At 37.8% G+C, this 144179-nt stretch overlaps 2 protein-coding genes across 3 annotated transcripts; both read left to right on the forward strand.

Moving 5' to 3' along the window:
• Nucleotides 1–7765: 7765 nt before the first annotated feature.
• LOC148818745 (uncharacterized) lies at nucleotides 7766–11338 on the forward strand. 2 transcript variants are annotated; one of them, XM_088936998.1, is made up of 4 exons: nucleotides 7766–8284; nucleotides 8860–9017; nucleotides 10521–10943; nucleotides 11214–11338. In XM_088936998.1, exons 1-3 carry the CDS (start codon nucleotides 8044–8046, stop codon nucleotides 10899–10901), a joined length of 780 nt encoding a protein of 259 aa, XP_088793124.1. In that variant the 5' UTR covers nucleotides 7766–8043; the 3' UTR covers nucleotides 10902–10943; nucleotides 11214–11338. The 2 variants fall into 2 exon arrangements, with proteins under 2 accessions (XP_088793124.1, XP_088793123.1); XM_088936997.1 differs by lacking the exon at nucleotides 11214–11338 and having other exon boundaries at nucleotides 10521–11001.
• An 8048-nt stretch (nucleotides 11339–19386) lies between these two features.
• Nucleotides 19387–53783, forward strand: micall2a (mical-like 2a). Its single transcript, XM_088936907.1, has 16 exons — nucleotides 19387–19746; nucleotides 23592–23640; nucleotides 35152–35293; nucleotides 36446–36633; nucleotides 40151–40281; nucleotides 40725–41291; nucleotides 42585–42805; nucleotides 43729–43801; nucleotides 44657–44889; nucleotides 47093–47166; nucleotides 47686–47809; nucleotides 49511–49601; nucleotides 49890–49963; nucleotides 50153–50267; nucleotides 50756–50802; nucleotides 52733–53783. The coding sequence occupies exons 1-16, from the start codon at nucleotides 19601–19603 to the stop codon at nucleotides 52825–52827; spliced, it is 2370 nt and encodes a 789-aa protein (XP_088793033.1). The 5' UTR covers nucleotides 19387–19600; the 3' UTR covers nucleotides 52828–53783.
• The last annotated feature ends 90396 nt before the right edge of the window (nucleotides 53784–144179 follow it).

The following is a 144179-nucleotide window of genomic DNA, read 5'->3' on the forward strand; positions in this document are numbered from 1 at the left end:
TACTGCTCTGCTCAATAAAAGGGGCCTTTGTTTGGGAGCATTAAACCATATTAGATACTAAATATACCTTATTAGATACTAAACACAGGCAGTAGGAATTTGGAAAAGTAAATTGTTGTCCTGGATGGCTGACTTTCAGCACAATAAAATTCATATTATCACAGAAGGCTTATATTATTGTAAGACAAACTAGAGAGAAATCACTGTCATATTTCTCTTACATGGGTGTTTGTACATTAACTGATCAGTTGATAAAGTAATTCTTGGAGCTTCTGTGTTGTTGTGGTATGAAATAACAAGCCTGTGGAAATGTACAGAGCACGTTAGTCTGAGTATCATGACAGCTTTCATGGCATCTGCTGCCCTCATGCGTGAAACACTGGCGCCTTTCATTAATGTAACTTTCCAGCTCCCTTCTTGAATTTCCTTTAAGGGTGCTTCAGGAGAAACTGTTTCATAGGTTAATCCCCTATTTTAAAGGCCACCTCCCTCTAACTGTCTTAGAAGTCCTCGTTTTCTGTGTGTGCAAATCCCAGTTAAACCAAATTCATTCAAATGTAATGGCCTTAATGGAGAAATTGCTGTTGGGTCTTCAAAATGAGTGAAATACATTACTTCTCTTTCAGTTTGAGGCAACTGACATTACATCAGTTCCTTTGCCTTGATTGTTATTTAAGCCACACTATGGATTAAAGGCTGCTATGTGACACACGGAGCTCAGAATACCTCAAAGTCTGATTAATGTCAGCCTGGACAGTCCTTATTGTTTTCCTAATGCCTCCTTCAATTATCCATATGGAGGTAATTTGTACTTGTAGTTCCTCAGTTATGTCGTCAACATTCAGGCTGCTTTTTTAAAAAAAAAACTGTAACCCTGATTAGTTGGATCAGCTGGAATTAGAGAATCCAGTGACAGTCTAAACACAACATAAAAGGATTTGCCTTTAGACATTGCTGGAGAAATCCGAGAATTTACCTGGAAATATCAGGAGCAGAGATGGGCCTTCGGTTCTACCACACACAGACTGTTTATTTAAGTTCTTTCAGACCTGCCATAGAAACCTAAAGCTATTTCTGCTTTTTTCTTACACCAGAGGTTAAAACATGCTCTCTGCTGTTGCCACAAACGTGTCCCCAGAATACTGTTTCTCAGTCCTTTTGCTTTTGATTAAGAAAACGGGAGTAGAAGCTGGATACCGAGGATAACACTTTTTTACTTTGTGTCATTGTGTGAAAAAGGAAAATAGTTTTAATATTAATACGTCATTTTCAAATCAGGCATCATTTCCAGATTTTTAATTTCTCTGACAATCTCTGGGAAAATGCGTTTTCATCAGCTGTGATGTGGTGAATGATAAAACAAAAGAACATAAGGCAGGGCACAAGAGAAAGGGGTTTGGCCATCTCGCTTGTTGGTCAGTTTAGTAGCTACGTTAAACTAAAATTTGATCAGCTATTTCTTAAAAGTGTTGAGCTTGGGCACCAACCACTCAGCCAGGAAACCTGTTCCACTCGCCCACAGCTCTGCATGTAAAAAGTGTTCCCATTATTTCCCTGTCTAAATTCCACACCTTTGCCATATAACAAGCATTCAGCTATTTCCATTGCTTTCCTACCTTGTCTTAATCAGGACATAGAAGAATCGATATAAACACCCAAATCCCTTTCGTGTACAGCTTCCTGCAACTCTGAATCTACCATGTGATATTTATAATGTGCGTTCTTACCGCAGTATAGTTTACCTTGCATGCAATCGATGTTAAATATTACTTTTCAGTGTGCTTACTCACTCAATGACTTTGTCTACAGTAAGTCTCTTTGTAATTCCCTTTCTGCTATTTCTGTGCTAGCCTCCCCCAATTTCTGTATCATCTGCAAATTTAACTAGCTTGCTTACTATATCAGATTCTGAATTGCTTACGTAGATGGTGAGGTACAGTACTTCTGGCCTAAAATGTATCTCTGCGTCACACCACTGCTTACTTACATCTGCCAATCAAAAGTTGTGGCCTTAAGATAATGCACTTCTTCCTTTTTAATAATCAGTTCTTGATCTGCTTGTATATAGTACTTTAAATTCCTATGGCGTTTAATTTTAGGATTAATCTTTTATTAAGAACCTGATCAGAATATTTCTGCTAAACAAAATCTATAAAAACTGTATCATGCCACATTTTGTAGTTCGAGCAAAGTCTAATTCTAGCAATTTAGTTCAACAAGACCTTCTTTTTCCAAATTTTCTAAAATGTCATTGGTTTCTAAGGGTTTTCTAATTTTTCTCTTTCATTTCTAAAACCATACTTTTAACAAAAGTCATTCTGATCAGTAGATTGTTTCCTGGTTTTGTCCGGTCCCCCTTTGTATATAAATTGGCGTTACATCTGCAATTCTCCAATCTGTCAGTACTGCTCCCGTTCCAAGTGGGAGTTGAAATATCCTAGCTGGCTCTCCCATGTCTTTGAGCCAGACTGTGAAAATGCCATTAGGATCTGGTGATTTACTGGTTTTTAGACACCCTTTTCCCCTATGTCGAGTGTATTAAAATCACCCAAAACCTACTGAGTATGTTTTATTACATGGGTCATGTTACTGACATCTTCAATTGTAAAAACCTTATTACCATATTAAAATATTCATTGAGTTTATTAACTATACCCTTATTGTCCTCTGCCATTAATTCACTTTCATCTCAGCCACTATTTACTCTTGCTTTCACAGTTCTTTTTTTATATAAAACATGGTTTATTTATAACTATTAGAACTGATAGAACTTCGTATAACTATTTAGGACATATTTTTTAGGCTTTGACTTCATTAATCTAGCTTAGAAGTGAATGTATGAATAGGTGACTTTTTTAATTACTACATACAGTACATAGTCCTAAAAGATGATACTCTGATACTTTTTAATATTAGGTACACCAACATGTCATGCAGCTAACATTAAAAATGTGTTAGTTTAAATTATCTTATATAGCATATGGTTAAAAAGTGCACCTAATTTTATGATATGTGATGACATTAAAGTTTTACCTGATGTAATCCTTTAATCAATATGAAACCATAGTTTTATTTGTTTGTATTTCTACTTAGTAAAAACCTTGTTTCACGTTATAGTTTTAATAAATCGTATTACATTTGATTAATCGTATTATTTTTGTTAAATCGTATTACACTTCCACATATAATTTCTTAACTTTGTATAAGATAAATTACTTTCGAACTTAGTATTTGTTCATAATGTGACAATTTCTAGTATTCAGGTGCATCAGAGTTTTTTATGCTAAGAAATCCTTTTTCTATTTTAACAGCTGTAGCTGAAAACAGACACAAAGGGCATTGCATTTAATGCTGTTATTTTATAACACTTAACCAAATAAATGATTGAACTGCAGTAGTTTGACTGATACAGTACATGAAATGAGTCAGATACATAGTTGAGGCAGTGATACATACAGATGTCTGTCCTGAACAAACAGATCAAAGTCCGGTCATGCTGACAGTATATGGTGACAGGAGTGACAGTAGTGTTTTGTCAGTGCAGTCTGAACCTATTAGCATCTCAGGTGTGTTGTTAGGTGAGGTGTTTGTAACACATTCGCACACCTGTGCAATATTCTTAACTGCCACTCAGGAAAGGTAAAACTGAAAGAGTTATCTTGTATCCTTCATCACTGCTGCTCCACCTTCTTTGTAAAAGAAACTGTTCTGTAAATTAGCCTGTCGTGCCAGCATTCACAGAAGGTGAACATGGCACAAAACACCCCCCTAGCCCACTGTCATCCCTTTACTTTTCCTCTAGGAGGAAGAGCAGCGATTCTCTTCTCCCACACAGCTCACAGTGTCTTTACATGATGGATTATACGTGATCCCAGGGAAAGTCTTAGCCAGCTGGGAATCACACTTCATTTTCCTGCATCTGCCTGCAAACGCCCTTCTTATCAGTGGCACCATCGACGGGAGAGTGGTTAGAGACACTGGTTTATTGTCTTACAGTCATGTGACAGTGTTGCTTAGGGTTGTGCTTTTACTGATGCTAAAGCATGGCACCCACCTTGAGTCCAGTTGAACAATTCATAAAGGTTGGGACTGAAGATGTGGGATTAAATGAGTTTCCTGTGATTTCTGTTTCATTCTTTTCTACGTCTGTCTATTTCCTAACCTCTTCGTCCAGTTCAGAGTCACAGAGGAGTCAATCCCAGCAAGCAATGGGCGCAAGGCAGGGTACACCTTGGAATGGATGCCAGTCCATCACAGGGCACACACTCACTGGAGGGCCATTTTTCCCAGAAGCCAATTAAAATACCAGCATGTCTTTGGACTATGAAGCTCCCGGAGGACACCCATGAGAACATGAAGAGAACATACAGACTCCACACAGACAGCCAGAACCGAACCCAGGGCCCCAGTGCAACGAGACTGCAATGCTAACCAGTGCACCACCATAGCTACACCTTTCTACAATCGTTGTGCACACGTTCAAGTGTTCTGTTGTTAGTCCGCAAAAAAGTAATCAGTTTTTGCAGATTTCCTGAAAAGACCCCAGACAGGAGCCTAATTAAAAGTCTGGCATTTATTTAGAAAACAACTATGTCTGCACCTTCATTTTAATACAGCAATGTCTACTTACAGATTTTGAATTTTGAAGTGCTCTTTTGACATGATTCTTCGTTTGATTTTCTTGCATACTGTAGTTATCTTTTGTTTTTATTCTGGGGAAGCAAACTTTTCTTTAGGAAAACAAAATAACGTGAATGAATGGATTTGTTGAATGATATTGATTGAGAATGACACTTCTTATGCCTGTTATTGTGCAATGTGAGAAGGAAGTTGTGTTATAGAAGACCATATGGGTGTGTTGATGACTGTTGACTACAGATATACAGTATAGCATGTGCCTACATTTACTTTGACAAGTTGTTTTCAGATATGAACTCTCATTTAAGCTGAATATCTCACCAAATTGCTCCTTCTTAACTTTTCATCTCCAGCCTTAATAATTCAAGAAGTTGCTCTCTTAGTGGTAATTAAATAACACACATCTTTGATGTCTGCATCAACCATCACATTAAAACAGTTTCCTTGTTGTACCTAAGGTTTGTATACTTAATTTGGGTTTATGATTATTCTGGGTAGTCTGAAAAAAAATATCTTGTTTTAGAATAGGTTTATTTAAGGACCGGACTGGTCCATTTCTAACAGGGTGCTTGGCATAACTACAAAGAGGGGGAGTTTGATGGTTAAAATCTGGTGTCCTGAACCACATTGTTTACAGTGGTAGTGACAATGTCAAAGCACAAGCTGTTTAACAAGCTCACTTCAAGTCAGGATTTTCCATCAGTTTGCATAATAAAATTCAAAAAAATTCAATGAAAGTACAAAACTTTTAATCACAATTAAAACTGTTAAATAAACTCACTTTTGAATAATTTCATTTGATTAGAAAATTACAGTGTCCCTAAAATGTTTAATTTAAACACAGGTACTTAGTAACATTTTGAGAGTGCATACAGTACATAGATGGTAATTTTCTGCTTTCAGAAAGCTAGTGATTATTTTAAACCATTTATAGAACAGAGAAAAAGTTGCAAAATCAAGGTGATTACATTTTTCTTCAGTCGAATAAAAACCATCTTTATGTGGTTTGTTGATACATGAACATATTGGGAGTAATCAGGAAATGGAGTGTCATTTAGTTTCACAGCTAATAAAAAGTCATTTTAAACTGTGTTAATTGGCCTTTTAAAGGCTGGGGCAGGTGAGTGAATGAAGGTAAATCAGCCCAACAAAATGGAGGTAATTTAATTACCTTTCCTTAACGTGGATGACTTAAAATATAAGCCATGAAATTCCGTTCCACAGTCTCCAGTTGAACAGAATCTTCATTGTGAAAGTGATCTGTTTTCAAAGGCCGAGAATCCCTGACCCAGATCCATTGTGAGTGAACTCCTGTAACAGAAAAAAATCTAAACAAGTCAGACTGGCTTGAACCCAGTTGTACTCCAGGAGAAAAACATGGATGTTTTCTTTTTTGAAAGTGCAGATCAGAGAGTGAAACAATACTTAAGAGCAGAGAGTATTTTCAACATCCGAAAAAAATTGCATCATAAGATAACGCGTGATCATGAAGTTAAACCACAGTATAGTCTTTGCTCTCATCAGCATTGTACTGTAGGTTGAGCTCTTCTTGGTAATTGTAATTGTTAGTAGTAGTAGTAAGAAATATATGAAGTGGCTAAATTTACTTTGTTAACAAAAATATTTTTCGAATTTGGTTTAAAAATGATGTGATTTTAACGAATAAAATATAGCTTTGAAATATGTGCACGTCTTTATAAAAAGAAAACAAAAGTAGACTTCATCTGAAAAATTCTGCAGTTCAGCATGTAATTTCATTTTAAGATGTTTGTTGTTTAATTAGTGAGCCTAGATTCTTTTGTAAACAATGATTGCTTGTTTTTTCAACTCATTAAAGAGATAGAATCTGCTGTGTTAAGATAGGATTGCAGGGCTGCTTACACAGAGTTGTTTTTCTCTTGAAGACATTGCCGTTGCTTTCTTTTTTATTTTCTTTGCTGTCATACTCTGATTGTATCATGCTTAGTAAGTAATGTTAAGTCATTTCAGTTTTAAATTAAAATATTAGTTTGCAATCCTTGTTGTTAATAAGTGTTAGTTTAGTTTCCACCTCATAGTGAGTCAGTAGTGCTTTCATCTGCTAGGTGTATTGAAGGCTAATTTCTCATGTATAAAATTTCATCTGTATAATAAAAGTGACTTTTATAGGTAATTGTGATTGCACCCCTGTAGTTATTGTTAGTGATTAATATTGTGTTTTAAGTTTTCCTGCACAGCTTTCTGTGACCTGTATACTTGTTTTTGTTTGAGTTTGGTTTGCTATTAGTAAAATGGAATTCGTAAAAATATTTACTTTAACAACATTATAGTGTCTTTAACACTCCCAGCAAGTGAAGACTCTGTAAAAAAATAGCATTTCTCCAAACATGTTTTAAAACACTCAGAAAAAAACAGTTTGAAAATCAAGATTTGAAAATAAATATTAATTTTTTTATTTATCAGCATGAATACCATGAGCATGTGGTATTTTTGTGTTGAATGTTAAAATAATGGAGAATATTTTCCAGCAAAAGTCCAACTGTGTTTTGGAACTGAATTTTACACATCAAATGTTATATTTGATATTTTTTTCAAAATGGTGTAAAGTTCACTGAGGCCTGAGTGTTACTCGGGTCAATTAGAGTGATGCATTAGAGTGAATATTTGCTCAGAAACTCAATCTAAGGTCCCTGATCGGATTCACACTTTTCAGTTGATTGAAGAGTTTCTTTGAAGAAGTTTTTTTCTCCTTCTTAAGACGGAGACTCTTGAGAGCCATGTGACCAGAGGAGGAGGTCCCTGGATTGCGGATTACAGGTAAGGAGCACTGTAGTTCACACCTGGCTCAGGTGCAGGTACCTCCTGCAGAAGTGAGGCCATCTTCCCTCAGAAAGGAAATTATTGCTATTTATTGAGGGGAAACATACCAGCTCATGATTTTGATCAATGCTTTTTTAAGGATTACTAGTCTTTTATTTTCTTAAAAAAGCTTCAGTTTTACTTTTTTTTTACTTTTTCACTAAGGTTTAGTGTTCTTTTTCACTGGGAATCCTTCAGATTTTTGGAATGGCTCCGTCTGCTTCTTTCTAAAGCTTTGCCATTGTTATGGTATTTTCTTTATTCTCTGATTTTCTGATTCAGTTTAGATCCTTCATTTCAGTTTGAAATGATACCCGAAGAGACACTTTTGCACATATGTGGCTTGATTCGATGATGTGCCTGTATTTTATTTCATCCGACGCAGATCAGTTTCTGTTTCAGGGTCTAATCCGCATTTACAATTTGAGTGCATATATTCAGGCTTCATAGTATTAGTGCCTGCCTGGGAGCAGTGGGCACTGTTTTCTTTGTCTTCATTTCCTTTTCTCTGTAACCTCCGGGACAGCCCTGTGAAGACTGGACTTGCACCGAGTCTGGACAGGCAGGATGTTCAGCCCAGGACAGCTCATGTCTGCTCTGTCACCTGGGCTTTTTCCTTCATCTTCAGCGCATCTCTACCCAGCATTCCCAGCAAGGCTGGGCTCCGCACAGCTGCCCAGCCTTCTTGTGCCAGGTTCCCTGATCAGCTACGAAATCCTCCAGAGTTACCTGCAACCGGAGCCCTGCAAGCAGGCTCTTCTTCTGGCTACTCAGGCAGCAGGCTTGGTTGGCATCTCGGAGTACACAGGTAAGACAATACTGCAGGCCAGATGTCCCACGCAGCTTTAAATGACTACAGGCACTCCTGATGGTTGACTGAACTGGCTGAAGATTCCAGTGTGCATTTTAAAACTTTTCCTGTGTATACGTGACTCTGTCAGGTCATTAACTACAGCAAGATATTGAATTGGATTTATTTGTAAGCACAGTGCAATGTACAATTTACATAAACAATATTCTGCATAATTTGAACAATTATGTAGTATAAAAATCAGAGGGTCGCGTTTCATTTAAACAGAAGACAGCCAACATTGGGTAGCAAATGGTAATAAAAGGATGAGCAAGGAAAAGCTGTGAGAAACTACTCAAATGTCAATAGAATTTATATTATAAAGTAATGAAAACACTTGAAAATGGATTAAACAATGTACAGTATGTATATCACACTGTATCCACACGTGTATTCCTCTGACACGGTGTGCAGTAGATGCCTTATTGTCAGCACAGCTTTCCGAAGTTAGAGAACAGGAGCTCGCGAAACGGGCTGGCGAAAGCGGCATCTCCTGGCCTGATGGCTGGTGCCGGCTGTGCCTGAATCCCCAGACGAGAGCCGGCCGGTGAAGCAGAGACGTGCGCGCGCGAATTACAGCAGCTGGCAGCTGGAGGAGCTGGAGAAGGCCTTCGAGAGGACTCACTACCCCGACGTCTTCATGAGAGAGGCCCTGGCGCTCAGGCTGGACCTCATCGAAGCCCGGGTGCAGGTGAGCGGGGAGAATTGGGCAGGAGGGGCGGCTGGACTCCACCCGTCCGCGGTCTGACCACTTCATCCGGTTCAGGGTCGCTGGGGAGCCGCAGCCTGTCCAGGCAAGAATCGGGGCGCAAGGTGGGGTACACCCTGGGCAGGATGCCTGTTTGGCTAGGCTTCCCCTCCGACCCTGCACTAGTATGGATGGAATAAGAAAAATTATTAGTATTATAAAATAATTTTTATTTGGATTATCTGTATTTGTGGTTTAGAACTACAGATGGACATAACGTGTGTGTTTATCAATATTGTGCATGCATGCATACACAGGCTTCCAACTAACTCCTAAAGTAATCCTGATGTAAAGTATTAAATTACCTATTCCAGCCTGAAACCAGTTTTCATACAGTACAGTTTGATAAATCCTTTGCTACTAAAGTGATAATTGGAACCTGTAGCATTTTTACATTCTTAATTTATCACTATGTTGTAGTATATACATGCTGGTACATATTTGTCCTATCATATAGTGCCTTTCTAGACAGGTAATCATTTGCCCAGAACTTAGTTAACTAAGGTTAACGAAGGTGAACTTTATGATTGCTTTGATCACTGAGTCTGGAACCCCTATATCTCAGCCAAATCTTCTTTGCTCTGCAGCTGGAAATGTAGACACTGGCCAACTGTTACACATTGTATTTAAATTCTTAGAGACACGTCTGTAGCCACCAATAGCTTTAACAACACCAATAATAAGCAATAATTGCTTTCATCAGGTGACCTTGTCGTCCTCAGAGGGATGAAGGAAATGTAACCGATTTCTGCTTTTACCTGAAATATATTTCCTTTGACCTAGACTTGTAATTTTAAATACCCTCATTTAAGAGAAAACCAGCAGCTCTTACTGACAGAGCTTAAAGTGCTTCTCCAACTTGATCCCCATCAATTATAGGCTAATCAAGAGGGTGTCCAATATTAGGACAATCCCACTGTGCCTGACAAGCTGTTCTATGGCTAATAGTCTTCGCATTGCAAAACTGCAAAACTTAGAGGTTCCCCAAGCAGACCCAACAAAACTGCCCTGACTAGTGAAAATCACCCTTATTTCTGCATAATGTGTCATATAAATTCCTTAAACATTGTTCTGCCTGTGGCTGGAAGGTTGCCGGTTCGAATCCCGCGGCCGGCAAAGGAATCCTACTCCATTGGGCCCCTGAGCAAGGCCCTTCACCCCAACTGCTCCAGGGGTGCTATATAAATAAATGGCTGACCCTGCGCTCTGACCCCCAGCTTCTCTCCCTGTCTGTGTGTCTCATGGAGAGCAAGCTGGGGTATGTGAAAGGACAAATTCCTAATGCAAGAAATTGCAAGAAATTGCATATGGCCAATAAAGTGATCTTATGTTGCGCATGTTAAATCACATCTTGAAAGATGCCCCCTGTGGCCAGAGGCCGGGCTGTAACTCAGTGCTGCGGTTCTGCCTGACTGTGGCACCGCTGTGAGGCTCTTGCTTGTTCAGGTTTGGTTTCAGAACCGCAGAGCCAAGATGCGGCGGCAGATGAAGCTGCGGGGGAAGAGCACGGAGACGTCGGCCGCTGGGGACGGGGGCGGGGGCCCCCCGCGGGACGCCGAGAGCTCGGACGGTGAGCGCTGGGAGGGGAGGCACGAGGGGGGCGCCAGCCACCCCCGGCCTGCAGCGCAAGCCCCCTCCCAGACCGCACCGCAGGGGGCGCCGGAGGGGCCGGACAGCCCCAGCGCTGAGGACTTGCGCTCCTGCAGCATCGCCAAGCTGCGGGCAAAGGCCAAAGAGCACGAGGCTGAGATCCAGAGCTCGGCTGCCCGGCCCCTGGCCGAACTGGAGCCCGAAGAGGCCTCTGGGGCGGGCAGCGACGGCGACTGACGCAAGGCTCTTCGGCGAGACAGACCCCACTCCCCGCAGCAGGTGAGTATGAAGAGCTGCCACGTGGCCCCAGTGAGACCTCCAGGAAGAGTAAGGAAGATTGCTGCTGTGCTGTATGTGCTTGTTATCATCCAGCGCACTAACGGACGTCATGGAGGTCAGTGTCCCTCCATTGCAAGTAAGAAACAAGAATCAGAGACTGTTCTTTCTGTGTATGGTACTGACTGTTCATTTTAAAACACACTTGTTATAATTGCTGTACTGTACCGTCTGTTCTTGAATATCACTTGAAGTAACTGATGTAACTTCTAGGTACACGGAGCAGCTGAACAATATAATTCTTTTGCTAGCCTTTCAACCACGAAATATAAGGAGAAGAAAGTCTGCGAAAGAAAGGAAGCCATTTGGCCCATCCTGTTGCTGGAGCTGGGGCTTATATGCACCTCTACATCTGTTTTAAATCACTTTCGTGTGTACAGTAGGAGGCGTTCTGTCTTGTCTGGATGTACATACTATTTTTGTAACTTAAATTGTCTACTTTATATTGTTTGTTTATACTCTTTTTGTGTGCCTTTGTGGCGGATTGATTTGTCTGAAGTGCATATTTGTATTGTTTATTGATAAATCCATTTTCTAGTTTGAGTACATTTTACGGTAAATGAATGTTCTCCATTCTGTCAGATATTGCCTAAAAATATTTTTGTGTAACTCTTTTGAAATAAATGATATGCTTTTTTTATACGACAGGCTTTAATATTAATCAATCTGTGAATGTAACATGGAAAAGTGCCTTATTTTGTGCATGAAACACTTTTGGCAGAACTCAGGGGATCTCTTATCTGACATTCTTGTTACTCAACTTTGTTCAGTGATAATTAATTGAAAAAAATCCAGGAATAACATTGCTTGTTTTGAAAGTAAATTTTCCCATGTCTTGGGTTCAGTAAAGACAATATTTTATACTTGTCTGTTCCAGGGTACTCAGTTTGCTCAATATAGTATGTTGTATCTCTTTTCCTACAAAGCTTCATCTGGCTCTTTAAAATTATTTTCTCCTACAAAAATTGCTCAGCTCCAAATCACAGCTTCAAAATCCTTCAGAACCCCTGTTTCTGTTTTTTATCTGTTCTAACAGTTAACTGTCGTCTGTCTTAAAAATAAATCACATTTATGGAAAAGCTGACTGATTGTAGGGTTGACATTAGGACACAAGTAAATAAAAGTAAACATTATACTGTTAGTCAGTTTTTTTGTCTTTTCTTCTACATCTTTTTATGTTTTGAGTATTATGAAGATATATTTTTTGATATAGAAAAATCTTTCCTTGAGAAGCAATGATTTTACATTTAATTGTTTTGTTAATTCCTGATTGCGCATAATAACCCAGGAGTCAACTCTGGGGTAATTCTGCCATTATCTTAAAATGTCTACTGGAAATTAAGAAGAACATTAAACCCTTATTTCTGCCTCACAGCGCTGGGGCCCTGGGTTCAATTACAGATTTGGCGTGCTGTCTGTGTGGAGTCTGTAAGTTCTCCCTGTGTTTGTGTGGGTTTCCTCCCACAGTCCAGACACACTGTCTTCTGGGAAAACTGGGTCTGGTGTAAGTGTGTCTGTCTGCCCTGTAATCGACTGGTGTCCTGTCCAGGGTGTACTGTACCGTGCTTTGTACTCGCTGTTTGCTGGAATAAGCTTTGGTTCCCCTTGACCCTGAGTATTATGAAGTGGTTAGAAAATGGGGCGGATGGATTAGACCCTTACTCATCTTTAGTACTGTTTTTAAATCTGCAGTACTGTGTGTTGCACATAAATCATTCATGTCATAGATTTAATCATTTTAACAATACTTTACACTTCATGCCTAAGGACTCCAAAGCACCTTACATGTAGGATTTGAATCCACTTTATTAACAGCAGCATTGCCTACAGTGCACAGTCGCATGAGATTGCCAGACGATTTACAGGGTAACTTTTCGTAGCCCAGATTGTTGAATCCTGGAGCGGAATTAAGCCAGAACATTGAGGTTTGCACCTCTATTTATTCAAACAGTGCTATGGGATTAATTATCACGTATTCAGGAAACAGTTTAACTCATTGTCCAAATACGCCTCCTACAGCACAGTGTGTGCCATTCATGTTCTAGTCCAGTTCAGGGGCAAGGGGAGCTGGAGTCTATCCTGGCAAGCAGTAGGCGCAAGGCAGGATTCACCCTGGATGGGATGCCAGTCTGTGGCAGGGGACACACAGGGACAAACACACACTCACAACAGGGCCGATTTTCCCAGAAGTCAATTGACCTAGCAGTATCTCTTGGGACTGTGGAAGAAAACATGCAAGAGAAGCTGACATGAATGTGTGGAGAACATGCAAACTCCACACAGATAGACCTCCAGGAATTGAACCTGGGACCTAGCGCTGCAAGGCATCAAGGATAACCACTGCTCTATCGAGCTGCCCACTGAGGCTTTCATCTGAAAATTCTGGAGAGAGGGAAGAAGGCCACCTACCGGTAATCCAACACCACTTACAAGAGAAATCTGCTTTTACTTAGAAACCCTTCTTCTATGACTAACCAGGTCCAGCCCTGCTTGGCCTCTGAGATCTGACAAGACTGGGCTACAAGATGGCGCTGCTGCCTGTATGCTATTTTAAAATAAATACTCATGTTATAGGGGTCTACAGTATACTGTATACTTCTGACAGCATGATTGGTTATGGAAAATGATCAGGTTCCAGATTTACTAAAAACCCTCTACTTATAGATCCTTAGGACTGGCATCAGAGATCACATTATCAGCTCTCTTGTTGTCTTTGTTGTTTGTTGTTTGTTGTTGTTGTTGTCAGGAATATGGCTATACTCCATGTCCAGTAAGTGTGTACGGCTAAATTTTTGTACATTTTTGTTAACATGTTTGCAGAGCTGTCTTTATGATAGTGCTATAATGTATTCTATTTATAGTTATCCATTATCTAACATAATAACTGTGATGTTGTCTTCTTGTAATGTTTTTACTACCAGGGTACAAGAGACAAACCGTATGATGCACATTAGCTTTGTCAGGGATGAAAAAAGCATTCCAAGGTATATTAGAAACATAACCTGTGTTTGAAATGAAATATTCCGCTTCAAATATTAGAAGTGAACAAATATAAAAGGTGAAATACCTTAATGTGAATATGGAAAAAAACGACACAATTATGTTTAAGGGGTTAAGAGCTGTTGGTTAACAGGAAAAGGGATCTCGTTGGCTGCGTGTTGCACTGGCATCCTGTTTCAGACAGTGTTTGCCAGGACCGCAGGATGGAAGCAAGCTGCCACAGGCACTCTTGTCTGCACAAAGATGTAGAGCCTTCGCAATAACACATTGGTTCTTTCTTGTATGGCAGCCAGCGGGAAACTGTTCTGTTTCACACAGTTTTCTTTCAACTAATCACAGGTATATTTTATTCTTCCTGCTTCAATCTGTCACAATGAGCTCTCATAAAACACCCTCTGCATTAGACGTTTTCATGAATTAGCAAGTGACACCTTCCCCCTCTGTTTAAAGCCACAACAAGCACTGGTTTAGGAAACTCCTGGAAGGCCTCCACTGCCACCTACAGGCTATTAGACGTTCTCATACTGCATGTGGGCTACAAGGGTTATTTAACACGGCTATTCACAATTCTGTATTAAAGGAAAATCAATAGCTACTGTAAAATCCATCAAATTTCTCTGTATCAATTAAAACATTTGGTAATTTTTGGAGTTTAGATCATTAATCTGTATAATAATAATAAAATATACCATTTTGGGCCTCATTTGGAAATACAATGAGTTCCCTAGCACATTTGAGCGGATTCAGCGCCCACTACAATTCCAAACTCAATAGACAAATGAATAAAGGAAAATTGGGAAGCTACTTGCCTGGATGTTTGAGATAGTTAAGGCCAGCCATAAATAAATACTGCAGACACAGCACTCTTGGGTGCATGCAAACTGAGAGAGCTTAATGCAGAGGGCCAAGTAATTCTTTCCAGATGTAGCGTTTTGAATGGGATAGGGCATCGGTGAAGCAACAAGCCTTTTCTGGGCTTAAGTGTTTTTTTCCTTCCTATTACACAAAACAGCAGTTTCATGTCAGATACATTCTATTCTTCTGAATCAGGGCATTTCCTGTGTGGATTAATGGATTGAAGGCTATGGTTTGAGTTGCTTCTAAACATGGGCCTTGTTTCAAAGCCAGGGCCTCTCTGGGAAGTAATATTTTACTGTCACATGAGCACGCCGGGCAAGCAGGAAGAAAGGATTTTATGACTGACCCTTTGGGTGACTTGACTGATCCTTCTATATAACTCAATTAACACTTCGATTAGCACTTCTACTATGAACAGACTCACAGGAAGACCTTGATTATTGCTCCACAGATCTAATTTTGAAGCACTTTATGGCTGTTTTTTCTTCATTGCATGGTTACAGAAATAGTACAGATGTTGTTACAAACATCTTTATACATGAAATCTTTTTTTCTCTGTGTAATTGTTATTAAACACAGCTACAGTAAGTGATTGTTCCCTATATGAAGCTATCATATTAATGTAATGATAGTGTAATAAAGGCAGAGTGAGATGTTTGTATGTGTATACTGTATGTATTGTTGTATGACTAGGACTATTGTTTGTTTTAAACACATATTCAATTTGTGTTGAGTGTTATTTGTTTGCTGCAGTTTTTGTAGTGATGCCAAAACCTTCCACCCTTTTGGAGGTGCTGTACAATAATGTTATATCAATACATGTAAAAAAGAAATATATCATGTACTCCGGTTGTTTGAATTGCTTCATAATGAACTTTTTGTTTTGAAAATAATTCAAAAACAGATGCTAATTACCAACATCAGGAGAGCAGGGGAACATCTGATACAATACTGATTCTGAAGAATAACTCATGTGTATTTAAAATTCAACAGAAATATTATATCACAAGGAATAATATTTAGGATTTATGATAGGATTGGAATGGATTTTGTATTTGAAAGGATTTCTTCTTATTATTAATATTAGATTTTTTTTCTTACAAGAAAGTCAAAGTGGTTTGGGTCCCATGTTGCATTCAAGTCAGATGAATATCAATATGATAAGTAATTAATATCTTGATTGCCCCTATACCCTATACGTGAGAGATTAATACCCTATTTGTTCATTTTCATCTTGAACAGTTTTGAAATCTTTCAAGTTGCACCTCTGTCAGTTCACTGGTTCCCTAGAACGAAGCAGCCAGAGCTGAGAAAACACATTGGTGGTTATAAGGCAATTGGTATTTGCAGGACTAAGGACATCAGATATTCACTGTGTGCTCACTAGAATGACACATTGTTTGGCCAAATGGTTTTTTAAACAGCAGGAGTCAGTATTACGGGCCACAAGTTGATACTAAAAATGGTGGATAGACAGCAGTCTTGGTTTGCACAGAAACTCCATTTCCACTTATGAGGTCCTGGTTATGTAGTAATTGTACCTTTAATTTTCTGAGACAACTGCCTTTGAGCAGGAACAGGTTCCATAATGAGGAAAGACAACTGTCTTTTTGTCATGTTTTCTTAAGTGATGATGCCCAATATGCAATTAGTATCATACTCTGTATATTTGTGTTTGTGTTATTTATTAAATAACTAGATGTCTCCAAATCTTCTTGAAATATTTGACAAAGTTTTCATAGGATCAGTAGGATCTGTTGTTTGTCTATATAACAAACAATTCATAATCTCCACAATGTTCTATCATTATGTGTTTTATGGTACAATAATTCAGCTACATTGTTTTTTTAACTTCATAATTAGGCCTGGAGTATCTTTGTAGTTTAAAAGAGAAAAGTTTGTAATTTAACTTTGCTTTTAAATCTTGTTCAGTAAAGCTTCTTTAGACGGAAGAAAAATACATTCTCCATGCAAAACAAATTGGAGAATATTTTCCTCATTAAAGTGGTATGGCAGTCATTTAATTTCACACTTGGATTAAACTGGATTAAATTTTCTATTAATTTAGGTTATTGAAAAAATTCATTTAGTTTAGCATACCTAACAGTTTAATAGAAATAACCACCTGATGAAATATGATGTAGTACACTATATACAGTATATTAAGAAGAAAAAGAAGTGTAGCAAACTTTTGTGCATTTACTACATTGGAAAATATTGCATTGTTGAGAACTATGAATGTTAATACTTAAATTAAAACTGATAAACAAAGTTATAATCATGACAAAAATGATTAAAGCTGAAAAAGAAGAAACATGTTCTGTGATGAATTATGTCTTACGTTTTTTAAAAAAGTAATGAATTCAGTGGTTTGACAATACTACTGTAAATGGCTGTTACCTGTAATTTAAAATTGTTTTGCTGCATTTAAATGTTTGCTTAGTTTTTGCTAGATACTGTAGATCAATTGATAATTTGACTGTATAAGAAATATGACGTGTATAAGTACAGTATTTTAGAAAACATACTGTACTGCATTAAGCTAGTGTGCTTTGTGATTCAGAGAGTCCTACAATGCCAATAGTATATTAATGAGCAAATTCACCATGTGTACAGCGTGGGCTTGGAATTTTCAGCTTCTGGGATTTCAAAGACCTACTGGTCCATCTTTCAGTTTTGGAAATCCTGTACGGTGATTTCCTCTAACTCTCCATAGGCTCTAAGGAGACTTGAAAAATATGTGCTGTCTAGTTCTGGGAGGTATGAAAAACTGGTTGCAGGGGGAAAAGTGTCCTAGTACCATTAAAATTGCTGCATAGCATAGTCGGCTACAAAGTTTAAAGTATCCTGCCCTTGGGGGTCATATAATATATGTTCGGTTCAGTGTTGACTGTAGAAGCTGAGCGAAGGGATGAACTTCTGTGGGAGCTTCAGGACAATGAAACCCCACTGGACTTGACCTGTTTTGGCCAGTCGGTGCCACACTGACCCTACCCAAGTCCAGATGTCCCCACCATGTCCATTAGTTAGAGGGACCTGAAGTCCAACCTGGCTCTGGCTCCTCATCTGGCCTGTCCAACACTTGCGAGCTGTCTCTCATTGAGTCATTGTGCTGCCTAAAGGAAGCCAACCTGTCCCAGTGCAGCACCTCCACCCGGCCATAGCACCTGACCATGTGTCTGATTTCCTCCTCTGCCTTGGCCCTCTTGTAAAAATGGGTCATGCGTTGTCAGTGCCGTTGGTGTGATGGACTGGGTTAGTTTGGGTGCGGTCTTCCGTCATCTTGTCAGCCTCTGTGGTGGTCTTGAAAGCAAGCCTCCATCACACTCTCTGTGTTGCCATCTTGCTGCCCTGCTGCACGCTTCAGGTTGCTGTCATCTGGTTCATGGCAATGGTCAGGGGCCTCTTGCTGTCATCCAGGGCTTCATAGTTCCTCCCTGTGTTGCTCTTGAGCAGTCGCAATGATACCTAGGTAATGTGTCACCTAGATCCAACATGAGCCCATGCTGAGGCCCAGGATGCACAGGTGCACAAGCCAGGACTGGTGAGGAAGCTGGAGTGGGCCCAAGCAGACCAGACGTTTTCACTGTATCTGGACCTCACAGAAGGTGGCCAGTCCTGTGACTGTGGCCATCCTGCACCAGGTGGAGCACGAGTCCATGTTTTTAACAGAATGCCAGAATTGAGACGGTCAATCAGGGGTCTAGGAGACTGACATGGTGACCCCCGCTATGGAACACTCCATCATTAGCAGAGCCCCCCAGAGACCATGCCCACCAGTGGTAGTACAGAATTGCTCAGTGGGTCAAGAAGGGAGGAGCACCGATGACACTGTCCTGCTGCTGTTCTCTAGCAGCTCTCGTGGTGCAGTCTTTGATGGCTCAGCTCTGGCACAGAAGATGTGTGAGTTACGAGTGTCTGCTGCCAGTGGCGGAGGTGGCTCTGCTAACATTTTGAATACGTTGTAGGTATTCAAAATAGCTATTATGCCTTAAGTGATGCATGGCTGGCGTCAAAGTTGAAATGTGGAAATAACACTACAAATATTGTATATTAAACATACTGTGTATTAAGTGACTGGCTTTCATATACTGTCAATAAGTTATATTAACTGAATGTTATTATGTTAAAGTGGCGAAAGAACACTTCCAATTATGAAGGATGATGTAGTTACAGTGCCCCCTAGGAAAGTGCATAGTTTCATTTTTGTCCTAGAGAAACCTTTTCCTCGCCACCCGTCAGACTGTTTATAAATATTTACAACTCGAAAAATCTGGGGGCAGCAATGCAATGTGCATGACCTTTTAATACAGAAAAGAGCTCACAAATAGCATGGTAGTGCTAAAGGAAACATTCCACGCGCTGCAGTTTTTATTTAATTCCAAACTTGTAACTATTATAAAATATTTTCACATACAAAAATAAAATAAACACAGACTACGCTGGGTTCAGTATGAACTAGTCCTACACACACAAGCTCCTCCCACGTCACGTCACACCAAAACCTCTTCAGGTATTGTTTCAGTTTGTACTTTCTTGCATTTGGCAACTGCAGGAAAAGTTCGTTACTTTCACTTGCTAATATCGGAATTTTCCACAGCAGCAACCGAAGCAAATTCTGTACATAAACACTGAGAAACGCTGACAGACCTCCCGATTTGGATGCTGAGCTATTTGCATGAGTTAAGGCTTCCAGGATTTGTTAGTTTTCTTTCATTCCTGCCTAAATATCCTGCTGAAGGATGGCTGCCAGTATCAAAGCGCTCCAGCAGTGGTGTAAAATACAATGTGATGGATATCGAGATGTGGCGATTATCAATATGACAACCTCTTTCAGGGATGGACTGGCGTTCTGTGCCCTTATCCACAAACACAGACCAGATCTCATGTAAGTAACTTTTAATACATTGTTCTAAACTCTGGTGTAAATGCAGTAGATTGTCCTGTATGACCTCTCTAATATTATAGTATGGTGAAACGCTGTGAGAGTAGTATACAGTAGCACACTTTTTATGTTGCTTTAGTTAAACTATGTTGGGGTTTTTTGTTTTAGTTTTGTTTGTTTCATATGTTTACTACAGCTACGCAGTGTCCTTGACGATTGTGGTATTGGGATTGTCGTTTAATGCTCAAATAATATATACCACTGCGTAAGTAACGCTAACCGATATGCGCATCTGCAATTAATTAACAACACCGTCTTGTAAATTACATTCTGCTGTGTATGGGTTCACAACGTGTTTTCCTGAAAACTGTAAAACTTGTTCCCGGCAGTTGCTGTGGGTACTGAAATCATAACCTAGTGCTGGAAGTTACGAATGTGAAAGAACATGACCTGACAGGCTTAAAACAAAAGGCTGTTAAAATATGTTTTGGTTTCCAGCGTGATACAAATATTTCAAAGAAAGCAAACCACTTTACTACTTGTTGTGTGAAATGACATTTTGCTCTTAACTCGTGAGTACGAAAAACTGCATTCATTGTGTTTATTTTTTTAATTATAGCCATTTAAAAACCATTAGCCATTCAGTTAAAGCCGTTTTTACTTAATTATTATAAAATGGAAAAATCTTTGCATTAACAGATTTCCATTCTCCTTTTCTTAACATTGCTTTGCTTTCTGCTGTTTGGTAATGGATATTCTTTTGACTGTCAATCCATAGGGAAACGGGTTTGGACACTAATTACTGACAAGCATTTAGTTTATATTAATGGCTTTTGAACCGCTAACCCCCCAAAATACGATACTTGTGATAGAATCATACATTGAAAAGTCAGAGCATTAATTCAGTGTGCACCACGAAAACAGCTGAGTTTCTGACAAACCCGTGACGCTGAGAGGTTATTGGATGATTATTGCTCTGAATCAAAAGGTAACTTGTGGATCTTTGCTTCGTGGTCAATTTGCCATTAGGAAAAGTGAATGTGTCCCCAGTTTGAAAGCTACTTCAAAGAAATTTTGCTTCTGAGAAATCTGGATAGAGTTTTGGATCTAATGTGTTGATTTAATCTTCACAGTTACCAGTTATATTGACAGAATTTGTTAATTTTTAATCTCTTACAGGAAAAAAAAGCAAAGATCTGAACCACTGTTAGTAGCATTGCAGTATGTTTGCCCTTTCAGTTTAGGGAAGGTACAATGCATTTGAGTGCAAATATAACTCATTTCTTGAAAGAAGAATCATGATAACTGCAGTAAGACTTTTATTAAAATAGTTTTGGCCAGGGTATCATATTTGTCTTCCCATGAAGTCCTGTCAATGCTTCATCACATATGACATTTTCAAAACGCTTATAATTAAAGATGAAGTTTACAGGTATATCCTTGAATTGGACTTGTATTGTTTCTACGGAAGACACGAATATAGTTTTCCTCTTTATAATTTGTTTTCGTCAAACGTTTCTCCCCTTAACTGCAGCAAAAAGTAACATTATTTGAGTGGGTGTGTCCCTAACCCTCCCCTTCTGCAGTACATTGCTGCCTAAAGTCCCTTAAACTAAAGCCCTACAGCTACTGTGAAACCTCCAGGTACAGTAACAATACTCTGACTGAGTCAACAGCAGTGTTCCAAGCTTCCACCCTACACATTTATATTAAATTCTTTAACGTAAGATGTATTCCCTGTGGTTTATTTTACAGACTGATGGGTCAGTAAGGGTCCCAGTGGGGGGCATTATACAGTACGTTTGAGCTGTTTCCTGATGCCACGGGACCATGGGGAAATTTGTATAATAATGCCACACTCCCTGCTTTCCCTGGGGGGCAGGAGCCGGTACTTGGGTGTGTCTTCACATGTGGGAACCCTGTGATTTGGAGAAAGGACCCCCCCTTTCAAAACATCCTAACTGGAGCATTTCCACTGCACTTTTTTGTTTTACATTTGCACTTCTCTTAACAGACTCTTATCATTTGCTGTCTAAAACATTGTGAGCACATATTTTTAAACCTAACCCAAGGAAGCTTTAGCCTGCAGATACATTTGTTCCTGAACGTGATAATCAAAATTGTTGTGTATTTCACACCCTCTTAATCTTAGTGTCCATTGTATACTGGATGACACCCCATATAACCCATCCTGCAGGCTGGCCCTAACAGTTAGGACCTGAGGTAGGGGCCAAGAGCAGAAAGTGTAGTAATGTTGTTTACAGGCACGTTTGGAGGAATGAGAAAGAAATGCACTGATAATGAACTGCATCTTTGTTGTCAAGGTAATTTCTTTACCCTACTCCAGTTCAAGAAAACAACAGATTTGGTCCCAGTGGTCACTGGACCACAGTTTATTCAAGCAGGCTGAGGTTAATGCTGCATTTTTCCATGCCTGTGTGCTCGGTCAGCTGCTTGCCTTGGTGAGGGTTAAGGAAACTCACTTCGTGTCACAAGCACAGGGCAGAAGGTAGGACTAAGTACACGCAGCACTCCCTCACTAGCAGAGAAGCCAGTTCATGGCATGCCTTCATAGAATATATCAGACTTTCTGTATTATGAAAGTACAAGACGACTGTGTTTATGGGGGCTAAAAGTATTTGTACTGTAAGTAAAGACAGTACAGACGCTAATCTACTTAACCTTTTGAGTCGAGTGTGTACAGGGTCACAGGGTTATGTGTACATACATTCTTTGCTTTTAGTAGTATTCAGGGCTCCTTCTGCTGATTGTTTATTAGTTGAATATGTCCGACAGAGTCATTTAGAATTGACCTCAAAGTAAATTATGCTAGTGCCTTTTTTGCTCACAGTAAAAACGAAATGTGATTTAGATTCCCCATGTCATAAAAATTAACGTAAAAACGGACAATTTTGTATATTATATTGTTTCTGTAAATGGTACATAATGTTATTCATATTTTATCCAGCCTGATATTCAATTTGAATAACAAATGCTACTATTTGATTAAATGAGAAACATATTGTGCTCATCTTTCTGGTAAACCTAAAATGATAGTATGGTTGAATATTAGGCATCTTTATTGTTTTCTCATTGTCAGATTTTATCTTCGAGTTAATCTGCTTTTTACAGTACATATGCTTCGATGCATACAGTACATTGTTACAGATGTTACAGATGATGTGCTTCTGTATGAAATATACTGTAGGAGTAGTTTGTTGCCCAATTTTTCAGGGCCTGGATAAACGTAAGGTTATTTCCTAATTTATATTTATGTTATTACTGATTGATAAGTTAACTATAAGATAATTTTTCATTCAAAAATAAGGAGAAGACACTGAGCTGTTCTTAGCTGTTTGATAGCTTTCCATGTTAATATAGGCCCTGAGTTCCCTTTCTGTATTCCTGGGGAATTGTTCAGATAGTTCCAGACTAATAAAACCTGTATTTGTTTACTTTTTACAACTTTCTCCTAGATATTGTTGTGGGTAAGCGTAATATCTGTATTTATTTGGAAATAATCCAGGTAACCAAAAAGTTACATCTCTTTGACAGTGTGAAAGAGTCTAGAGCAGTGAAATGGATTCATCCGCCCATCATCTCTCAAATGGCAAGTTTATGAGGAGCAACTGAACCTATTTACTAACAAATATTTGCATATTGCCTGGGGGCCACAGTTAAACAAGTAACAGCTTGGCTGGTAAAAGTTCAGGAACAGCATTTGGAAGATTGGAGTGCTTTGATTCCCAGGAGATTGGGATATTCATATTTCCCATGAGGTTCTCCCACATACCCAAATATTTGCTCAGATTGTGATTAATAGCATTGTGTTCTACTTTTTTTTTCAGAGACTTTGATTCTCTCAGTAAAGAAAATGTATATGAAAACAACAGCTTGGTAAGGACTATTTAAATATTTTTTAATTGCCTGACTGACCCGATTTTATCTGTATGCCAAGTGTCTCTGTGAATTTGTTTGCCTCTTCCTATAAGTATGTTGAAGTGATAAAGGCGTGCTTAACACAATTATGTCTTGCACAAACAAATGGTGGCACAAGTATGTATTAATCCCACTGATATTATGCACGTGAAACACGAATTATGATGTCCCCTGGAACTTATGACTGTGTACACTAGAAAATGTATTTCTTTTAAATGGTGGGAGCTCATCAGAAATTACCTCTGGAGTCTAAATTTGACAGCAGCTCTCTGTTATTTCACATCCAAATCCATAAAAGACTTTGTATAATATGTTATAGGCTTTTGTACTGCTCTATGTGCAAAATATGATATATGTTATAATTTCCACAAAAGTTGTACTGTATATTTGAAATTTTTCATTGTACTGTACCAAAAATAGTATTTATTTTCAGACACGACTGTGCTAGATACAGGCATTATGTTTTGGTGCAGTGCAAAAAGTTTAACATTTATGTCAAATTTTGGTACCAGTAGAAAAACCAGATGGAAAAACTAAAAGATCACTGACATGAGCTGTTTTTTCTCAATCCGAATGGAGATAGAAATGAAAAGAGTGAGCATGTCAAGCAGGAGCTGAACTTTGTGATTAGATTGATAATGTCCCTGACACCTGCCTGGAAAATAACCTGTTGTTATCGATGGCTGAAGGGTGTGCATCGGTACCTTTCTGGAAAGCAAATAGAAAATTGGCTCAATCGCTCCTTACCATTTTTCTGATAGTAGTACGCCTATCTCGATAGAACCATATTTGGCATAAAGAAGATGTGTTTAGTTGCTGTAACAGTTCATGTATTCAAGCACATCTTAAATCGGCAGATATCACTTCTACCAAGAAGAAACGTGTTAACTCGTGAAGCCATGCCCTTTTCCTTCATCTTGAAGCCGTTGTCAGTGTTGGTTGGTCACTGATTAAGAGGAAACATCTAACAGCAGTTTGACTCACAGCACTGCTTCACATGACTTTTGTTAATGATTGACTCATATTAGTTGATCCTTAGGGCTTGGCTACCATGGAGTATAGAAGGTATTTCAATTGCATGGTAAGATACATTACTGTCACACACGTGCACCTTGGTGTCCACAGATGTTTTCAGTTGTCAGTCACGTGACTTTGTAATAAAAGTGCGATTATTTTATTCGATCACAGAAGGATTATGAGTTACTCCCTGGGGAGGTAAACAGACCTCACCCTAGCCTACAGTTCGTCAGAAGAGTCTTTCTGGTGCTCATTCTCTGATTACTACAGAAAATAGTGCAAATGTTAAAAATCGAAGGAAAAGACAAGTCATCTTGTTCTGAAGTGAACATAATTTTAACCAGCTCTTTCACATTGGAATGTTTTGATTGACATTCTGCGCCCGAACTAAGCGGGAGTGAACTGGACTGCAGCAAAAGGGCAGAGTCCTTGCAGTCCCTGCAGTTTATTAGCTCATGTCTCCCTAGAGGCGTCGTGCTTAAAGCATCGTGCAGAGCAATTAGCCCCAGAGCTGACTGACATATTTAATCAGTGGATCAGTCTGGATCAGTGTCTGGATACCCGCCTGCTTTAAATCCTCCGTTATCGTTCCCGCAGCAAGGAAGGACAGAATAGCTTGACTTAACGACTGCAGACCAGTTGCTCCTACTTCTGTCATGATGAAGATTTTTCATCATATGATACTGATATATATATATATGTTGGGCCAGCTTGTCAGTGGATGACGCTGTTAATATGACCCTTCACTGTGTTTTGCAACATCTTGAATCTTCAGGCTTGTATGCAATAATTCTTTTTTGTGGGTTTTAGCTCTGCATTTCATGCTGTCATTCCAGAACCACTTTCCATCTGCCAGTGGATTTTCAGCTTTCTCACAGAAGGCAGTGGCTGTGGCTCAGCCCTTGTTTGTCAGACTGTTTGTGAAAACTTTTTTTCCTGCAAGGATGCGTGTTTTCCCCTTTCTCTGTTCCTTGTACACCAACGACCGCACCTCCAGTGACTCATCCGTCAAACTAAGTAGGTGTGTGGATGACATCACCCTTGTAGGTGTTATCACTAATGACGATGAGACCTGGTACAGGGGTGAGGGGAGGTAAGGTGGTATCAGCTCCAGCTTCAGCAGGAGGATCCTGGAGATCTGTGGATGTGGTCTTTGGGTTCTTTTGGACATCCTGTATGAGTTTTCTGGTTGCTCTGTGGAATAATTCTAAAGGACGTCCACATCTGTGTGCAGTCACCATGGTCTTAAGTTTGCTTCGTTTGTCTGACAGTAGACTGATGAATTCCAAAAAAAATTGCTGTTGTTTTATATTCCTCTCCAGACTGATGAGCACTTACAACACTTCCTGAGGTTGTGCGATTTGTCTTTAGATCCACTAACTAACTAATTACACTAACCTGAATGGGTAACATCAAATTGACTAGGTTTCTTACCTTTATGTAGTAGAGAGCCTCCCACACTTTGTCCTGGTAATTGGCTCTTTAATTGGTCAACATGGTACCTTATTATTGTAGTAGCTAGTTATACTTACCTCGTTGACCAAGCTATTGAGCCTTGTGGTTCACTTACTTTTGCACTTGCACTAATTCTTATTTACCTACTTGTTTTTCTATTACGTGTATCATTTTCTCTAAACAATGACATTCATGGGAGGGTGGCCTAGAGATGAGCTTTGCTCTCAAAAAAGAACATTGCTGCTCGTCTTAAGTCTGCAAAAGATCATCTGAATGCTTCTATAGGTTTTTGGAAGAATGTTCTCGGGACAGATGAACCTTAAATCGGTCTTTTTGACCACAACAGAAAATGCCATCTTTGGTGAGAACCTACAACCAAAATAAGCTCATCCCCACTGTCAGGCACGGTGAAGGGATTGTCAAGGCTTGGGGCTGTTTTTCCTCCCACAGACCTGAACGACTCGCAATCATTGAGGGAACAGTGATTTCAGAGTCAGACCACAATATTCTGAAGGAGAAAGTTGAGCAAAAAATTAAAATGGATTAAAAGGAAGGAATTTTGTGTTTTGGAATGGCCAAGACAAAGTCCAGATCTTGGCCCAATAAAAATATTGTTGCAAGATCTGGCATGAGCTGTTCATGCAAGACAGACAACAGATCTGGAGCAGCTGAAGAATGGGCAAAAAGTCCTAAGAGACTGATTAGTAACTATATGATGTGCCACTGTTTATTGAATGTATTGCACATAGGGATCCCTAAGCTTCTGTTAAATAAACATGTTTTGCTTAATCAGTAATGAAAGAACATATAAATATATATATGTATGTGTGTGACCATTATTTGGATTTTCTTTAAATATTAAATTAAATATAGGGGTTCTGTTGATTGGTGCCATGCTGTTTGCATGCTTGTATTCAAGCTGATGTAGAAACACCACTCACAAAGGGGTACGGCACTTCAGTGCACTTGTTACTCATGCATCTGGTAAAACATTGTAACACATAAACTAACATAACAGCCAAAACTGCTTTTATACTCTCCCTTAATCTACCATCATTCTTTATTTAATGTTCAGTTTGATTCTGGGGATAAGATGTGTTCCTGAAATTTGGAATGAAAGTTAGTTTTAAATGTAACTTATAACTTCACCTTTTTCTATCACATTTGTCTTCAGTAACTTTGTTTGATCAGCCTAAATCAGGATGTTCTTAGTTTAACAAAACATCTTTGTATTTTTTTCTTTTTTCATGTTTTTTACTGAAGTTACAGAAAACTTGTTTTATTTTTTAAAACATTGATGTCATTTTCACTTACAAAAAATCCTTTATTTTTTATAAAGATTTTCATTCTGAGTAGCACATATTATTTTTTGAAGGCAGCTAGTTTGGAAATGTTAGATAAGTATTTAATTGCTTCACAAAATGAAATGGTTAAACGTCTCACAATACTTCACCTCTGAGACCTCTGTTTTGGGATCCTTAACCTTTTGCGCACAAAATGGTATGTGCACATGACCTTATTTCTTCACATCTTACCATTGTACTGCTTTTTTACAAAAGGGGAACTCCAAACAGTCAAACAATAATCAGCTGATTTCATCAAGGAAAGAATTATGTTGAAGAAGAATGTTGAATACGGCTCCACCTTTTTCTTCCAGTGACAGTGCAAAATTACATACATACTTTTGGTATTTGACCACAAATGTACTTTACTATGACTGTGACCAATTTCTAAAAACATTATCCACTTCCCACAAATCCTGTCATTTCAAGCTTTGGCTTGAAATATGAGCAGATATACTATGCACACCACAAAATGGAATTAGTGCTTTAGAATTACATGTTCCAATATCGCTTGAACCACAGTTGCACTGGCGTCCATACTGCTAGAATGAACAAAGTTGTTTATCAAGCTAAGAAATCATCCAGCTAAGAAATGGACATTAATAAGGCAATTTTTGGTATGTAAGAATGGTGTGCCTTTGATCACATTAGAAAGGTGAAAGAGATTGATTAATACCGAAACAATGCTGAGGCATATTTTGAGAAGAGAAATGTGACGATGAAATTTTTAACTTCATGTCGCTTGTGGGTGCAATTTTTTGGGCCCTGGTTATTGTCAGCTTAATATTGTTTTGGATTTATTTAGATATACAGTTTATGTTTTTATTATTATTTACAATTATTTCATCTTTTTATTCTGTAATGGTGTTGACATTTTCTCATTTTTATTTTCTTTCATTGTGGAGATCCACTGTGGCACAAGTGTTGCTACTGTAGATAGAGTGTATTTGCACAGCTTGGTGCCAGAAGCAGGCCCCAGAGGAGTGGAGATACTAGATGGCTTGACATCTTTTAAGACTGGAACTGTCCACATAAGCTCATATGAACAATATTATACTTAAAACAGAGATTGCAAAAAAGGGGGAAGATGATCAGAACGAGAGCAGCCTCTTATTTGAGTGAGAGAGCTCCTGTCTGTTCAACTGCAGAGGGGGTTTGGAACTGTAGCAAATCTTCTTTCAAATTCCTCATTGATGAACCAGAACCTATTGGATACTGGGTATCATATTGGAACTGCGCTTAAGAAGCGAAAGAAGCTGTATTTTTCATATCTGTGGAAATGTTTAATTTGATTACAGGTTTTACTTGGATTTATTTAGATACATTTCAGTATAGGTGCCAGACAGTTGTTTCTTTTTAACATCACAGATTGCAAGTTTTCTTGGGGAGGATTATTTTTACATTATTAAAACATTGCTTTGTTTCCAAGATAAAAGGTTCGTGACTGATTTGGAGTGTTCATAGGACTGGTCAGTGATATGAAGTGTTTAAGGTTGAAACTGATGGTTTAGGGTCTGGTAGTTCTTCCAACTCTGCATAGCAGTCTGTAAATAACGGTTTTGTGTGTTTTGGGTCTTCTATCTCAGTTTGTTGTAACAAATCCTGGTATGTTAATGTACTGCCAATTTTAAAATTATTGTATTTTTTACAGAAAGCCTGCTTAATATTTCCTGATGTGGTTGGGGTGTTCTGGAATTGAACATGGTTCAAGGGCTTGTACTGAAGATCTTAAGGCTGTTTAATATTTTATAAGATTGTTTTCCTGGCTAATTATCTGTTCCATAGGCATACTGTAGGTGTTCAGAGGAGACACAGTTTTACCATTGATTGTTCTGATTCACTCTTAGGTGAACTCCACCTTAAAACAAATATAGGAAATTGTAGGATAAAACTTCAAGAAAGATGAAAATGAAATGAATATTTGAAACCATCCAAATAAATCTTTCGAAATCTCATTTAAGTTCATATTGCACATAGTTATAAAAATCGCAATGAGAGATTATTTCCAGGCTACTTGTTGTTGGGGGTGTTATAAAATGAAATGCGAGATTAAAAAATCTTGTCCTGAAGTATCAAAAATAACCAAAAGGAAAACTCTGCATTTTAATTCATTTGTAAACCATTTAGGTTGTCGATAACAATGGAGGAACCACAAAACAGTTTTCCCTGCAAGCCGTGAAGTCGAGACAAAATGAAAGTAAATTTGTCCCGAGAAAACAAATTCCTGATGTTAACAAGCGATTAAGATGACAAGCTGCCACATGCATTATCTAAATGAGCGATACGAATCCTGTCCTTACTTTCCTTGGAGTTTTCTTTATATTGGCAGCAATTTGGCAGACTATCAGCTGCCTTCCCTGAATGGCTGTTATTTAATCTCCATCCCACCCCCTTTTCAGCTGTTTATTCTTCTCCTTCTTGTACAAGTCAGGCTTTGTATAAAACAAGAAAATTCTGCCAAATGAAGCAGTTAAGGAACTGAATGGGCTTTATCCCATAATGCATCATGGCAAAATGTCTTGGACAAAAAACGTCCTCGGAAAGAAGTTCCCCGAGGTCTTTTCAGCCTCACAACTGTGGTGTAAAGAATGTATAAGGATCCTTTGTCTTAAACTTCAACAACTGCAAGACCTACAAGATGAATGGAAACTTGCCGAATGGAAAGTTGTAAACATAATACCATCCTTGTGTAGATGGCATTGCAGAGAATACACTAGTATACATTACTTCCTGTAACTTTGTGTAGACTAGTGGGTTCTTTGTAGTAACATGCATATTGGGTTTTGAAAAAAGAAACTAGACTGGTTCTACACCTATTTCAAACAGAATCTACTGTAAAGCTACATTTACAGTATATGTGCAGGTAACAGCAAATCAATCTAGCCCTGAGTAATCCACTTTCATCCCAAAGCAATGTATTTGTGATGTATTCAGCGCTGAGTGCACTGATGAGGAGTGAAAAAGGGACTCCTGGGCTGGACCTGATATTACATCTGTTCAGTCCCTCTTTCAAAACATCTGGAATTTAAATTGAAGCCACACAGCGAGCGACTTTAAAGCAGCCTTGAGTTGAAACCACAAAAATATAAATCAATTGTAACCTGAATTATTTTTGTTATATATAACTAGCTGACTTAAAATGTACTTTTAGTGAATTGCCATTGAGCCTCTTACGTTAAGGAACAACACTGACATATATAGTAAATTAGCTGCTGTAAGTTTTAGAATAATTGGTGGTGATTCTGCAAATGACACTGGTAGTAGCTTTATAAAATGAATGTTACTTGGTGAATTTAAAATCCGTATTCAGCAAAGAGAACACTAAGGATGTTAGGTATTTTTTTACCTTTTGAGTGTAAACTGCAGCTGGAGTAGTAGATGTGTTAAGTCCAACTTGGCTGATTGAATGAGTTCAACCAAGAGCAGAAAGCCTAAAAAAATAATGGGAATTTACTCTGCGGATTACGTGAAGTCTGAGTCATTATTTTTCCACCTTTTAAACAATACTGTTTAATTAAGGTCATTGGTTCGTTTCTCACAGAAGCAGTGATTCTCTTTTCTGATGTTTATACACTAGAGTTTTGTGAAATGCTCATGACTGTTGTCAGAAATGTAACAAGACAGAGATTATAGGGGAGGCATTCCAGTATATTTCACATTGGATAGCCCCTTCTTCTATTAATGGGAAAACTTTGTCAGCCACACTGGCCTGATGTCAATGCTGTCTTTCTTTCGGGGAAAAAGCTGTAGAACTGTTGGGAGCCAAATGATTCACACAGAAAATCTGTGAAGTTTGTTTTTTTCCTTTGTATCCTTACAGCCTTGCTTCAGCAGTACAGCAGCTAGGGGAATCAATTCTTTATGCTACACCAAGCACGTAGAGGGTTGTTGCAGAACCTGAAATGTTTTGCCGTGTCCATGTTCACACTGACTGTTTCCTTATGTTTAAAAGGATCTTCATTCTGTCTCTAATTTCCTGGTTCAGTGGATAAAAATGCAGACTGTCAATGCATCAGTAAGCTTTTTTTCAAATTCTCTGGCTCTACACTACAGAGACTTTTCCTCGGTACAAAACATTTTACTTTATCTTCTTTTTGCAGACTCAGGCTTTCCAGCTGGAATAGAATTTGGGTTCTGTGTGCATGTATTTATGTTTCACTTGTGACTGTCTAAACTATAGGAAACTGGATTGACTTGTGTTACTGGAACAAAAAAGATGACAAGATGTTGTTGTATTTTTGTATTATGAAAACATATGTTGATATCATTGGTCTGACATGATGCCAATGATCTGAAGAGATTCAGAGATGCTCAGAGTGAATGTAATCCCTTTAAAGGTGGTAATGCATTACTTGAATCTGGCATAGGACACCTTGTAGGCTACCCTGAGAGTGATCTTTCACAGGAAGTGGTTATTGACAAAGAAACTCAGCATCACCTGTGATCTGCAAGTGCATCCTATATGAGGAAGCAGTTGCTTGTGGATCACAACATCAAGACAAACCAAACCGATGGTCGATCATGCAGTTATCATTCCTATTATACTGTACTTGTCTGAAACATTAGTGCTGAAGCCATTTTCATCTTCAGCTCCATTGAGTTGGCCATGTCCAGGTGTTAGACTCCAGTCCTCTTGTTCCAGCTTAGCTACGTCAGTTGCACCTGTGAAGCAGAACAAGGAAGCTCCTCAGCGATAGGACAACTGGAAAAAACACAACATCAATCTTAACTCTTTTGAGAGTATGACTTTTGTCTGTACCGGTGGGAAGAAAAATCAGAGAAAAAGTCCTGCACTTTAAGACCCGAAGAATGTAAAAGCAAAGTGATAGCACTGAAAAGAGCGAGCTTTTCAGGGCCAGAAAATGTGTGGGTCCTATGTTGGCGTTGTCAGTCACAGTCATCCTCGATACCGCATGTCCTGTGATTGTCATAAACCCTCCTGCTGTGGTCTCTCAAACTGAATATTTCCACTTATTAGAACATTCTATAACCACTTGCATCTATGAAAGATGCTTCATGCCAAACAAAAGATTTTTCAGGTGTATAGTATCTTAATTTAATGAAGCATGCACGATCAAATATCACTTACTATGTAGCTAGTAAAAAAAGAATCTCAAAAGCTAGTATACTAACATATAAATTTTAAATGACTGTTGCAGTCTTCTCAGGGCTCTGCTACTTGATACACGTATTACAGAGAGGTTTATACAGTATAATACCAAGGTTGCCTCCTCCATGTGTTGTTTAATTTCTTTCTACATCTTTCACTGCACCGTAAAGAATGAATACTTTCATGTTTATAAACAACTATTTTTGCACTAAAGACAGAAAAGCTCGATTAGTATTACACACGTAGTTTGTCCATAGACAAACATTGGTGCTGATGGTATGTGTTTATGAAGCACCTTATTTTCATGTCCATTCTGTACATGCAGCCTCTGAGTAAATGTCCAATACAGATTCTGTGCCATTTGTGGGGATTACTCTGTGCCCCAGAAAGGATATTTAATAGAAAACAGTCAGAAAAATAAAAATATCAGAATACACTTAAATTTAAACAAGTAGCTTTGGAAACATTTTTGTTTCCCATGCTTTTAAAAAATAATTACCTTGAATCTGCAGTAAATAGGCTTTTGTGGATAATTCTGTGATAGATTCAAAAAAGGATATGGTGTGAGTGTAATACATAGCAAATGCATGGTACTTTAAATAATGGATGGCTCATTAAAAATTAGTTGTGAATGTTGGTTGGCTTTACAAATGAGGTAAATCCTAACGTCTTTTGAGATGCACAATAAAGGTTTATTTGACTTTTTTGGTGCAGATAAAATGGTTAATAATCCTCTTTTAAGAGTTAACCAAAAAGAGAGGATAAGGTAAAAGATCATAGTAAATTGTTTTATTGTTTTAGGTTCCAGGAGCTTAGCAGATACCTAATACCATGTTTATGTTGTTATATCGTAATGCCTGTCACACAATCTGCGGTAAAGTCTCTGAAGTTCTCCTCCATGTATTATGAAGAGGGTGTATTGATATGTGTGCAGTGTGTGTTTAGTTACAGGCAGTGTTTCCTGTTACCAAGCCTGTGCTCTTGAACTCATCAGTGTTTATGTTCCTGACTGTCTCCTGCGCAGTTTGGGAGAAGAGATCTCTTGCAGCTGTTAAGATACTCTTTCCCAGCCACCCACAATTAACATAACTATTAACGATCCACAGCGTCCTGCTGAAGACCCACCAGTCACACTGCTGCCCTTTAAAATGTGGAAAACAATGACACTCTTCTTACAAAACAATGTCCTATTATCACTTTATTCCTTTTCATGCGCAACAAAGGGAAATCTGCTGTTCATTACTCAGCCTGTCCACTCAATCTCAGCATGGGGCGTTTGTTGCTTTTTCTGTTTGTGAAAGTTGTGTTTTTTTGGTATTGAAATGGGCTCCATTAGAAAGTTTGAAGAAGTGAGGAGCAGCTCCTAAAATCATCAGATTATTTAAATATGAACTTTGAACATTGTGATATTATGCAGATATGAGGTTAAGCTTTCTTACCAAAGTGTACTAAAAAAATACTAAGCTGTGGTTAAAAAGAATGGTTGAGAAACAGTTTCTAAATTAATGCAGCTTAGGTTTATACCAGTTTAAAACTTCTTGATATCACATGGGTTTAAGAGCTTTAAACCTAAGATTTAAACACTTGTTTGAGGGAATCTCACAGGCTATAACGTAGTGTAACCAAGAAAGAAGACGTACAGAGTATCAAAAGAAAGGCACCAATTCTATTTATGTACCGTATGCATATATATAGCTTACAGATTTCTGGATATTGATTTAAGTATTTTTGGCTTCATTTTAATTTTGTGATGAATCATGATATGAATAATAAGACCGTGATATATTCATGTGACTGTAGCATAATCGCTAAATCACCTCATTGTGACCAGCTGAACATCAAGGCTGCTGAGAAGAGAAGAATAGCTTTGTGCAATCTGTGTGCTGTGCTGGCGAAACAGTTCTGGTGGACTCGCCAATATCTGTGAGTGTAGCACAGACGTGCAGAATGATTCGTTTAGTGTTTTACTACAGACCAATAGCAGGAAGGTCCAGGAAGTGACACTATGGCTAGGAGTATTAAGCTGCTAAAGAGCTGCACTTGAAGAGACAGATGACAATTTGATTGCACAGCACAGTATCGATCACTTGATTACTTGCTACTCTTAATGCAGGCTGATCCTGAGGTGACAGGTTTCTAGTAGGATAACACACATCCTGGTGCTGCTTATGTCAAGAAGGCTTTCCAGAAAGATGAGTTGTGCTGAGGGCACTGTACTGGTCAGATTTGGCCCCAGCTGAATATGTGTGGGACGAGCTGGTGGCCATGCAGTATCTAGAGCTCAGAGACCAAAGAACAGGCACCTGGATGTCCGGGCTGTACAAGAGAGCGGGACAGAATCCCACAAGACAGCATCTAATAATGAATTAAATAATGAATTTACCTATTTCAAGTCAGTCCAATCAATTGTCTGTGGACCTGCTTATACAGCATAGAAAAAAGTAAAATTATTTACAAGTACATGTGGCTTTGTTGATATTTCTACTCTTTTGATTTGTAATCTTTAGCTGCATTAACACCATTTTTTTGCACTTTATGTTGTAGGCCTTCCGTGTTGCAGATGAAGAGCTAGGAATCCCAGCACTGCTGGATGCAGAAGATATGGTGGCTTTGAGAGTTCCTGATAGGCTCAGCATTCTCACTTATGTGTCACAGTATTATAACTACTTTCATGGCCGCTCGCCAAGTAAGGTTCTCTTCATTTGAAGTTTCGATTTGTTTAGATTTACTCAGATTCCCTTTTTTGTAAATTCAACTGTTTTTATCCCATAAGCTTTTCTTCACACTCTCTAACAAGGCTGAGTGCAGAGATCAACCATCATGTGTGCTTTTGTGTCATTTTTCTTTTTTTTATTGTCAAATTTGTTATTTTGTTAATAAGGTAAAATGGCATTGTGTGGGAAATTATTTAATTGGACATTCAGATCGAATCACTTTCTGGAGATCTCTACCATAGTCAGGAATAGGCTGATCTCAAACTTTCTTTCTAACTCTTTCTGTTTTTTAGTTTGTTACCAGTAGTTTCTGAAAGCACTTAAGTGATTTAATATATGTGCTCTGTTGAGAGAGAGTGCCTATTAGCTATAGGTAACACACTGAGTATAACAAAGCTAAAAAGGTCAATAAAGGTAAGGGACTTAAAAACCAAACTACCACATTTAGTACATGTAAGTAGAAATGGAGAAAAGAGACTTTGGAGCAGAATGTAATAGTTTTAATTTATATTTTTGTCAGAGCCAGATTGGCAGTTGTATTTCCTGCTTGTGTGCGTGTTCTTATCAAAAAGAAGTCTGTAAACTGCTCAGACCTTTAAACTGTTGCAAAGCCTGAAAGTTTTTTTTAAAGGAAGTAGAGCCATCTGATTTTACTAGTCACAAGAATTGTATATCATTAATACAAGATCTAACATATTACAGCTTGTAAATGATGTTAATAGATCAGTAGGTTCCTTCATAAACAGTTGGTCAAATTCCTTTCCTTACAATATCTTAGTCTGAGAATTGTCTCGTGCAGGTAGGCCTATTTGTGATTTATGAAACAGATGCCAAACAGGTAAATTCTTAGTATTCATAAAAAAATAAGATTTTTGTTAGTACTGGAAAAAATTTTGTTTTATCTGTAAATCTGTGTAAACAAAAGAAAATAGACCAACATGAAGTTTTTACATCCATTAAACGCAATGTTCATTCGCTTTTATGGATTTTAATTTGTAATTAAAGTTAAAGCAGAATAATGCACTATATTATATATATATAGTAGATATTTATATTCTCGTGCATATATACAGTCGGAAACGGTACAGGACACACTCGACTGTATCTCTTTTCTTCTCTCTTAGTTGGGGGAATGGCGGGAATTAAGAGACCTGCCGAAGTGTCGAAGGAGGAGCCATCTGGGAAGAAGAATCAGCCGGTGTTTGCTAAACCCCACCCGCCTCAGTCTGCAGCAGAAAACCGACCACCTGCATCCGTCACCGTCGCAAAACCATCAAAACCCTCCCCCACACCAGCCAGGGATGCTGACAAAGTAAGGTTATTCCTCTTTTCTGGCAATATCTGCGTGCGAAGCCCTGCCATCTTAGAGGAAACAATCTTAAGAGGGGGATAATATGTACGTGACAACACGGAGAGCATTAAGCAGAGCTGTTGTTGTAAACAGACATGGGCTCAATATCCTCCACCACTTCAGAATTGTTGGACCTGAGAAAATGGCGAAGAAGCGAGATAGGGATGGTCTGGACTGGATGGGCGGAGTTTGGTAAAGGTGTAAACGGCTGGTTGCATGATGATAGCAGGATGATTTATACTGTACGTCTTAAAACTACTTCGCCAGTGTTTGCAGAAGTATTTGAATCTGATAAATACAGTAGGATCTGTTAGTCTGGCATTATGACATGCGGGGGGCTTATGTCGGTATTCAAAACAACAGATGTTGCTGGAAAACTGGGCGTAGAGATGAAGAACTGGGAGAAAGCTGGTTTTAATTTTATGGGGGATTTTGGTTATGTGCTGGTAAGGCTTGGGTTGACACTCACGACACTTTATTCAACCTCCCTTGGAGTGGGTTTTATTGTGTTAAAACACCTCACTGTACAGATTAGCAATGATTGAATTTTCAAGAGGACTTGTAACATTTTGCTAGTTAAGAGTCATGGGATGCAAGTCTTGATGGGGGGAAGTTTTGTTACAGCTTTTTTCAGATGAATAATATAATTAATATGGAGGAGCTCAAAGCTGCTGTGATCTTTACATGTGGTATTACATTAACCTGAAGCACTTCAGGTGATCTGAGGGCCAGAGGGTTCGTGACTTTTCCCTAATTGAAACCTGGTTAAGCAGGTGTAATTAAAGGCAAGTTTAATGTAGCCAATGAAATTAGCTCTGTTTCTTATTTCTAAATTTTAGTTCTACTGTTTAGACAGCTTTTATTCTTCTTGTTTCATCTATATTGAGACTAATTTAGTTTCATTTATGACAAGTGTTCCTTGGGGATGTTCTTTGTGAAACAGTCTTTGTGCAGTTCTTTCTATGTGTGTGTAGCAGTATTATAAGTTGTTCTGGAGTACAGAAATCCCCTTCATGATGTTATACTGTGCAGACGTCGGTGTATCAACTTTCTAGAAAAAATGGGTCCTAACAGGACCCCTCTCCTTTCCCAGGCACGTTGTCCGGCCCGGTCTAATTTAGAAACTTTACTTCTTCCTACTTTCCATGTTGGAGTTAACCTCTGCTTGTTCCTTTGCAGCCCTCACCCTAATATGGCTGCCTGCTGTAACCTCATGCATTACTAATATCACTTAGTTGAGTGGAAGGGGAAGTACTGTTATACTACTGCCTATAGTCCTTTTCCTGATCCTTCGTACTGAAGTAACACCTGTGAAACAACCCTTCAACGCCATAACTGTGAGAACATGAAGAGCGGAATCATGTCGTAATTCATCCATTCAGCCATTTTCTAGCTGCTTTACTCTAATACAGGGTCACAGGGCTGCCGGCACGCAGCGGGCACAAGGCAGGACACGCCCTGGCCAGCACGCTAGTTCATCACGGGGCACACACTGATGCAAACACGCATATACTCACAGCAGGGCCAATTGTTACAAAAGCCAATTGAGCTACCACTGTGTCCTTTGGACTGGAAACTCATGCAACCTTGGGGAGAATATATAAGCTCCGATCCAGATTGTAACCACTGCACCACTGTGCCACCCAATACCCAATTATGAGATTAAATTATTAGAATATTTATTGTAGCTAATGCAATTTCCTTTGCCAAGGAAGTTAAACTGCGTATGGATGTAGGAATAGTGTCTGAACTGGATATCCAGTAACGCGTAATTTTGAATTGGTATAATTTATACCCAGCTTGTAAATCTGACCCCAATGGTACAGTGGGTCATTCTTCCTTCTTCACAGTCCACTTTTTTAAGGTCTGTATGACCCTGCCGGCAGCATAAGGTTTTGCACAGTCATACCGAGGAATGTATGTTTTACCATGTAGTGGCCGCAAATTCATACATAGTGAAAACGTTTTTTTAGGATTATGTTTTCCTGGTGTATTGTGACAAGTAAAGCATAATAAACAGCTTGTTTTGCTATTTTTACACTGAGGTTTTATTATGTAATCCCAAAGGGTAATTAGAGGAACTGCCTCCTCGAACAGAACAGCTTCCTGGCTCTGTGAACTATTGGGTGTGACGCAGCCGAGTACATTTTGGTCTTCAGCAAAATGAAGACAATACTAACACAGCTGGATGTGCTTCGGAAAAGTCATTTTGGTACCTCAGACCTCTATGTGAGCACTTACAGAAAACGCTGAATAAAATACACTTGTAAAACTTGTTCAAAGTTCAGAGCAGCTTGAGTAATTCAACATGTACAGTTCTATGAGAAAAATTCAAATGTATTTATTCTTTTATGGTTCGATTTTGTGAACACAGATAGAAGTCACTTAGCAAGTTTTGTGCATCTAAATTTAGGGTTGTCACAGTGAAAGATTCATAATAATTATGTATTTACTTCTTTTGTTTTTGCTTTGAATGTGTGGAGTTATGTTGTTTATATAAAAAAAATAGTTACTGCTTCAAAGAGTCATGACTGCAAGCTTTAAAGCAAAAAAATGTGAAATCTGTGCAAGGACTGAAAGCTTTTCTCAGCACTGTAGATTTGGTATGTGCTTCTCATGGTGATTTTGTTTTTTGAAATCTGTTTTTGGCACATTACAAATTATGTGTATGGTTCCTCTGTGTAGAAACTGTTCAAACAAAAAACAATTGTTCTTAACCCTATTGTAAACAGAATTGCCATCTCGCCTAATAATCTCTGGACATTTTTGATGTAGAACAAGATTTCAATTCTGCCTTAAAACTGAAGGAATTTGATGTGTAAACTGGACACTAAACAACCTCTAAACAAGTATTGCTGTTTAGAAAATTGATCAGGGCCAGATAATACTATGATCAAAGACTACTGTAAATAATAGCTATTTAAAAAAAAAACATCTCAAATATTTTTTAAATTTCATTTGGATCTGACAAATATTGGTTGAACGTTGCCTTTGACATTGTCTTAAATTAGCCGATTGGTCTACAAACGTCCTGCTGAAATCATTTGTGCCCCATTCCTTTTACAAACGAACACATTAGATTGGTGGTCAGTGCAAGCTAGGATTATACTTTAATCAATAAGTCACAGGTTTTGGAAAAGATTTTAAAATGGGTGTGAACAAGTCAAATAAAAATTGGTTCACATACATTTTATTTTTTCACATTTCACATTCTTACAGAACAAGTATATTGTCAGATCAAATGCAGTAATGAAGCAGTATAATGAGTTTAGTAGAAATTATACATTACTCTAATTTATTTTCAGTGAAATTTTAAAGCCCTGTTCTGTTTCAAAGTGTCTGGGCATTATGAGCAGCTGTGCTACTGTAAAACAGTCTTGTTTTTTTGTTTTTTGAGAGAAGTGCACAAAGCTTCTTTGAGTAAACAGAAACTCCGCAGATGCTGTAAACCTGAAATAGTTCTCATTTTTCTGTCCAGAAGCAGGTTTTGGCTGAAAACTCTAATAAAAAGGGAAGCCTCAGCAGTACTTGTGCAGTGTGCAAGAACCATGTTCACCTGGTACAGCGCCACCTTGTGGACGGAAAGCTCTATCACAGGAATTGTTTCAAGTGAGACTCCATCTTCAGTGTTTTTTTATAACGTAATTGTATGTTTTGTATCGGCATGTCCTTAAAGTTTTTTTTTCATTATTTTTTTATTGAAGCCAGACTTTTGTGCCACTTGTTTTAAGGCTATTTCAAGAGAAATGCTCAGGATGGGGATTTTATTTTCTGTTAGATTATGATCGTAATTCAGTAGTGCCATAAGACCTGCAATTACAAAACAAGAGAAATATTTCTTGGGCCAAAGCCTAAGCTTATATATTTTATGTATCAATTTGTTCCTGAAATTGACCTTATCTATAGAATCATATTGCTATTTATTTTATATTAGTCAGAAATAAATGGTTTGCACGTTTTGGAGAATCCATGAAGAAGATATGTATTGATATATATTAAGTCAGAAAAGGTCGTCAATGCAGGTAACGTAAAATCCTTTCATGTTTGAACAGGTGCAAGGAGTGCTCTAGTATTCTTCTCTCTGGGACCTATAAACCTGGTCCTGAAGCTGGGACTTACATTTGTTCCACACATCAGAGAACCCAGAACAGCGCCAAGAGCCCCCCGTTTTCTGCGATGTTCACTGGAGGGGGGTCACACAAGAGCTCCCCGGTGTCAGCTAAAGCTGGGACTGTGTGTTTGCCCCCTAAAACCGACAGCTCCCCAGTTTCACGATTCCCCACGCAAACCCCACTGACTGTGAGCACCAAGCCCGGTGATACAAACTCCACTGCCAAGCCATGGACTTCCTCTGCGCAGAAAACCCAGGCAGCTCGGGAGAGGTTCTTCCAGTCTGGCCAGGGGACAGCACCGGACCCTTCCAGCAACAGGTGGCCATCGGCGGGCATCACTCCGGAAACCCCAAGCAGAGTCACGTCACCGGTCAGCCCGGACGACAGAAAAGACAAGGCCAGATCCTTGCTAGCAAAGAAAATACCACTTGAGGGAAACGCCAACAACAACAACACATCACTTTCCGTTGCAGGAGGGAGAACGCCTGAATTTCAGCTAAATAGCAGGTAGGTGTTCATCTGAAGTAAGAGTAATTGCACATTTTGACTTGTACTTGCTGATAACTAATTAGTAAACAGTTCTAATTCTCTTTGTCCACTTTGGAGAAATACTTTTGCTGGGCTTCAGGGGGTTAAGCTCTGTGATGGATCTGAACTTCAGACTCCCCTGTTTCTTTCAGGGATGTCTGCTGCAGACACAGTTTGGGCTCGGAGTGGTTGTGGTGATTAACATTTCCTTCTTCTGAAAACCCCACACTTACTTCACCCTGGTTTTGTCATTGGCATAGAAACCGAAAGTGCAATAAAATCTGTTGAAAAGCTTGCTACGACATTCACAGCTAACATTGTTTGATCTTTTAGTGAAAAATTGGATTTGCATCCTTGAAAAATAATAATATATACATACAGTATCGGGAGAATGTACCGTATGGATACTGGCTATCACCTGTTAGTATTGTTTCTTCACAGCAAACGTCTGAAATTGAATTGAAAATGTTTTTGCAAGCAACACTGACCTCTTGTGGTATCAAGATGTGTTGGGACGTGAGCTCATCTGAAGCTCCGTGAAGTTGGCCCCCCTACAGACAGCGCTGCGTATATATAAACGCACATTTACACAAAGTGTGTTTCTGAAGCCATGTAGTTCTTTATGTGTAATCTATACTTCATAGGTTGAACTGTAGTATTTTCCGCTGAGACATGGTTAGGAAACACATTGTATCGAAATGTCTTAAGAGTGAGAAATGAAGATTGAAATAGGCTTGATATGCATTTATTGCTAGAATAATAGTAGCAAAGTGTCATTGCATTGCTATCTTAGGTTTTTCATGCTTGTAATGATCATTGTCCATTTATTTTCATGACAACTTAGTTTTTAAAGAAACAGTGGAAATAAAATATGAACAAGTCAAATTTATGAACACCAGTTGCATAGGGATTCCCTGAAGTCAGAAATTTAATTTATTGATTATTGCTTTCCATTAGCCCTATTCCTCCCCAATAAACACCTGAACAGGCTTTGCAAATGCATTGTACATTTTAGAGATCCCAGTGCACTGTCCAGTCCTGATTAGTTATATGTGAGGTGATGTGTACAGGGCTGCTAGTTAAGAAAGGTGTAAGTATAACATCATATACTGCGCAAAATAATATTTGAAAGTGAAGTTGACTGTTGAGAAATTATTTGCATGGGTTCAAACTCCGCTCATGAAGAGCATAAACCTATCAGAAGTCTATATGGGGTTTTCTAGCTACATGAATGCGTCCACCAGCCTGTCACAACAACCCTTGTTCCACTAGACTTGGGAATAAGTCTCCTGCCTCAGAGGTGCCCAGCTGGAGGAGGGACAGTCCTGTGTCAGTGGGATCCAGACCCGTTTCGTCCTACGAGCCCTCGCCACGAGCGGAGAACAGCAGTAACGAGCCACCGTGGCTCAAAGCCACTTCCAAGGAGACCCCAAACAGGTCTTCCAGCCTGCGAGCTCCAGTCAAAACACCTGCCCTCTCGCCAAGCACCAAGGGTAAGCATTAATCACAGAGCCAGCGAAGGCACGATGTGAGCATCGTCCATGTGAAGTGACTGTGAAAGGGTTTCTTGTCTGTAACCATGTCATTGGTAAAAATAGCACTAGGAGGGGCAGGTATGTGCCCCTGTCATCTCAGCCCACACCAAAAAACTGCCCCGTCCAAACAAATTCATGTGGCGGTTATAAACATGTTTAAAACATCTAAATAGTAGCTGAAATGTTTATTGGAGAAAATGTCATTATTTTAATGTTTCAGGTGTTTCTGTGATCTGCCGAATGCAGATATTGTGGCATGTGCAGAGGTCAGTCACAGCTCCGTCTGTTGGGCTGGAAAATGAGTGTCAGACAGATGTTTCAGTCTCCATAACCATACCTCAAAAATCACGTGAAAACATCAGTGCAGTGTCTCGAGGGAAACAAGTCCCATCTTATTTTTCCCAATTCTGTTTGAGTTACTCAAAATCTATCCATCTCAGCCCGTGACAACTGCCACTGTGGGAAGGCCCTTTTCCAAACTGATGCGTGTGAGTCCGAGCAAAGACAGGCTGTCTGACCTCTTGCTCCTAGCCACAGAAGGATATCAGGACAGACAGTAATGAGGTCATTAATATATTTAAGAACATGGCTCACAGGAGGATACATCTTTTAACATAAAAGGCTATTTGGCGATGCATTATGCACTGTGCAAATGAGCATTACAAAAACAATGCAAAGTAAATAAGCTATTGTATAAGCTATTGTACATAGTTACATTGCTGTTGTTGCTGGTTATTCTTTCGGTATTTAGTTGGACTCAGAATGTAGTGGATCAGGAAGGCAGTAAACATGACATCGAAGTATTAAATTACAGAGTCCGTTCCTAAAGCTATCCTATGTGCAGTTACCTGCATGTCTTTTTGTTTCTCCTTGGTCTACAGATGCTGATACCAATGAGTCTCCTGCAGACTGGCGGTCTAAACTCAAACCTGTCTTGAAAGGACCTATATCAAAGTAAGTATGTAGCCTGCATAACACATTTCCCCCTGACTGAATCCAGGTTCAGGTGTCCTCACGTGGGTGAGTGTGACGGCCGATTTGAGGAAGCACAGGTGGACACACCATGTGTGAAGCGAGAGCAGGAGCTTGCTGTGTATCTTGAGATGCCTGCTCAGGATTACTCAGGAACTTTCGGCCGTGATCTGCAATTAACGTGTGCACTGGTTTGCTTTCTAGCTGGATTTTAACCACATCGGGCATCTGTGATGAAATAGTTAGATGAGGAGGTGCACGGATGCCAAATCTCTGATCTGGCTGTTGTCCTGTCCTCCCTGTAGTCCCTGTGTACTGTCTTTAAGAATTCATGTTATGCTGTATTTAAGGTAATGGTAGACATACAAGGTATGTATTAATCGCTTATGTAGGAGACCCTCATTTAAATTTGCCATATGATATTCCTGAAGCCAAGGCTACATTTCTAAGCCTTTACGTAGAAGAATTATGACTGGTCCATAAAAAGTATTCCCCCAGGGTGGTGGGAGTCCAGAGCCTATCCCAGCAAAGAGACACAGACACGCACGCACTCACCCCTGGGCCAGTTTTCCCAGAAGCCAATTAACCTATCACTGTATCTGTGAACTGTGGGAGGAAACCGGAACACCTGGATTAAACTCATACAGATACGGGGAGAACATACAGGATAAACTCCACACAGACAGTACCCCGGGTGTTGAAACCACCAGCAATGCTAAACACTGCACCACTGTGCCGCCCATGTATAATCATTCTCTGTCTTATTTGCTTTCTCTTTGATTAACTCGATTTCAAAGAGTTGCTCTGTCTCTTTAAAACCTCCACTTCTTTTTCCAGGCCCACAGATGCTAAAGACAAAGGCTCTTCTATGTCCGCCTCTGAAATAAGGAAAACAGATGTTCCCCCTAAGCCCTCACCTAACGGCGGTTCGCTCTCTCCAGCCTCCAAACCCACTTCAACCTCCACCTTTTCCACGACCATCTCCATTCCTGCAGCTCCCAGCCCCGACAAGCAAACAGCACCTTCTCCCAGGCCCTCTCCCAACGGGCCCAGCGGGCAGAGGACTCCTGGTGAGCCCTCGTGCACTTGAGTGGTTTGTTATCACAACAGCAGTAGTTCTATTGCTTTTTAGTGATAAGCCAGTGTAGTACGAGAGCTTTCATATAACCTTTTCTTTCATGTTCTGTATTACGGCTCAGAAATAAATGAAGTCCAACAGGGTATGTAAATGCAGCCTAATGCCAGTGAATGGTGCTATTTATCCAGTGCTGCCTTCTGCCTATAAGATGCTTTCAGGACCGGCAGAAAGCTTCTTTTCAAGATAATTGACTTTTCAAAAGAATGCGATAGGCTGCGGTGGTCCGGTTCAGTTATGACAAGCTTGTGCGAAACTGTTGTGTCGCTGTCACCTGCAACAGATGCACATTGTCCTTGTTGATGTTTTTCATCCTTTGAAATGGGTCCGATTGAGAGTTAACATTGAACTTAAAGTAGATAATATGCAGACTCTCTAAAGGTACTGGGCATCGTTAGGCTTGTGTTTTAAGGTACAAAGTAATACAGGAATGAAGGGAAATGTTTTTGTTGGACTTATTTTTTTTTTAAAGAAAACACCATCTTGGCATCCTGCTAATAATAACCATAATTCAAAATGCATATAAACAGCACTTTTATCCCAGAATGCTTTACGTAAGAGAGGGTAGTCCCTTCCTCCACCACTAAAGTGTGTCTGGCACCTGGGTGTCTTGTTGCTGCTATGCACCAACAGCGTCAGTATGCAGTACTTTGAACAGAAAATTACTTCACCAGCTGAACTTTAGGAAGGCCTGCTTGTTTAAGTCAGAAATTTGCTTTAGCCAGTATACAGGAGTGAACACATCTCTTCTGTGAGCAGTGCCACAGGACCTGGTTGACACCTTCTACAAGTGCAGCCATCTAGACTGTGCGTCGAAACTTGCTTCAGCAGGAGCAGTACCTGGTGGTGTGTTTAAACTTGAGTTCAGCACCTCCCTGCCCAAAGACAATCGGCAGGTGGCACTTCTGGAGCGTTAGATGTTAGTGAAAATGGTAGCGTCATTTAATCTGTTGTACTGCTTCTTTAAATCCACTTAATGCGGTTAATTTTTCAGCAGAGACAATGGCAAAGTTTTTCACCAGGGAGTTCAGGCTCAGAGTTCTGCTGGTTTAGTAGCTCACTTTCATCAATGGCACCTGTTTAGCAGGGACAGGGAAGCGGACAGGTGCCATTGATTAAAGTGACTGTTGGATGCCATTGATTAAACTGCTCTAACAAAGACTAGCGATTAGTACAATTATATATTAGACTTGGTGTTGGGATAAAAACCTATCTTGCTCTTCAGGACTTGGTTTGGGAGTTGCTGCTCTGTGCAAATGTTCCCACCTGGAAGTCTAACAGGCTTGATTAGATTAAGAGATATGCTGACAGAACTGCAGTGATTAGTTCAGTGGCAGCTACTCTGTAGCCTTTAGCTCCTTTATGTGTGGGGTTTACCATATCAATTGTCTGATCCAGTTTTTGCCAGAAACTTTATCAATTCAATGTTCTTCTTTCTTTTAAGTGTACGTGATTCCTGTTGGAATTTTCCTCTATCAGAATTTGTCCAAAGGTCTTACTTCAATTCCTTTTAAAAAGGAGAGTAAAGGGTTTCAGACTTGGGAGAACATGAGGTCACCTAAGTAATACACAGCAGGTCATCTCATGTTGTTTGATCATGTTCTTCATGTTCTCATTCTGTTTTCCTCTTTTTTTGAAAGAATATTATTTTACAAACAAGTACAAATACACGCTTAAGCCTCCTGTAAAAATACAAAATACATTTTTTAACACAAACTCACCTAAACAAACAGTAGAAAGAGAAAAAGAAAGAAACAAAGAGGAGAGAAAAGTACATTTTATACATCGCTACTTTGAAAGCTTGCAGAGGTATTTAAAACTATTTTATTTAATTTAGCCTTTATCATATGTATTCATGTACTGTATGTATGCATTATATTGAATTCTTCATTGAGAATGAGTCATTTTAAACAAATATCTATCGATACATTTTCTTTTTAAGTGTTGTGCTAGATCAGTGTGCATTTGATGAAATTCTCTTGGGTCTTTAAATTCTGTACATGAATTTATATATTGGTCAATGGGATTTCATCAATTGGACAGTGCAAAGCAGTCTTAGGTGTGGACTACTTTTCAGAGATATGCTGTTTGTGACCAGGAACAGTCTGAATAATTCACAAATTACTTTTTCGTTTTAGTTACCATTAATGTGAATTTTTACAAGGGCTCACCTGCGAAAGATGTCACCAGCCCTGAATCTAAGGCACAGAAGGTAAATGCTTATCGCCTTCTTCTCGTTCTGTTACATTATATTTTGTGATTCAGTCATACCAGATGTGAATGTATTAAGTGGTCGAAGACTTTTTTAGCAGAATGTGGATAAACTAGCCTCTGGACAAAATTAAATAATAGTACTTTTGAGGAAAAAAAACAGCTGAAAATGAAATCCTATTGAATGTTTACATTTTTCCTGTAAAAATTTTTTTTTTAAAAAAAATTTACATTGCTTTCCCTCTCGTGTCCCTCTACTTTCCCTTAAGTATTTCCTTAAACACAGTAAATGTGTTATACGTATAAAAGTAACTAGTTATGAAGGCTCTGTGCTGAAAGATATCTGGTTACATTTTTCCAAACTCCTTCTGTAAGGAAAGATGCCAATCCAAATAGATGATTTCACCAAAATCTTTTTTTTCTGTCTTTCATCATTTTCTCACCTAGAAATAAAGTGAAGTAAGTCATGTACAAACTTTTTCAGTAAGTGAAAATTTTCAAACGAGTGTCTTGTCCCCAGGCGAAACAGGACTACATTCCCCAGGAAGAGATCCTGAAGGAGCTGAAAGAGATTGAGGAGCATCTCAATGATTTAGAAAAGAAAGGCATCGAGATGGAGAAACAGCTTCGCAGCTATGAGGGAGGTGAGAGAAGAGAAGCCTTCAGTTTCAATTTATCCCCCCACCCAACACATTCCTGACAAACAAGCTACTGATAACTGAATGACTAAAGCTGACAATGGGTAAGATGAGAGTCCTGAATTCTGAGGAAGATTTGCATTAGCCGATACTGTCTTCACATGCAGATGCGCTCTCTCCCAAGCCTCAGATAGCTTGTTCTGTCAAAGTTTAATATACAGGACATTGAGCTGGATGATTACTATGCTGTGCTTTGTAACACAGGCAATACATTATGCTTAGGGTCTGGATCCCAGGAAATGAGATCAGACCTCAAAGGACTGTACAACATGAATAGCTTGACCTGAATCAAAAGTAAAATTGTCATCAGTTTTATTGAGTTTGAAATACTGACAGCTGTTAGGGACAGTCTGAGAGCTGAATTTGTACTGCTGTCACAGACAACAAAAATATGGTGAGAAAGAAAAGTTGAATGGGTTGGGTTTTTTTTGCTTCCGAGCGTTGTAATTTTTATACGATCATTTTAATTCTGCTTGTGGTGTTTATTCACATTCATATTTTCATACAATGCTGTGCGTTCCAACAGTTATGATGTTGAATATCAAAGATATAATAAAACCAGTTTGGCAGAACACAGTCCTTTGATACACATCTCACTAGGGTAGGTCCTTGTGCCAGCCCGAAAGATCAGACTGTGATTGAGGAAATTTGTCAATTTATATGAACCAGTGTGCGACTGCTGGTTTGAGGACAGATGTAATTTTTAGGTTATATGATTCCCCTTGAGACGGTCTATTTCCTAGCAAATTGTTAAAGTCCTGAAATTGTTGCTCATCGTCAGACTGTGCAGCTTTGCTCTTCTCTTCCTGCGAGAACTGCAGTGTCTTGCCATGGTTTTGCGGTGTGTCCGTCAGTCAGTGTGCGGCCCGCGCGCTTCCTCTCCCTGCCGCGGCGAGGGAGACTCGGCGGCCCCCTGGGGGCTCTGACTGGGGCTCCGATCCAGCCTGAAGGGGTGTGACCCAAAAACTGTTCAATTTGTTGAGACTGGAGCCAAATGAGCCGAGTGGTTGAGTGGTGCACAAAACCGCCTTCCCTTCCTGATAGCCTGGGCTCTCGGAGGGATTGAGGTGCAGGATGGAAATAGACTCATGTGCTGGCCATGGTGGCTGGATGGGGAGGGGCGGCAGTGCGATTGCTCAGCCCGTAATGACCTTGAAGAGTGTGGCTAGGAATATAGGAACAGCGGCACAGTACAGCCCCTGTACCTTGGCCCAGGGTTCGTGTCGCTCTGAGTCTGCTGCATTGATGAGTCACAGATTAAAAAAGGCGACTAATTCTTCTGCTTGATCTGTGCATCCTCTGGAATTACTAGCAATTCGGTGGGTGATTTTTCTCCCTGGGTGATCAATGCCATCTTTATAAGAAAGTGCATTTACAGATTAGATGCATCTCTAAATTGACAGCTGCTGTACTGTATGTGCATGTGTCTGTAAGGGCTGTAAGAGTCCCACTCAGGGTGTCCCACTCCCTCTCACTGTCACCTGCTAAGGATATCCAGTAGTTATTACGGAGGAGAAATTGAAATGTATTTCAAATATTGATGAGAGGTTTCTAGAAAAGCAAGAAAATCTTGAAGTTTTATTCCGTTGCCCCTAAGAAAATGATCATTTAGAAATTCTCTCTCATGCGATTTTGTCTCTGCCTCAGAGGAAGAAGAGGATGCCTTGATGGTGGAATGGTTCAATTTGATCAGAACAAAACAGATGTACATAAGAAGAGAGTCAGAGCTGGTTTACATGTAAGAAACGTTTCTTGTTCACCGTTTTCATTTTTGGTTTAATTCCTTTGAAACATTATCCTAAAGATAAAAGTATACGTCTACATGATTATGTTTATTTCTCGGTTTGCTAATCTTAAAAAAAAAATATCCCTACAATGCGTTACTTAGGGGAACTAAGTTATAATTATTCTCATGTGCTCGCACATCATGCCTTCAAAACTCAAATTTGACAGCTCTGATTACAGATTACGTTTCAAGCCTTTGTGGGAAGCATGTTTTGACTGACCTGTTTCTTGTCATTTTTAGAGCAAAGACTCAGGATTTAGAAGAACAGCAGCCGGGGGTGGAAGAGGAGCTCAGGAGACTACTGGAGAAGCCAGGTGGGTAGAAAGCGGACCGTTTGAAATCGGAACTTCGCTTGGCAATGAAGGATGATAAACCCGCTTCTGAACTGACTGCTTAGTGAGCTGATGACTTGATGAGTTATTGTTTGCAAAGAAAGCAGCAGTTTGTGCACCTTCCTTTACCCCTTCCCCCTCAGAAAGACGCCTTTTCCCTTCTCTCACCAGAACATCGGAAGACTCCCGCGGACAAGAAACGGGAAGAGGAGCTGATGAACAAGCTGGTGGAAATTGTCAATGACAGAAATGCCATTATAGATGGGCTTGACGAAGACAGGCTGAGGTCAGCCATTCTAATGGGAGCGTCACGCGTTTTTTCAGGCATCATTTTCATTCTGCTTATCGTTTTGCGTGCCACCATGAAAGAAATAGGAAGTGGATTCATCACGCCAAACCTGGGCCACATTTTTATGAAAGCTGACATTAAAATAGTCTCAGGATGTGCGTTATTTCCTTTCTGTGTATTTGTGGACCTTTTGTTCCATTCTATTTTAAGGTCAGTACAATGTACATGTATGTTACAAGGTCAGTTTGAGTACAATGTGTATTTACCTCACACCCAATGTGTATTTACACCACTGTTTTTAGACCAATATATTACACCACTGTTAAACATTATATATTTGTCCTAATTTTCAAACACAGTAAGAATATACATCAAAGATTATTTTTTCTGTAAAACTGTAAAAAACAACAAAGGTTTCATATGCATTTTTTATTTATTTCTTATTTATTTATGCTCCAGTTATTCATTTGTTTTATTCATTTCAGGGAAAAGGAAGAAGACCAGCAGCTGAATGAAATGATGCAGAAATTTGGTGAGTATTACCTTTGTGTGCGAACTTATGTAATATGCAAAGCTGTCTTTGCAATAAAGAAAATAATTTGAGATACATATTGTGTAAGAGTTGCTAGCAAATGTATTTTTATTGGAAGTGTTACTATAAGATTTCCAAACAATCCAATAATTAAAAAAGAAATTTCCAGTACAAGATTTTTAAAATATCAAAGGAAAGCTGAAAGGTTTCTTTGGAGTCTGTGCAAAGTAAACACATCCATGAGAATGGTAATTATTTTTCACAGTCATGCCTGATCTTATAGTGTGGGAAATAAAATCTAGAGATAAGGCCATAGATTTAAATGTTTCCATTATTAAAGAAAATAAATGCATTTTACAAAAACATAAATGCATGATTTACTGTATATTTAATCAGAAGTTAGTTCACTAGTATTAGTGTGTAGTCAGAACTGTTGCTTTTGTGCACTTCATGTTTACTAGATCAGAACATAAAATTAAAATGGTAAAATTGTAAGAAAAGTTGTTAGATTTGTAATCACACTTTCAAATGATTTCCTGTCTTTTAGGTGTTCTAAAGATATGCACTTAAAAAGCAGTCTAATTTTTCTAAGTGAATTTTAAAATTGCAGATTTTTCTGTATGTTCACATTTTATTGCTTGATGAATATCTGACCTTTGCATGATTCATTGACCAAGGTTTCAGAAACTGTCCTTGTTTGCTTGTCTGTGTGCTTCTTGCTGTGTCACACACTTAAGACAATTCAGTAGTGTCTGATGTTACAAGCTAAAAAAATGTAAAAACAATCAAACTCTTCTGAAGCTGAAGTCAAATTCCTCTTGCAAGCACTTGAAGTCCAGTAGCCAGGCTTGCAGAAAAGCATACAGCTATGAAAACTGAGACTTGAACCACAAGTTGCAAGGTGGCCATGTAGGCTTATACATTCCATTCACTCTTCAGTTTGCTCAATTTGAAAGGTCAAGCATTTCCCACAAGCATCTTTATACGATGTGTTACTTAAGACTCCATTACTTTTATTATTTAAAGAGCATTGTTTTGTTGAGCAGTTCACTGTTTTAGGGTTCAGTAAACATGTTAATCACAAAAAAACACGATGGCACGTCTGCAAAATTAAATACTAATCTGTGGAACTGCAATCAATTTCTTGATTTCACTTAATAGACTGAGATCCATACTGGTAAGTCCTTGACCTTTCACATTTATTCCGTTGTGTGAAACTGATGTAATTTTGTATCTATTCTGAAGACTTCCCTAGAGGCAAATGGTGTAAGTATCGTTACTACAGATGTAAAACTATAGGAAATGGCTTCAGCATGTGGATAAGTCTAGAATTGTATTGGATTATATGAACACGCTGGGACACAAAGTAAAATGTTAAAGTAAATATTTGTATTAGCATTACCTTGTTACTTTTGAGTCTTTTTCATTCTGTGCTGCTCCCAGTGTATGGTGACCCTTACCAAGATAAGTAGAGTGAAAATGGATTGATGTCACTGATGTAACATGAGTCATTGTGGATTCTCCCAAGCCTCCCAGTGTGGAGATTGCTTTTGCAATTTCGAGTCCTGTGTTGCTGCCATTGTTTTGAAGAGCCAAGTAGCTTCACTTATTCATTATGAGCAAAAAAGTGTTCCCATACGTATTTACTATGTGTGCTTTCCACTCTGGACCATTTCAAGTTTTCCTGGTCCCAGTTTTAGAGTTTAGGGCTTTTTTTTTTGTCATGCCTCTTCCTAAATTTGAAATACTTCAGTTGTTATGCAAAAATAGTGCTTGTAGATTTATGACTGACCTTGCCTGCTGTTTCTTAGTTACTGCAGATATGTTTGTGAGAGCTATTTTATTGTCTTGTGCTTTGAAGAGTTTTCTAATTGCATGCAGTGCTGTGCATCTGGTCATGTGCTTTTTTTTTTTACTCCCCTTTAAACAGACCTAAAGAAAGACAAAGGAGAAAAGAAGAAAATGTCTCCCTTTGCCAAACTATTTAAAAAGAAGGATAAACCGAAAGAAATCATGGAGGAATAAGTATCCAGGGAGCCACTTTTGCCATCTGAATTGTTCGTCTGCAGCCGTCACACATTTATTCATTCCAATGTGATTAACGTAAGCATCCACACCTGGTGGATTCAAACCAAAATCCATATAAGAATAGTGTAACATTTAAAGTGTATATTTAGATCAGGAATGAGGAGCTTGCGCAGGTGACATTGAAGATGCATACTCCTGAAGTACACACATAGTGCCTGCTACCCTGTGGTGTATCTCAGTGATTTCTAAACACCAGGCCCTTCACACCGTGTTCCTTCTTGGTATATCAGCATCTGAGAATTAAGATTAAGTACACTTTCATTGTCATAACCTTAAATGAAAGCTGCTGTACAGTATTTAATGCTTTCAGGAATTTGTAAGCATCCTAAAAGTATCATGCAGTGTGATGATTTACATGTGCATGATGTTTTTAACCTGCTACTTTGCTACTTTTCTTAAAAACTGAATTTTAACCGTAATACACTGAAAGTATTTTATTATACTGTAAAGACAATGAAACAGTAATATATACCACTGAGATTACCACAAAGTAATGACATACAGCAGTCTGTAATAATCTGTAAAGGGCAACCAATTACCTTACATGCTCACTTTGTTTCTGCCCCGTCTGGTGATATGAAAATCTCATTTTTTTTGTTATGTTTTAGATGTTTCTCAGGATGGGTATGTGTAGTATGAAATTTGTTGCCTCTCTTCCTCTCCATTACAACAGACATTTGTATTTTTAGATTGTGCATCGAATCACTTTGGTTACGAATTGAATAATTGTTCTGTCAAAATGGAACCTTGCGAGTGAATCAAATACAGTTTTTGATGCACGTAAGTGTGTTTGTGAAATGAAGAAGAGTATTAAACTGGTTTAATACTAGTTGAGAATGTTAAATCAAACTTTGTAGAGTTGCACTTTATTAAACAGACCTACTTATTTTAAATCAACTGTTTGGTCTTGCTTTGTTTATAACCTACAGGAATAGACACAAAGGTTTGAAGTTAATAGTTGTCAATAGCATGAGTAAATGGAAGAAAAAAACATTTTTAAAATTGGTATAGAAAACCAGCTTACTGAATATGTTGAAAATCCATTACTATTCTACTAGTATATTTGACTCAAATTGGATCATAAGTACTTACTACTGTCATAAGCAATTGATCTCTTAAGCATTATGTAAGATAATATGAAGTATCACGTATATTGTAAAAACAAATTTCTCTATATTTTTCAGAAGAGACAATACCTTCCAGCTTTGGGAAAAATGGTGTCTTTGTTGTTCTATTTACAAATAAGGCAGAACTGCTATAATTGTGCGATAGGTTTAACATGGAAGTATTGGATAAAAATATTCCTAGCATCTTCTAATCAGAAGGTGGCAGTATAGTTTTAATTGTGGCAGGGGTTGTAATGGCAGGACTCTCTGGCCTCATTTCTGTTCTTGAAATTGTTTTGTTAGTTTTTTGTGTATGTGTGACTACAAACTGCAAATCACTATATTATACTGCCTCTAAACAGATTTAAAAAACTCCATACATTTTTAAATTGTGGAAAGTGTGATATTGTATTCACCTGCACCATTTGAACAATGTATTAAAATTGTTTGGTGCTAAGATCTCACATTTGTTTAAGAAATAAGCAAAGCTGTCAATGGTCTGAAATCTGTATTTGACACCTGTCAGTAGACTCTCATCAGCTTGAAGATTTCTATATGGTGTGGAGCTGTATATTGTTATATTTCTTGTACTTGTTTTAAATAAAAAAATGCTTATCTTTTGTTATCAGTTTTCAGAGCTCTTTAGAATTACTACATTTGAAAAGGAATGCAAATATACATTTTCAGTTGTAGATGCATTTGTTTTGTGTAATTTTTCATGTTTTATCTTTTTGATGAATCTAACTTTTATTTGCTGTCAAACCTTTAAGATTTGTGTTTGTAACTGATGGGATGGATATGCAGATTGGTTGGAAATGGCATCAGATGTTTTGGATGATTCGCCAGACAAGTTATTTCTGTTGAAATGTGAAGAGCCATCTTTTTAGCAGTGAATTCTGTAGGTGAAATTTCTTTTTTATATAATTGTCTTCCACATTTTAAGTTTTAAACGGCGTTCTTATAAGAATAGTTTTATAAGAACAGCTCTAATTTGCTAAATTATTTTTTTAATTAGTAAAGTCTGTCATGAATGGGTTTTAATGTTTAGCTTTGTGTTGGTAACACCTGTCACATAATGTTCCCAGCTACTTTTTAAATTGCATTTAGAAGAAAATCAGTTCTTGGTATACTAATGTGCTCCTTAAGTGCAGATGTAACATAGTGGTGATCTACAATCAAAACAGTTTTGTTTGGTTTATTACGTTTGCATCTAGTTGTGTTAAATTTTTATTTTCTGCTGAGAGGTTTAAAGGAAACTTTCTGAATTCTTAGAGAAATGTGATCCATGAGCTTAAATACATTCCCTGGTTAGAAAACACCTAAGACACATTGTCTGACCTTAGTGTTTGCCCTTTTTGAATGTTCTGTGTGTTTCAAACTTTAAAACTAAAAACCGAATGCTTAGGCACTCTGGGCGCTTTGACGCGCACCGATTTAATTTTGCTAAAATTACATTTTCCTACCGCTGCCATTCAAAGGCGGCATAGGAGATTTAAACGTTTAATAATTTGAAGGGCTTGCTGTATATAAGACACCTTTGCCTCCCCTGATTAAAATCAGATAAAAGCAAGTCTTGGAAAGATTTTTGTGTTGCTCTTGGGTCAATGAGAATTTCTTTTATGAACGAAGGTTGTATAGATCGGCTTCTGCGTATTTCTGCTCACCAGCAGATGGCGCGTATGTTTGGGTACTGGGACTAATATGGGAAGAATACATTGAGTCTTCCAAATCACATGTAATCAAGCTCTGGAAAACACATCGACTAGAACAATGGCTTTAGTCAGACCTGTCCAGGCCTCGCCGTGTAGGATCATGGTTTTAATCTGTATGAAGACTCATTTTCTTTGGAACTTTTTGGCTCAAATTTAGCAGTAAAGACATTTTTTCCTTCTTCTAAGAAAGAAAAAGAACATATTGGACATAAAATACACATTTGGGAGAATAGAGCTACATTGCATCACATTCACTGTAATATCAATGGTGTACTCCTCAAATCCTAAATGGTTAAAATCAGGTCCTGAATTTGTATGAAGGCACTATTGACAGTTGACAGATCAGGTCTGCTGGCTAACATGAAAGCCACAGGCAGCATTTAAAAGAAATATTTCCCTCTGTCAATATAGATAATATTAGCAGTCTATTGTGGTTGTGTCACAAAGAAGCTGATGACCGGACTGGGGAAATCACTATCGTACTTGGACATTATTCTGTCTCTTTTTACTCCTGAGCTGAATTTTGAGACCCTTTATTTAAGGACTCTGATGGGGGGGGGGGGGGTTTGGAAATAAGCAAAAGAAACAAAAAAGTCCAATTTCTCTCTCAAGTATGTTACAGGAATTAACTATCCGTCCTAAAAAGTGCGAATGTGCTCCTGATAGGCTGTCATTTTTTGGAAGCTGTGGTGATGTGGTCGTGAGTCTGGGGGAGGGGAGGGGGCACTGGTGGAGGCTAGTATGAAATGTAGCAAACAGAATGACAATCAGGGTGGAATATGTGTGATATAAGAGTTAATTAAAGCTTTGCATTCCATCTTGTGCAAATGCCTGCGCTGCTGCAATTAGGAATCAAAGGCAAGGGTTTAATGTCAGGGGGTGTCTAATACATGGTTTTAACAGGAGTAGGACCTGATTTGTGAAGCTCCTGGCGACAAACAGGCATTTACAACAGGCACGACTAAGAAGGGCATTAATATTCATAAGTAAAACAATTCTTCCTGTGAATGCCTGATGTTTGAAATTAAAACCAATGTGGCCAGCTCTTTTGCCCATGTGCTACTACTCCTGCAAAAACAAATCATCAGTGGGAAAAGGGGCCAATGTGTTTTTAAGAGGAGACGGGTAAGGATGGAATTATTTTTTAATCATTCTTTGCCAGGCTTGACTTTTGATAAGATCAAAATGAGCTAAAACATATTTTTTTCAAAGCTGTGTTGGAATAATAGAGAACAGAGGCCTAGTCAGAGTACAGAGAATATTGGTGTTGTCTGAATAATAATATAGTCTGGTCTTGTCAACATCCTTAGTAAGTGATATTGAGCCTCAGTGTTTGGAGGTAATGATAGGAGGTCAAGTGTCAAAGAGAATTGCCCACGATTGCTTAGTAAAATGAACAATTGCTGAGTGTTTCAGGGATGTTTCCAACCGAGCTATGAATATCATATAATAAAGTGAGATAATGAGTTTCTTTGAACTAATATTAAACTTTCTGTGATTGTTTTTAAGGAACAAACTGTGAATGTAAAACGTAGCCTAATAATGCTTTAGTAGGTGATATCTTAAGTGGCTGAAAGGGTTCCATAATTAATCTGAGGTAATTTGAAATAATCCTTCAAATTAGACAATGAAAAAGAGAATCTAACTTGGTTGGTAATGGGGGTGTTTTTTAAATCCAGTGTGAGAGTGTGGCTCAGTCATCTTCTATACTGTGAGCTTCACACTCAGAGTGTGATTCTCCAAGTCTCTGCAGCGAGTTACTATAATTATGATCCCAGAGGTAATTTCATCAGGATCATTAGCACTGTCGAGTAAACAAGAGGCCTGCTTTTAATTATTGGCCATCCAGGCAGAAGAGCCAGCACTTTCATCATCAGGATCATCATAATATTTGTACAAAAAAGAGACAGGCATATCCTGTGCAGATTGGTTCTGGGACAAAGACAAGGGAGAAGAAAACCTTTGTTGCTTTAATTATGGACTACATTTCAAGCAGCAGTTGTGTGTTCAGTGTTTCTGAGACTGTGGATGTCACTTACTGAAGTGAAACCTTACTGAAACTGTGTTGCAGTTTAAGATCATTTTAAGTTGTATGTGCTCAATTTATTTTGTTGGTGTGAAACCAGTGAATTTAATTTCATAAGGCTTAATTCCTGAGCTATTTGTGCAAATTAGTTATTTTAATGTAAAACTTGCTGTTCTCTTGCATTGATGTTGTTGTACAATAATTCCTCTAGCACTAACCATGAACTCTTTTTACATTTTTGTTCTGCACAATGGAAGAGGGGGGAGGAATCTGAGTCTTTCGACCTTCAAAAGTCGAAACAAAAAAATTGACAATGAAAAATAGAAATGGTGTTTTACTCAATGCGTTCTCATGCATATAAAGTCATCACTTGTTGTGAATCGGGATATAACTAAACGCCTGACTTGAGGGAGGTGGCAAGTACAGCGTTCGTCTATTTTTTGAAATTTTAACTTTTTTAAACAGCCCTAATCCAGCTAAGTTATTAACAGAGTGCCAGCTATCCATGTGCGTTTCGACTCGACATGATCACGACTTCTTTAATTTACTAGGGTACTAAAGTAGATTTGTGTACCATATGTGCTGGCCTTGAAAACTCCAGCCCTTATCCCTTTGCTGGCTTTATGGATCAGTAAAAAGCCCCCACAACACAAATTACCGAGTTCCCGCCACATAATACAATTCTAACAAATGCTAATGTCTTATTCTACCCACACCCAGGACTGGCTCAGTGGATTAGTTATGTTACCTCTGATTTGCATTGGCACAAAACCCATATAAGATGATATCCATAACAATCCATTAAACATGCAGAACAGCATGCCTTTTTAATACATGCCCAGCATTTGTGCTCATTTTTCAACAATAAACATGCACTATTGATGTAATTATGTGGATGTCTGATGATGGAAAATGATGAAAGACCATAGGGTTATGGAGACAAAAAATGGGCTTTTATTTTTTATTTTAATGGCAATAGTTAACAATATTTGCCCTAAAGTGGTGCAAGCCCATTTAAAAGGGGAACAATTCAATTTTTTTTCAATGCAGAATATGTCCTGATGTACACCCCACCCTGGGATTTAACACAATCTTGAACCCAGTTTAGAGGGGCAGCAGACATTAGGACAGGGAACTGAATTGCTGTGCAATGTCTCTGCAGTTTTGGAAGACTGAATGACAGAAGAGTTATTGTGAAATCTATCAAACACATCTTATAGCACAAATGTCAAAACTTGTAATGTGGAAGTATTCAGCAGTTATCAGGACATTGTAAGTATGAAATGGCAGAGCGGTAAAAAGAATGACAGCAAACTAACAGATGGAATGGGTTGTTTTTTTCTCTAAAGTAAAGACAACTGGCTTTGTGTGTGACTTTGTACACAGTCGATCTGGAGTGGTTGAAATATGGGCCCAGAGACTTCTGCCAAAAGGATATTTGACACACCCATCAAATTCATTCTGTCATCCCATCTGTGAATCATTGTTCAAGCTACAACTGGGACCCCCTAACTCACAGATATTGTAACAGCATTTTATTATTAGAAATAAAACATTTATAAACAAATGGTAAAGCAGGAAGTGGACAGCTATAGGGTCCTCTGCAATATTCATGAATTGACAAGCTTCTGCAAGGTACTGTAGTCACAGATGAGTTAACAGGGATCTCTGAAATCAAGCATGAGTCTCAGTTTACTGTAAGTGGTTAAACTGGTTGCAGCCAGCCCTGTATTTCATTCACTTATACAATCATAGCCAGACAAAAAAAGTTGTTTTTCTTGAAAAGTGCTCATAAATAAAATTCTTATTTAAAATTATAATTGGCCCAATCCCTGTTTATTATTCTCAAACAGAAAAAAACTGAAGTGTTATGTAGCTAATATTACAGAGACTAGCTACAAGTAATTTAATTATTTGATGCTAAACAATTATGTGGTTATTCATGTTTACAACAGGCCTAAGGCCCTATGATACCTGATAATGCAAAGTGTCACATTGCAGTGTATGTTTTTTAGAAACTATTGTTACCTGACATCTACTTTTAGTGCACCTTGAAGCGGAAATAAGAATATTAACCTCATCAGTTTCAGATAGATTTTAATGCTCTAACATCATCTTTAATTATCTTTCAAAACTTGCATCTTTGCAAGAATGTAGGCTTTGGCATTTATGTGACATTTACCAGAATCCTTAAAAAGGGTTTTTGAAAGTTTAAAACTCTATAGAAAAATGCTTTGTATTTTGAGTGAATATATAGCTGTGTGTAAATAACAGTTCTACGTATGGATATGGTTTTGAGATCTCTTAACATGCAGTACCTCTGGCTTTCAGTAATATTAAGCATATGACCAAACAATAGCAACAAGCTACAGCTTTCTATTTGAGAAATGAACAGTGGATCTAGGCTAAACCTCAGGTTGTTCAATTAATTTAGCTGCTCAGTATAAAAGCCACCTTACTAGGCCATTAGTTTAAATAAGAAGCTCTTTATAGAGGAAGAATTACCTGAAGAAGGAAAGGAAGAATTTTCTATTTTTTTTTCTACTCGTGTGTAGTCTGGAGCTTTGTTGTCTTATTTAGTATTCAATATCCATCCTGTGCTCGTGGTCCTCTTGCATGTGATCAATATGTGATGGCCTTTTTAAAACAACCTTGGGGCTCCATGAGAATCTGATACTGGATGGAGAATCAGAGTTGTCTGGGATGTACAGATGCCTACAGTTCTGAGGTTTCAGTAGATGATAGATGGGCCCCCACGTAGCTCAGTTATAGAGCACTATTGAGTGCTGTAGTTCAGACACCACTGGTTGGAGCCTGGGCTATATTATCCGGCACTGGCCAGAATTCCCCATGTGGTGTTCACCTTTGAGCAATTGACTCTGCGCCAGTCAATGGGCTTGAGTTGACCGGAGTATCTGTTGATTTGCCAAACAGGAGTCAACGCCATGACTTCCCAGTGACCTGTGTGCTTCCAGTGCCGTCAGTAAGAGCCCCATCACTCCTTCAGTCAATGGTAACTCTTCTCTGAGGCCTTTTCCTTCAGACTATAAGAATGAGACGTTCCAAACCAGAAGGCAGCATTCACCTCCTTCTCCTAGGAAAGACTTACTTATCATAAAGACTTGTTAATTTATCCAATGCATTATTTTTACAATGTACTGTATAGAATACTGTTTAAGCCATCATTGGTTAAGATGTGTTGTCTCGTTTTGGTTATCATTCCTGGCCAAAATGTTGTGAATATTGAAATAATTGGTTGCTTTGGTTAAAATGATATATTCAACAAGAAAATCAGTTTGACTGTAACTGAATAATTATATCTGCTAGCACACTGGCCATAGCTGTAAGATGTACAGTATACGTTTCATTTAGACTTCTTTATTTTTTTTCGCTCATTGTATTTTCTGTTTGTGGAGACTGAGTAACACTCCTATTTTTAGGACTAATTCCTATTTTAGGAATTCTAAAATGGTGGTGTATTTTATTCTTCAGATTTCCTACCATTCAGATCAATTAAATACTCCAACTGAGTAGGGTTTCTTAATGAAGAGAAGCATACCAGGGCTTTGCTACCAGTGGCTCCTATTGTGTTTGTGTAATAGTCACTGAAAGATGGCAGTGCTATTCAAGTGCCTTCTGGGTAGTCGGCTTTGATGCACCTTGTTGTCTTATCTGGAGCTCTGGTGAGATTAATGAAGTGGAGGTCCTTTTGTAGCAAAAAAGAAATTCTCCCTGATTCACAGAGAGTAGAGGAGTCTTTGAGATGAAACACAAAATCCGAGCAGCATTTAGGTATTCCAGTGAGTTAGGAAGATAAGAAGAAGGCAGGATCACATTTTCATATACAATTCTATAAGAGGTACCACAAATGTCTAATTACATCTCTTGACTCATTACCATCTCAAATACCTTTAAGTTCATATTTAATTACATTGCATTTTCAACTACTGGTTTTTATTTCAATGCGGTCTGTTGTCTCCTTTTCAAATGGGCCTTTTAGTCTGTAGTCTAAAGTGTTTCATGCTGTTAACATTCTTTGTAGATAGATGGTAGAACTACTTATCTTTCTGTGATCCGTTTGACTCTGTTAATACTTGTTTGTGTTACTTACATAATACAAATACTTTTTTTACCAATTTTTTAACAGTCTGCATGGTGAGGAAATACTGTATCCATAAGATACATTTCTCTTTATAATGACATGGTGCTTCAAGAGATGTTTGTGTACTTGTAGCAATGAATTCCTCAGGCTCTTGACAAACACCCAGATCTTCATCTTTGCATCACACACGTCATTAATTATCAGTCTTTGTATGTTAAGTGGTTAATTCAAATGATTTGTTCAAATGCAAAAAAGAGAAAAACTCAAGCCCTTTATATTAATAAACACAACAGTTTTAAGTAATATAGTTTTGAAACGATTTAGTTATGCAATGGGAAAAACTGAAGCATTCATGTTCGAGGATTTATCGAGAGCTAAAGCTGATAAGAAATAACGCCAACATCCTTAATGCATCTGTCAGAGCTGGTTACTTAAGCAGTGCTGTTCACCACTTAAAACTATGGCATTCTGTTCCAACTTAAATAAAAGTAAAATACCAGTCTGTGATAGCACGCTAAATATGAATATAATATCAGGTAATGCGCAGCTAATGCTTTATAGCCTACAGCTCTAGGTTTTTAATATTACAATGTTCCTTTGCATTTATAACAACAAAAATATTTAATAGGTAAACAGGAATCAGGGAAATAAATCTAGAGGGTATACATCCCTATGAATTAGCATATAAATGAGTTCATATGATACAAATAGTGTGCTATTGCCTATAGCTGTCTGAACTGAAGAATAGATCTTATACTACTTATATCATACTAAAACATGCCAGAAGAAAATGTAAATTAATTTATTTGATTCATATATCCATTTAATTATTCACAATTTTCACATTTAACTTTTATTTATAGACATTTATTAAATTCTTTGCCTTGTCAGCATAAAAAAAATCACATAGTATATCTCCCAAACCGTGACCATTTATTTTAATTAGTTTTAACAAGATAACTAGTTTCTTTAAAAAAAGTCAAGAGTGTGACCATTCTGACCGTTGCAAATATTGTATTTGAAAAATAAAATCAATTTTTTTCTTCCTGTTTCACAAACATATTTGCTTGCAGCATCAAGCATCTAAATCCCCTTGAGGCATAACACTATCTGGTGTTTCTTTGGAACATTAGCTGTAAAAGTTATGATGAAAGAAATGCGCCCCTTTATGGAACACTTTATGATAATATCGTTCTTTTTGACTGTCATTACAGATAATCCCTACTTTCTAAGTGGTATATAAAGAACCCAGACATTGTGTAAGAGGAAAAATGCTGGACCTAACTTTTTAGATAGTGGCACCGTTTAGATGTATAATTAAAGTATATTACATGAATTTAACTTCGGAAATGACCAAAATTTCACATTTCACAGATGGTCTCAAAAGAGATCTGAAATAACGCTTTTCTTCTTTCATTTTAGTGATATATTATCTATACATTAGGAGGGAGTGCCCCAGCTCTAATTAAGAGTAAACCCAACTGAAGTAATCAAATGTTTTGAGGTCTTTTTAAATAATTAAACTTCTTTTTATAAAAGGAGGCTGTCTGGGGCAGAGTGCTTGTGGTTCATCGACTCATTGGGCCGGAGATCCTCCTGGTTCCCATGGTGTTGGTCAGACAAGGGAGCATGTGACGCATTCCCCTGGACAGGACACCAGTGCATTGCAGGCATTGTCTCCAGCAATGCCGGATCCCTTTTAAACAGCTGGGCAGACTGGTGCAATTGGGGTGAAGTTCCTCGCTCAAGCTACCACAGCCCTGTCAGCAGCAGAGACTTGAACACCCAATCAACTTTTTTCAAAGCCCAAGACTTGCTCATTATGCTACAGTATGTACCCCCAAAATACTTATGGTAATACACTTCAAAGCCAACCTTTAGAATCAGGCCAGTTAATTAGGAAATTAGCTTATTTTAGCTCTGTTGTGAGACTGTGTTACATTAGAATCATTGTGAGTATTGATACCAAAATTCAAAAGCCTAGTTCTCTATCGATAGTCAGTTGAATAGCTGAATTCTCTTTTCCTTTCGGGATATTATTTAAATCTATTCTTCAGAAAGTAGGCGTGACATTGTGCACACATATCTCTGGTTTCTGACATGTGCATTGTACATGCAAATCCTTCAGAATGAATAGTTTGTATATTACATGGCTTCGCTTTCACATTTTCAAAGACTGTTTGGTTAAAATAAGCAAACAGTACATGTTAGTTATGTTAACACACATACTGTAAAATCCTAGGCTGATAATGGCTTTGTTTGTATTAAACTGACAAGAGAACATTGAGCTCAAGACAGGAAATGGAGTATAATTGTTGTGTTGCACAGGATTTGTGACTGAAGGTTTAAGGTTTTGAGTAGAACTTTCTTGGTGGTTTTCAGATTTTTTTCACAGCGTAGCAATTAGGGTTGCATCCTCTTAAAGCAAAGACTTTTGTCATTTCAAGTCCCTACTGTTGGCACTGCTGTTGTACACCTGAGCAAGATACTTTACTCCAGTTACCACAGTCTACCAGTTGTAAAAGTGGATATGAACATTACTGGGTTTAATGCTGTGATGGTCTAACATCACATCATTGGGGAAGTCACATACTCTAACTGCACTGCATGCTACAGAAACTGGGATAAGCACCCAGCTGATGAGCCTCTTGTTTCAGGTGATGGAGAGAAAAATGTAGCTTATCTAATGCTTACCAATGCATATACTGTATTATTCTGCATCTTTAGTCTTAGTGGGTTATTTTGAAAGGGTAACAAAGAATTGAGAAAAGGATTTGTTTCCTCTGTTGGTAAAACAGAAAATATCATTCATGGTCATATATTAGTAATTTCGTAACTTGTTTTAATTATGTTTATCACCTTACAAGGCAATGTTTGTTTTAAATTGATGTTAGCTTGATCTACAATGTAATCCTTATATATAAGGAAAATTGATCATTGTGTTCTGTAAATGTGATGTCGTTTGCCAACCCTTATCCTTCTAAAATATAATTTCATTTGGATTTTAAATATATTGAGAGTATTAGAAAATAAAATTTCTGTGTTTTATTTATGAGCTCTGCAAGTAATGGAACTTTTCAAGGTTAGCTACACCACTCTACTCCACGTATATTCAGTAATTTAATATTACACCATACTTATTTTTGTCTCAGATTTCATGGTTGTCTAATATGTATTTTAAAAACTTTAATGTTTGCTGACAAATGCTGAAAAGTAATTAAAGTTCAATAATTGGAATAGAAGTTTTTGAACTGGTGCAATTTCACATTATTACAAATGGTATCAGTAAATATTTTTTTCAAAAATAAAGCACATACAAATGTTTATGGCCTGTAATTCAAAGTTATGGAATATAGAAAGCAATTACTTTTAAAAAAGCCAGTTGGAAATGTAAAAAATATGCAGAGTGCTTTCTGTAAATACTTTGTAATTTAGTGTTGCTAGAAGATGTGTAAAAAATAAAATGGATAGACTTCCTATCTGTATTACTAAGACATGGAAATGCAAAGAAAGGCCAATGTCTGTTAGAAAAATAAAATACCTTTTCCATCTCATATGTACATGCCCTCTGGGTATGCAACTGTGACCTACAAGAATGTATGCTATTTCAGTGAGATCTGATTGGTTTGCCTCTGGATTGGATCTCTGTATTTATTTGTTTTTTGCATATAAAGGTAATAAATAGTGGGGGATTAACTCTATTGACTATGGGCATGTTAGGGGTCAAATTGCTTGTAGACCATGTCAAAATCACTTCACTAGTGACCTGTACTTGAGTAAATAATGTCACCGTCAAACAAATGTGGATCTCAGCATAAATATGCCAGTGTCTGGCACCGCCACTGCTGTTTATTGGTGAATTTGATCAGTTCTCCAGTAGTGCAGTGAGTTTTTTTTAAATCTCTTTTCATGATGAACATGCTCTTCTTTTACGGTGGTGAGACCACTGTACAATCTATATCAGGATTTTGCATAAATGTATTTCTAATGAAATGCAGCTTATGTTTGCCTGTGAATACCATTATAGTGAATGAGAATGTCTCTGTTCTAGAATACATTTTCGTTCTGTTAGAATGTTTTTGATGTTAATTGACTTGCAGACGGTATGAAATGAGGGCCTCAATGACATGAGAATAAGAATGTGTGACGTATGGACAAGTGTCCCATGAAATTCAGGATGAACACAAAATGTTCCGTGTCAGGGATGTATAAGAGTTAGGACACCGCAAAGAAACCACTGCTGGGAAGGTAAATGACAAATTTGGTCTTCAAAGGTAATTAATGCACTGGAACCTGTTAATTATGAAATGGCTTATCTCTTTATCAAGAGGGATTTTATGTGCTTTGTCAGAAATATGCAAGCTTGCTCTTTCTCGTGTCCATCAAAATAAGACCATTACTAAATTATCTCCTTTATAGGCTCATTCCATTTGAATTGAGTAGAAAAAAATACATTTGTGGAATGAAGAAGGAAGCATTCTTAGGAAGTTAGACAATATTTCATGTTTGCTGTTTTTCTGATAAATTACTGTACAACCCACACTGCGATACAGAGGAACCCGATAACTCTAGTTTAAGGACATTTAGATCCATCCTTTTGAGTGAGTTCTTTCCAGATGTACAGACCAGTATAGTCTGATGTAGAGCAAACTGCAATCAAAATGAAGACTTTTTTAACATACATAAAATGTTATTGACACAAGCGTAGAAATGCCCGAAATACTGGCCAGCGGTGGTTTTATCAAATACAGAAAAATCCACCTATTCGTTTTTTTACGGAACATGTGAGGCTGCTTTAATTTGATGCAAGATGGTTCCAAGGAAAGGTACTGTATATACTGTATATTTTTGCCCAGGCAGCAGGGTTTTATCTTTGTTCTGAGTGTAGTATCAAGTAAACATCTGTGTAGCACAAGGCCAGTCCACACATCCTGTGTATAACCCCACACTTTTTACGTCTTCTGTGGCTAAACCTCCAACAAAGAAGCTAACCTGATTTCCTGCCTCTCCCGACAAACAGTGATGAAGACAGATAGACTGGGGGCAAGTAGATTAAACAGTTAATAAGGCTATATTACAGAGCAGTGTTGGTCTCAGAGAGAATTGACACCCTTTCAAAGTACATTAGGGCTTAATCAGATTTTGTCTCATTCTGTTGCAAATTGAAATGATATAATATTCCTCATTTTTTAAATTAAAAACCTAAAACCTTTTAGTTTTGCCTTTCAAATGTTCATGTAAAACTTCATCAGGGGTTCTAATAGAATTATTTTTCAATATCGTTCCTTTCCTCCTACATTTATTTACAAGATCCGACTTCCTTGAAGGAAGGGTGATTAAATTTTCAGGAGGATACATCAAGCACTTAAGGATTTTGCACGGATTGATTGATTATTTTTTATCGTGTTATCTTGCCTGGAGTAGTTTGATAGGGCCGCTCTCTCTCTCCCGCTCTCTATCTCTTATTTCACATAATTTTGTCCCTCTGAGCTTTTAAGCTGGCTCGTTCTTCTTAATGTGCGTGTTAGACACAGATAGGGATAGATAGCCTTGTCCATGCTTACAGACAAATTAAGGAGCAAGAATTCCAATTAAGAAATTCAAGCCTTTGCATGCTTTCTGAAACATGGTAAACTTGAACAATATCTATCACTGTTAATATGCTAAAACATGTCAGTTAGCTATCTTGTCTTTTTGCTCTGAAAACACGAGTCTCTGTATGATCCTGAGACCTCACCTTCCTTATTAACAATGTAGGGCAGGTCAATGATAACCGAGGGTGAAAAATCTACAAGTGAGGGAAAGAAACTTAAACAAGCTCCAAAAAAAGAAAAATGAATATGATATTCATTTTTGAGGGTTCTTTTTTCTAAAAAAAACAGATCCTTTCTTTTTCATTAACATTACGATTAGTCTGCTAGGGTCAGACAGAGTAGAAATACTTGTCACCTGGGGTCTTTTATGCACATGTCTTGTCTATGAGAATAAATGTTGACTGTTTCCTTTTCTTTTGAATTTCTATAAAGCCCACCTAAATATACCTGAAGTCAAGCTTACTTAATGCTGATTCACGTGTGTGACCCTATGAGTCACGTAAAGTAGGTGTTCAACAGCAGTGATTAACCTTTTGCTGTGAAACTGAATAATGACTCACTGGTTTACACGTTACGTATTGTACAGCAAGTATGCTAAAATGATAGTATAAGTATACAGTATGTTGGTTAAAGAAAGAAAAGGTAACAATTTGATTATACTCTTTGTTCCTTTACCACTAGTTTGAGATATATCGACAATATTAAAAGTTGCATAAAATATTGCACAATTTCTGCATACAATATAATAAATTGATTGATTCATCATTGATTAAAAAAGCAGTTGTTTAACCTCTTAAATCCCTTACTGTAAAGGAAAATCTCTTTGCATTAATCATTCTTTTTGGGTTGATACAAGTTAAGATCTTGATTATATGTATTAAGGTTGGCCGGCAGGGGTATTACCCTAGTTTTCTGACAACATGAATCTTTGTCACCTGCCATTCTGAAGTGCTCATTGGTAGCCTGACCACTGCATTTGTCCTTTTCTCCTGGAGAGTTACCTGCCAATAATTACTTTTCAAATATTACTGGTTCTAAAAGGGTTAAAAGACAGCTGCTACATCCTGATCCCAGTTAAATGTCATTTAGATGAGAGGCAAGATAAGGTCAAGATCTCCCTCCAAATATAAATTTAATCACATTGCCCAGGCTTCACATTCTAGTCACCCTAATTAACACTTAGCCACTGCGAGAGTGTGATTTGACCTGCTCCAACCCCAGCGTTAGTTTTTCACCACTTCTCCTCTCCGATGAGCTGTCTTTCATGTGAAATGTTTATTCGAAACTTTCTGAGTCATTAATTAAAGTACGGGAGGGAAAAAAAAGCCCAAAACAACCAAAACAAAACAACTAAAAAAAAACGGTAACTACAATAAAACAAGACAGTGCATGTAGGACAAACAAAATTATTTTTCCCGGATCCAGTCCGACTGACAATGGAGTTTCCAGTATCCCCCAGCATTAAAAAGATACTTAAATTGCTGGTGAGTAAGATGAATAATAATGTGAATCCAGATGTCATCTTCTAAATGAATGTGTCTGCACCAGTGATGCTGTTATGGGGCACTGTGCAGTGGGGTATTGCCAAGAGGAGGTGAGTTTCTCAGTTCGCTCACTGGGTAATAAGCAACTCCTCAGACAGCACAAAGTACAAGCCTCCATGGTCACATGACCTGTCACCTGACAGAGCGGTATGAGTCAGCCAGCAGCTGCCAGGCCCCCAAAAATAATGACAAAAACAATTAGCAATCCAAGCAGTAGCCTCTCCTTAATTATCTCCTCAGAGTTTAATTAACTAGCTAAATTATCAGCAGTAATGTAGGCATTAATTATGTCAAATTACAGTGTAAAAATCACGAAGTGTGGAAAATGTCAATTCAGCTCTGTTCACCTGCCGGGCTGAGAGGAGTGTGTGACAGCTGAAGGTTCAGAATATTTCAGAAAATCTTCCTAATAAAACCTAATGTTTTTAAAGAAAAAAAAAACAGAAATCTCTGGTAAAGAGTGGCGATGCTGTCGGAGCAGATTTGGAGGAGATGGTTTCTAGCTGCTCTCCCTTTTACGAAGGCCCATGGGGAACACGTTTGACTTGCAGCGAAGTCGTGTGGGTTTTTTTTGGCTCTGTAACTGAGATGGTAAGGTACGACGCTCCCAAACCAGATGGACTCGGATGCTGAATTATTAAATTATGAATATTAATACAAATCAGACACGAAAGAGGTAATAATTCTGCTGCCCTACAGAAATAATTAACATAATTTTGATAAATTACATGATAGCAGAATCTCAAAATTGAGGTAGATTTATCTTAATTAATATCTTGGACCTGCTTCGAAAAAGGTAAATTGTTCCGCTGGGGACAGCACGGGGCGCGAGGCAGAGCTGTCTCTATGTTTCAGACCTTTTTCATGGTTTAGCACACAGCAGCAGCCTGAGCAAAGTGCAGGAACTCTCCTGATACGCAATTAACTCACTTCAAACACCTCATCAGCAGCCTCACAAAAACCAACACCCAAATTACACACATTGATACTCTACAGTCAACGGGTACGGAAAAACAACAACATGTATGTTTGTTTCATATACTGCAATCACATATTTTGTACAGGCTCATTGACAGAAAGGATCTGTGAATAAAAAAAAAAGGTAACCAGTGTATCCATGCGTTTCATTACAGTTAAAACACTCAAAAGGCTCGCTATGCTGGTTCGCCAGCAGACTGAAATACTTTTGACTTCAAGGGTCAGCACTGAACAGGGATAATTAACAGAGTTGTCAGAAAACACAATGTGTTCAGACAAAGAATTCAGAAAATAAAGATACATTCAGGTCGTAGGTTTTTTAGGAACTGAGTTTTGAAAAGCATTTTTTTGAAGCTACGTACAGTAAGTGAAGCAACGAGCTGCCTATTATCTTTATACAGTATAGAGTAGATATGTACCGTAGGTGTGTGCATCTAAATATTTTAAGCTGCTGTGTAATTGCAAAGCATCATCTAGTTTTTAAACATTTAATGAAACATTGCCTAAAACTGGGGTTATGGTAGTTGACACTATTTGCCAGAGATAATCTAAATGAAAGTCAAGAAGGGTAGTTTAAAATAAAGCAAGTTTTCTGACCTCCAATACTAACATGATCATGTAGTATTGGACGTGTGGGTAAATTAAAGTTTATATATATTGTCATTATTCAATATATAATTGAATTATATGGCAAACTCATTTTCAGTTCAATAGGGTCCTTAAAAGGCAAATGTATAAGAGCCTTAAAAATTGTGTTTTACTCTTTGAGGGGACAGTATACTGTGTGTACCTTGAACCAAAGAGCCAAACTAACTTGAGAGCAAAAAAATGAGTTTCCTTGCTTCTTTTATCTTAGGTATTTAAGGGTCAATGGCTGCCACAGTGGTTCCCACCCAGTTGTTCTCAGAGAAAACCAAGGATGTCTGGCCACATACCACCTTGGGGACAGCCTGTTCAGTTCCTCTTACTCACTCAGTGTTCAGGCTTGCTTTACTTTATAGAAATGCCTAGGCTGTGTTTACCAGGGATCTGTTACCTTATAGCTCTAATTTTAATATTGTATCGTTAATAGCTCATATTACCATTATTATTAGCTCACAATAGGTTGACCCTGCTGAAAACAATGGCTTGAGAGGTGTCCCCTAAACTGTTTAATTTGGTGTCTGGTACTGGTCATATTAGCCTTATTTTAAAAGACCCTCACAAATCCTGTCTTCTAAAAAAGCTCCAGGAATTCTCTAGTCTCTGATCTGATAAAGAATTTCATCTGAGCCACAAATTGTTGCTTAAGGATTACTCTGAAGTATGTATCCATTACAAATAAATCATAATCTAGATTTAGAATGATGGCTCATTATTCTAAATTCCATTAAAATTCCTTATGGATTTTCCATTTTGTTTGTCTTCTGGTAAAAAATACGCACATGAAGATTCTTTAATTTCTCTAAACAGATCAGAGCAGGGCATTTCTCTCGCTTTGCAACACTTGTTGAAGGAAAGAATTTCATGGAGGGCCTCTCTCTTATAGCTATTTAATGATGAATATTCTCAGCAATGCCTTGTGGTACTCTGTATTCTGTTCTTTGTATTTTATGATAAAATCATTCTATATTAAAATCACTTCATCATCTCCAGATGCACAGAAATTCTTTTTGACATCTTTGTGAAAATCAAAACAAATTGAGTTGGGTTTTTTTTTGCTTGTGACAATTATATACAGAATCTTACCAAGGAAATGGACTAAGATGTTGACTAAATTAAGGTTTTAAAATATCAATGAAAGTGTAAATGATATTAAACTTGTTCTTCAATAAAAAAACGCATGGCACCTTCCTATCTCTGAATTGAGTGCAGTCGTGTTTTCTGTTTTTCGGTGCAAAATTAACCTTTGCTTTTTGCATCGCTTATGTAAAGTCCATCCATCCTTTCATTTTCTAACTGCTTCTTCCAGTTCAGGGTCGCGAGAGAGCCGGAGCCTACAGCATCCCTGCAAGGCACTATACACCCTGTACAGGGCCCTGTCAGTCACAGGGCAGACATTGGAGCACACACACACACACGCACATGTGTGACTGTGACTGCAAGCCAGAGCACCTACAGGAAACCCACATGAACACGGGGAGAACATACAAACTCCACACAGACAGCCCCACATAGTGCAGAAATGAACACCGGACCCCAGTGTTGTGAGGCACTAATTTTATTAAAGCAATTAGACATGAGCAAACTTCCAGTTCAAAACTAAATATTAGAACTCTGTAAACATCTTTCATGAATAAATATAAGGAATTGGTTCTAATTTGGGAATTCAAACCTCTTGATTGGGAGAGAACTCAGAACTCCCCCCTCCCTTTACATTCATTCTTGCACAGGAAATTCGTTCTTCATGTACTGTATGTATTTTTTTATTAAAGTGTCATTTGTCAAGAGTGATTCTGCCATGTAAACCGAGAGCTACCTCTATGTGCGTTTGTTTACGTAGTACATGCCCGTGGAGTGGAGCACATCCCTGTTCTAACTGTGGCAGGACACACACCACCAGAGAGTTTGGCAACACTGTCCACAGCTCCACACAGCCACTCGCAATGAAATTCTGCCAGTTTATATCGTGCTGTTCCTTCTAAGCTACTTTACTTCTAAGCAACGACATTTAACAGATTTACCAGAAAACAGAAATTCACTATGAAAAGCACATGCAATTCAAAACCTTTGAAAATTATAAAATGGAGTGTATAGGGTTGGCAGCCATGTGAAATGTTTATATGAACTACAAAATCATCATGCACATCACAAGGATCTGACAAGAACCTTAGGTTTAAAAGCTTTTTAAAGTAAATATACTATCTGATCTAATAAGAAATCTGAAAAATGAGGCGTTAAGATTACTTTCAGGTGTTAATCCTTTTCCCTTAACATAAACTAAATGCCTTATTCAATGAAATAGGTAAGCATCTCCAAAGGCATAATTATATTTCTCTACAAAACTAGGATACTGTAGAAAAGATTTGTTCAGAAGCTAATAAAATAAAGAATATGGAGTGCTTCCAATCTACCACGAATGAAACCTAATAAAGTGTTAACTAGTGGAATTAAAACACTGAGACAATAGAGAGCCCAAATAAATTAATTTATCAGGTTCTTTTAATTAATTCATTCGGAGTCCTACTGTGTTGCATGATTATGCTAAAGTGTTTAATTACAAATTTAGATGTGATGATGCTCTTTAATTACTCTGGACTATTAGTATATTATGAAGTTTTCTCCCATGATTCCAGGTTGCGTGCTGTAGCAGGAGACATATATTAGTCAATCTACTTAAAAAATATGAGATTATGGACTGTCAGAGTTCTGGCGTATATCCAGTCCACAATCCACAGCAAATCCCCGTTAACCTAGATGCAGCTCTCCACAGCGAAATATTAATACAAAACTAGCAAACAATGTGAAATTTACATATTAATTAGTGCTGGGCAATCTGGATTGAATTCAAATGACTACCCTCCTTATTCAGCCTCAGTGTTTACAGTTTACATGTACAGCCTTTACCATTTGCTTCTTTCAGACCCTCTACCAGTACTTGGATTTGAAACCTGACCTCCCCCCCAGAAACACTTCTAACCTGTGTTTTTGTAATCCCATCACATTTACATTCCTATAACGAAAAAAAACATCAATCAGCTGCTTCAAAACGCATAGTCACAACACCCTTTTAATAATACAATTTAGAATATTATAATATTTATATATATTCCATTCTGATTTTGCTATGCAGCCTTCTGAAACACATTTAACTGTATTAAAGATACAGTTAATATTTCACATTCTTATGTTATCTGACCACACACCAATAAGAACTTTAGTTATTGTGTACGTTAAGGATAAAGAACAAAGTGGCAGTTTACCCACTTCATAACCTCAGAAGCACTGTATATTCCAATCAGAATAACCAGAATCTCACTTTACACAGCAGTGCATTAGGAATTAGACACATGCAACTTCATATTTTTGTTTTTTCATACAAATGCAGAACAGGTTCAAACCTGTTTAAACTGGATAAGATAACATACTCTGAAAGTTTTAGGAAGCAGATTCATCTTTCTAAATCAACGGTTTTCTTTTTCTTGATTGTTGAAATTGTCAATATGTTTTTTTTAAGAAATATATGACAGATAGCAGAAAAAGTATTCTCCCAAAGAGATGAACATTTAAGAAAACAACATTAGTTAGACCAAAGTAATGATAACACAACAATGTACCAGACCAGTTAAGCAAGGAAGTTTAGAGAAGATAAATGGAAAATTCAGTCCACAACCAATTTTATTGCAGTCTAAAATTTAACAGGATTGTAGCACAATACTGTCTTTACTGTATGTGATTGTTCACAGAAGACGGAGGCATAGCCATTTATTTTTGTGGTGTAGTGATTTAGAACAACAGCTCAGTTGGAATTTGGTTTTGCATTGTATTGAACTGTGGGATACCTACTTCTGGATACACTGTGAAGTTCAGGAGGACGTATCCACTATGTGGTACAGCAGAAACAGGCTTTTAAGAAGAGGTTGAGGGTTATCAATATCCCTGTCTATGAAAAACACAAACAGATTCTCTTGAAGTCTGGAGGCATCTAGAAATATATGATAATACCATATGTTTTTTTTTCCCCTTCAGCGATATTATTTGTTCTCCCAAAACAGACCATCTTTTTATAGGTACCAAAGGGAAAAGAACAAAGGTTTGCAATTGAGGATTTTGTCTATTGCTCTGCGGCCAAAAAGTAGGATGAAGTAATTAAGAAGCAAAGAACGGCTAACTATTTAGCAAAGGATTTAGAGGAAAAATCATGCTTTTGTTACTTTATAAAGAGGGTGCATTTATCATTTTAAAGGATGAGTATGTGTTCAATTGATCATTCTTGCTTTATACTGTTTACCAAAATTGTCTTTTGCAAAAAGCATATTAAAAACAATCTTTTTTTTATTCAGACACTTGCTTTTAAGACAGAGCTTTGAATGATTCTGTCTTGATCATTGTCCCATGAAGACACTGAATAAACATCAGTTTGCAGACTTCAGTCTTTATTCCATAATATGTGTACAGTATCTCAGAACTGGAATTAAAAAGGTATATTTTGCATATGGCACTTGACAGTTCAGTTAGGGTGTGTAATACAATGATTGTGTTGTAGAATTTACTGTATCACATTACCTGAATCTTGAATGCTGTGTTAACTTTGTTTTATTCTCAGTTCTTGCAGTTATATACTGTACATACCTTTCTTCAGTCCCAGTTCTGAAAATAGGCTAAATCAGACTCTGCATTGATTTAAAAACTGCATAGGGCATTTCATTCACTTAATTAGTGCATTTCATGCATGTTAAACCGATTTCTTACATTGATAGATATATATATTTAATATGCTTTGCATTTACTTCCAGAGGTAAGAGAATCTCCTCAATGTCTCATGGAGGCAATAGCTTATAATTAGAAAACCATTCAATTAGTTAGCAGGTAATTTACCTTGAGGGGGGAAAGTTACATTGTTCTAATTAGTATATTTGAAAAACTAATTTAGTTGAACACTTCAAGTGTTTTTATCTGGCAAAGGAAAGGTGTCTTGGAGTGCACTGAGAAAGATCTATCTCTGGTGTCCGCTGCCCTGCTGTGTTTCGATGTTTAGAATTCGGGGTAAACAGCAAATTCTCCCTAGTGCTACTAGGTATGTCACGCAGGTATAAAATACTGTCTTCTCCAGTGAAAAGCAATTCTTTCTCAACCCAAGATAGGTCTTGGTTTACAGGTGTGATGGGCTTGCAAGAAAGGGAGAATTCTAGTTACTCAGTTAAATGTTCGTAGCAGGTAAGCCTGTTCCTGACAGATGGTGTTTGTGAGTGATGCTTGTTCCCAGCTGAGCTCTGCCCCAGGAAACACTAACAGAGCCTGTCTCTACAGAAAGCCCCATCCAACTTGATGGCATATGCTCTGCTTTGGCCTACACCTGTCGAAGGATGGAGTTTACACCAAGATCCCCTGGTGCCACCTCTAACAGTGGTGTTAATCACAGCTCAGTCACACACTTTCTTAACTAGTAAATAACTGAATACAAAACAGCAGGAGGCAGCCACCTGGACCTGATGCTTCGGTTTCCCATGCAGAATTGTGAAATAATCACAGCTGAACTAGAATTAATATACACAAGAACATCTTGCACGATCTCATCCTGCCTACCTCAAGGTATTTTAGAAAAACCAAAGCAAAGTCTTATATTATATAAAGTCCGTATATTAATAAAGAGTGAATTTATAACTGCTCTCTACGGTGTAAATAAGCGATCCACCTGCAAAATCAAAGGGAAAGTAGAAAAGATGAGCCAAGGAAGGCTTTTGGCTTTAACCAATCCCTTTTATCCCGTAGTTGCACAAACACTGCATGCTGTCAAGTGTATGTGATATAATTTGTCATATGATGATTATCGGGAGTCTGATGAGCACTACACAGATTCATTTTTGGTTTTGTTGCATGCCGCGATAAGTTTTTTTTTTTTGAAAGCGTAGATGTGCTTTTTTTGGCACTTGGATCTTCATGCATATTGTAAAAATAATTACATGTGTTTGTAGCCTGCCTTGCCTTGGCTAAGGGGAAGATAGAATAACCATAAGCACCTCCTGTGAACAGACTCTGCAAATGCCCACTTCTGACCAGTCGCCAGACTCGCAGTTGGGACAAAGGATCTGCCAGCCTCCCTTCAACAGAAGGCAGTGGCTACCCTCTTGCCACAGAAAGAGATGCTCTGCAGCCTGTGATGAAGATCTGGAAACGAAGCACAAATCAAGGCTGCTCTGTATTATAGGCCAAATAACAAAGCTACACATTAATTCACTATCTTCAGCTGCAGAAGGTCAAATTATCACGGATCAAGTATGTTCCCAGAACACGATGCCAGTCTTTTAGTGGGGGTCTAAGAAATCGGTTGCACTTCCTCATGACTCATGCAGTGCAACTTGGAGAATGTCTCACATTAGTGGTAATAAAGTAGTGTATTTACATTATATGGAGCTTTATATAGTGTATCAAGTTGGAACATAATTACTATGATTACGATAGGGGAAATGATAATTAAATGATACGTTTGTAAAGCCTTCTGGACTCAAATCCAAGTGTATGAAAAGAGCAGCTAAAGTGTTTAAAACATTTTTGGGGGTTTTACTTTTTTTTGTGATATTCTGTTTTGGTTTAACATCCACATTTCTCTGTGTTTTTATAACTTCAGTGCATTTAACTACCACTTTACGCTACACCGCCATCTGTTTCTGGTTTGCTCAGCCCTCCTGAATTCTGTTTTATAGCTCAAATTAGGGACTGGCATGATGAATCCATTCTCCATTCAAGAGGAAGCCATCTAAGGACTTTCAGTGAGCCATGTACATAGGATCATGCTTCCTTTCCATCAGTGAGCTGCCAGCTGTTAAGGAGGAGGTTGGCTTGAAAACATGTCTGGGCAACAACGGGTATTCATTCACACCAGATCTGCCTGCATTTTACCTTTCAGCTGAGGATGGGCTTTAATTAGAGACGTTATTATGTGTTCTGCAAGACTTTAAGTACAATGAATTTCAGAACTATTCTACAAAGTTTCACCCGTAGTGAATTGCTTTCATAGTTTCGTAGTGCTGAATGGCTCTTTATCGACTCTTATGAATTGCTCATTCCAGAAGGGGACAAATGAATGATTTGCCATATAAACGATGGGGATTTTTACAGTGATATGTCCAAAAATATTTTTATATTCTATCAGGATGCTTCACTCTGTACTTTAGTACAGATTTAGTACTTTATCCAAAATCTTCTATGAATAATTTTTCAGTGGGCTTTTACACAAAACCTTTTTATTGCTCTGATTAATATGTGGAGCTAAATTCTGTCAACAGGCTTTAGCATAGTCTGGGAACACAGTGGAGGCAGCCAAAGAACATAGCTGGTGAAATATTAAAGGAAATTCAAGCCGCCTGGAACTGCCCAGAAAAACTGGAAACGGACAAGAAATAAGGTGATGACATAAATACTGTACTTATGACTCAGTCATCCAACAAGTTGGCAAATCAATTAGCTATGAAACCCCAAGTAAAACAGTTGGATTTGGCTGGCTGTCACTAAATTATCCAAAAAGCCTCCAGCTGGAGAGATGAAATCCAGCAAAGACAAAACTGTAGCTTCTTTCATCTTGGCAGATCTTGGACTAGTGAAATCCCTGTAGGCCATTAGGTAGAAATATGTTGTTCAAAAAATATAGCCTACCTTTATGTTATAACAGTCATTACTTAATGGTGCAGGAATTCTGAACAGAGAGTGCCTGTAATTAAGCAGTTAATTGCAATGTAGTTCTTGATTAGCTTTGGGGGATGGGAATGTTCTAGCAGGCTGAGATGTTGTGTACACTTCAGAATCATTTACAGAAATTGAAGCTAATTTCGCTGTCTGTGCCTATTACTGCATTAATTTAATTTGGGTTGCTTTTAGCTCATTAACACATCTAATTAATTCGTTGACATCACTATTAAGATGTCTCTTTGAAATTGGCGTCTCCAGATAATCAGGATGGAAGAGGCTGACAGATCAAGCGAGAAGCTGACTGGAAAAATAAAAACTCAACTAATGAATTTTCTGTCAGTGGCGCAGAGCAATGTCAGTCTCCTAGAGGAGTGAAAGCAGTGTGTTTACTGTGTTTATTTGTAATTTACTTGCAATGTATTCATGAGGTTAGTGATAGGGTTTGGACTGGTAATGGAAATTGGAAATTAAAAATATGTTCATTGTTGTAAATTTGATTAAGGCTACATTAGTGCTGTTTGTCAATCACAGAACAGGTGCCACGCGCTGCTGAGGAATTCACTTTCCTCAGTGTGTGGTTGGATTTGTCAGATTAATGAAAACAGATTAGTGACTGCAGGAAAGTATGCTTTTGTAAATGCTTGGCTTCCTGTTTGCAATATAACTGAATTCTGTGTTGAACTGCAGGATTTGAAATGTCTTTGCTAAAACGTGTGTGTAAAAACACACACTCATTGTATTGACTATGATTATACAAAAAATCAGATTTTTTAATTTCCATTTGTGGGAGACAGCACATCTTACTTGGGATTTGTTCCTTTTAATTATATGAAAACTTTATCTGAAATTGACAGTGAAGGGTGGGCTGTGTTGACTAGCTTTCAAAATTGTGAAATGGATTCCTCTTTTCTGAGGGTTTGGGATAAAAAAGGGGTTAGGACCTACTTGTTAAGAGTTTTGGATTTGCTTGTGAAGATTAAGGTGTAAATTCCACAAAATAATAACTAGTGATCCCCCTGTTAACATATAGAGTACATGTAGACCTGATAATGTGTACAATGAGTGACTAAAGAGCACAGCATGTCAACCTCAGCACAGTGGGTAAAAAAATAAGCGTTATGAAATGTACAGCAAAGTCAGCAGACAGATGCTGTAGTCCCTGTTTAACTGCTGCCAAGAAATGTGTAAATTGAAAAGTCAGCACCCATAAATGTGATATTTACTTTAAAATTAGCAGGTTTTGTTTGTCTGCTTTGTAATAATTGAAACAAATAGTTGTTTCTGTTAGTTCTTCATATTCTGGATTTACCAAATGGGCACATCATGGTTTTCAGAACTTTGTATTGAATTCATTTCTCACAATAGCACCAGGAAGAAAATTTTAGACTCAGCCAAGAAAATGTAGTGGTGATTCCAAATGATGAAAACAGGTTTTCAATTTCTATTAAGAATATAAGATACATAATAATTTAACAGAATCCGATTATTGTCAGTCTTATTTTGCCTTGCCAAATGACCTTATGACTCAAAAGAGAGGGTTGTTAAGATTCTGCCTTGTGTATCGAACAAGTAAATCAATATTCATCTCACATCCTTTACATAAAACACATTTTTGTTTTGGTGTTGTCTGGTATCGAGAACACAAAATAGTCTTCGGTTTAGCACTTCATTAAGCACTTATTTTAATAATAGCCACCTGGGATATATGTGTGCTTTGAATCACATGTAAAACCTATCAACAGCTGCATCAATTAACCCTTTCTCTCCAGGGACCGATTAGAGGGTGGAACACCCTTAAAAATTGCATATGGCTGCAATTAAGCTTGAAATAGTGAAGAGCCAATATGCTGGGTTATTTGTATTTCTTACTTTATGGATTTTAGTATATTTTATAGAACAACTAAGTGGAATATATTCTTTTTGGAGGCAATCAATAAATTAATTAACTGCGGAATGATTTATGCATCACAGCTTAATTTCCCAGATAAAATATTTGCCGACTTTTTTCTTCAAGATAATTAGCGCAGAGCTGCCAGTGACATGTCTGCTGTTGTTATGTCTATCCTGTTAAGTTAATAAAATTGTTTAAAAAATGAAAGCACGAATGTAGAATCCGAACTTGTCAGTAGGCAAGCCTTGTAGTAGATTATGTTCTTTTGCAAAGTATTTGCTTGCCTCAAAGCAGGGAGCTAATGAAGAGGAGAATGCTGTTTTCATTATTCGCTTGCTTGACAGCTGAAAGTTTTCACCCTAACCACAGTCACTATCGTGCATGTCAGATTCACTGATATTGGGAGATACTGAAGCTATCTTCAAGGTAACATATCCTACAGTGATGGCATTAATCTCAGTCAAGAAATCATTTGGCATAAATTCAGAGCAACACTCAGCTATCATATTCTTCTTTCACTCCAGCTGCACTTGAGTGCAGTTCCAGCACGCAAAGCCCTAATGAGCAAGCTTGTAGACCTGCATCTTGTGGCAGCTTTCAGCAGTCTTCCTGTGGAAGTCTTTTATTCACAGCCCGCAGCCTGCAGGACAAAAGCACCAGAGAGGCTCCTCGCACACTGTAGAGAACTTGGGAATAGGCACATCGAAGAATCTTTATTACAGCAGCAGGAACACCACGGGGAGACATTTAATCAGGACTGGCCAGGCCCATAATCGAAGCACTTGTGTGTCAAATAAAAGTAACAGCCCTGCGATCAGAGCAGCTCCATTTTAATGTTATTAAAATAGTAAATATCACTTCACAAGAGCTACACAAAGAACCGATTGTTCATGAAATTGAGGAACTCCAGGATCAGAGGACCTCAGCCAGCTGTTTCCTAAAAGCAGCTAGGTTACCAGCTCTGACAGCATGGCTGAATACCTTGCTGCAGACCCTCACAACCCTTGGTGTAAAAATACAGTTCAAAAGAAAATTATTTAAAAACGATCTTCTTTTCTTCGTTTTAAATACAAGTGTCCTGTAGTCTCCGCATGTGTCTTTTGAGTCCTGTTGTACTGCTGATTCTGTAACAGTTGACTGGGAGCTGAGGGAGTGCCATCGTTTTTCTTTTGTTAATCTTCCTTTGTTCCCAAAAATCAAATGTGGAGTCGTTTCGCGGCTCTTTTAGAATACTGGAGGTTACTCTTGCTGACTTCTGATGATCCGATGGAGTCGTCGGTGAATAGTAAGGGTTTTTTTTTTTCCTTACTTAGCATTTATCATGAAGCAAGGTAACATAATCAAAAGTCAGAAATAGGATTTGTGGGCATGTGGAGATTTTTAAGATTAGGAGACTTCAGTTCAAATTAAAAATCTCCAGTCATCACTCCTCAGGATTATACCGCTAAAACAAAGGAATTCTAATTCTAGAGACAATACAGTCAAAAACAAAGCAAATAAAGTGTTTCAATGGCAAAATCTGCAGGCTTTTTTTGTGGATTTAATTTTCTCTACCTTTTCCTTGACTGTTACTCAGACAGGGAGTTCAATCAGTTTCAACATGAAACATGTTTTAATACATCTCCTGTTAATGCATTCAAATCCTCTTCCCTTGGTCAAAAGTGCTCTTAAAACTGAATTTCTGATTTTTATATCAGGGGAAGCACAGTGCAGTGACATAGTGGTCGTGTCTCTACCTCACAGCTGTTGTGCCCTAGGTTCGATCCTACAGTAGGTTGCCTGGCGTCTGTTTAGAGTTTGTTCTCTCTGTCTGGGTGGCTCAGTTTTCTCACACCATCCAAGACAAGCGGCATGTTTTTTGGTATTGCTAAATTGTCCCCATACTGTATACATGTGTGTGAGCTCTGTGATGGTGTGTCCCATCGAGGCTGTAGTCCTGCCTTTCTTGTAAAGGGTGGTTACAGATATTTTAATTATTTGGATCAACCGTCTAGGAGGCTAGTCAGTATTAACAGTCGATCACAAGGCAGAACAAAAAAAAGTTTATACATGATTAAAAGTAATGCTTTTAATTTAGAAGCAGTACTTCAAAAGTAAGTTTACTTTAAAAGTTCAAAATTATCCTCAGCAATTTGTGTGAACATCATTCACTTTCTGATATTTCACACTGTAATGTAATCAGGTTGAACATTTGAGACATAATGTAATTAACAGAGAGTAATTTTTCAGTTAATAGCTTCAGAAGTGATTGTGTTACATATAAATTAAAACTTGTGAAACTAGATGAGTTTGAGTGTGTGCATTTTCTCACAGACTAAACAGCTTTTAAAATAATAAGAAACTAGAAGCCAGAAATATGGATAATATTATTTTGACACAAAAGACTTCATACTATAGTTATTTTTTTACATGCAGTGATAGGCCCGAGTTATTATTGTTGAAATGCAACCTTGGACATTTTTAAAAAGAATTAGTTAATATGTTTTTTCATAAGAGAATTATTATAATCTCCAGCATGTGGGAACAACTCACGCCATTTAAGAATAAAAGCTTTTAAAGCTTAATAACGAAAAAAGAAAAGAGCTTAATGAATTCATATTAATCATGCTTATATCAGCATTATGCATTTCCTTGCAAGTCAAGCTATTTTGCAGTTTTAAAATGTAATTCAGGTGGTTTATTAAATACAGTGAGGTTCTTCAACAGCTTGATATTTTTTATTTGAATTTGCTCATATATTTTTTTTGTCCTAACTGGCTGAAGCATTGTCTTTCATATGTATAACATGCTATACGTATTAAACTCAAGTGAAAACTATCTCATCGTCTTCCAAAAGCACGTTTACAGTGGATGTGTTTGTTTGTTTTAATATATTTTTAGGAATGCCATAGAAGTTTTCAAAATACAATCCCAGGCAGAATCAGGTGTTATATACAGAATCAGACTCCATTTCATTATCAGTCTTTTTGAAGAGCATGTCGTTAAGAGTTGTATTAAGATGTGACTCAGGTGTGCTATAGATGCTCATTATTCATCTGCATTGAAACTTCCTAAAATATTATGGGTATATACTTTCAGTGCCAGAAAAGAAGGCATGTGCTACAATAATATCCAGAAATTTGTTTCAGAATGACTTGGCTGACACGTCAAACAATATCCCAAAGAAAGAAGCAAGGTAAGGAAATTATTTTGCTTAATTAGAGCACTAAAGAGCAATGGTTGTGTTTTAGTACTAACAAGAACAACAGTGATGACTGGTACTCACAAGCACAAGCTGATGTAAGTGTTTTAATAATTAACACGTCTCTGTCTCATTCCCCTGGAGATGCCTGTTGTACTTTCGACCCAAGTTTCAAACAGTTAATCATATCATCATTATCTACAGAAAAGAATCTTTGCAGTCCAAACTGTGCCTTAGACTTAATTTCAATTAATTTTAATTTTGTTGTTGACAGAGGCCATTCCTCTGTGTTGCTGAAGAGCAGAACAGGAGAGATTGTTTTAATATTAGTATTACCCTACTGCTTCCTGTATTTAGTTAGTAGAGCTAATCCAACTAAGTTGATAAAGCTAGTTCTAACTGGTTACCAATTACAGTGTGGGGGACTGGTTATTAATGTAGTGTATACCTCAGTATTTCCTCTAAAGAAACTGTTTTAAACAACTGCAAAGCTGATCTCATTGTTTAGGATGACATCTTTATTTGTACATCAGAGCTACAGAGGCCTTGCTTCATACACAGCCTTATCTTCAAACCACAAAGGGCTCTCCTCCAGTTACTAGTTCTGGCTAGGTGGGACAGCCTTTTGTGCTCTGTTGCCGAGATACCAACTCTAGAGAGGGCTCCACACAACACGTTCAGTCTTTCTTAAAGTGGCATGCACTCTGAAAGAAAACATTTGATTCTCCTAATTAGGGGCACACAGTGATTTAATGAAGTCAGCAAATGATTTGTTGTTCAAAGGCAGGTCTTTCCTAATAGTGTTGTTGATCTCCATTAGGCACCATGACCCTTTGTGTTTAAGACCTCTGGAGGACTTTCCAGTTCACTTTAACGTGAGCCTTCAACTTTGGCTTTTGAACTTTGCTTTCAGAAAGCAGAATTTAATCAGTTGTCGTTTTCTTTAATTATCCTCATACTTTCTTCGAAATAACATTAGATTTGCTGAATCTAAAGGGGAAATCATTTTGCTTCATTGCAAAATTCAGTCAGGAAAGATAATTACAGATTTCTTAATTCATCTAGATTATAAATAAGAACTGTAACATAAAGTGACAATATTATAAATAGAGGAAACTGTCTACAGCATAAGGAAAGATATTTTAACGAATGCATGTATTTTGTGTTAAAAGCAAGTACTGGTAAGGATTATACTGTATAAAGCCCTGAAAACACTACAAGAGAGAGAAATTACTTCTTATTGGTCTTGAGATATTCCAGAGCAGTCTTTCAGAGAAGATATGAGGAATTAACCCTGATATTTTTTCTAAGCCTCAGTACAGGTGAATTATAGTTGCTTTCACACGCCACTAGAAGTGAGACAAAGTCGTATTGAGAAATGACATGAACTTCAGAGCTGTAAGAGAGCCCTGTGCAGATAGCCAGTGAGTGACTGGCGTTAGAAAACTGTCTATCCTTGTATACAGAAGAAGAGGAAATGGTTGAGTCAAAAAGAAACATGTTTTGTAAAAAGATGAAAGCATCATTTTCCCCTGTTATGAATATAATCTAAAATAAATTTAAACTAGATCATTAATCTAGATCATCTCTAGCAAACGTGCACTTTATTTTGCAAAAGAAAAACTATATATCTTTTTAAGGCATGGTTTAAAGTTAAATTTGCATCTTGTTCTCAATGATGTTTAAAAAAGGCAGAAATATTAATTACTTTAATAGTTATAATTACTTTAATAGTAGTAATTATCCTACTTCCCTCCAATTCCCAAAGATTTACATTTATACTAACTCTAGTAGCTAACTAGCAATGCGATTGATTTTACAAAAGGATCTTAGTACTATAGGACTTACAAGGCATGTAGAGTTCACATTCATATCTTCTTCTAAATATCTAAATATCCTTCTTGATACCTTGTCTGTTTAAACATTAAGTTAATCTATGTATAGCACACAAGTAATGAATGTTTTAATTATAATAATTAATAATAATTGCTAACACTTATATAGTGCTTTTCTGGACACTCCACTCAAAGCTCTTTACAGGTAATGGGGATCCCCTCCACCCCCACCAGTGGCTGCCCCACCTGGCTTTTTCTCGTATTGGCAAATGCGATGGGGATGGGCCCTTTTTTAAAATCATAATCCCTTGATAGGAATCACCTTTTATAAATCTAGTATGATCTAAATGTAGCCAAACACGAGCACTGAACAGTGCTGGACATGTGCACTGTATTCATAAGCCAATGTTTCTGCTTGTTCCCTGATTTAAAGAGAACACCTGTCTCTTGCTGGTGCCACAGTGGTGCAGGGGTTAGCATTGCTGCTTCACAGCCCAGATCAATCCCCTAGTTTCCTGTTTCCTGGGTTTCCTGTGGGTGCTCCAGTTTCCTCCTACAGTCCAAAGACACACTGGTACTGTAGGTTAGTTGGCTTCAGGAAAACTGGCCCTGGTGTGAGTGTGTGTGTCTGTGTCTGTCTGCACTTTGACTGGCCAGCGTCCTGTCCATCCAGGGTGTACCCTGCCCAGCCCCCCACCGCCCCCTGTACCCAAAGGTTCGATGGATGTTGCTTTCTCAACAGTTCTTACTGTGTTGATGCTTTCAATGTTGATGCAAACACCATGAGAATCTGGGGTTATCTGGACCTGTGATTGATTAAGTCCAATTGAATATATATATATATGTGCTGTGAGGAATTAAAAATTCCAACATGATATTGGTTCCAATTGGTTCCAAGCTCTCAATATATATATACAGTATATTGTTTGAAGCACGGGTGCCGAGATTCGTGTCATTAAAAAAGGACTTATTGATATAACGTTCACTTTTCAGATCACTGAAATCTATTACTGAACAAATCAATTCATCCTTATCAATAAACAGGTAATGAGCCCGTATTCCCTTATCCTTATATTCCCGAAAAAAAAACTGAAATTCTGAAAGTGTGAAAAATAAGTCTTCTTTAGTGGCAAATGGGAAAAAACCCACCTTACTGGAATACACCTTGTGACACACTCCATTCTGTCTCTGGTTGTAGTTCACAGAGTGTTATCATTAATTATTAGTCATTTCTTTGTCTCAATGGTGTTCACTTGATGACAGCTAATTAAGTACTGGCTGATGTCATGTACTGTATGCTGAATGAACAGCCCAATTTTCATCTGCACCAAACACACTGCAAGAATGTAATCGTCGTTGTTATTATTATTATTGTTTCATATCACAGAACTTGCCCAAGGGTTGAACTATCCCTAGACTATAATCTCAACTACAGTTTAGGATTATACTGTAATTTGTCCCATTTTTTAAACGGCATTGGTTGAATATTTTACCAGCCAGAGAGAGAAGTGGTATACAATGTATCTGGAGCATTTTTATTAAGTGACCAAGGCCATATTATTACATGAAATTGAACACTCTGTTGTAGAGGAAGAAAGCTGATTAAAAACAAAAGTTCATTGCGTAAGACATTGAAAGCCATAAACAGGATTCAAGCTGCTACATCTGCTAATTTAGGAATAACATTTCAAGAAAAGAAGAAGGTTCAGAAGGATAAATGCATCGAGAGAATGGGTTTCTAATCCAGGGGAGGAAAAAAAAGTGTCTTAAACCGAATGATGTAAAAATGTAATGAATATTTAATTTTATTTTTATTAAATCCCAAATTGATGACGGCTGGCACTTTATTAGAGTGTCAGAGCGAGTGTTCATACATTCTAATTACTTATTCTAACAAGCAGGAGAATTATTTTTGAAAATGTGGAGGCTTTTGTGTGTGCTAGGGCCACTCTAGTTAAGTAACACCTATTAAAATATCATTTGCACCTTGAGGCAACTCATTAATACAGTGGATAGTGAAATCACACCAATAGAACTTCCCTTGACCTGGGGGCACTGGCAGAATCAACGGCACACTTTACCATTAAATTCACTAATGTGCCTTCTCTACAAATGATTTCAATGGAGACAGCATAGAGCATTATATATACACTCGCATTATATGTAAGCAGTCCTACCTGACTGAAGTTAGAGATTGATTTGTGTTATACTGCCATCTTTAAGGTGACTTAAGCAAATGCTCTAAGCAAGCTCAGAAAGGAAAGCAAACTCTTCATATTAAAAATAGGATTCAGGTGTCAGCACATTCCTAATAATGGGAGCTGGACCACTGTAGCACTGCATTTAACCTTGTCATTGTAAATCATGTAAATACCACAGTCCTGTAATTTTGATTGGCTCAGATTTTACAACAATCTGTTAGTTATTAAAGTAAAATCTGTGTAACATGAACCCTATTCAGAAATGGATTTTTAAGTTGTGGCCTGTAGGTTGGAGCCTCGGTAAATAGTGACTGTTTTATTCAGGTGCTGTTGAAGAAGAAGGAATGAAATTCATTTTTAAAATGTGCAGTAATCATTAGTTCTCTCCTTTGCTGGGTGAAATGTATTTTGTCTAATAGATTTCATTCTGTGCATCTCTCTGCCTGTCTGTACCTCATGCCTATCACTACAGAACAAAAAACTGTGAAAGAGCACAAGGTGTATGGCTGCAACGTCACCTACATCTACGAAGGGTATCTCCTGGGTTACAACATTGTCTAAAAAGACCACATTTCAGCTTGTCCATTACCATAGCATGATGCTGAACTGTGAATCCTCTTTTGTGATGCCCAGGATTTTTTTTTTCCTCTCTCAGAAGTAGTCAGGACAGCGTTTTCAAAAGAAATCCCTCCCTCTCGGCACAGTGAGATGATTTCAGTGGTGTCCAGTCTTACTGCACAAAAGCGAAGGCCCGGCTTCATGCTGCCGGTCGCACTGGAGGCCGACAGCCAGTTCAGCTAATGTCCAGCAGGTGGCACCTTGTCCCTCTGTCCTGCTCAGCGCTTCAGCCTGACGGGCCAGTCTGTCGGAGTTCTCAATGAATTTCCTTTTCTTTTCATCACTCTCTGATGTCCAGCTGCTCCTGTCAACACCTTCTTATAGCGTGTAATTCATCGCCACACATTGGCAGCTGAGGCCCCTCAGATGGACTTAAAAGTGCCTTCCACTGTGGCAACTGCACCCCGAGCAAGAGTGCTGCTCATCAAGGGAAACTCCCCTTCAAAGAGGGAGGCAAAAGGCAGATTGCGAACAGGATCCCTGATCATTATCAGTGCATCAGCCCCAGCTTACAAGCTGGTGCCAGAAAACACTAAAAAAAATAATAAATCTTTTATGTCAAACTTGATTTCCCATTTTGTTTTTGTTTTGTTTTTTTTTTGCCTGTGTACTTGTTAACAGTTATGGTGATATGGCCTGTGTGTGGCACAGCTGAGAACTGAAGGAAGAGGTGAATTTTCCATGCTTTGTATGGAAACACAATAAACAAGCGTCCCTTGTTGCGATTTTGATCATTTTCAAAGTGGCAGCCAATGTTTTCCTGCAGGATGTTCCTGTAGCTTTATGAATTTATTAGAGATTGGCTTGAGCTGATTTTTATTGCCGTATTATTTAGCTCAGCGAGGTGCATCGCTGTCGTGTTTGGAGTGGAGCCCTCACAGGGTCATGTTTAACATGTCCAGGGGCAATCAATTCCCCTTAACCCCTTGCAGTACTGTAGTGCTCTTGTCCTAAGCTGGCCTTAATAACCAGGGAGTGGTGAATTACTGATAAGGCATTAAGGCCCCTGACCTTTACATCCTCTTCCACACAGAAGAAAAAATCCATACTGGAGGAAAGGTATTTTTAATGCAGATAAATGGTTGTGAGACATTGTTTAATTAGCTTATGAAAAAGTATGTTGCTTTCAGTTTTCAGTAGAACAGATGGGGAATTTTTTAGAGGCCTGTAAATGTTACAGATAAAGACAACAGAGATAACATTAAATATTACGTGACCCATATCAGGGCAGGTTCATGGACAACACTCCAGCTGGTGCCACTGGAATTGTTGACAGGAAACGAAGCAAACAAAAACAAAGAACACAGGATTCCCAGAAGAAACCCACATGCCGTATTAAAGAACAACTTTTGTGTCGTGATTAACCAGGCTGTGTACTTAATTTATACATCCGAAAGGAATGTCACTCAAGGCTGAGGTAAAATATTGAGTATGGGCACAGACAAAAAAAAAACACCCAAGTGGGAACCATAATAAATGTCAGAGTAGTGCAATTTAATACTTGTTAACTTGTATCTCCCAAGAGCAGTTACAGACAACATGGTCCTCATACACTATGACCCATGTGAATAATTTCAACATATAAAAGCAGATGAATATATTTTCATAAGGCCTACAGTGGAGAGTAGTTTGGAATGATTGTCAGTGACTCCAAGTTGCACTGGATTCCAACCTGGGCCTAAAGATGAAAGGCCTCCATCACAGCCAATTACATTGTAAGTGGGAACACTAACATGGGAGTTAAGGATGTCATTCTGGTGAAGAAAGCTGTGCTCAATTGGGGTCAGGTACTAAAATATAAAAGCTTCCAGGCACTTTCCAGGTAATTGAAAATCTATTTTTCGAAGTGAGGGGACTCGAGCATAATGTGGGTAGGGTTGAGAGGCAGGAAAGTTTTATTTTGTTCTTGAGAACAGGGTGAACATTTGGAGAGTAGTAATATACAGTATCATTGAATGGCAAAGTGAAAGACAAACAGTTTAAGAGGACGCTAGCATAAACTAGACAGAAACACTTTAAATTCCTCTCTTTATTTAGGTGTACAAATTCTTAAGTTCACGTACTTGTTGTAACTGTCTGTGAGCGATAGATGCACATGTTATTAAAGATGTTTCAATTACAAATTAGCACGTACTCCCAACTGTAGGGTAAAATTTAGGATTATGGGTATAATTAAGGTTATGTTTAGGATCATGGCTTTGTTACTGCTATGTAATTAATCTACAGATAGTTATTGTCACATTTGTGTCACTCTATTAATACTTTATTAATGTATTAAATTGCTAAAACATTTATAAATGGCATTTGCAATCCACAAGCTTTCTGAATAAAGGGCTAATTTTAGAACAGGAATCCATTCTTGTTTTTAATAATGAGATTTGACTTCTCATCTTTAAATAATCTCTATTTTCAGTCCAAACAACTCTAGATTATTGCATTTTTATAGACTATGAATGCATGGGGATTTGGTTATTGCATGAAATTGGCTTTAGATTAGTGTAATCTGAACTGTACTCACTTGTTAACCAATTCTTCCAAATTAGAAAAAAACATTGTGAATGTTAGTCATATAGGTTTATTAAGGTTAATGTTTGTGGAATATGTCAAAATGTTCTATTTTTTAAAAACAATACTGAAAGAGGCATATTGCATTTACAGTTCTAAATAAAACAAACACTTGAAAAAGGAGAGGGTAATTACTCTTTTAGTGTATTACTGTTTTAAAAGACCCTTATACTTTGAGGAAAAGCTGAAAACAGGCAGGTTTATATGATTTGCAATCAACCAATGACAATAGTCAGAATTTTGCACACAGAAACTGCGGTAATAAATAAAATTCAATATTTAATACAACAAACTACTGTTGCAGAAACTGGATCCATTTATTTGATAGCTTTAAGAGAGGAGTGAAGTCAAGGCTTTATTTGTAAAACAATAAAATGTAATTTAATAAAGTGTGCAAGCTGATCTGTAAAAACCCTGCTAAATCTGTGATACTATGATATATCTGACATTGAGATTTTGTGTAATGAAATGCTGCAAGTATTATGAAACACAATATTGTAGCTACGTTTTAACCCACCATAACGCTTCCACCACCAAAAAAAAAAATCATGTCTCCTACAGATTCAATATATCCCAAGGTGTTTATAATGACTTATTTGAATAAAGAGATGGTTATATGAAATTGTAGTTGTACTGCTGTACAGAAAATAACACAATTATAAATGTTCCAGCACAAACATCCTCTTCTATGTCATTCAATAGAAATGGTTTTGTGTGGCAGGCCAAGAATACCATTGCTTATTGGAGCCTGTATAACTGTTAATGTTGCAGTACCTAATGGCATAGGTGAGAGCTGAACTGTGTTGTAGGGCTTATCTGGTTTAACTGAGTCCCTTTACCTGTTGAGCCTCTAAACTATAATGTCTTGCAAAGTAGTGAGATCCTTCTTATGGTGTCCCGTTTTGTGAGATTACAAAATGATGCTCGCTCATTTTTTAATATGTTATTTAAAACCCAAATGTCCAGATTGAAGACTTCAAAGGGTAAAATAAGTTACAGCTAATAGCGGCAAAAACTAGAGAGGGAAACCTGAAACACGTTAGTCGAATATGTAGTCAGACCTGTGAACTCAATAGTTGGTGGGGACATCGTTGACGACCATCACGGCTGCAAGTGATTTTTGGTGAGTATGTAGCAGCTTTGCACAGTGGCTAGGTGCAAGCTTTGCCCATTCTTCCCGGCAGAGCTCCTCAAGCTCTCCCACGTGATTGAAGGTTGCTTTGGGACAGCAGTCTTCATGGCTTCACAGATTAGCTCTAGGATTCAAGTCAAGGCTTTGACTGGGCCGTTCAGGGACATTCACTTCTTTCTAGCTTAGGCCTTATGCTTTGGATCTTTGTCCTTCTTTGTCCTGCTTGGGGCTTTGACCAGTCCCAAGTTGAAGTCTTTAAACAGACTAAACCATCATTTTTCCATCTTCCTTCAGTCCCAACAAGCTATAGGGCTGGTGTTGACTGGGAGGTGCGCTGTGTTTTTGTTTGTTTCAAATGTAGCACTTGGCATTTAGGCTAAAATGTTCCAGTTTGGTCTTATTTGCCACATTTTTGCAGGATCACTCAGATGCTTTGCAGCAATCTCACTGCTGGCTTTGCAATGGCTTATTTTAAGAAGTGGCTTCCCTGTTGTCACCATTCTAAGCTCGTTAAGAAACTATTAAACAGGGTTTTTGAAGAGCTCTAGATATTATTGCACTGATGCACATATTGTCCCATCTCTGTACCTCTTTCAAAGTTGTTGCTGGCAGTGGTTTCCTCACAAGTTACCTCCCAGCCCAGCTGCCCAGTGAGTGGGAAGCCCCTGATCTAGGAGGTGTCTGGACAGCACGATGTACCTTCCTTTTTTTCATGCTTGAGCCAACGGCTCAACATGTTTTGTATCCCTCTCATGATATGTGCTTCAGCTTTACTAAACTTTGCTTGAAATTCTCTACCTGAAGGAACCTCATAGAGGTTTTTATATTTTATTATTATTTAAACCAGAACCACTCAGTTAATTTTGAGTACCTAAATTAATTCAGATTTGTCACTGTTATGACTCGCTCTAAACTGTAGACTGTCTAAAGCTGATAATGACGCACAGGTGATCAGGCTTTCTGTCAGATTAAGTGTCCACGGTAACCGGGGTGGAAGGTGTGGCCGGTTGCCATGGTGCCGGAGCTGGGGAGGGGCCTGAGAGCCACAACACAGGGCTTGAATATTGAACTTATGCGATCATGGCTTTTTATGCTTACTTTCTACTTTTGTTTGTTTTTTTTTCTTTCAATGTATGGAGTAAGTTTTGTATATAACTAATATAATTTGCTTCTTCAAAAAATGTCATGACTGCATGCTTTAAAGCAACAAAACAGCGCAACTGTCCGGACACTTGTGCAAGGCACTTTTATTGGTGACGTTACAGTCTTTTAATGATGCTGAAGGTTTGCTCCCATCCAACAGTGGTTGGTTAATTTATGGCTAAAACACATAGTTAGGCTGCACTCCTCTCAGTGCTGAGACATACCAACACCTGTAACAGAGTTTTCCAGAGAGGGTGCCTTGAACTTTAGTACTGTTTGGGAATCAATCAATCATTTTATCTGGTATAGTGCCCTTCAGAACACTTTCCCACAGTGCACTTTATAGCAGTTTCCTGTAACAAACCTGTGGAGTCCCGGGCCCGTGGTTCTCAGCCCTCCAGGCTGAGGGTTTGTACCACATCGACGTCAGTGGATCGTGCGCAGTTTCTGCAGGGTCTTCTTTGTCTGCCGGCCTGGCTGTCCGAGCGAAGTGGATGAGGATACTCGAGGCTGGTGCTCCGGGTCCTGATGTCTCGGGCTTTTGGGACAAGTGCGCTCAGCCTCGCACCCCAGGCACCCGAATCCATTCCGAATGTGGGAGAATAGAGGATGAGGGAGGGTGCTGCAGTAACTGGACGGAAGATCAAGTTTGAAGGCTAATTACATTTTATAAATGTCTGAAGTACATTGGGGTTATAGAAACTGAGAAACAGAAAAGAATGAAATAGGTCTTGAGCCTTGATCTAAAGGCTGAGGCCAATGGGGCCTCTCTAACATGTTTTGGGATGTTGTTCCACAATTTAGGGGCCTTTTAACTAAAGGCTTTGCCACCAAAAGTTCTTTTGGAGATCCTGGGACTTCAGTAACCTAGGTAACCACCAGTCTTCAGATGGGAGTGCTCTGTTTGGTGTGTCTGTTCTTAGTAGATCATACTGTTAATATGGGGGCACTAAAGCTTTTAGTTCTTGGTAGGTCAGAAGGAGTGTTTTAAAATCTATCCTATAATGAACTGGATACCAAAACTTTCATTAGTTCAAATTAGTGCAAGAATGAATAAAAGAAACATAAGTTTTAAATTAGCTATAAAAATCTGAGACTTACAGTATGTTATGTCTGATCCTGAATTCAATTTGAAATCGGTGGTTGGCGGAAAAGTTTGATGGGCACATACAAACATGCGCATTATTCTGCTTTTCATTTCTTTTTGCATTGTCAGAGTCGGTTTCAGTAAGGCCCAGCCTAACCTTTGTGTTTTCTGTTATGTTCCTCTTCAAATATCCCAATCAGAGCTTGGCCTGTCTGTGAGCATCTCGCTTCATTCTGTGGAGTACCTGTGCAGCTGTTGTATTGGCGGATGTTTAGACAATGTGGTTTGTAAACCTTAGGCCAAGGAGTGGGAGGTCGTGGAATAAGACAGAACATTAATCCTCCACCACATAGTTCTCATGTTACCAGAGTGTTTTTATCTGTTCACCGACGAGACTTTGAACCATCTGGGACCGTTTTCTAAAAAGGCTTATCTAAATCTTTTTCAGGTAAACAAGCCTTTTATTTTTCTCCAGGTAATATATTGTTTCAGAAAATTTCATTCTGAATGAAGGACCTTATGTTGTAATAACAAAAACACAGTGCCCTGTTCTGTATATTTTTAGATGGACACTCAGAAAAAAAAACAAGATGAATAAGATACTGGTTTATTAAATATATTTAACCTTCATTGTTGTGGCTTGATTATAAGACATGAATAATAAAGCCAAAAGATCATTTTGATTCAAAAGAATTTTCTTGAATCTAAGTACTGTATATCCAGCTCTGAGTAACTTGAAACAAATATTAAACCTTCCGATGGCTAATGATCCCTAAACTCTAGAAAGGATAAGGTCTGGCACAGGTGATGATCACTGCTGACCTGCAAATGGTACACATTTGCTGAAATTCAAATTGCTTTATTGGCACATTCAAAATATAATGCTGAAAATTGAGAGAATACTTATATTACTTAACTTAACTTAAAAAATTATGTTGGTGGAACGTACAGGATCCCCAAAAAGAAATTTAAAAAAGTATCTAAAGTCAGACTTTATTCTTAATTTAGAGGGCTGTTGATTTGACATGTATTTTATCATATTGGGTTAATGATGTGTAGTTGTCTTTACTGCAGAATCATTGGACTGGTCGTATGAAAGATATGCGTTCCTTGGCAGATGATAACAGATTTTTCAACGTTGACAATCGAATCGAGAAGAAGTGGGTCTTCCCTGGCTTGTAACTGACAAGCGTGTCTCGGTGAAACCTGAAACCTGTGCTGACCCTGGAAAGGAAGCAAATCCCAGCCTGTCTGCTCCTCCTCCAGCTCTGGACAGGTTTCACTGTTTAAATTTTAAATTTATTTGTCCTGCCCTGTTAATAATAGATGAGAGAGTGGAGTTGGTGTCCCTTCAATAAACTCCCTCCTCACATTAATTAGTGAAAAATAGCCTGCTGAGGACGCCAGCTTCGGCTCAATGTTGGTAATTAAAACTGAAACCACTGAAAGAAAAAAAAAAGATGCTCTATTTTTATCGGCATTGCTGTTTGGAGCTGAGTGCCCGTGGAAGGCTCTGCAATAAAGAGTGATAATGAAGGTGTGAAACCTCAGGGGAACTGCTGGGCGGCTCTACAATGGCTGCTCTTACACCAGACTAAAATTGGGAGAGCAATTAGAGGCAACTGCGCACAGGCTGGTCATTGGAGATTAGTTAACACCTCAGGAGTGTAGCTTTGGGATCCGCTCAGGGTTTTTTTTCAGGCTTTTTAGTAAAAATGTGACAAACAAATGGTTGCAAGATGGTAGGAGATTACAGCAGATATTTTTCTCTCATTTTCAGTTTGTTCTTCCGGTAGACAAAACCTCATTGTTATTCTGTTGTTTTTTTTAAAAAAACTTTTTATAGTTGTTTAGTTTGTGGAAAACCATGGAGCAAAGACTTGAATTGCAGTTATTTCATTTTGACAAATTCTGCACAGTGTTCTCTAATTGTACATATTTTTTTATTTTAATTACTAATCCTGGAACTACACATGAAACATCTACATGAGCAGATGTAGGCTGGACAGCTCAATAATTGTAATATAGACTTCAGAAATGGATAACTTTATATGCTATCATTGCATCCTGTCATGTGCAGCACAGGGTAGAGTTTTACTAGTGAAGTCGTCTTTGGCTGGTTAAAGATAAGATCAATTGCTGTTCCTACCATAGTAAATGCCTAGCTTCAGTCTGGTGCTGAACAGAAATAATTTATATCCTGATATGACATTCAAATAAAATATAATATAAAATATTTTTAGTGTATTGTGTCTGCTTCTGGATATTTCTGTTTTCTGAAAAAAATACACCGTTCATCTTAATACAGGCTGCCTATTAGGTAAAAACTGTGAATCAAATGCTACTTTATTACCCCATATTCGGCAAATAAAGTAAAATAACGTGTCCGAAGGATCACCTATCCAGTCACTGAGGATCATTGTGTAAAGACATTTCCTAAAGTTGCACCTGGGGATTAGACTGATTTGTGCCACAGATTCATACAGCAGCAAAACATCAAGCCGTTTAAAAAAGTAGAATCAAAGCCTGCTTGTTTTTTTAATTTACCTGTGCATAGCAACTTCAACAATTGACTTGAGGATACATCTGTGTACTTTTGTGTTATTTAAAAAAAAATGATCTGCCTCATGATTCATATGTCCATTCATGTCCATGACAATTTGTTTTTCTGGGGTTTTTTTAAAATGAGGATTTATATTTGTAGTATATTATTGTAGCAGTATTATTACTGTTACAGCTGCCATTTCATCACAGGACGAGTGAGGACTTGCAAACTGTCTCCCAATGTCAGAGTCATCTGCAGTTTTTCACACTACAGCACAGTTAGCATTGATTGGAGGGGGGTGGACGTTCTTACTGAAAGCATTGCAAATCTGCTTGGAAAGGCTAAGGTGTCACTAGTGCATGTCAAGCCATGGCGCTCTGGCCAATTTAAATCCACACAACACAGTTGCAGTAGCTGATGGCATTCTGAGCTCAAATGGACAAGATCAGGTCCCTGGAAGAGTGTCTGTACCACTCAGAAGCCCCTGTGTTTTAGGGAACACTGAGACATTCTACATATATTTCAATACTTCACAAATGAAAATTGTCCTTGTGCTATTTATAACTGTGTTTTCCTTCTCCGGAAATGTCCATAAATTACTGTGAGACTTATTAGGGAATATTCTCAGGTGACACTAGGAAGAAGGAAATCACACCTCATGCCCTGGGCAGCTTAATTTCATCAAAAGCAAAGAATGTAGCTAAAAAGTGGCTACAAGGAAAATAATAATAATAAAACTCAATATTGGATCAGCCAAATTCAAGCTATTTAAAATTTAATGCAAGGCGAGTCTAAGAGGAAGAAATTGTTAAATATGATACTTACAATGAAATTTAAAACCTTTCAATACCTTTAAGAAACGTATCTATATGAAATAAATTAACTGTAAAATGATCCGTTCTCTCAAAGAATGTCACTGAGTCTAGAATCTCATTATTCACATATGAATCTGAACAAGAAAGCTCTTATGTGATATTATAAAAATATTACTATTAAAGTGAAAGTATTTATGTAAATATGAAGGTACTCAATAAACTGTATTGCATTAGGGAATCAAGGAAATCAAAGACAAAAGCTTGTATAGGTGTTTTATATATATATAATTATGTAATAATAATTCATACACGCTTATTGTGCCAATATAAAATTCAATATTATTAAGTGGAATAAAAAATGGTATTTGACTTTAATTAAAGATGTCCTTGGTTAAACTCTCCATAGTTATAAAATTATTCTATATTGGGTCATTTGTACAATCAGCAGACGATCTAATGTTAAAATTTTTAAACTTTTTATTTGTTTAATTTTTTAAGTTAAAAGAATAACATATTCTTGGGGAAACTAAATAGAAAATACAAAGGTTTGCTAACTATTTTTTCAAACTTGTTGTCAAAATAGTTACTTTTCAAAATACAGCCAATATTTTCAGTCTATGTACCATAGTTTAGATGTTGATCTGGTTCAAACTATGTTGCAGTCAAGCAGATTTTATTCTGAAAAAGAAATTAGTACATGCATAAAAATGTTGACTAATGGTCAGGCCATTGAAATACAAAGTATTTTATTAATTCAAATGCCTACATATGAAATGTATAATTTATAACCTTCAAAAAAGCACAAATAAAATTTGAATTTCTTTGAGCAATGATAAGCCTGCTGATCAAAAGGCAACACCCATGACTGAATTGATGTACTCTAGAATCTAACCTGAGGATATAGTGTGTCGACTGAAATTGATTGCATGAAGATTAATAATATAAATAATGTTACGTTTGGGTAAAATGAAACAAAGAAGAGTTGCAAAATTATGTATTTAGGCAGCTGTGATTTGTGTTCCTGGTATACTGAGCAGATATCAAAGCCAAACATTTAAGTACATTATTTAATTCCTGACCTGAAGGGTAAGCATGGATGACAAATACAGCATCTTTTTATTTAATAATGTTTTTTAGATAAACCTTGCTGAGTGATTAATAAAAATATCTGCAGTGAGATGTTTTATTTGTTTTATTTTGCAACAACAGTTTACATGTAATGGGCACTCTGAATTTTGTATGCACAGTATTTATTTGGTGCTTACCTACACACATATCATGTACTGTACGTATATTAATACATATGTTTTGATATTCTTGTACAAAGATTACACTATATAACAAAGTCAGCATTTTTTTAATTAAAAGTCAAACACAAAGTTATTTTATTTTGATTATTCTGTTCTTGTTCATTTTTGTGTTTCAGGAGGATTAAACTTGAAATCTGACAGTGAGTGTGAGCACTATTTAGAAATTCTGAAAGTTTTTTGTTTTGTTAAACACAAATCCAGTACACCCCCAGTTCCTTAAATATTATTGTATATATATTTACTAATTCAACTAATTCCCCTCAATGACAACAGGTGAAGTGTTTGAGAAAAATAAATCCATCTGTAGTAAATCTGCTTACAGTATTTCTGTTTCATACTTGAGAGGTGAATTAATACTGCACATCACAGAAACCCAAAGTGAAGTATTTTTGATACTGTGAATGCTAAAATGGATTAGCAAGATTTATAGCAAGGACAGCTGTGTGTCAAATGCTTTGAGCTAGACACTCTAGAATATTATATATTAACTCCTTTGAACATTCATATACTTTATTTTAAGTTAGTGACATGCTGTGTGAATCTATGGATGTGAAATTATCCACGTTTAACCTTATCTCCTTGGAATTACTGAGTAGTCCGTAGGGAGGAGAAAAAAAAATCAGCCTTCAGAGGTATTTTCAAAGAAACAGACAAAACCAAACCACATTTATTTCATCTTAATTCTTCTTACTTCCTCAGTTACTAGTGATATTACTCATTAAAGGAAAATTGAATGTTGTGCATTACATTTGAAAATCAATTTCAGCAAATGTGTACTTTAAGTCTGCACAAGATCTACAACAGCATTAACCATGTAGCTGAAGTAGAGTATATCCACATTTTAAGGTTGTATGATAAATTTCTAATTATATTAGAAAATAAATATCTTTAAAGTATATTGGAAAAACAGAAATGCAACATATTTTCACCCCTAATTAGAGATTAGCAATGCAAATTGATCAATCTGTCTGAATATGAAATTCTGAGAGTTTCTCATTATGCCAGTGGAAAATATAAGAACTCACACCCCCCTTTTGCCCTCCTCATCATCTCCCAAGTGTGAAATGACAGTATATGGCGACACGTTTATGTTAAGAAATTTACACTTGTGAATGTACATGTGTGTGCATGATGTTTGCATGGACAAAAGGCATACAGGTAGACAGGTTCTCCATGAATTTAACCAGCTTGGTGAATGAGAGTCTCCAGTCTCCTATGGAGATGAGCCTGTTAAAGGGTGGGAGCCTTAAGGCTCCAACCATGAATCATTACTGGTCTCTAATAGCGCTACAGTACCTACTGAAAGGAAGCACTTGTAATAAACCCAGATCTGGACATGCAACGACCCAGAAGGGGCCACCAGAAGCTGTCTTGGCTCTCCTGGGAGATGCACAGTCCAGGTCATGGGTGTTTTCTGATGATTCCTGGTTCAGTGTGATTTTGTAGAGCACACCATGAAAGGGTCACTGAGACCAACCGAAGGGAAGACTAAACTTTTGCTGATGTTGGTGTAATATTATACAGTATGTGTCTACAAGAGATGGCTTCTGGCTGCCAACACTACTACTAATATCACTACACAGCACTATGCGTGCAGCATTTTTAGACCTGTCTTCCACTTGTTATAACTGCAACACTAATGTCAGTATAGTCCCTTAATCTGTCAGTGCAATAATGCTTGCCCACACGTTTCAGTCTAGTGTTTATGATATGCACTGATCTGGAGTTTGACTGGATCCCAATAAATCACCAGCTTGGTGAGACAGATAGATGCATGCTTTGCAGATGGAATGGAGGAATATTTTTGTGATCTCTTGCAGTGTTTTATGCAATATGTGCCAGTTATCGGCCAGATATGCAGGGGGCTGTGAGTTGAAAGCACCAAGAAGACTAAACTTGTGTGGCCTTCAAACCTGCTTACTTTGGGCCAGACAGAATCTCATGCCTTCAAAGGTGAAAAATGAGGAAATTAATACAGTAATTCTCCATTTTATTTACAAAATTCCTGAATTGTGTTTACTCTGTGTTCTCTAAGATCTAAGTGCATTATTTCCATGGCCAGACAATCTTGACTTTTCCCGAAAAAGGGATTCATAAGCTTTGTCCCGTGTTGTGCCTGTCTGTAATTTGGCAAAAAAAAAGTGCCTTTTCTAAAAAAATGTTAAACATGTAGAATTAAAGTAACACAGTAAGGACTACACAGAATACAAGTAAACCACGGCGTTTTCAGATTATAGCTACTGTACAGTATTAATAAATGATGATGTAAATTAGCCAGCTTCTCAATCCGAAAGATCTTGAAGTGCTTCACACGCAGGACGGGAGCCACTTCATCCCCCTCGTAGTGCAGCTTGCACCCCAAGGGTGATACACAGCAGCTGTTATGTGTCATCAGATCTATGCCGCAGATCAGGTGTAAAAGTGTAGAAGTGAGAAAGTACTGCACCCTTTGAGTAAAGCAGGAAACCTAGATTATGCCAGGATGAGCAAGTCAAAGGGGAATTAAGCCATAGACACCGGGGTTAATGCCCATTCATCCATTTCCTTACCGCTTTATCCAATACAGGCTTGCAGGGGAGCCACAGTCTGTTCCGGCACGGATACACTCCAGACAGGACGCCAGTCCATTGCGGGGCACACACAGACACCAGGAGAGACACCGGCACGCTCATTTTCCCAAAAGCCAGTTACCCCACAAGCCAGAGGAAACCCACACGAACACGTTGAGAACATGCAAACTCCACGCAGATAGCATCCCAAGAATCCGACCTCGTGCCGCCTGGGTTAACACCCATTATATTCACACCAAGTCACATGTGCATTGTCACAGGGACTTTCACATCTCTAATTATTACATAAATGGTACTAAATGGGTGATTTGCCAATCACGATTAATTGCATGTATAGAACACTTTTCATTCCCAAGAATCCCAAAGTGCTTTATGCTGTACATAGGAGGGGGTTCACAGTATCCCATCCAGCACCGAAGTGTCACACCTGCCTGGGTGACACATAGCAGCCCCATCACACAGCCAATTGTGTGGAAAAGGGAGAAATTGCTTCACCAATCGGGTCCATTTAAGTAGAACAGATTGAGCTAAGCCAGAGTGGAATCCAGCCGGAGCCCCAGCACAGGGGAGGCAGCTCCTGTAGCACAGTGAAGCCGGTCACTATACTGCGGCTCCGGGTTTGAAGTTCTGGTCCGCAGGAAAGGGGGCCACCTTCTTATCCACTAACACCACTTACTGTACATCACAAAAGCACTAGGGTTTGTCTTGGGTGTTTCCTATCCCTGAGTTTATGAGTCCATGTCCCATTGTTATGCCACTGCATCGACCGCATACAGTCCATGAAGTAGGAATTCCATCAGAAACAAAAGCTGGGGGAGGTATGCACAGCTCGCCAAACCAAACACAAGCAGCCAGAGAGCCGACGAAAAGCGGCAGTGAAGACAGACACTTGAGGAGGATTGCCTGTGATAATTATGAGTCATTACAAATAGCTGTGCTTCCACTGTTTCTTGTTTCTGCTGCTGTGACCTGCTACCTAAACGGGGAAACTGAAGCTAGAAAGCGAGAGGGAGGCGACTGATTTGTTTGTTCAAATGGGAGTTAGGAGAGCTTAAAGCATTAACAGACACTAATGGGAATGGGAGACCTAACCTTCAGTTTAGCCTTCTAAAATGGAAAAAACACATCTAGCCTGTAGTGGTTTTACACTTATTTGAACAAGGAACTTACAGTGGGATTTTTAAAGGGGAGAAAACATATTTGCAAACCTGTATATAAAGTAAACCTCTCTAGGACTAGTACATAGGAATATTCTCTGGTTTTCCTTATGGTTGTATTTTTCAAGGCTTATCCCTCTTTTATGTGTATAGAAATGAATTTATGTTGTAGAGTCCGGTCTTTGAACAACTATGAAACTACGAAATTCATTGAAGTATCTCTTCTGTTCTGATTTTGCTACAGAAAATTCTACTGACATGCTCAATCATGAAAATTAAAATAAGAAATCCACTACCCTTGTTTGTTCTTTGGTGGCTTGTCAGTTCTGTATTGCAACCCAAACTAAAGCTTATATTAAAATCCAAGTTAGTGCAGCATTACCTGAAAGCACTTACAGTTACTCTGACAAGTATCCAAAATCATGTTTTTTCTAGGTTATGATAGTTAGAAATACAAACATAAATTGGCTCCATAACATCTCCAACAATATATTGAAAAAGAGTGGTTTCTTGAAGATTCATACCTTAAACTTTCATTTTGTTTCACACACTGTAATGATCCCTGGTGACCTGATTATTTTTCTTAATTAACAGGATGTCAATCTCATGAAACCTGTTACCAAATAAAGCATGTATGTGTTTTGCATTAATACTTAATTAAAATCAATCAAACAGTTTTTTGTTATAATGAAATGTATGCAGGTTGAGCAATTTAGGTTCACATATTTTTAATTAGTTTAATTACTCCAATTGGAGCAGTATTCGTTTCACATGACTACAATGTACCTTTTCAATATAAACTTAAATACTGAAGCGCTTTTGTGATATCATAGTATTATACTAACATCACAGGGCTTTTTTCTATAGAGGAAATGCTATTTTTTGTAGAATTCTTTACAAAATCCATATTAAATATATACTTTACTTTAGGTTCTTACGAAATAATATGGAATCTTTATTTGCCCTTTTGGAAAATACTTATTTAATTACAGACATCTTCCAGATGTTAAATGTTCCTTCACTCATGGTCCCTACATACCTTCAACCCAGATCACTTGCTTAATCTCAAGCTTTTTGTTCTAGGACTTATATTATTGATAAAAGTGCGGGCAGGAGTAGCATGCCTTTTGATCTACTCTGCTCCATTGCTTTGCTGGAGCGATAAATGAGCAGTAGAGTGTTTATTCATTAGGAATGAAAAGGCATAGGAAAGCACTCACGCTGTACCCGATGAGGCTTCAGGGCGTGATTCTCCTGGTAAAGGCAGTGCTGCTGTTAAAATGGACTGGACATTTGTCAGGTACTGCATAAACTTTATGAACTGAATTATGTTGCCCTCTTTTTACTGCATCTGTATAGAAGGAGATGTATGTCTAATTAGTTACAAAGGAAGCAAAAAGAACGAAAGAACGGGCAACAGCTGCATCCCTGATGCCCATATGTGCGAACTGCTACCTGATAAGAGTCCGGGAGAAGTACGGGGGTCTGGGACATACTGGGAGGAACCTGTAAAGCGCTAGCAGAGGAGGCAGGGAGAGGAAAGCGAAGGTGATTGATTGCTCGGACCTGTCAGAATGCCAGCAGAGTGGAAAAAAATCTCCGGGTAGAGGCTTGTACTAATCCATGAAAAATCACTCCTTCTTCCTCCTGTTCAAGGCAGGGTGGGGAGGCCAGATCAAAGCACTGTGTCACTGCTACCCCGGCGACCGATTTATGGCCTGCCAGGGTGCTAACCCATTAACAAAAAAAATAATTCATTCTGTTCAGGGGAGAAAAACACAACATGTTAAATCACTCATTGTAAAACACAGCCCACTGCCTTCAGCTGCAGTTACACATTTACCTGAAAGTACCAGGGCTGGCAAGGACACAGGCCTACCACGGGGACATTTAATTATCATAAGCAGAAGAAGGAATACTTAGCCCTCAAATGAAGCTATAATAAACTCAGTGTTTAGCCAAGTGGAGATTTCTTCTGACCTTTCAGAGGTACATTTTGTCCCTTCCATATGACTGCAAGCATACTTCAAGTTAACGGACAAATTGTTCCCCAATTGAATACAACAAAGGAATTTAATGTCACGTTACTTTTTGTTTATTTTTACTCAGTAAAGAGTGTAGAGACGTATTGCATCACTTAGGGCATTACACTGTTTTAAATAGTCCTTTACTTAAATACAGTTTTGCAAATATGATCCAGCAGTTAAAAAAAAGAGAGATTGGACAAGCCGAGGGAGAAATGAAGAGGAATATCGTGACGGAGGATAAAGTAAATAATAACAACTATTTCAGTACTAGAGCAGCACTGAACTGGCATAGATGATGTGAAATATGTATACGGGGCATTACGCTCAGGTGTTCGCCAAGGAAGAAGTCAACAGCAGGCATCCGGAAGATGAAGGACGATGTTCTGTCCTTCATTGAAGATGAATGAACTCCCAGGGCCCGATGGTATCTTACCCAGTGTATTCAAACGTGAGATAGTGTTCAGAAGCCATTGATGTGACTCTTGCAATAGTCATTCAGGACTATGAAGTGCCCCCCCATCATGAGAAACCGACCCAAGTAGTTATAAGCCGATGAGCCGGACTGCTATTTCCTGTGCAGTTAGAATGGAAATGACTATTAGAACTAAAGTTCTCAATACCTAAATAGTATTAAAAACAAGTATTTCAAGTATGAAAAATGGGTGCCACATCATTCATTTATGTCCATAAAGGTATAGTATATGCATATTCCATGGTAAGCAATCCTTCAAAAAAAAAAATCAAAAACATTTGATATTCTGAGCATTTTGCAGTGAAATGCACATAAGTTACTTCTTGGCTGTTAGATTAAAATTAAACATTTTATTCTTTAATTAGATTTTTTCTCTCTTTCTTTGGATTTTGGTATTATAACAAAAGATTTGTTGTTAATGGATTTCAGAGAGGTGAGATGGCAAGTAGATATCTAGTTGTTATCAAGCAGAGAACTGACGAAAAGAATATGTGAAAGATTAATTACAAGAAAATAAAGCTGATTTTCACTGTTTGTTTAAAAAAATAATGTCCCGTGCTTTCTAAATCGGTGTTCTGTTCACAAAAGCTAACATCTCTACATATATTTTCAGAGGAGAAAGCATAAATAAGTAACCCATACAAGTCATTAACATGTAGTTATTTTAATTACCCATTTATGTACATACCTTTACACAAAATAGAGTTAATATTCAACAGCATGCGCTGGAAAGTCATTATGGTAAAAGGCATTCAATGCAGACTGATGCTTCTAATCATGAGTAATTTTAATGGCATGAAACCTTTAATTAGGGTCACTTAAGCTTTATGGCACTGTGTGTTAACATTTCAGCTGGTCAAGTGCTCCAAAAATAACAAAAATACCCAACATGGAATGATAGTCATTACAGAGGGACCGACAATAATAACAACAATATTGATGATGATTGTGATAACAACGAGGAAATAAACTTACTGACAGGAAAAGGTCGTGGTTTGGAGCTGCAGGCTGTAAGAAACATACACTACGACTGATAAAAAATACCAAACCTTACGGAGCCGTCAGTCACAGATCCTGTGTGCAAGAACAACAGGCTTGTGATGTTGTGTGCTCAGTTCATTTGGGGGTGATTATATGTTCTGTGTGGTGCTCTTCGCTGACCCTTTGGTTTGACTGAAAAGGCCTGTCTAATCAGGGCATGGCAACATGGCCGCCAAGAAGCCAAATTAACTGTGATGAAGAATTAAAAGAACTTTCAGAAGGAAAACTGAAAAGAAGAAGGAAACGGGAAACACATTTAACGAGGGCACTGTCCCAATAGATTGTGCTTACAAAACAACCAAACTTTTCCCACAAAACTTTGGAAGATGGTTTTTCCTCACTTCTTCTGTCTATCTCTCCCGTGTTGGCTAGCTGGATACAGTACGCTTTTTTTTAATTGGAGCACTAGATTGGATATAGTGCATTTCTAACACAATAACTGTCTGGCCAATAGCCCAGTGCAGTGCAGCATGTCAGTTAGAAAACTATGTGTTTCAAATATATATCTAACCCTTCAGAGCACTACCTAATTGGTCCAAATATCTCAAATACAATTATATATTTAATGTCGACTTTATTCACATTATACTGTATAGTCCTGTAAATTGAAATAAGTTGTAGGCTGCTTCAAAACAGCTTGCAAGCATAAAAGAAACATTGTTTAGAATAAAAACTATGTACATATTTACCTAATACTGAAGCACAGCCAATAAATATATGTTGAATATATCATGTGGAAGAGGTTTAAGAAAGATAGTGTATGAAAAATAACATACTCTACTTTCATACTTTTACCAGTAGTTGTCACAGGCTCATCCATTGCTGTCCAGTTAATACAGTACAATTTAAGAATTAAACTTTTTCAGAGGATATATTTAAAAACATCAGATCATAGGCAGTGTTTATACTGTTACATTACAGGTTTAAATAGCCCCAGCAAGTTAAACCTTGTTTCTAAGACAATGTTGAATGTCCTCTTGAATCTTATTGCCATATACTGCACAGTAGACGATCCAATAGTTTAGTATAGTTTTCATCGTTTCCATCGTACTATCGTTTACTGAAAGGAAAACTTTTATTACTTAATTTACTTCTTTATTTCATTGCAGTATTCCTTTCTATTACTCTTGGGTTTTCTAATATCAGTTTTTACATGTACTTGCAATGTATTCTATTCAACTCTGTTTCTTTAACTGGATGCTGTTCTTTTAATCATTTTATAAAATGCTTTCATTCTCCTCGTATTCTTCCTCTTTATTTTATTAATCTGTTTGAGAAACTGCATTTTAGCCTTTGATTTACTTACTCTAAGGATGAATCTGTTCTGCACTTCAAGCAGATTATTTTTAAATGTTGTCATCCATTTTCTACTGATTCCACATCTGTTCTCTCCTGTCGCTTCCCTTTAACTCATTCTTTCATAGTCTGCTTTCCTAACATTGTCAACATTTTGTTTTGGCCTGTTTTTACAGTTTCAGAATATACTTTTAATAAGCACACCATATTAGGATTATAGTTGCAAGCTTTTTTCCTCTCCTCTGTGCTTCTTACTCTTGATCATTCAAAAGACAAGGTATCTATACAGGGATTCTCTGCGGGCAGTGCTCCGATGATCTGAGTAAGAAAGTCTTTAGCCTTCTACCATTTCAGTGTCTGTTATTGGTACTGCCTTTTCCTTAAATGGTTAAACTCTACAACAATCAGTTCTGCTTTTGTGCATACATCCTTGATTTGCATTATAATTAATCAGTTATTTATTTTATAATGAATCTTGTGGCCCTAGGCATACCCCAATGTGCTATGCTGGTTGAATATTGTTTGTGACTGATCCACGCAGTTTCTTGAGTTATCTAGGTCTGTGTTCTTGGAAACCCGTTTTGTCGTACTGCTACGCCGCCACTCACTTTCCTGCCTGACACACTGTGTGTCCTCTAGTGTTATACTCTTTGCCATCGCCCTCGGTTCCATCACGCTCACGTGCTAAGAAAGCCGTATATACAGCACCCCTTGCACTTTGTTCTCTAGCATCTACTTTATGTACAAGCATCCTTTGGAACTTCAGGTCCTTTGAAGTTTTGTTTTTCTTTTTGGGTTCTTTTATTCTGTACTTCCAGTGTGTCCACTGGTGTTTTTCCTTTGGATACTTCACCCTTCCATTCTAGTTGAACGGTTTTGGAATGTGTCCGGAGATCCTTGTTCCAAGCAGAAGATAGCTTCCGTTCCAGATGTCATCTGTTGGGTCTGTGCAGATTGTCATCTTCAGCACACCATGTGCTCAGCCATGTGTTGTGCTTATTTATTCATGTGTGGAGTTCTTCACCTTTGCAGGATCCCTGAGAAAACCATTGAATGTGTCCTGCTCTTCACTGCTGTTCATGCTAATGAACAGCAGCCCTAAAATATTCAATAACAACGGGGTCTCCCCTTGCCTTTGCTAGGACACTGTCTGCTCTTTAGATGATGTTGGCCAATTTTGGGTGATAGCATTGCTGACTCATGGTCTTTGATCTCACTCTCAGTATTCCTGAGAATATAGTCTCCGACAGCCACCACTTTCTTGTGATTTTGGTAGAACCAGCATAGATATAGAGGATGTGGTGACTGATATCTGAACATCAGTATCTGTGTTTCTTGGGAGCTGCAGTCCTGAGCTTGCAGAGCTTTAAATGGAACAAACGTATTCTGGCAATGTGATGTTAGGTGATATTGTAACAATAAGAACACCTCTAAATTGCTGTTACATGATTGGATGGTGGATGGTGACATTGTCAGGATTCCTCTTTTGAGCTTGTTAATTAAGACACTCTCCTCACCTAACCCAAAATGCTTTGGTCACCAATGGCCATTATCAGCATGGCCTCCTGGAGATAACTAGGTTTGTGCCTCATTTGTACCCACAAGACTGAGTGTACTGTAGGTGCATTAATTTTGCTAGTTGCGTTTTGATCAAACTCAACACCAGAACATTTAGTTCAATGAAAAGTCAGAAGTGACTATAACAATGAAAACTTAATAACCTGAAAGATAACAGACAATACCCATGCTGTTTGTTTCAGAATGTATCTTTCCCTATCATTGCATTACAATAGAGAAGTAAGCCACAGAACAATGCTTTTACGTGCCTTTTTATGTTTTTAAATACAGTAGCTCATGTTGGTAACTAGATGACAATCTATGTGTAGATTCCAAGAACATATACTTCTTATTCAAGAGTTGAATTACACTACACTCTTCATTCCAATGCTAAAATCTGGCAATTATCTCTTTTCACTTTCTTTCTGTGGTGCATAGAGGTATAATAATATATAATTGGCCATTAAAAGGTTCCTCAATATTCCTGCCACTGCAGTACAGAATTGATTGGTACTGTATATACAACCATCATAAATTTATTCATTAAGAAAATAATGTATGTAGTGAAGTAATGTATAACATCAATAAAAAACACTAAAGATAACAATAATAACTGCATCTCTTAGTTAAACCTATAAATTCATCAACGCCTCTTGCACAAACAATTGCGAAGGACGAGAATTTTTCTAAACGTGACGTGGGGACGTGTATCCAATTGCGCAGCATATATGGAACTACTAATAGCTTTCCAGCCTGTGGATATAAAAAAGGCAAAGGACAACAAATTTCTGCCAACAAGAAGCTCAAACAACAACTAAAGAAAACGAAAGTCTTGCCCGGCTGATAGATAAATGTCAGGACATGCTGTGTGAGCATGAAGGCCTCTTCCCCCTCCCTCTCCCGTTTTCGTAGTGAAGCAGCCAGTCTTGTTTGTTTGTTATTGTGGTGTTTTGACAAGAAGGGTCTTCCCCTGTTTTCCCTGTGTTTATCTGTGAGAAAGTCTCACTCCTGCTGAGAGGGAGGAAGGCTGGTTTGTTTTTTTTCCAGTTCACCTGTTTTTTACAGACTGACAGACCCCCGACAGAAACCAAATCCACCACAAGAAAATTTATTGGGCTCCGCTCGACTTGCCTCTCTGGTTTTGTTTTCCGGGAACTCTCTCATGTTGCCTTGTCCAAAAACAATTAGCGCTGCAAATGGTGTGCGCACACATGTCCCTGCGACACGAGCGGATATGAACATACAGGCTGTTATTCCTGAGCAAGCTGCTTCCGTGCTTGGAGCAGACCACACGAATGTGCAGGGACTGTGAACTTGATGTCCTTTCCTGACCTCGGAGTAACTTGCAGGGTAGGGTCAGCAAAAATATCCGGTGGTGTGGATGAATGTCATTTGGGGTGGGGGTGAAGGCTGGATGTTTGGGGGAAGTAAGGTTGAACTGTACTGCAGGTATCCAAACATTCAGAGCCTCCTGTCTGGGCTGACAAAAAAAACCTTATTATCGGGGAAAATAAGAACTGCTTAGGGCTTAAAGCATGTTAATGGACCACACAAAGTACAAACTATCTCACAAAATACCACACTGGATAATGCCAGCTTTCATTTTTAGATATAATTCATTATTCAGTACCTTTTCAGTATTGTATTTTTTTAGATGGTATTCTTAAAAAACACCATTCATTTTTTAAACACCTTTTACCCAAATAAAAGTCGAAGGTCTTTCATTTTCATTTGTCTGTCGAGTGTTTGATTAGTAGGTGCTGTTTTGTGTTCTCAGATGTTCACATTAAAATGTCTCCTGTGGCAAAAAAAGGCTCCTTCTGATTTAGAGCAGGGTACAACAAGAGATTGAAAAAAGAAGAAAATTTATGTTCAGGAAATATAAACAAATAATGTCCGGCTTAGCTGTTTCCAAATGCAATAAAAGCTTGGTTAGAGGGCAGTTTTTAGTAGTTGACTGCAAAGTAAATGCACTGACCTACAGCCTGGACTCTTATCTCCTCAAATCTGTCAATTACCAGATGTTAATACTCTCTAATTAAAGCACTTTTACTTTTGTACTTGTACAGTGATCACTGAAGTATAGTGAAGGAAAGATAGGTGTTTTGAGTTCTAAATGAGATGTAATGTATAGTTGAAAAGCGGCCAACATAATTTATTAATCAGGTGCCAAATAAGAATGAAAAAGTTGTAATCCTTTAATTGTTTATAATATATTCAGTTTTCCATTAGAGAAGACTGTTGGAATTTGAGATATCATCTAGAGTGCCGTTAAATTATGACAAATAGAGTGTCAAAAAGGAACTGTAGTTTTTTTCCATCCGTATAAGACACAGTAAATCTGGTTTCACTGAAGCATCTCTGTTTCTATTTAAGCTTAATCCTCTGTCCTTCCAGAGGCATGATTATCTGGAGGTTTTTTGTGGGGTTTGGGGACACAAAAGTCCTAGATTTCTGGGTTCTCTAAAAGGAAGGGCATTAAGGCAGATAAGCAATTTATTGGAAAAAATGCCACTGAAAATGCATACAGTTCAAGGGAAAGCTGTTCAGTTGGATAGCAAATGTAAGATTCACCCATTGGTGATTATTAGTTAAAAAAACGTTAATACACAAAAGAGTGGTCAGCATAGCTCTGGGGCCATTGGTTCATTTCCTGACCTGGGGGATCTCTGCATGGTGTTTGTATGTTCCTGTGGGTTTCCTCCAGGTGCTCCAGTTTGCCCAAGGTCCAAAGACATACTGGTGGGTTAACTGGCTTCAGGGACCATCGGCCCTGGTATGAGTGTGAGTGTATGTGTGTCTGTGTGTACCCTGGGATGGACTGGCGTCCTGCCCAGGGTGTACCCTGCCTTGCCCTCCTTGCTTGCTGTGATAGGCACCAGCTCTCCTGCGACCCTGTAAGGAATAAAGTGGTCAGGAAATGGATGGAGGCATGAACATACAGTACAATATTGCAGCAAGTAATAAAAGCTGTTGTTTGGGTAGGCCAGCCTACAAACTATGCGAAATGTTGGCCATGCATTTGAGCAGTAGTTGGAAAACCTCACCATGGCAAGAGAGAACAGATCTGCAAGGGAATTGGGGTGTCGCAGCAAAAACAAACTACAAAACAAACTGGTAAAAATCAAAGATAAAAAATTAGTTTGAGGTTTTTTGATAAACTTATCATACCTTACTTTGTCATCCCCTGCTGTGTAATACAGTAAGTGCTGTACAACAGTAAAAAATCTACCTGCTAATCATACTTTTCAGTAGTACAGATTGTTATTATTACATAGATTGTCAACTAAGCCATTCAGCTCTCAGATGAGTGTCAGTGCACTTGAGCTTTTAACCAATACTTCTTTTAGTACAGTACATGTGATTTATTAGAGAAAGTTTGCAAAGATTAAACCAATATTGTTCATGTCAAGAGATGTGATGGCTACATCTTTAGATCTGTATTTCAATGCACAACAAGCTTAGCAGACCTACACAGTATTTATATTAACAGATTTGTAGTACAGAATTTTGCACACACAGATCCTCCTCCGTGAGAGAAATTTGGTGAGGAATCCCTTGCCCATCTCCCTTCTGGGGTGTCTGGAAGTTTGCTTGACACCATCTGTCATCAAACACCACAGTAGGAAAAGTCCCTTCAAAACTCAACAAGCTTTTCTGCGTTTTAAATCTCCCACAATTCTTAAGATAATACTTGGGTGATGCTTTTATTTCTCACATTAACCAACATATTGATAAATGCAGCAAAACGGTTTTATAATTTTATACTTATATATTGAAGTAAATTTTCACCATGATTAAATTAGTTAGATAACTTTGCTGAATACTTAATTTAAATTGTGGGAATAGTGTTTGGTTTTCAATTATAAAACACAATTTTAATGATGGCATTTCCCAAGAATAAGACCTCTGAAATTACCCTTCCCCCAACTTGTCTCTTTAATGAGTAATGCTACTTTAATTTACATTCCATGTGTGACTAATTAATCAGAATTGATTTTAATTTAAAGTGAGCAGTTTTCTTAAAACCATATACCATTTTTTCTTTCTTCTTTTCATTATTGCTAGCTAATGCATATTGAAATTTAATTTGACTGAAGTCTTAACTGCTAAGGTATCTTATTACATTATGCATTTATAAATATACCTAATGTACTATCTGTGTACTAAAAATAGTACACAATTACATCTCAAAGTGATGTAAGTGTTAGTTTAGCAATATTAATATGAATATTACACCACTGAAATACAGCAGGAAAATGTAACAGCAACTGTAAAGTTGCTTGTGTAAAATGTTCAACACACTTGTTTGTCGAGATATTGATGCATACTGTAGGTATCAGTGTAAATATAAATCTTACACCATACCTCTGACTCCTTTTATATTATTAAATGAGTTCACTGAAGTTTTCTGTGTAATACGTAAAGATCTCTTATTAACACTGCATCCAGCTCTATGGATTTGTTTGTGATTCTTTTTGTGACATCTTCATAAATTCACAGAGATTCCGGATATTGTTCAAGGATCTTGAAAACACAAAATAATAGATGACACAGATATTTGAGGGTTTACTTCAAGTATTTTGTAAATCTCAATACTTAGGAAAAGATGCTTGAACATACAACCTAAAATCACAAATTCTGTTTGAATCTGGCCTACATGTAATTAGACTAAAGCCATTAATACCAGTGTATAGACTCTGCCGTTGTGTGGATATGCAATGTGTGACTGAACATAAGCATTTTTCTTGTTTTACATTCAGCTGTCTCTTTGCAAAGGCATTGTATAATAATGCAAAGAAATCTGAGTTGACATTTCAAACATCTATTTGGAAGGAAAACAAGTGATTCAGTTTCCCTGTACCAGCCCTCATATTAACACAAAACCCTTTCCTTCAGTGATTCTCTTCCTGCTTTTCTGTCTCGCACCATGTTTTTGTGTAGTCATTTGTCCTCCTATAATTTTCCTTTAAAAAAGCAATTGATTATCTTGCCTATAGTCCTGCTTGCAGCTGTTTTTTTCTTCTCCTGGCTTCCTTTACCATCCTGAACCCTTAATCTCGTTAACTGTGTATGTGGTCTGCAGACAAAGTCAGAGTTCAAACAAATAGTTGTACTCTAGGCTTTGAAGTGATTTTGTGGGAAAGTCCCAGGGGGCTGCTTATTGGTGGGAAAGGCCGAAGGAAAAGTGTGAGACAGATGAGGAGAGAGGGAACTCAACACCTAGGTAGTGCTAAATTTAGGGAACCAGGTTTTCTCTATCTCTGACTCGCCGCTCATTATAATTTCTGAGTTATGTCAGCATAGACTTTTCTACATTGAACACTCAGTTTCAAGGAGTTTTTAAATACAGGAAACAAATTATGTATGTGCAGTATGTGTGTCCATAAAGAGTGTGCCAGTCCAAGACATCGAAAAATGTTACAAGCATAAAAATATTACAAACCATTCCCTTTACACTGAAGGTAAGTGAGTGTGTTACACAAAAGAAAGTGTAGGTACAATCGTACAACTGCATCTGGCTCTGCAATGTCTCCCTTACAGGGTCTGTTCTCTTTTTAGAAAAGAGCACAAGATGCGCATTAACGCAGCAGGATCCCACAAACACAAAGATATAGGAGATGTCAAAAGTATAATTATAATGTGATGCTATTATTATTATTTCAATAATGATGGTGCTACAGCCATTCTGTCATTTTTCCTGCTCCTAAAATGTTAACCTCGAGGTTGGGTGACTCCTGTTCTTGACAGTTTGGTGATGCAGGTCAAGCTCTTAGGAACTGTTTTATCATCTTCCTGGTATTAACCACATTTTTAGTTAGGTTACCCTTTGTATGAGGTTTTATTTACTTTGACAGTTTATGCTTGTGATGATGTTTCTCCTGTTCTTGGGCCCCTGTCTGACTATTTTGAGCAGCTTTCTGCATAGCCGCGCGTGTCAAGCTCAGCTGCATGTACTAGGCTAAACTACTAGATATTGCTTGTGTTAGGGGTTGCTCATTTGTGCTTTGTTTTGTACTGTCTACATTTTTCTATTTGTCAAGGGTGATCATTATGACAGGGCTCTGAAATTTTTCCAGCAAAAAATAAAAATAAAATGCTTCTGAAAGCACATTTCATAACTCAATCAAAGGAAATGTCATAGAGTTCAGAAGGATTTTCCTAGGTTTTCATGCACTGTCATTTTCTTCTCATCTATACACCATGACAATCAGCTTTTATGTTATTTTTCAGAAATCATTTTGTTGCTAAAAAAGTGAACACAGAATTGTTTCTGGGAAGAGAATGCATTTAATAGGATCTACAACACCCGGAATGTGAAATAATGAGAATTCACACACATAATTCCTAGGTAGATATTTTAGTGCTTGGAGGTTCATATTTATGAAGACAAAATAAATATTTTCAGAACATAATGAAAAATGGTATGAATATCTTCATTTAGTACGATTGTAGCCGCTTAGATTAGTGGTTTCATTAACTCCCTACTATTCTTTGTGTCATGTATATCATTTTAGGATTCGTGGGAATTATATTTTATCTCATCACACTCATAAAGATAACGGAAGGCAAGACTGTGAAAAGTCCTAAGCCTTCCCAAAGAAAAAGAAAATAACCATACTTGATTTTCCCTTTCCTATGCCATAATATTATAAACTGTACTGCATTACACCAAACTACTCGAGTCTTTAATTAAAGCTTCAGAACAATTAAGCAGCCTTCATACAAAATAGCCCCATTTCAATTATAATCTGGCACAACAAAACAGATTTCCTTTTAAAGAAAGACGAGCCAAGGGAAGACTCAATAACAAACATCATTCCACAAACTTGTGTTGCAGTAATCAAATTGCTAAAACGGTCTTGTTTACATTTTAAACCTATATTATCATAAAGGCAAAATGCAGAGGAATGTTGCATTTACATTTCTTTTGCTCAAAAGTGAGTGCTCAGCAATACAAAATCTGGTATATAAATAGGGTTTCACTGCAACAGCATGAAACCAACTGAACGGCCTTGAATAGATTTCAAATTTTAAACCTAGATCAAATGAAATTTTCACAAAAGAACTAGCAAGTAAAATTGAAAGTCTGATACAAGAGAAGGGTAAGGATAAAAACAGGATTAGACTCCATAGGCCTGGTTTCCAAAGATTGCGTAAAAAGGAGAATAGATGTATAAGCAGGAACTGTGAGTTGGCAGATATGAGCTTGCATTTGTACCCAATTTTCAACGTGTTTTCCACTTTTTCGCCTGGCTCTGATATGAAGCTATTTACATGCAATAATAACGACTTTAATGCATGTTTAAATCTGTTTAGCCATGTAACAGACATTTGCATGTATTGGCGTGCGGATTCTTCATTTCCAGAGATGTTATATGTCCATTACGAAGGCAGCTAAGCGAAGGCTGATTCTCTGCAGCCAGTAAACTAATCGGCAAAGAAATGTATTGAAAAATATTAAAAAATGCTAAAAGAATCAAAATGCACGTAACCGCCGACTCCTTTTTTATCATTAGTAACAAGTGTGAGAGTTCGTTTTCTGGTGTATCTGGGAGTTTTGTAGATTGAACTTTTTTAAGCATTTAAGGGGATATAGAGTTGCTATGAGATAAGGGATTTCTATAAAATGTAAGGCAAATTGACTGGATGATTTTCATTGAAGTTAGTGGACTCCCTTTCCTAGTTGCATTTGTTCCATGCTATTAGAGGTAAAGTCAATTACACAGTTTGGCTCTGATACTTTGAAAAATGCATTTAGGTTGGGAAAGTGTGTAAATGTTCATCAACCCATGTAACTACTACTTAGCCAATGTTTAATGTACATATGCCAGAACAGAGTTGGATTTGATGAATGCTTTTAAAAGCAGATAGCACTGCTGCGATGTGCCATTTGAGACTGCACCTTTGTCAGTTGCCATTACTGGGGGTTTCTGTGAGGGAAATGAGAAACCTATATATAGATGCACAAAAACACATGAGTAAGAGAAATAAGACCAATAAAAAAATCACAGCCGCAAAGTCAATAGTGACACAGATGAAGATTTCCTTTTGGTATGGAATTATTAATGACGATTTGCAGAGGGAAAATGTGATTTATAAAGCAAAGTAATTTGTAAGTGTTGCAAATGAACACTAATTAAGAGATGATGTCAATAAAATCAGTTCAGGGCTGTAATTCATACACATTCCGAGAGATTGTATAAAGAGCTCTGTAAATCCTTAAAGCAAATATGAAAAATATAATTGTGCTTGTAAAGTGAAATCGGCTCTTCTAAAAGAACAGCTATGCTGAAATTTGAAGCACTGCTAAAATGTTCACAATGAAAAAATCTACAGGACAGATTAATTTTGAATTTATCACTGGGAAAATCATTCTGACACCCTGCTTACTCCTGCACTCATGACCTTTAAAATAAGAAAATTCCAGTATTAATTCAATAATCCCCCACACCCTTTTACATTCATTGAAACAACTGTGCTAGAATGGAAACACTTATCAGAAATGTTGTATGTTTCTCTTGATGGTAAATCACACTTTGATGGGCATTGCACCAAACATGAAAAGATATTTAACATCCAGCATGGAACCCTGTGCAGTAATGAGAACACATTGCTCTAATTAGAATGAACCCCAGCCTATTACATTAAATAAACCTTTTTACACATCATTCTGTGTGTGCAAGATGAGTAATTATCAAGGTGTCTCTGCGTTGGTGTCTTATCAAAATGTGTGAACAAGAAATGGTATGAAACAGTGATAATCTTTAAAGTTTATGTGCCAATTTTCAGTATTTTTTCTCACCTGTTACAATCTGGGGACTAATAAGCAATTTCATCCATTTTTTTTATTTGAAAACATTGTGCACTGTGTGCTTGGCTACCCCACTTTCAACCTGTGCCTTAAAAAAATAATTTGAAATTTGGAGTGTTATTTCCAAAGTAAGCGCACAAAACAGTGCGTTGTGAAAATGTTTGTGAAATAAAAAAATAGTACTATTCTGAGAAATTCTGAGTTAAATTATTCTAATTCTTTTAAGGGTGTCATGGTAGTGCAGTGGTTAGCATTGCTGCCTTGGAGCCCTGGGGTGCTGGGTTTGATTCTGGGCCTGTGGTTCTAGCTGTAAGGTGTCTGCATGTTCCCCAGTGTTCATATGGGTTTCCTCTCACAGTCCACAGACAGGTAGCTAAAAACTGGCGCTGGTGTTTGTGTGTGTGATTGTGTCTGTGTGTGCCCTGTGATGGACTGGTGTCCCATCCAGGGTGTATCCTGCTTTGCTCCCATTGCTTGCTGGGATAGGCTAAGCACCCTCCTCCAGTCCTTGGCCTTTCTGCAGGTCAAGTCCTCTCTCGTAGTTCTTGAGATTTTCTTTCTCACAGCTCTTTTCTCTTATCTCAGGTCCTCTGGCCGTTCTCTCACTCTTTTCAGCCTCGCGTCTAGTTGTGGTTAGTTTCCGTTTCTTTTAGCCTCAGGTCTTACTGTGATGAATTTCCTTCTATCAGACTCAAAACAATGTAACAGCTACAGCAACACACAGCGTTTGGAGTGTGGCGACGTACTCTCACTCTGTATTACTTCCCCAGCTTCACGTGCAACTGCTACTGGCTTGATAGGCACATAGCAGTTCCTTGCTCCAGCAAGTGCCTGATGATGCCATCTTAGGTGCTGGCATTTTCTTTCAGCCAGTTTAGTACACCAAAAGTTTCCACGAACTGTCTGACGCTTCAGGGAAAGTATTGTCCTTCAAGGACAACACCCCACACAGCATCACAATATGCTGAAAAAAGTACTAGAACAGGGTGTGTATTTGTAATAGCATTGCTGGCACAGAATGTCAGGAATCTGACATTTGTATACTATGCAGCAAAAGTTTTTCTCAGTAATTTTACCCTACTTTGGGTATACTTTGTAATACTATATTTTATAATAGTATAACATTTGGCTTGATTCAAGGTGCCTTGCTCTTTTTTAACCTTCTATCATGCAAGAATACAAGAAGCTTATTGATCTAAGAATCTCATTCAACTATGAACAGCCAAAAGGCTATATGAGCTGAATGGCCTCATCTCATTGGTAACTGTTCTCATGTTCTTAATCAAGGCAGCACCAATAACCAAATGGTAACATTAATAGAAATGGTAACAGTTTAGCTTCCTCGGAGAATCACAAGCTCCAAAATACAGAATATGTAATACATCACCAGCTGTTACAAGTTTGTAGGCAGCATGTCTGCAATTTCAAAATTCAACAATAACAACAGCAAACAAATTTATAAAAGAGTATCTTCCCCAGCTTGGTAATAGTCAGATGCAGGCTAAATGGGATGTTCATAATAATTTTCAACACTATTACAGAGTCTTATGTAATTATTTTACTCATTTTATGTGTGCCATCATTTGAATAATTGTAATGTGCAACAATAAATGAATAACAATATTTGGGGGTCATCCTTCTGAAACAATTATAACCTGCTGAAGATGCAAGTCGTGGTCTGTGCATTTATGTTAGTTTAACGTTTAGGGACTTGTCTTGGTATGATTGGTAAAGAAATTGAATAATTTCCTAGCTTAATTGTTAATTGGTTTTTATATTGCTTAATAATTCATAGGTCATGTATCTACTGTGAGTCTCAGCTAGGATAATACAGTTTTAACAGGTAAATTTACAATACACAGAATAAATAATACAGATTAATGCTCCTAAATCGTTTAGGTTTTTATTAGGCATTAATCGGACTCATCTAATTAGGTAGTGTTAACCCTTTTTGATGCAATTTGAGAAATTAGGAAATCATTTATCTGTAGGACAATGAACAACTAAAAGTAACAAAATATTTAGATTTGTTTTTTAAAGTTAATATTCAAAGTTTTGAAAAAAATATGTTGACTTTTGACATCGAAGAGTACAGGCTGTCAGCTTGTGGTAAACACCTGACGCAGGTTTTGTGATCTTTAATGTTCAGAAATATTTTCATCAGCACATGAACAATTTGAACCCCAGGTCAAAGGCAAACTTAAACACCAGAGTAAAAGCAGGAAGGAGAGCTAAAAACAAAGGGGACCTCATTTTTCCACACTGAGCACGGTCTTGTTCAGAGGCGTTGGGGAATTTGAACGGTTTAGAAACCTACACTGGAGAATTAATTAAATGAATTTCATCCTGCCGGTTGTTTGTTATTTTTTGCTGACCTCACCTAGTGGATTAATATTTAATTAGCCTTTAGGAGAAGTGGAAAGCACATATTAACCTGATCTGTCAATCTGTCAGGGCTAAGTCTTGCAATGGACACAGTTAGAAGGACAGAAGGAGAGATCAGGGATAATTTCTATTTCAATTTCTGCCTCTACCTTTTTCAGGCAAATTAGATATAGGTATTGTGTATTTTTTGTAGGACACAGTGTAAGAAACCGAGCAGTTTATAAGCTCCTCAATATGTTTGAGTCTATAAATTGACATAGAACAAGCAGGCCAAATCTGGCCTCGGAATTATCCCATCAAAATGATTAGATGATAACATGTTAATTGGATAGGTGCACTGTTATGCTGTTAATATGCATATACTTATAGCAGAAATGAAAATATTTCTAACTCACTTAATCTTGTCTAAAGCTTTGTCTTGTACTTGTCTTTGTACTTGTACTTATTCTTACCAAGAGACATTGCTTTGAAGGAAAGCATCCTATAGCAATATATATAAAACGGACAAAAACCCTATATGATCAATGACATCCCAGTTTGTGAATGCATAAATTTGAAGGATTTCACATTTTGATTTTATTGAATAAAAATCTGCGGAATATATAATATATAATGAATAGTAGTTTTAATCTATTGGAAAGATGCCTGTCTGTAGTTTCTCTGGAATATGATATTTATCTCACAGATGGCTGTTTTTTCATATCTGCTTAATCTGATCAGACAGAGGTCTCCACAATGACACATTTACAGAAATACATAACATGAAAATGACATTATCCTGTGTCTGTCAATCACTCCAATAAAAAAGCCGAATTGTATCAGAAACTTTGGTGGTTACACAGCCACATGCTGACAGTCAGCCTTCACCTTATATTCTTATGCCTGCTCATTTCTGACAGAGAGCAACACTGAACCCAGCTGCCATATCTCACTCCGTAAAAGACAAACAAAACTAGCTGCAGAAAGTACTGATTATTCTCTGTATTTCTGTGTGATCTGGCACTATGACAGCCTCCCAGATTATTTGATCACATCAGTTCTCCATTTTAAGTGCCTATAAAAATCTATTGACATGTTATTAATGATGTTATTAACAGTTATAAAAGTCAGTACATACCCCTAACCATAGAGCTAAGATGATTATCTTGCTCTGTTCAGGATTATGGTTTTGTTATTAACTTCCAATTAATTTATAGTAGAGGATAGTTATATCTTCATATTTATGTTACTCTATGAATCATTTACAAATACCTTTCTTGTTTAAAACATTTATATTCAATTCTAATCTATGGTGCCACTGATTATTTTATATATTATCAAGCTGTTTGGCTGAATAGATTTTTTAACGTAAAACTATGTTAAAATAGAATAGGGTACATATTGCTTAATGATAAATAATACTTTGCTTTTAATAAAACAAAAAGCAATACCAGAATATGTTCTTTTATCCTATGCTGCAAATGCTTATAGGCCACATGGGAAACCCTGTATACCATATACAGAGTGTCAGTGTTGTTGTTTTTACTGTCTAAATAAATTTGGCTGATATACTAATCCAGGCCTTTTTAATTTACTAACTTATGCAGGAGAATGCGTCTCAGGAGAGAGCAGGATAAAGCTTTATTTTGTTTTAAATTGAAAAGTGATGTAAGATGCAGTAGCTATCTCATTTATCAGTTAAAAATTAATTAAGTCTCCAGCACAATAAGGGATTTTTAAAATGCTTGTCAGTCTTTATTCATTTATTATAGTTACTGGTTTTTGCTTTGAGGAGAAATTGAATCACCTTAAATGCAAGATTTTACAGAAATATTATTTTACTATTGTTGCTAAATGTGTAAGTATAATGTATGCCATGTAGTCATTTAAAAATGCTGTTTGGTTTCTCGATGTATTATTTCTAATTCTCGTTATGGATTTACAGCAAATATGTCTATTATATCATTTTTTTCTCTAGTCTTTTACATTTTGGGGGAGAGTATTATAGCTCCACATAGTGGGTTAGTTATATTTCAACTTTATTTCTCTCTTCTGAAATAGTTGTTAAAGTTATAAAAACGTTCTGGTGCTTCCCCTGATAGTTCCTGAGTCTGTTTTCGTTGGAATCCATTGGTCAGGGTTTAAAAGCAATTAAAGACTGTTGGTGATGGATGAGGCCTGAGGGAGTTCGCAAGGTGGAATTCGTTTTTGCTGGACCCATCGTATGCAATCTGTTTAAAATGCAGTATTTCTGCAAAACACAAAAAACACTTAGGAGCTGAAGGATTATTTTCTTTTTGGTGGTGGGCTTTTTGCTATGCCCACAAATAAGCAAGGTTTGTAAATGTTTCCTATTATTAATTGCTTAACCCTGCATGATACTGTATATAGAAGATTCCCTGGTTGCCCGATGGAAAAAATTATTAAGTACAGTGTAGGAAAGCAACATAAGGTAATAATTCTATAATAGGATATGTTGAAGTTACTCTATCTCCCAACAGAGGATAAATGTCTTACTTTGGCAGGCTTTCTCAACTGTTATTGGAGAATAATGAAAAAAGAGTGCAAGGGCTTTGTAAAACAAGTGGTAACCTGACCTCTTTCTTTTTGTCAACATCATCAAGGTCTGAAAGGAAAAAAAAAAAGAGAGAGACCTATTGAACAAGACACTCAGTTTTTATTAGTGTCCAGCCCATAAAAAATGATAACTTATTTTGACTAGATGATGAGTTTCTGGCTAGGAGCATGTGCAAGGGCACAGCTTTCGAAGAGGTCACTGTGCATGCGTGTGTGTGGTAGTATCCCTGAGGAGACATGCCGTCATGCTTCTCCGTGAACCTTACTGGTGCCTGGCCCAAAGGGGGTGGTAAGCATGTGTGATTTGTGGCCGTCAGAGGGTCCAGTCTTTGAGAGGTCCCACTGTATTCTTTTCAGGGTGGCTTTTGGCTCATGCTGGGCTTCACCGAAGCCCTGTTACAGTTCTCCTGAGGTGTGACGGCTGAAGAATAAGGCTAACACTGTGTTCAGATTCCCAGCTTCGTAGAGCATACACAGAGTGGGTCTAAAACACTGTCTAATGAGATATACAGTGAAACAGGGCAAGCTGTCCGTCCCAGAGAGACAATATTCACATTGATATGCTTCTAATGACTAAAACAGAGGCCTGGCTTTTGTAAAAAAATAAAGAGAATGAAAATATGAATGACAAAGCACTAATTATACTTGCTCAATTCAAGACATGAAAGATATTGAAGGATTCCAAAGTGAACCAATCCATTATTCACTTAGACATGCGGTCAATAACCTGCTTCTTTAATTATGTCATGGCTTTTAATAATGCAGAAAAGTGTATCAAAATACAAAAACACAAACTGCTTTGAATGCAATGTATTCAAAATACTGTTAAATTTGGAAAATACTAAATAAACATGCACAATAAGCTTGACAAAGTAAGGTTTGTACAGTAAACCCAAATATCATGTTTTAATGGATTCTGACACTGAGACAGTAAACAAGAAAACATTTTAAGTGGTTTCAATCTACTGTTCTAGGGTCAGCTTTAGGAATGTTTATTTCAGTAACCTATGGAAGTGACCAATACTAAATTCATTAGTAACCTTAGGAAGGAGTTAAATGATTTAAAAAAAATGCATTTTGCCTCTGTTCTGATCATCATATTGGGGGAAAAACACTGCAGAACTAATAAAGGGAGAAGGGCTTTAAGAACCATTCAGTTTGAATGGTATAACACAGAAACTGAGTTCAATCCTGTCTTACATATGAGAAAGATGAGAAATATTAGCAGAAGGCATTTCTTCTTAACTACATAGTTTCCTCGCTCACAGCCCTTGACATCCCCGCTGCCCACTTCCAGTTGTGGCACTGACTTCTGGCTGCTACAGTAATGTGCTTCCACCCCATTCACCCCTCTGTTGTTGGTGTCCAACTAGTGTAGTTCCACCCTCAAACAGTGTCACTCCTTTCTATGTGGTTGTGTTAGCAAGGTCTGTGAGCACCTAGTTTCCATTTTGTGAAAATGATCTCATTAAGTAGTCTGTTTTAACAGCAAAGCAACAGATTCAGCCACACTTTTTGCAGCTGGATGGTGCAATTTTTACCCATTTTTCTTTTGCAAACTTATGAATATGAGACAGGTTACATATAAGAGAAGGCTCTAAAAAACAGAACAGCCATAGAAACCCAAAGTAATGGAGTCCATCAGGAATGGGATAACTGGAAACAGAGCAGTCTTAAGGGTAGGACTTCTAATTGGCCAGATTTAAACAGTGATGTGCCACAGGAATCCATTATAGGCCTTCTGCTCACCCACTACACATCACATGTGTATAAAAACTAAGAACTACAAGGAACTGCTCACAAAAGAGGCATGGGTGTTCATGTAGATTATTGCATGTTCTCACCAATGTGGAGAAGTAATAACAAAGGAAAGTAAAGCCTTGGGTACACAGTAAAAGTGTGGAATTTAAGTTCAGGGAAGCAGGATGCTTAAACTGCTTTACCGTGGTAAGACCACTTAAAATATTGTGCTCATTTTCATCACCATGCCTCAAAAAGGCTATCGTAGCTTTAGTGAAAGTTCAAAGAACTGAAATGGATTCCTGGTCTCAGGCGATTGTCATATACAGACAGGTTAAGTGAGCTGAATCCCTTCAGTCTAGAACAAAGGAGGTTGAGAGGAGATTTGATTAAAGTGTATGGGATCCGAAGCGGTGAAGACAGGGCTAACACAGGGGACTTTTTCACACTCAGTAGCGAAGGACAGAGAGCTACAACTGGAAACAAAAGGGGAAATTATTTTAGGATGGAGAAAGGGAAACCCTTCTTTACACGAAGAGTTGTGTGTATCTGGAACAGATTTTTCATTCGAGGGGTTAAGACCAAAACCTCCGGACACTTTTAAATAACAGCTGGATGAAATTGTAGTTTCACTTAGCCACAAACAATTAAAGAATGAACAAGATGAGCTGAAAAGTCCCCTTTCACTCATATTCTTTCTTAGGTTTTATGTTCTAATACTAGACTAACCCCATGGAGAAAATCGCAAACCAGATGACCAATATGAAGGGCAGTGAAAGGCTCTGTTTTCGGTGTTGCAACACGTTCAGTAGCCAATGCCGGGTTTTCCAAATGCTCTACCTGTGGTTAAGGCTCTCCTCCCAAAGAAGAATCTTGATTATATGGACGTCTTCTATTTGGAGGCTTCTGAAGTGGAATGAGGCCCTCTGTCGGTTAGATTTCTCTTATGGGTGACTGCACAGGGGCATCTGGGCATTTACATCTGGACACAAGCATCGTGTGGCATAAGGCTCCTAAATTACCTGGATTCCTGGCTGATCTGCATCCAATTCAGGTCGGGCTGTTTCACAGACCCCTCCATTGGTGACTCAGTCAACCCGGAGAGGAGCCGTCTAACAGACCAAGAGATTGAATTCCAGGATCTACAGCTGGATTCTTTCACAATACAAGCCTGAGATCTCTTCTTTTGTACCTTAATATACACTGTAACCATTCATGTAGCTTGACAGTTGCCAGAAATTGCAGATTTGTAGTTCATAAAAAAAGAATATTAAAGAAATATTTTTAAAACATTTTCCCCAAAACTCCTCTTCTGTGGAATTTCTATGTAGGTTGTGATATGAATGTTTTCATATACTTTCTTGCATAGAAAGACTAGCATTTTTCATAAAGCTATATTGGAGCAGTATTATAGAGCTGTGGAGCTGTGTACAAGCTTCACAGTGTTATTCTACACTGAAATCTTCACCTTTGGTGAAGCTTTGAGTGTACCCAAAGAACATTTCCATAAGAAACTACATAAATTAATCCAATATGAGAGCATCATATTATCCCAATGCCAATGAAATGGGATGCTTCAAATATTATATTATTAATGTAGTTTTGTGATACATGTCGTATGCTACTTGCTTGTTCAGGAAAGATTTAATAAAATTGCGTTCATCTAAGTCATCTGCTACATTCTGCGCTTTGTTTTGTGTATTGATTGTATGTGTACAAGGAAGTGTATTGTGAGCACACCTCAGACACACTGTAATGAAATGACGGCTTTAATTGTGGCTCTCCTTATACTACAAAAATAAATTTTACCGACAATATTATATGAGACGGAAGAGAACCAAACAGATAATAGTAAATCTGTGAGCTCAGCCACTTGCTGTGCGTGACTGGGGGTGTGCCTGAGAGTCAGTACGTATCTGTGTGGATTCATTTGTGTGGATAACTGAGGCAGCTTGAAAGCCCTTGCCTTCACCTCAAGACACTGCAGCTTTGCTTTTGTATATGTCAGCTCCTGCTGTTTACCTTCTCAGTGGTGTGCTTATTTCCCTTAACTTTATTAAATATTTAACATATACAACTTACTCCTTGCATATAATTTAAACAGTGTGTGAGACTCCGCATTGCACGTTTTTGGAAACTGGCCCTCCAGTTCTACTCTGTTGAGGAAAAGTGACACTGATGACAACTTTCTACTGAACTACAGGAGCATTTGTCTTAGTTTTGAGAGCCATTTCATTGGCCTTAGGTCAGATGAAAGTCTAAAATAATATTGCAGTCAGAAATGGTGTGTCCCTTTCCCTTCTGTGTGGACATATTTCTTGCTTCATGCATGCATATCAATGTTGCTGCTCCTGAGAGAAAACAAATCATTCTCCCTGTGCTTCATGAGGCAATCGAACCTGGAAACATGGTGAATATCTAATTAGGACTGAGGCATGATAGGGAAAACCCCATAAATTAGTAAAGGACTTACGCATTTTAAAAACAAAGCACTTTTCATCAGAAATATCCAAAAATAAGGCAACGAAAGGTATAATTTGATATTTAATGTATATATTTGCTTTGAACATTGTCACTGATGTCTTCCTTAATGATGAATCTTTAAGTAGTGCATGCACTTTGCTACAATTCAGCTCCTGCAGAAAACTGATATTTATAAGTAGTTCCTGTCATAACATTTTTTTTTACTTTCTTTATGTTAATTGGGTGTGATGTTAACAAGCATGTCACACAAATCTGCCACAGGAGCCTTTCAGATACACATTGTTTCCTTTTTGTTTTAAATTCTATGATCAGACATACCCATGCAATAGTTAAGTCAGATGAGCCAGAACCTCCTGAACATTCTACAGTCAACAGCATTAATTACTGATTCTTTGATGTGATATAACACAGCCCTGCTCAGATTGATTACTCTTTGAGCTGAGTTGTCTACCAATTACTCAGACAATTAGTCAACTAATTAAATACTTACCCTGTGCTTCAAAAAGAGAAGAACGCTTCAAGAATCTCCCCTGACATATGAGCTGTCAAGGATTTGTAGAGCCTCATACAGTAAAAGGTAAAAAGAAATAGTTACGGGGGAGAAAAAGGATACGATTTGTGCAGAAAAAAGTGATAAGGCTGTAACTGTCAAGTCACCTGTGTTATTCTTTGCGGACAGAGGATAATCTGGGGATGATGGGACATTGTGCATCCTTTTCAGCAGACAGAAAAAGAAAGAATTCCTTTATTAAATCAGGACAGCTCACTGTAAATGGGTGAAAAGGTTAAGTATGAGTAATTATCAATTGACGTTAGCAAATAATCCTTAAATGATCATATGACTGCACAGCCTTGTCAGGTCTCTGATAAATGTACTGGATAGGTAATTATGCACACAGGGTGCATACAGTATAAGCAGGTTCAGGAAAAAAAGTACAGTTATCTACAGGTTGCTATGAATAATTTGAAATTACAAGTTCTTTCAATAGCATTGTCTGTGTTTGCAGTGACATTCCTTAAAGGCCTACCAGAGAATAGTGTTACCAAAGAAACCAATAGTGTTTCCAGAGTAAGTTACTTTAGAAAAGATTTGAGCAAATGAAGGACTTGTACAGTACAGTCCATCATGGGCAAAAACAGCACAGTTGCAGCATGCATTTCATTTATTTTTTCCATTAAACCTCCTTTCTGGTGATAATACACAGAAATACCAACATACCCTCTGTGAAAAAATGTGGGGCAGGGTCATAGAGGGAGTGGACTAGAGTTCTGAAAAGCCTCTACCCTCTTTGACCCTGTCTCTTTAAAAATTCATAGTTTCCTCTGTGCAGGGGATGTGAAGAACTTCACGTCCCAGGATGCCTTGGGGGAAATGGTCTGCTCATTTCCTGTCTAAATTGTCCCAGCTGTGAGGGATTAGTTGCTTTCTTGCTAGCATTTAATGGGTGTGGCAAAGAGGGTCAGTTCTTTTGTTTGAGAGGGACCTGAGAGTTAGTATGGTTTTTGGTGATGGCTTGTTTTGAAAAAGGACAAAGTGAGTAATACTGGAGTTTGGTGTTTATGTTAAGGATTCCATTTGCTTATTTGCGTTTCTTTGAAAAAGTGGGAGTTTGAGTGTGTTTTTGGATACTGTTTTTGTAAGAGATTTGAGCCCAAAGTACTTTACTGGCTTTTCTCTGGTAGTACAACATTGAGGTCTTGGTTGTGACACAGCAACCCCAGAAAAAGACACACCCATCCTCTAAGTTTGAAAATTCTGAAGTCCTCAGTGGCCTTTATTATGAAAACAATTACCCCATTTCATGTTGTATTTCTATTGCACTGCGGTTTAATTTTTGAGGTTTTATGCTAACTAAATGGCGTATGTACAGTATGTGTCAGACGTCTAAAAAGCATGAAATGTTTTTTTAGAATGATCTGTTTCCAACTTGATTTGATTATCCTGTGACTTTGTTGTATTATATGCCTTTCTGATCAGAGCATGATCACAATGGCATCATATAGTACAGATACACAAAGACAGCATGAAAAATCAGCATTTCTTTCCCAGGCTGACTGACTCCTTGTTTTAATTAGCATAACCCTGCCTCAATTAGCATATGTTGATACCCTTTATAGAAGGGGACATTTGTGCTTCTTATTAACTGATAAAAAGAGAAGAAATCTGAAAGGATTTAAAAAATGTAAAAACACAACCGAAACAAAACAAGAGCAGGAATAATTAAAAACGGTCCTTTGGATGAATGTCAGTGTGCTCAGGCCGCCTGCTTGTCACTGCAGAGACGGAGGTGGAATGAAATTATAAATCCCTGTGTTGAGGATTCGATAACAGTGCAGTGCCCTTTTCAGACTCCGAAAAGGACTGAGCTACAGTAGCCTTCAGGTTTCTTGTTGAGTCAGCTCTTTCTCCCAGTTCAGGATTGGGGTGGTGACAGTTTTCAGCTATAAATGGCTTTCATGTATAATGCTAATCATTCACTAAAACTGTGCGGTGTCTTTGAGTGCTTGTGATGACCGAGAAACTCTGTGTGTTGGCGCGCGTGACGTCACTTTCATCCATGGAGCTCTCTTTCTGCTCTGAGTGGTCAGAGATTAGTGACGTTCCAAGAAAAATGTTTTTTCTTGCTTCTTTTACTGTCATAACATCTTAATATTCTTACCAGTTTCCTACTAGTCTTCTCACTTAATTTAAAATTATTTTTTGCAGTTTAAACTGCAGTGCAGTGTGTTTCACAGAAAAATACAATTTAAAAACTTTAATTCAAGGTCTGTCTGTCAGTGCATTAAGTAGGTATATGACCTTTAGTTCATTGATGTAAGGAAGTCACTACAAATGGGTGGATGTCTCATTTTTGAAATACTATTTTTATTTGGCAAAATCCTGACATTAAAAGCCATTAATATTTTAACTTTTTTCTAGCATTTTTGAGATACTGGTCTACATCAAACATAACAAGGGGTATACTGTACAAGTATACAACAATATTGTCTATAAAGTAATATTAATTACTTTAAAAAATGGTTTCCTTGTGTGACTTGCATTAAATGCAGACTAGTTAAAATTGCAATGAACCTACAATACAGTTCTTGATTCGCATCAAAAGGCCTTAGCAGATCAGATCTTTATGTAGTGTACTTGTACCCATCAAGCTCTTCAATATCAGTCCCTTAATCACGGACAATATAGGACAATCGAAGCTCCACTTAACGTAAATGCAGGTTATGGCACAGTTCCACAGTGCTGTCTGTATTAATCGACCTGACCTCAAGTGTCCAGAGGGGGGGGGTCATGCAGATTTATGACAATGCAGAAAAGTTAAGTCGCGTTTACTCAGCTTTTAACCTTTTTTTCCCTCTAAGTTTCCCTATGGATCTGTTGTCTTTAATTACGAAAAACAAAGTCTGATCCTGGTTAGTTATAACAGCTGAATGGGTCTTCCTCTTGAACAGCTACCGCTGTGATTTTTTTTGGTACTTGCTACTATCAGTTTAATAAGATGATGAAGGCCTTAATGTCCTGGGTTTCGCAGTGGTGTCTGCGGACCTGGAGGTCTGTCTGCTTTATTCTTTTCCTTCCTGTTGTTTGTCCTCCCCGTCCTCGGCAGCAGGGAGGTGTGGCGGCAGACGCTCGAGCCCTCTCGTGGTATCCAGAGTTTACAGACCCTTCCCAGCGACCCATGGTGCTTAATGGCCATTCCTGCTGTTCGGGGGAGCCGGGGAGCAGTTCCAGGTGACTGGCAGGCCTGGCTCCAGGCTGCGCCGCATCCCAACAAGGTGGCAGGATGCGAGGGCGAAGCTCCACGTTTCCAGTGTCAGGATGTTGATTAATGAGGAAGCCCAGTGGCTTCCTGCTGTGATGGAACCCCAAAATTTTCACCATGTGCCTCCCCCCCCCCTCTGAGGAATTCATTTGTGGAACTTGGAATTGATGGAGTGCTGCTATTAGACATTCATTAAACAGCAAAGACAAACAACAAGCACATGGTCAGGCCTGTAATTACTTTTTTGTAAACTCTCCAATACAAAGGGACATACCACTTTAATCTTAAGGGCTGGGTTCCAGTTGCCTTTAGAATAGGTGAAACCCCCCACATTGGTGCTCTCCAAATCAAATTGTAATTTCATCTAGGAGACAAATGTCATTAATCAGTCTGTTCCCAGACATTTGTCAATGATACGTGTAATAGGGCTTAATATTTGTTTTATAATCCGATACTTGTCCAAAGTGGAATTTCTTTCTGGACATAGTTTGAAAGGAAAGTCTGTCTCCCTTTAATGAGCAGTTAAAAACATGGGGAAAACCTTGCATTTCTAAGGAAAAGCAGCACTACTTTAAAGGGGATTCATAATACACACGTAATGAAATGCTACTGTACTGTTGTATTAAAAAACTTTAAAAAGAGTAATATGATGTGCAGGAGATGACAAGTTGAGTTCTTATTTATCCAAGAAATATGTAAGATGTGGAGTTAAATCTTTGTAAACCAACTTATGTTTTATAATATAAGTGCCTGAACAGCTCATGAGAAGTATAATACTGTTCAAGTGAAAAAGAAGCAGCGGATTCCCCTACAAGATGAGACTGTTAACATAAAGGACTTTCACGGTGATCAGTATTACAGAACAGAATGAGCTATTAGGTTTCATCCAATAATTTTTCAATTATTTAGATAACAGGCCATGAAAACAATGTTATACCATATCACTCTTCTAGATATACAAAATATATCTATGATTCTCTGTGGAAGACTGGGGATCTGTAAGTGCCAGTTATGTCTATTCATTAAAAGAAAAATAAAGTTTACATGTAGAGCCGAGTGTAGTGAATGAAATGATGTGCATTACATTAAAAGCAAATGCAAGGCGTTTGAATATAAGGAAGGAGGCAGTTGCTTGGGGATGCTAGTGGCATCATTATGCCAAACAGATTTGGTAAATGGAGTTTTGCCTTTTCGCAGGTTAGACATCCTAAAATCCTCAGCTTGCAAAAGGGTAGCGTTTAAAAAAAAAAAGAGACATAGCGTTTAAAAGAAATACATTTATCGGTACCCCAGTGGTACGATGACAGGCCTCCTGTGTGTTAAAGCCTTTTGCTTAAATGAACCTGTAGTTGGAAACAAGAAAAAAAGCTCCGTTTGCTAATTAAATCTAACCTGTCCATTGCTGCACAAAAGAGGATATTGTGCCTTTAAGGGGAAGTTAATGTGAGTTTTCGGTATTTATTATAGCTGGGGTAGGTTATGAAAACAGACATTTTTCCTTTCAACACTCCACAATGTCAGATTTAGAGTTTTCCCTTTCCCGATCTGAATGATTTTGCAGCAGTTGTCGGCCTGTGAGGCTATTTATCAGTCCAGGGCAGAGGGCTTCTATATGACAGTGAAATACTAGCAGAGTGATTTATGGATCCTAGCAAAATGTTTTAACTGCTGTCTTGGTGCTGATTTTCACACACCTGTTACTGAATTTTATCAATGGTTCTGCCCTGCCTCTTATGTCTTTTATATTTGAGAGTTTTAATCCTCAGGCATGTTCCCAATGATGTTCTGCTGCACAATAAAGCTACAAAACCCACAAACATCTTCATGCATTATTGAGAAATTATTTGCATTATAATAGTACACTTGATACATTTATGCTACTTACTGGCAAAGCAATTAATTCATGCCCTTTTTAATATTTGTATGGCATGGACATCTACTAACCTTTCAGATGTCAATAGAAAAAAAAAGTCTTATTTTGGCCTGCTACATGTACACCAAAAACAATTCTAGATCATGTGTGAGTTTTTTACCTCTTGTTTTAAAACTCTCTCTGCTTACGTGGTACTCTTACCTTGCTAAACTCGTGAAACAACTCTTGTATGCAAGCAAATAATCAACCCGAGACAATGATACAGCTGCAGTCACTGTGAACTCTGGCCAGAAGAAAGGACAACTCAAATTCCTACTGTTTTGATCAGATTTAGATCAAATTGGCATTCGTTGTTGAGCAAGATGCACGGGCTACATTTGCATTGTAAATTCAAGCACACAGAAACTTCTTGCATTTCAGCCAGGCCATGTGTGAAATCTTGGAATTTCAAGGATTTTAGAGGCGACAGCACGGGAGACTACAGAGAGGCAGTGAGTTTATTTGCTTGCCCTGTTTTGAACCTGCATCGTCAGTTCATTATTGAAATCTGTGAATGATTACGGCACCAAACTCCTGCCTCAGAAACATTCAGGAAGATTTTTGTGTTCTCTCTTTTCATGAAGCACCATTTTAGATACCTCATGCCTCTTGCTTGACCCTTGCCATTAAAACCTATTTTTATTTCTGGTTACCTTGGAGGAAAATAAAATGGTATATTGTTGGAACCTGTAGAACTCAAACAATATTATTGGTTCTGTACTCTATTGTTTCAGCCTTGTCACCATAATATGCTTTGGGCTTTTGTATGGTGTCTTGGGTTTAGTAAACCTCCCAGAGGGGAGACTGCATTCCTTTGTGCCCCAGATAGCCTGTTTCTGAAGTGCTCGATGTTCAGTCACGTGACTCTGTGGTGAATTCTGATCTATAGCTCAAATACAATCTCCATTCCAGAAGAGGACTCTGGAGGAAAAACCTAACTTCCATACGAAGACCTACTTTAAAATTGCTGAGTCTACTGACGCAGTGCTTCACATTTAATTCTTTCTTGGTCACATGGCACAATTTATAAAGTGTTTTTTTTTGGTGTGTGTGTCTGTGAAAATGAGTACTTAATGACTGTATGAGAACTTTATTCTGGGTCAGTGTTCTGAGCTAGAAAACACACAGACTCCCTCCATCATCATGGAAGGAAGCTATTGTTTGAGACTAATACATTGTGATGAATACAGGGTACTCTGGATCTGCCCTGCTAGCTCCTTCTCCTCTGTTACCCTTCCCACCTCTATTTATCAAAATTCAGACATACATCTACATCAGATTAACAAGGTATGACTGTTGAATTTCTATTGTTTTCTGAAGTCGGAACTAATATAGGTAGAACTGACTTAATGCCGTGATCAACCGTGCATTATAATCAAAGCACATTCATTTTAGCATGGCAAAAAATAATCATTTCATACCTTTTCCAAAAAGTAAATTTTCAGAAAAAGAAGAGTCGTCAATATTGTGAAAGAAACATTTTAATAAAGAAAGAGAGAGGTATGACACTTATTTACCTTCTTTGTTTTTCAGAATGTTCACCAGACCAGTCGCCAAGACAGAGGTTATTTTCTCTTACAGCAGCCTCTAAACCCCCTGGATGTCCAGGAGAGGTTAGTGATTTCCCTGTGCTCGGAGAATCAGCTGCATATTTTGAATGCTGTTGGTAGAAAACTCATAAATCACCTTGCGAATTCAGTAATTTTATGCCTCATGGGTTCACTAGTTATATGAGTAATAGATAGGAGCCAAGGATCTGGATGACTACCTGACAGCGTCTTATAGGTCTTACAAAATAAACTAGACTTTTGATATTGCTTATTTTTTTGCAAATATGAGTTTATTTTGGACCAAATGGCTAAAAGAAAAAGCCTAGAACCGGTCAACTTTAAATGTGATGAAGTATCCAGACACAACCTTCCAACTCTATATATTTTCTGTACCTTACTTTATCAAAAGGCATAAAGCTACATGTATCTTTGATGAACCACTGAGGCATCACACATGGCTCATCATTACATTGGTCTGTCTTTTGACGCTGTCCACCTAATCTTGATTTTAATTCAATGATTTATGCACAAATGCTTTATCAAGTATGTTTCAGTCGACATTAGGCTTCAAAACGTTTGTCACGCCTTTTTATTTTTAATCCATGTCTCCTTTGCAATCAGCGATCCAATACATTCCCACCTATGATGACATAATGCAACTCATTGCATATGCAATCTCTGTAATGTGATGTGATGAGTGTTAATGGGTTCTTCATGTCATTCTGTAAGACATTACTGTACAATACTGTTGCCTATGGGTATTTTGTAGTGGCGGGAGTCACAAATCATTCATCCAATCAATTCAGTGAGTCAGGGAAAAATAGGGATTTAGAAGTTGCTAAACAGCGCGGCTGCCTCCCCGAGCTGTCCATGACAATTTAAGCCACTAGAGGGCGGTTTAAGGACAACAGAGGGATATAGTGCAGCTGATGCCAATTAGGACTGACTTTAAATAGGTAAAAAGCACAGGAGGGTTGTCTTGATTGGACCATCTTTGAGCTGGGGCAGAAGTGAGCGCTGTGGGTTGGGCTCTCGCCCATCAACTAAGAAACAAAATGTTTTCAATACCTGTGTTTTATGTCTGGGAACCGAACCAGATGCTGAGGTAACTGGCTAGGGCTCTAGACAAGCCAAGGGGGAAGCACTAGGCCCAGTGAGCTGGCTCTCCCACTGAATAAGGTCAGAGATTGCCGTCGAGCTCGTTCAGTCTGGTGCTTTGGGGGAGAAGGTGGGAGCTCTTGACTGGACAGAGTGACTTCAGAAGCCGGTTTGGACTGAGGGATCCCTATCAAAGTCTTGACCAATAAGGGGAAATCAGGCAGGCAATATGAAATACGATCCAGATTAGGGTGGGAAGGTCTGACTGGTGGTCCAGCCTCTGCCCTGACTCCAAGATGCAGTCCAAGATTTCCTCTATGATAATATTCTCCTCTGAAATAAATATGATGTAGTGACTCAGCTATCAGGAGGTTTATGTACAGTATGTAGGCCATCATCTGCCACACTACTGGTTGAGAGGGATTGAACACGCTGAATTGTTTTTCATTGATAGCAGTGAGTACATATGATCAACAGACATGTTGTTAGTGATTGAATTGTTTGTACTATTTATATGTGCATTTGAGAGGGGGCAAATGTATTTTATTAATTTTATGGGTAACCCAGAGTGAATTATGAATTAATTCGCTTTATTTTGTATCGCATAAAAATGAAGAAGTCCATTTTCAGGCACGTTGTGCTAATTCTTTCAACAGCGCCTTTCTCTGGCTTACCTGTGCCGGTTTTACCTGTGGCTTCATCGCTGTCTCATGCCGTGGCATTTACGAAGAACACACCTGAGCAGTTTGCAGGTTGGTGTTCAGAGCTAAAGGTAATTTGTATCTATTTTACTCTTTCGGGGAAAAAAAAGGCCCCAGGACTATGATCAGGTGTTAAAAGTCATTTTCACAGTGAAGCCATGCAGAGGGGGCAGGTGTGAGGGCTGCTGTAACTTTAATTGCACTAAAAGGAAAAATGATTCCATGTTTGTATTGCCAAGTCATGTTGTACCTGTATTACCAGCCACGAATTGAGCGAGTTTCTTGTCGTAGAACAGCCTTTACTGGATGGCAGCCAATTTGTTACATGTGCAATCTCCCAAACTCTCCCCCAAACAACCTCGCTGATCGACATCCCCAAGGGCTCTCAGGACACAGTAGAAATTATCCATTTATTTGTGAATTTTAGCCATCTGATGGGAATTTAATGCTCTGACTGTACACTGGAAAATCAGTTTCCTTTCTGCAACTTCAAACAGTGAGCTGTTAACAAGTCAGGTAAATTAAACGAGAGAGCTGCTTGCCTAATGGGATCCTGTCAGGGCAAGATAGATGTGTCTAATCACTTTAGGGGTGGTGCCTCACTTAAACACTTTCTAGTGGGTCACAAAGGATTGGATTGGCTATTATCATACGGTGTCTCTTGAAATCCCCCTATTTTAAACTGAGGACCAGTAGCATATTGTCAGCTCAGCTGGCATTTGGATTTAAAAATCAACACATCTTTATTTCATAAGCACTTTGACTGATGACTTCTCTGATAGGGCTACAACAATAATTAAGACCTCTGATTGATCCGCCATGAGTTACAATAAAGCAAAAAACAAAGGAATAACACCAGCATAGCATTTTCACTGTGAGTTTTTAATAAATGTGCTGTAGGTTTTTAAATAAATTATGTGTGTCACACAAAGACTGGGCCTAAGCACGTGCAAATGCATTGTAAGTAGTTTTCTGTTCATTTAATTTACTTTACCCGGGAAATAAACTGTTTTTGTACAGCTGTTAGTTTGAGTACATCTTCAGCATAAAATAACTGCAATGCACAGATCTTTGATATCTGCAGCAATATCATATTCTTAGTTTCATATCTAATTTTCATCTTTTACTTTAGCATCACTGTTAAATACTTTCAACTGTTAAAGGTTTGCTAATGGTAAGAACTAAAATGTGAAACATTTTTTATGATCTGCAACAAAATTATGCTTTTGTCTTATCTAATGTATAATTTGTTGTGGCTTGTTCATATAACATGCCCTACATCACAATTCTCAGTAAATATAATAGCATTTCCTCTTATACTGTATCTTGAATAAAATAATAATGACCTGGTGTTGGTTTTAAGAAATTTAGTAGCATATTTTAGGCAGATTTACTACCTGCTGAAAACATCACTTTCATGTTTAGTTGTTAAATGTATGATCCTAATATTATATTTATATATAATATGGATTTCTACACTGAGAAGTAGAAGAATAAAAACAGAACAATAACAATACCAGCCTAATGTCTGAAGAAGGCACTGTGCCCAGAATATTTTTCTCTTCGTTGTACTTTTCACTGAGGACCTCTGCTTGCTTCCTTGCAGCTCTTACACTGATGCAGCTCTCCTCTCAGATAATAACTCTTGTATTTACTGTATGTGTATATATATATATGCATATACAATCAACATACTATCATACTATAGTGATGGGACTTTTGTGTCTGGCAATGCTGAGCCTGAAGTTGCTTTATTTAAAGTTCAATCATTTAAATTATTATAATGATTTAATCATTTCTCAGGAAAGAAAAATGTTATGATACACATGATATTGCAAAGAGAAAAAGGGAAAAAAAAGAGATCCACACAAGTGCCATCACACTTTGAAAAATGATTTTAATAAGTATTAATATTTTAACCTACTAAAGCCCTAGGCCTGATAAGTTAAAATCATATATATATATACAGTATAATTACTTTACAGCTTCAGATCTAAATGCATGAGATATTTACATTAAAGTCCTTTTTTAATTTCACATTAGTACTTAGTTGTCTTTATGATATTATAGTGCATTGGGGTGATTGCCCATTATGAGATACACTAAGGCTAGAATGCTATGGAATGATGTTATTTTGTGATCGTAGAGGCCACGTAAAAACATGACTGTCTAATTTTAAGTCAAATTGGCTTAGGGAATCCCACTTTTAGTAATTTAATTAAACCTTTAATTAAACCTTTCAAACTGTGTTGCAAAAAATCTGCAGTTTGAACCTTCCTTTAGGAATATGTTTAGATGGCTGGGCATTATGATGTGTGTGTAATTATTAAAGGGGCACTAACAATAAAGAATGAAACAGGGAACATAAATGTCCCACATTGCGTTGAAAATGACTAGTTAGGGAATGAAAAGAAAAAACGTTATTACAGGTTGACGGTCTTGGGAACTGTTCATGAACATCCCCTTCTTGGTGTTTAATAGATGTTGTTTGCCTTTGCCTATTGATTGTAAAAGAAAGCGAAAGTTTGCTTTAATCAGCCTGCGTGTAGCTCCCCGGCAGTGATACCAGTAAAACTCCCCAAGGGGTAGAGTAAGGAAGCAGGGCCTGTTTACCGAGATTCCCACCTGCTTCTGTTTAAGGGTAATAAGTGCAGCATCAGTGGAAGGTAGCAGACTGGTAAGAAATCAATTAGTTACAGAAATAAAGGTTTCTGAGCACTTCCGACTACTTGTGGACGGTGGGAAAGTTAGGAGGGGGAGTGTTTACACTGAAGGTTTCTCACCATTGTGAAACCGTCTCCAAAATCACCTTGTCTCCTCTGCACTGCTCGACTTACCTCGCCAAGCTTTCCTTTTCACGCTTTATACTTTTAAGTATCTAGATTCTAGATACGGGTTACCCTTTTATTTGTGTTCATTTTTGAAAGGAAACATTAAAATATCCCAATTCAAATTTGCAGTGGGTTATTGTTTAGCAAACCACCTTCACAAAATCCCTTTTTATTGCAATAATATACCTTTTTTGTGGAATATTAAAAACACACTTTCTTATTTGCAATGAGGCAAAGCATAACTGCTTTTGAATTATGTGGTAATGAAAATATTAAATTCTACTTATGCACCTAGGTTCAAAAGCATTCTTTATTGCTATTGCAGAAACGTTTGACATCTTTAGGTTGATGATAATGGTGCTCTTGAAAATGATGATCATTGTGGCCTCTAGGGGAATCCCAGTCTTGGCTGGTGGATGGCAAAACCAGGACTCCCAACAGTGATGTCCAGTCGTCCAGACTGAGGGCCTATAGGGCTGCTCCTACTTACTGCACTTGTACTTTAACTGGTTAAATCCATTATAGATCCCTTAGAGCAAAACATTTCACCCTGTGCCTTTTATAAAGTCAAGTAATCACTGGTACATTAAGAAACAACATAACTAACTGGGCTATGCAGTTACAGAAAAAGGATGGATACCCAAACAGCTTTAATAGTCTACATTGTGTTTAGTCTTTATGCAGCCTCAGCAAATGTAGGAAGGACAAAAAAAGAATTTTTGAAAGGATTTAAAAATAATTATTGTTGGAACTAAAGTTAATTTCTGGGTAGGATTATATTGATAAATGCTTTGATTAGTGAAAAATATATCACTGTCATTCCTTAAATAAGAAGGGGACATTATGTAAGTAAACTAAAGCATTTGACTTGCAGTCCTGGGAAAGCAATGAGACTGTAACACAAATTCAAGCTGGAATAAAATGAGACTGTAACACAAATTCAAGCCTGGGATTCCTTTAAGAAAGGCCAAGAGCGCACAGAAAAGATTAAAGTCGGTGATAGTGTTGTGTAATAAATTTGTCATAACACATTGTGTAAATCTCCTGATGATTGCTTTGCAGCGACTCTCTGGGTCAGTGTATTATCCCAGACTCTGCTCTATGAGCCAGATGGCGACTTCAGAAAGAAATTGACACACCGTTTCAAACTGATTTTATGCAAACTCTCTAGAGAGAGAGACAGACCATCAGCTCTGCTGGGAACTGGGATTACAAAATAGCCAATTAAAAAAGAAGGGGTTCAAATCTCTGACTGATATGGCCGAGATTAAATCGGTTATAGTTTATTAGTCTTAATGAGTTATTAGAGTTCAGATCTTGCCAAACTGATTTACTTTGGTAGCCTTTCACCTTTTGTCTTGCATTTTATTTCCTGCACATTATGGCTTTTGTCTCCACTAAACCAAAATGAACAACAAAACTAGTACAGCAACAAAAACTCTGCTCTATCAGGAGAATAGTACAATTACAGTATTAAAAACATGGCCAGAATGCTTGAATAATTGTATTTTGCATATTTTATTGTTACATTTTCCTCACTTGTTGACCATTCATCCTGTACTTATTAATGACTTTATGCAAAACTTTTTTTTCTTATTACATTTTACCTTCATAATCCTATCACTTAATATTTTGATTTCATCTAGGTATGTAATATTTGTTAAAGTTTTCATTGTTTCATTTTTAAATAAAAAAACACTGATATGACTGACATTAACGACCAATTCCTAACACATTTCACAATGTTTATAGTAAATTTGATTCACAAACTACATCATCTGCAAGTCACATGCAGTCATTTCCTTCAGAAAACAGCTCACTTGAAACACATGTGAAAGCAGACCCCTGATTTGCTGGCTTGTGTTTTAGAAGCTACTGTGTGTGAAAGTGCATCAGATGATGGGCGTTTGTTAGTTTTTCAGGCATCTGTGTGGCACCTGTGGACAGCCCCCTGCCTGCCTCCGATCATCAGCTGTCACCTAACATTACAGAAAGTACAGGAAGTGTTTGCCTAAATCTTTGTCTCACAAATAGGAGCAGTCCGGGTCATGCAGGTTCATGAGAAACCTCTTTTAAAGCCCTTCTCACCTTCAGCCTTGAAAATATTCCCAAACATTAAAGACAAGTTGACTCCACTTGGAAATATTCTGTGACCTCCTCAAAGCATTGACTCCAACCCCAACCAATTACAAGTCACACATGAAACTGTTATATGTGGAACTGCAGCTGGAGGAAAGCCAAGCTGCTATTATTATTAGTATTAGTATTATTGTTTTTTCAGATAAGAATGAATTCGTCTTGAAGTCTGCAAGTCCATCTTTGCATCGAAAGCATTACTCAAACATGTTTAAGCGCAGAGTTAGAGCACAAAAGTTTGTCCAAACAAGGGAGACCCTAGAAAAGATCTAAAAAAGGGGTTTGAAAGATCATTTAAGCAGTGAATACCGTCTGATTATCACTTGTGTTTGGGAGTTTTAAATGATTTAAATAATATTATAAGTACAAGTATGCATCATTAATATAGGACTAATACACGTTTGTATTTTAAAAGTGTATTTATATAACTATGCAACATAAATTTCCCAATAATGTGAAATTATGCGTGACTAAAGGCTGCTAAGATTCTGATATTGATACTCTGTTATGTGTTCCAAGTTATTAAGCAGAATATCTGTAACGGGAAACTTCTGTCTTCATCCTATCTTTGGGATTAATAAAGTAAATATTTTTGGTATATAAAATCAGCAGTTTTTACAATTACTGCAGTATTTCATGTTCACTTTTGAAGATCTGAGTTGGACTCTTACATCTAAGATTTTAAATCTTAGAAACTCCCTGTTTGGGGATTTAAGAGTGTCCTTATAGTCTCGTTATGAAATGAAGTGACTCGGAGGACATTAGCATGCCAGTACGTGTAGGAAGTTCCAATGGATTTTTTTGATGTGGTAATACTTCATGAAACAGTCCCCAGAGGAGAGGAATTGAAGTAATCAGGCCTCTGCTAAATGAACTCTGAACTGGTTAAACAAATTGTTCATCCCCTACAGCTGCCCTGACAACTCCCAGCAGCTAACCAATTAATGACCTACAATGCAGACTTTGGTAAGACTTGTGTATTACAAGTGCTGTCTTGATAAAAGTGTGTTTCTGTTGGTCTGTGATTATTGAGTGATTTTGGCTTTACTTCTGAACTGCAATGGTCTTCCTAGTTTCCCCCACACTGAAGGTACATGTAAAGCTGCTTTCACGTTTCTCTTGGAAAAAATCTTTTAGATGGGTTAGTCTAGTCAGGATAGTAATTATGGCGGTACCAAAGAATTTATTTTTATTTTCTACAGACTACAAACTCACTTGTCATCGACCACTTGGTCACAGACCTCAATAACAATAAGATGAGATGCTATCATATCTTTTATCATGCTAAAAGACATAATATATTATTAACAATTCTTTAAAGGATGCATAGCATTGCTCAAAAAAGATAATAGGGTGTAGGGCTCTACAAGTTTGAACTGAAATCTATCCTATGTTACCTAGATGTATCTCATGCATATATGTGTACTGTACTGCATATGCTGTATAGATTGGATATGATCACTGAATACACAGATATTGCAAAATACACAATAACATTTACCGAGTCTTTTTTATAAAAATAATAAATAAAATATTTTTTTTAGTTTGTGGTGTAGTTGGCTTTTTGATTGAGAGAGATGGCCTTGCCTACTGTATGTGCATCATCAATATCAAAGTAAAAATCCGTTTTATGCTGAAATTGGCATTTTGAGCTTATTAGCATGAAGACAAAAAGTCTTTATATGTGCAGTTTGATTAAACCGGTTGAATTGGATTAAAACTGAATACCAACTTAATCTGAGCTGTTAAATTGTGTATATTTCTTTTATTTATATCTTTCTCAGCTTTCGGTAAAAAGAAATAGAAAAAAAATGATCAAATAAAACTGACAAGCTATCAAGGTCTTACTCATGTTTGCTTGATGTATGGGCTGTCATACCTGCCCATTTTTCAGGGTAAATACAAATTTCTCATACACAAAAGGTGACATTAATTCCAGCACTTTTGAGCACCAGCTAACCTGATCTGAAGATAACAGGATTCAGACAATAGAAAAGGGACAGCAGGGCTTCCTTTATTTCATTAGAGGACAGAATTAGATGAAAATCTTGATCTCATAGGATATTAAGCAGCATCTCTCCAGGACTGACAGGCGTAATTCCCTGTGATTTGTTACTGGAACTGTCAACCAGCTTACAATCCATTCTCTAACACAGATTGCTTCATATGATTTAGCTGCAGAGTACTTACAAATATTAAAATGTTTCAATGCATAATGCATGGATATATTGATATGTACTGCACACATTTTTGATTTTTGCAACTACAGAATCAAAAACAAACTGAAGCTACTCCATAAATATTGAACTTCTAAATTCATGAGAGCATGATACCAGGTCCATATGAATATATAACAATGGAAATAGTGGAATTGATCTAAAAGAGTGTCAATATTAGTCCTTTTTAAATGTATTTTATTAACATCTATTTTGTCAATAATGCCTGTGAATTTTCCAGAATATTCCAGGGGTGATAAAGAAACATTAAGATTGATGTAGACTATAGCAGTACAGTAGATACACATTTCTTCGCAAGAGTATTTGCCTCCTTCTAATGACGTCCCATTTCTTGAATTACATACGATGCATGCACATGTTTTAAAACGTCACAGAGACGAAGCTGTAGAATGGATCAGGTCAGGAGAAGGGTATGGAAAATGGAAAAAAATCACTTTGGGCTTGGTGAGGCTGATCATTAAGAAGTGGAGTTGGTATTGTACCACGCAGACACCAGGAGAGAACTGGTTAGGCATGCCACCATAGGGGTAATGGCAACTATGACAAAGCTGCACAGTTCAATGGCTAAGATGCGATAAAATGTCCATGAGATGACAATTGCACGTACTACTAATAAATGGACATCAAGGGTACCATTGACACCTCTGCAAGCATGACCTGTTTGTCAGAGAGGAAAAAGAAGCCATTACTGGAAAAATACAACTAAAAAGCGATGCTACAGATTGTGTCCGACAAGACGAGGCCCATTCGGCCCCATGGTGGCTTGTGAATACTGAGGGGAAAATGAATGGAGCAAAGTACAGGAGCACATGCTTCAGTTTGCCAAAGGTCTAAAACTAAAAATGTGCATTTCAGCAGCAGAGCGATCCAAAGCACATGGCTGAAGCTGTGCTGGAGTGACATAACGGGCAAAAAATGAATGTCCTTGAGTTGCCCCTTCAATATCTTGCCTTGAATTCAATAGAAAATCAGTCAATCCAATCCTGAAAATTGCTGGCCATTAGTGTTCCTCAAACAATTAGACAAAGCATGAGCACGTTTGCAAGGAAGAGTGGGCAAAGTTGGTAGAGGCTTATCCAAGAACACTTGCAACTCTAAATACCTTTATGCTGTAAGGAACTGCATTACAATAAACAAACAAGGACATTTAAATGTCCAACTAGGGGAAGAGGTCATAATTTTTAATTCATTCAACAATCTGAAATCAGAAATCTCCAGTTTCTCTACAGAATTAAAAAAGAAAAAAAGATTAG

Source organism: Atractosteus spatula, chromosome 18 (genome assembly GCF_055471065.1).
Source record: "Atractosteus spatula isolate fAtrSpa1 chromosome 18, fAtrSpa1.hap1, whole genome shotgun sequence".
NCBI classification, from domain to species: Eukaryota; Metazoa; Chordata; class Actinopteri; order Semionotiformes; family Lepisosteidae; genus Atractosteus; species Atractosteus spatula.

Excerpts from the sequence above, each read along its gene's own strand:
- LOC148818745 (XM_088936998.1), top strand. The coding sequence starts at position 8,044 with ATGTTCAGCCCAGGACAGCTCATGTCTGCTCTGTCACCTGGGCTTTTT. Across the intron at positions 8,285-8,859 it reads TGGCATCTCGGAGTACACAG|ACGAGAGCCGGCCGGTGAAG; the intron begins GTAAGACAATAC and ends CTGAATCCCCAG. Across the intron at positions 9,018-10,520 it reads TCATCGAAGCCCGGGTGCAG|GTTTGGTTTCAGAACCGCAG; the intron begins GTGAGCGGGGAG and ends TTGCTTGTTCAG.
- micall2a (XM_088936907.1), top strand. The coding sequence starts at position 19,601 with ATGGCTGCCAGTATCAAAGCGCTCCAGCAGTGGTGTAAAATACAATGT. Across the intron at positions 40,282-40,724 it reads TATCACAGGAATTGTTTCAA|GTGCAAGGAGTGCTCTAGTA; the intron begins GTGAGACTCCAT and ends ATGTTTGAACAG. Across the intron at positions 49,964-50,152 it reads GAGACTACTGGAGAAGCCAG|AACATCGGAAGACTCCCGCG; the intron begins GTGGGTAGAAAG and ends TTCTCTCACCAG.